Below are 112,024 nucleotides of genomic sequence, written 5' to 3' on the forward strand. Positions count from 1 at the left end.
TGGTTGAATTAAATAATGTAATAAGCTGTAACTGGTCAGTGAAATACCAAACAAATACTAAAAATTGGGATGTTTTGCTCTTTCTGGCCACACCTCTGACTCCGCCCACTGACCCAATCCACGGGTTATTCCCGCCCTCGGATTCTCCACCAGCAGTTACCATACTTTTTTTCCTCCACTTCGACCAGTGATCTCAAGTGACGAGAAGGATGCTCTATTTAGGGGCAGATCCCAATTTGACCTTGAAAATATAGCACAGTACTTTGAGCTTAACACGGTTCGACATAGTCAGCCAGTGTAAGTGACGCAAAATCCCGGAGTCCGAGGGGAACTTGAGTAGGCGATAGAGAAGCCTTGCCGCTGCATTCTGCACTCATTGCAGTCTATGGATGGCGGATGTATCTGCTCTCAGATACAGGACGTTACCGTAATCTAGACTTGAAATCACAGGAGCTTGGATCACTGTTCTCTGAGCTGGGAGGGGACTCAGCCTTAGGATTTTTTTTAACAACTGCAAGACTGCAAAGCAGGTAGATGTCACCTTGGCCACTTGTTGTTTCATAGATAGTGACTCATCCACGATGAACTGTAGGTTCTTAAAACTACTAACAAACATGAGAAGAGCTCCCAGTTTGGGGGGGCAATGCTGAGGCCCCCAGAGATCAGGCCTTTTGCCTAAGATCATGACTTCAGTTTTATCACCATTAAATTTGAGCAGGTGTCTTCTGCATCCAGAGGGAGACTTTGCTCAAGCCCAAACTGAGGTCTGAGGGACCCCTTCTAAATTGCGACTGCATCTTAAAGAGGGTGGTAATTTGCGAGTGTTTTGCTTACGCACTCGGGTGGATCTCTGAAAGTCAGAAGATCAGCAGTGTAGACAAGTGTGGGAAGTGAAATGTGTCTAAGAGATCATCTGAGCCCATCTCAAGGTTCAATTCCTCGTGCTGCGAAACGTGTCCCCGTGCAACCACAATGAGGGAAGAGAAAAATATGCCGGAAAACGTTTCCATGAATATAATGTGGTGCTTAAGATAATCTTAGCCAACCATAAGAATCCCACCCACTGCAGAGCAAACAAAGCAGGCAGTGCTTGGAAACTCCTGAAATACATAAATGGGGAAACTCCCCTGAGCAGAATGCAGAGATAAACATGGAATCTTCAGGAGTTGATGCAGAATTCTGGATGTAAAGTAGTAATGAAAAAGTAAGGCGATTCACTGTTATGGCACAAGTTTTCTTCTTTTCCGTTAGAATACAAGTGCACATTAATAAAAAAATAATAATAAACTGCAGTCACTCTTTCCAGTATGGTATAGAATTTGTAAATGTCACAAGACTCATTCCCTCTAATTGAGTCGCCATATTCCAGTGGCACGCTGACATACGCCTTCTTGGAAGAATATAAGAGCTCAGACTCTTAATGCTGTAGTGTATTGGTAAAGCTCCTTGCTGTAGTGTATTGGTGAAGCTCCTTGCAGGTCCCACAACCTCCGATTACTTGAATTACTGCAAGACTGCAGTTGCGACTAGACCTATGATGCTACAGGCCTAAAAACACAATTCCAGTGAGGCTGTGATTTACCATTCGTCATGCTGATGTTGGCAAAGTCGGTAGGTGCTTACGAGTACTTCTCTGACGAAGTCAAACACGTCAAGAATCATTTCGAGGTTGATAGTCACCTTCCTCCAAGTACATTTCAAACCTCACTCAAGGAGGAGCCAAAAGCCCTTATTGCACCAAAGGTGCTTCATGTCCAGTGCCTTGGGTTCGTCCACTAGCCTACCCCTCCCTAGTACTGACACCTCGGTGGGTGCGGAATTACCAGGGATTACAAGGAGAACTCGGAGGTTTCACGGTGTAATCAGGAATTCGCAAAGGTACCAGGAATCCAGTCTTCGATGCCGCACCCCACCCTGCCTTTAGCAGCCAGAATCTCTAGGTGAAACTTGACAACCTGTAGTTCCGATAGGGCTGTTAACTCAAGTTAATGGCTCCATTGGAAGCTCTTAATGGCCCCAAACCTTCTCATTTCAGCTTTACTGGACATCATCAACTTCACACCCAAGCTCTGTTCCTCGCCACTTTCTCTCAGTAGAGCTCAGGCTGTCTCGCTCGACAGCTTAAGATCAGCTCCAGCGCTTGGAAGGGTACAGTGCACTTTATGTAAATTACTTGCTGATATTGTTAAGAGTATTTTGTAGAGTCAACATGTACTTTTCTGCTTTGAGTGCCTTATTAAAACAACCTGAAACATTCATTAATTTTACACTACTGGTTTTATTTAAAGTCCAAAGTATCCTGCATGACTAAATCACACATACTTGTATTTACATTAAGTACTAATGCATTATAATTTTGAGACATCACATGAATCCATAAGGTAATATCTATGCAAATTCACAAGGATTGCTAATGTCAATCTTTCATCGCCTACACAGCCCGAGGTAAAAGAAAAGTATCACCCAGCATGTCATGGCATGGACCGAACCAGGACCAAAAAGAAATGTGACTTATTGGAATGAAGTAATATCAGGTCACGTCATTCCAGAAATGGTTTCAAGTCTTTGATCATCTGTACTACCTTGAAGGGCTCAATGCAGGACTCTGCTTGCAGCAACCAACTCCCTGAGCAGATCCACAACCCGGAAAGACTTGGACTTCTTAATCCTCAAATCATTCAAGTGGAAGTAACGGTGTTGCCCAGATGCGTTGTAAGCGAGGATCTTGGAGGATGTGACCGAAAAAAGCACTGCCACCTGCAGGACAACAGACACATGGAGCCACGCCTCGCGCTTTCGATATGACAGGTTGTGAATCACAAGGCAACCCCAAGGGGTGCAACTGAGTCTTATAGAAGCCGTTAGCCTGACTCTCGCCCAACGCAGCCGCTCCAGGACGGCATCAGTTTCTAGAGGTTCTTGTAGTAAGGCGTGTGCTTGGAATGTCTCTTGCAATCATGCCAGCAGTTTCATGGGGTTATCAAAGAAAGGCAACTTGGAAGCAATGTTTGAAGAGGGTGGTTCAGGAATAGCAAATCAACGCTAATTATTACATAAAATATATTATTCCTCCCTGAAGATCGCGTGATCCTTTTAGTGTCAAGTTGCTGCAGTTGTTAAACTTCTTTTGGATCCAGTAAAGCCTAGCTCTTCTTTTAACAGGATATGGTCCTTCTGTGATGTCTCAAATGTTCTTGTTTTTATACCTATTAGATTTGCTGCTAGCGTGGAGTTGCCTGAACCAGTTAATTCACATTTACATGGGACAAACGCTGTTTTCGTCCAGAGGCTATGTGTTCTGGGCCTTTGCAACATTCATCGCTCCCTCCAGTGAAAGGAATTCACTAAAAAGATTTTATATCTCCAGATGAATTAAATTTGCAATGACACCAATGGTCCTCATATTTGAATCATGGAATGTTATAGTTTTCTCTGGCCCTAATCTCTCAAACTAAAAGCAGAAGTTTTCTTACAGTGCTTCTTTAACAGGCAGCTGGTGGGGAATGTTTTTGTTCTTTACAGGCGCTCGTGTCTAAAAAGAGCGATTCTCTCTCAAAACTTAATTCCACATTTGTTACTATTTACAATATTTAAAAATATGATGTATCTCTGTGATAGGAAGAAGTCAGCAAACCTAAGTTCGATAAACATTGCAAGGGGCACCATAAGGCTACCCGTAGCAAGTCAGGGGTCAGGACACCAAATAAACAGTGTTCAGATATTTACAGTTAATGCATTAATGTACCGATTCTATCTTAAAGCTGCCCATGTATATCTATATATTTGGTGTGAAGCTATTCCTGTGCACAATGCCACTCCATCGGATACACATGCCGAAGTTGGAGACTGTGAGAGGTTCATTTTCAACAAAAAGCAAGCCTTCCTATTCATAATAAAGTTTGTGTAAACCCTGAGCTTCTCTTAGGCGCCGTTTGGGTTCTCTACGGAATCATGTTGTTGATCAAAAACTTGGGCTCCCTACTAGAGGAGGGAGCCCAAGTTTTTAGAATGCTGCAATCCTTAGCATTTACTCACCGACAGCCCACTCCCCCAACTTGTACTTTCTCCCCTTGACCACCTTGCTCCTCTCTCCCAGGCATACATTAGTTTTAATGAGGTTATACTTATTCTCCACCTTCCGGCCATACCTCACAAGAAACATACACATTTGCATATTTCCTACCAAATGAATTTTTGCACCAGAAATTAAAATAAAGAAAATATATAATTGTTGGCCGTGTTTTCCATTTTGTTATGTTTTGGGTCTAATCAATCGCTCCCCGTCCCCATACAACATGAGTCCTTCACTTTCCTTCCACAAAGATTTTCCTTCTTGACCCCCCGACTGTGAACGATAGACACCTGGGCGCACAGTAACCATGCTCACCAGGTGTGCATTCCAGTTACTATGACACGCACTGCCCTGCCCTTGGGACAGACGCAGGCTGTCCAAATACCATCAATATAATAAATGAAGAGTAGCGAATGAAGAGGAACGTTGTCTGTGGAATGGTTTATTTGTCTCATGTTTAGTAAAACGGCTGTAGTAAGACTCTGCCAGTCTGTCCCCAGCTCTTGTAAAGATCTGTAGAGGAAGTTTGGGGTGTTATTTATTGATCTATCTGTTCCACATTGAGGGAAACCAACTGCAGGGATTCGTGAAAGATCTAAAGCTGGGAGAAAGGAACGACGAATGACCCTCAGCAGAGTCAAAATCATAATAAATCAAGTTTATGAAACCAGTGAAAGAGAACCAGTAGCTATCACACTACAAGACAGCACTGGAAAACAATGTTTCTAGCATCCTTTATAAGAGTGGTGATGGGGGCAGTCACTTGTACTAGGGTCTGAGGTTTTGTAAATGTTGGCACTTAAAATCAGGAGCAGGGCTCAATGCAGCTTATATTTTTGCACATCTTTAAACACTGTACGTGAATAGAATTGGATGATATGCACATTATATATCCACAATGCTTCAATTCATTTGTCCAGCATTCTGTCCTAATTTCCATCCACTTCTCTCTTTCTACAAATGCAACAACTTTTCTCTTTGTTTAATATTCTTTCAAACCCGTTCTCTCTAAATAGGCTATATTTTTTATAAGGATTTATTTAGGACACAAGTATTTCTAGGGCAGCAGAGTTTATGACAACAAAAAACTGTGGGATTGGGAAGGAGTAAAATAATTTAACAATTCAGAGAATGAGCCAGAGGAGCGACCTGGAGGAGAAGCATGAAGCCAGCTGAGAACAGAGAAGCTCATTTCTATTGCGGAGTTTTAGGGAGGTGGGTTTGTATGGTTGTTGGAAGACAAGGTTTGGCGTTAGAGGTTTCCAACCAGGGTAGAGTGTGTGCTATATGTGTGCCAATGAACTACTTGAAACCACATGGGGTTTTCAACACTGAATTTGTAAATTATAAACTTTTGTTTGTGGGTGGATGGAGGTCTGAATGTCGAGAGTCTACTGAGAACGCAGAACGTATGTCTTTAATAAACCACTGTAAAAGAGGAGAACGGTCAACTATCAGGGTCATTGTCTTAAGAATACTATCTTGCGTTCTCTGGAGCCTCGTGGGCCTCCTCATTCGCTGATTTTCATGGGTGTGAGTGCTTCGTATTGATCAAAATGGAACACAGCATCCTCCTGCTCAAGCCCATAATTCATTAAGTCTTGTGTGTGGTTGTTTATATTATGGAATTACTGGGATCACAGTTGTGTTCCTCGGCTAATTACACTCTCAGTTCTCATAATTTTCAAGATGTGATAAGAGTATTCTCATGGTGTGAGGTTGCCGCTCGAGGCTGTAATAAACCAGCCATTTTCATTGGACTATTTGCGGACTACTTGGAGTCATAACGCTCTGTTAACGTGTGCTCCGGTATAATCATCTGATTTGATGTACTTAACATAATTCCTATTGCTATTTGCTCCATTCATATGAATAATTCTTCATTCACAAAATTATAACACCTCGTATAAAGCAGACAGACGATTCAATCAACAGAAATGCTCCATAAATAGACATCATTATTGTTAGTTTTTGTATTATTATATTTCCAGTACCATTTGCTCTAACTCTGTTTTTTCAGTGTTGTTTGAATTATTGTTCCTGCCTGTCCATGTCTTTCTTTGGGAGTGGATCCTCTCCAGTGTGTTTTCTTTTATGTTGGTTAAAACTATCTTTCCAAGTGAAGCTTTTGCCACATTCAGTGCAGCTGTACGGTTTCTCTCCAGTGTGCATTCTGATATGTCTAGTCAAGTTATCTTTACGACTGAATCGTTTATGACAGAAAGGACATGCGCATGGCTTTTCGCCGGTGTGTGTTCTATAATGCTTGATAAGATTCGCCTTGTGAAAGAATACTTTCTCGCAATCAGTACATGCATATGGCCGGACTCCAGAAAGTGCTCCCATGCGTCTCATAAGGTCGCCCCTTCGACTGTAGCTTTTCTCACTTTCTGTGGTTGTGGGCGGCGTCTGAGTTGGCTCTGTGCTTGGAAGACCTTGAAGAATCTGTGAATTCGTGTGACTGTTTACACACTCATATTTCTGTGATGTGCCCAGTTTGGACTTCCCTTGATATAAATTGAAGTGTTCGGGATTGTTGAAGTCATCTTCACGCTTAAGGGTCTTCTCTAAATGTGGTTCCCAATAACCATCTGAGAGCTGCTGGCTCCGGGGGGTTGCTCCCCTTTGGAAGCTTTGCAGTAACTTAATGTTTGTTTTTCCCAAGGAAAGTTTACGGGATGGTTTCAGGATGGTAGGACGCATAAAGTCTGACAATCTTTTTGGCTTTTTCATGCCTCCAGTAATTGCTGGAATGAAATAATAGTTAATAGCATTACTCTTAAAAGTAAATACACATAAAGATAACATTTTCTTTCACAGTCTAGACTATTACATATATGCCAAGCAATTAGCATAGGTTAAAAAAAACACGTCTGTTCAGCTTTCTATTGCAGAACCGCAGAACACTGATGCTTGTGTAACAGTTACCCATTCAAAATGTTCAAACCGTTGTTTGTTGATATCCATTTTACTGAGAACAAGCACATTGAGGAAAAACAATGTAATTATGTGAACACAGAGCACAAGACTGTTGACTGAAGCTGTAGTAATGACTGATGGGGAGTTCAGCCATAGGTCGGCAGAGATAGCAGGGATTTAAGGAGCAGCTCTCAAGTGGACAGCCTCCTTCCTGTCCGGAAGAACACAACGGGTTAGACTCCCACTGTTCAACTTAGAACCTAAGGCCATCATCTGCGGGGTCCCTCAAGACTCCTCACTCAGCTCCATGCTCTTCAACTTATACAGGACTCCACTAGCAAGCATCATTAGGACCCACAGTCTCAACCTCATCTCATACGCCGATGACACCCAACGCATTCTAAACCTCTCAGAGGATATTAACACCTCCAAAAGTAACTTCAAACTACGCATGTCCAACATAGCCACCTGGATTGAGGTTAATTGCCTCAAACTCAACTCAAACAACACAGACATTCTAATCTTCTGCACAAGAGCTCACCACAGGATTCTACCTGGTGGCCCATAGAACCCGGCCCCACTCCCTCACCCTTGGACCACACCAGAAATCTAGGCATCATCTTGGACACCAACCTCACTAGGAGACATCAAATCAACTCTGTCACCTCAGTCTGCTTTCACATTCCCTACATGCTTAAATAATCTTTAAATGTCTCCCCCGAGACCGACACCCAGACCGTCATCACAAGCAGACTAAACAATGGCAACATGCTCTCCTACAGCAGGTCCGCCTACCTGATCCACAAGCTACAAATGATCCAAAACGACGCAGTCAGACTAGTATTCAACCTTCCTCGCTGCACGCAAATCACACCTCACCTCTGAGAACTACACTGGCTCCCTACTCAGAAACGCTGCCAGTTTAAGATGCTCACCCACACCTATCTCAACTACCGCCTTCGCTTCAACCAGCCTACCATGAACCTACGCTCTGCATCACTCACGCTCCCCCTCATCCCGTCTCCACAGAAGCAAGACAGGGAGCCGATCTTTCTCCTACCCGCAAGCCAAGTACTGGAACAACCGCCCCCAGCACATCAGTACAACCACATCGCTCATGAAATTTCACAAAAAACTCAAACCCTGGCTCTTCACCTGATCCTCCTTGCCATTCTTGCCACAACCACACATCTGCATCGAACCTACTCAGCAACTAGATACCCTCACGGGTGACAAGCTGACTCGCCACAAATCCACATTACGTTGCATAATTGGTCTTAATTCTTGTGTAACTGCAGTTGATGGGTTTCATATTTTCGCTTTCTCTTAAGAGGAGACGCTTTATTCGTTCTACATAATTTAAAACTTTAAATTGCAGTGCATTGTTGTTAGAAATTGGATTTTTGGTAGACTAGGGCATGCGCCAAAGCCACACAGAAACCACAACTCTAGTCAGGAAAAGGGAGTTACACTCCTAAAATAACCCCTGCTAATCCCCTTGGCAGCTTGGGACGAGCAGTCAGGCCGATCTTGGAGCAGTGTGTAAAGCATTTGCACGTAACCAACAGTAATACAGTATAAGCACACAAAAGGACCCCACACCAGTTTAGAAAAATATCCAATATTTTTATATACTTAAGACATGACCAAATACGATAAAAACTCACAATACAGTACTTCGGTTATCGAAATATGCTTGAAAAACAGTTCCTTGATGTTGATAGCTCCGTCCGGGGCTATCACGGCATCGTGAGCAAACAAATCAAAACAGTTATGGCAGACCGCGGTGTCACGGGCCAGCTATGGTGTCGGGAAAACCCGCAAACAGTACCTTTTAGAAATGCAGGGCGTCGGCGACCTCTCGTTGAGCTTCTGAAAGCACGGCGTCTGCAGGCGTCGGTTCCGGAGGTCGGTTCCGGAGTCATCGGGCCCTTGAAGTCACACGCGTTGCAGATCGAACTCCTCTTTGTTGAAGTCAGGAGCGCAGGCGTCGGTTGCTGTGGTGCGGTGCCCTCAGGTCACGGTGAGAGCAGCGGCTCGGTGGCGGCATCAGATGGCGTCGTCTGTGAGAACAGGGTTGCAGTGTGTAGTGAATGCGGTGCTCATCGCGCTGCTGTCAGGTCGCGGTGCAAGCAGCAGCGCCGTCGTTGCTGAAGCGCTGTCGTCGTCTGACGAACTGGAGTCGATGGCGCCGGTAGGCCAAGGCTACGGTGCAGGATGAGGGCGTTGCGTCGTGAACATTACTTGCGGTGCCCTCGAACTGCAGTGCGAAGTGAATGTGGTGCTCGTCGCATTGCTGTCAAGTCGCGGTGCAAGCAGCAGCGCCGTCGTTGCTGAAGCGCTGTCGTCGGCTGAAGAACTGGAGTCGATGGCGCTGGTGTTGGTAGGCCAAGGTTGCGGTGCGGGATGAGGGCGGTGCGTCATGAACTTTACGAGCGGTGCCCTCATACCACGGTGGAAAAAGCGGTGTCAATTTTGGCGTGGATCGTCGTCGTCGGGGATACCAAGGCCTCGTCTTGAAGCGAGGCGGTGTGGAGTGCAGTGCCCACAGGTCTATGTGCGAGCAGCGGCTCGGTGGTGGCATCAGCAGGCATCGTTGGTGGGACCAGGGTCACAATGTGGAGTTGCGGTGGTGCCCTCTGCGGATCCTACAGGACAAGGAGTTAGCAGTGGCATCGACAGTGGCGTTGTGTTGCTTTTTCTTCTGTTGCAGCACAAAACACACAGTCCCCAGTGCTGAGGGAAGAAGAGCTTGAAGTCTTTGCTGTTCCTGAGACTTCTTGAAAAGGGAGAAATCTCTACCTCTAGCCATTGGAGAAACTCCCAAAGTAGATTGCAGAAAGTTCAGTCCAGTCCATTCACTGCCCAAGACAGAAGCAGCCACTGCAGGCCAACACAGCAAAGTGGTAGTTCCTCCTCACAGCTTCTCCAACTCTTCTTCTTGGCAGTCTTCTTGGTCCAAAAGAGTTCTAAAGTTCAGGGGTATGGGTCCTAATATTTATATCCCAAAATCCTTTGATCTCTTAGGCATACAGTGTCTGTGCCCAGCCAGAACCAGTTTTGCCTTCTCAGGTGTGACTTCATGGCATGAGGTGGAGACGGCATGGTGAGAGGCAGACCAGGCCCTTTGAGGTGCAAGGAAATCTCCTTCCCCATTCCCCAATTGCGGTCCAGGTCTATTCAGCCCTTTCCTGACCTACCTAGACTATCTGGCGCCACTCCAGCTCCCCAGTCTTCTGTCATCCAAAACCCAGACAGGCAATCCACATTCCAGCAGAGGCACACGGGATGACTGAGCCGGATATTGATACGGTCTCCCACCGGATATTGATTAAAAGGTTAGAAAATATGGGTATAGCGGGCACTGTGCTTGCCTGGTTCAACTCATTCTTGGAAGATAGGCACCAGTTAATTTCCCTCCATCCCCACATTTCATCAGCAAAATCTCTTACATGTGGAGTGCCTCAAGGGTCGGCATTAAGTCCCACCCTCTTTAATGCCTACATTGCCTCACTGGCCTATCTGGTGGAGGAATGGGATGTCAAGGCTATATCCTACGCGGACGACACCCAGCTGGTGTTCTCCTTTAAAGAGAACACAGAGGCAGCTGTTTCCAACTTCAGGCAGTGTCTGCTTAATATCGCCTCTTGGATGACAGACAACTGTCTGAAGTTAAATACGGATAAAACTGAGGTGCTTTTCTTTAATCAGGCACAACCACCAAGAGCAGAGATGTGTTGGCCGAGAGAGCTGAACCCTCCACCTGCGCAGGTTGCAAAAAACCTCGGCATTAAATTTGATTCTGCTCTCTCTGGCAAAGCACATGTTAATTATGTATCCTCGCAATGTTTCTGGAAACTGAAAACGCTCCGTAGATTTCTTCACTTTCTCCCGATGGACAGCAGGAAGACAGTGGTGCATGCCCTGATCACTTCACAATTAGATTACGCCAACAGTCTTTATCTAGGCCTCCCTGCCTATTTAATTAGGAAATTACAGATTATTCAAAACTCAGCTGCAAGGCTGATCAAGGACATCCCACTTCGTCATCACATCTCCCCTCACCTACGGAGCCCTCCACTGGCTCCCAGTAAAGAGAAGAATAGAATTCAAAGCTCTAACCATAGCACACAGAGCTCTGACAGAGAAAGGTCCTAAATATCTCAAAGTGAGAGTACAGAAATATACCCAGACCAGATCCTTGAGATCCAATAATCAAGAACATGTATCTGTTCCCCGATATAAAAAAGCCCGCTTTGGTGGTAGTTCATTCACGGTTAAGACAGCTGCACTGTGGAACACCATGCCTGCATGTGTCAGGAAAGCCAAGACAGAGAGACTGTTTAGGAAAGCTTTGAAAACCTGGTTATTTAACCTCCCATGATACTTTTAGCCTCCCTCCCCTTCCGTTGCAAGCGCCGGGACACCCCTGTCGGGGGCTGCCGTGCGCTCTATAAATGATAATAATAATAAATAAAAATACCTACTTTCAAAAAGTGGTGTTTCCGAACACAGAATGTAAAAATCACCTTCACTAAAAGATGCATCTTGAGATTCTGAGTTCAGGCATACTAAGGTTTATTTTCTTACCTGATTCTCCGGGCCAGTTATGCTTATAAGAGGTTATATACAAAGTACCCATTCTGTCCTATGGGGAACAGGTAGCCTTGCAATAGTGAAAAACGAAATTGGCCTTAATTCACTATCAGGACATGCCACACACACCAGGCCATGTCCTACCTTTCACATACACTGCACCCTGCCCACAGGGGTACCTTGGGCCTACCTTAGGGGTGGATGACATGTAAGAAAAGGGAAGGTTAGGGACTGGCAAGTGTGCGCACTGTCTAAGTCAACATGGCAGTTACAAACTGCGCGCAGACTCTGCAACAGCACGTCTGAGTTACCTTTTCAGGGCTACTCAAGTAGGTGGAACAATCAGTGCTGTAGGCCCATTAGTATTATTTAATTTACAGGCCCTGGAACACTCAGTGCACTTTACTAGGGACTAACAAGTAAATCAAATATCCAATCATGGAAACACCAATCCAAAACACAATTTACAGAGAGCATATGCACTTTAGCGCTGCTTAGCAGTGGTAAAGTGCCCAGAGTCCTAAAACCAACACAAACAGGTCAGAAAAAATTGGGAGGAAGAAGCAAAATGGTTGGGGATAACCCTGCAAAAAGGGCCATTTCCAACCATTTTATTTCAATCCACATTGTTGCAGTCAACTGAAAGTGTCGACCTCGTGTGCAAAGAGTGTTGCATGCACGCAACAGGGTATTGGGCTTACTTGATGGTCCAACTTTATGAATTTTCATCACTGCCAGCCACTGGCTGCAATGTATCTGCAGGCGGTGAAGCTGTTCTTGCAGCACCTGAAATGAGACATGCTTGCTCTCCAGTTGTGTGTGCTACACTTCTTCTTTAAGACATCCTCACACTAATGTTACTGCCGCCTGTGCTACACCTGTCCTAAAGGAGAGGCATGCACTACAGCTGTGTGTGCTGCACTTGTTCTAGGAGTGGGAGATCTTTGCACTTCAGCCGGGTATTCTGCACTTCTTCTGGGAGTGAGAGATATTTGCACTTCAGCTGTGTATTCTGCACTTGTTCTGGGAGTGAGAGATCTTTGCACTATAGTCATGCGTGCTGCACTTGTTCTGGGAGTGAGAGATCCTTGCACTTCAGCCGTGTGTGCTACACTTGTTCTGGTAGCGAGAGAACTTTGCCCTACAGCTGTGTGCTGCTCTTGTTCTGGTAGCAAGAGATCTTTGCACTACAGCGGTGTGCTACACTTGTTCTGGGAGCGAGAAATCTTTGCACTACAGTTGTGTGCTGCACTTGTTCTGGGAGTGAGAGATTTATTTATTTAATGACATTTCTAAAGCGCAATCAATGGCCCACGGGCGTCTCGGCGCTAGGGTATCTGCAGTATTTTACCCGAGAGGAAAAACTGAATTTAATGATTAAAAAGCCAGGTCTTCAGTTGTTTACGAAATGACAGAAGAGAGGAACTTGTTTTTATGTAGTGCGGCAATTTGTTCCAAAGTTTGGGGGCTGACGCCAGGAATCTTCTGTCGCCCCAGGTAACCGATCTGGTGCGAGGGATTAACTTTTGCTGCCACCTGTGCTACACCTGTCCAAAGTTGAGGCATGTACTACAGCCGTGTGTGCTGCACTTGTTCTGGGAGTGGGAGATCTTTGCACTACTTCCGTGTGTGCTGCACTTTTTCTGGTAGCGAGAGATCTTTGCACTACTTCTGTGTGTGCTGCACTTGTTCTGGGAGCGAGAGATCTTTGCACTTCAGCCATGTGTGCTGCACTTGTTCTGGTAGCAAGAGATCTTTGCACTACGGCCGTGTGTGCTGCACTTGTTCTGGGAGTGAGAGATCTTTGCACTACGGCCGTGTGTGCTGCACTTGTTCTGGTAGCAAGAGATCTTTGCACTTCAGCCATGTGTGCTGCACTTGTTCTGGTAGCGAGAGATCTTTGCACTACTTCTGTGTGTGCTGCACTTGTTCTGGGCGCGAGAGATCTTTGCACTTCAGCCATGTGTGCTGCACTTGTTCTGGGAGTGAGAGATCTTTGCACTTCAGCCATGTGTGCTGCACTTGTTCTGGTAGCGAGAGATCTTTGCACTTCAGCCATGTGTGCTGCACTTGTTCTGGGAGTGAGAGATCTTTGCACTACGGCCGTGTGTGCTGCACTTGTTCTGGTAGCAAGAGATCTTTGCACTACTGTTGTGTGCTGCACTTGTTCTGGTAGCAAGAGATCTTTGCACTTCAGTGTGTGCTGCACTTGTTCTGGGAGTGAGAGATCTTTGCACTACGGCCGTGTGTGCTGCACTTGTTCTGGTAGCGAGAGATCTTTGCACTACTGTTGTGTGCTGCACTTGTTCTGGTAGCAAGAGATCTTTGCACTTCAGTTGTGTGCTGCACTTGTTCTGGTAGCGAGAGATCTTTGCACTACTGTTGTGTGCTGCACTTGTTCTGGGAGTGAGAGATCTTTGCACTACGGCCGTGTGTGCTGCACTTGTTCTGGTAGCAAGAGATCTTTGCACTTCAGTTGTGTGCTGCACTTGTTCTGGTAGCGAGAGATCTTTGCACTACTGTTGTGTGCTGCACTTGTTCTAGGAGTGAGAGATCTTTGCACTACAGTTGTGTTCTGCACTTGTTCTGGTAGCGAGAGATCTTTGCACTACTGTTGTGTGCTGCACTTGTTCTGGGAGTGAGAGATCTTTGCACTACGGCCGTGTGTGCTGCACTTGTTCTGGTAGCAAGAGATCTTTGCACTACTGTTGTGTGCTGCACTTGTTCTGGTAGCAAGAGATCTTTGCACTACAGTTGTGTGCTGCACTTGTTCTGGGAGTGAGAGATCTTTGCACTACAGTTGTTTGCTGCACTTGTTCTAGGAGTGAGAGATCTTTGCACTACTGTTGTGTGCTGCACTTGTTCTGGTAGCAAGAGATCTTTGCACTTCAGTGTGTGCTGCACTTGTTCTGGGAGTGAGAGATCTTTGCACTACGGCCGTGTGTGCTGCACTTGTTCTGGTAGCGAGAGATCTTTGCACTACTGTTGTGTGCTGCACTTGTTCTGGTAGCAAGAGATCTTTGCACTTCAGTTGTGTGCTGCACTTGTTCTAGGCGTGAGAGATCTCACTATAATAATAATTGGTATTATGTCTAAAAAGCAAGCATGCTGGGAATCCAATGATTACACCAACTATATTTGCTGAAAACTCCTCTCTATTATTATAAATCACAAATAAATATGGGTATCGGATACGGGAAGGCATTCGAGTAAAAATCGAAAGTAGCATGGTCAGAAAGGGATATGAGACTAAAAGAAAGAAAAAAGAGAATTAGCCCCAGTGAGGGCCAGCAAGTTCCAAAGCTTACTACTACTTTCTGTATGTTGCCAGGGTTTACCAACATTGTGCCAGAGCCAGTATTTTACCAGGAATGACCATTATTTTGCCAGGGTGAGCATGTTGCCGGGGACTACTGGCATCGTGCAAGGACCAGTATACTGCCAGGAATTACCACCATGTGCCAGGCCGACATGTTGCCAAGAATTACCAAAAATGATCAGTTCGAGGCATGCGTACTGCAGATACACATGCTTTGCATAGACTATATAGCAGTATCCTCCCAAAGGGGTGGCTAACAAATAGATGTTGCAGTTGTCTGAAAAAGTGTCTTTAGCACTGCTTGCCCTACATTGGCTGGTTGGCGTGCTAGTACATCCACACGATATTGTTTGGTTGTGTGATGTAGACCATGTAGCTGCTTTACAAATGTCAGCTATAGGAATGGTACCTAAAAAGGCCATAGATGCCTCTATTTTGTGAGTACAATGCACTCTAGGGGGTATAGATAAAGTTCTTTTGACTTTTGAGTAGCAAGTTTGAATGCGCTTAACAATCCATCTTGAAATGCTAGATTTAGAGACAGGATTGCCTTTGTAAGGTGGTGCAAATGAAACGATCAGTTGCTTTGATTTATGAAAATCTTTTGTCCTTTCAATATAGTACAATAAAGCTCTTCTGACATCAAGTGTATGAAGAGCCCCTTCTGCTACTGAATCAGGTTGAGGAAAGAACACAGGTAACTCAACTGATTGGTTGATATGAAAAGCGGAAACTACTTTGGGAAGGAATCTGGGATTGGTGTGAAAAACTACCCTATCTTTATGTAGTTGAAAGAATGGTTCTTTTAAGGTTAATGCCTGTAGCTTACCAATGAATGAAGTGATTGCAATGAGAAAGGAAACCTTCCATCAAAGAAACTGCAAAGGATAATTGTAAATGTAAATGTAAATGTGTTGGACTTGTAAAGCGCACAGCTGCCCGTGAGCGTCCCGGCGCTGAAGACCGCTGGGGAACCCGTCCTGGCTTTCCCTGTGAGATGGTCCCTTCTGGGTATCTCCAAGGTGAAACCAGGCAACCCAGGCGTCTGTGGGGGGCCGTTGTGGAGATGAGGCAAGCTTAATGCCCAGAGTTGCCGAGTGTGATCCCTGGTTAGAGTAGGCACCGAGGTGAGAATTGTCGAGTCCGCTGACCCTGGTCCACAACCCTGCCGCGTCGGGAATTGAACCCTGGTCCCAGCCGTTCTCTGCTGCCGGGTCTGCCGCCTCTAACCAGTGAGCCACACCTCTCCACAATTGTGTAATTATTCAAAGGGTGGACCCATAAGCCTTGTAAGCACAACGTTAAGATTCCATAGTGGTGCAGGAGGGATTCTTCGTGGTATTACTCTTTTTAAGCCCTCCATAAAAGCTTTAATGACAGAACCTTTAAATAAGGATAAATGCTGTCTATTCTGCAAATACGTAGCTACTCCTGAAAGATGCAAATGAACAGATGTGTAAGTTAGCCCACACTGCTGTAAGTGTAGAAGGTAACAGATAATGTTCTGAACAGAAGCATCTAGGGGAATACTTTTGTCGTTGTTACAGTAGATAACAAATCGTTTCCACTTTGCTGCCTAGCAAGCTCTGGTGATAGGTTTGCTTGCTTCTCTCAGAATAGTCATACAGTCTGATGGCAAATGTAAATGCCTAAACTCTATGACTTTAGGAGCCAAATCGCTAAGTTGGGCTCTTTGGGATTTGGATGCTTGATTTTTCCATGGTTCTGACTGAAAAGACTGGGTTGAGATGCAGCTTTTGATGTGGCACTACTGACAGTTCTAGCAGGGTGGTGTACCACGGCTGACGGTCCCATGTGGGAGCTACCAACATCAGTGAGAGTGATGTTTGCCTGAGTTTCCAAACCAGAAACGGAAGGAGTGGGAGAGGCGGAAAAGCGTAGGCCAATATCCCTGACCAGGTCATCCATAGGGCACTGCCTATGGATAGAGGGCGTGGGAACCTGGAGGGGAAGTTTGCGCATTGTCTACTGTGGCAAACAGATCTTTTTGTGGGTATACCCACTGTTGAAAGTATGGGAGGAGAACTTGGGGATAAAGTTACCACTCTTGTATTTGCTGCCTCCGTCTGCTGAGGAGGTCGGCAATTTGATTGATCACTCCTGGAAGGTGTTATGCCAGAAGATGAATTTTGTGATGGATTGCCCATTTCCAAATCGTCTGAGACAGGAGTGAGAGTTGGAGAGAGTGTCCCTCCCTGTTTTTGTACATAGTACATCCCTGACATGTTGTCTGTATGGACTAGGCCAACTTTGCCTGTGAGATGAGACTGAGAAGTTTTCAGGGCTAGAAATACTGCTAGAAGCTCGAGATCGTGGCTGTGGAGACGCCTGTTTTTATAGTCCCAGAGACCCTGAATTGTGTAATGATGGAGATGTGCACCCCAACCTCTCAAGGCACTGAAGGGGGTGGGGGTGGGGGGGGGGCGCAGATCCGAGCGGATCACCGAGTTCAATCGAAGAGACAGGTCTTGAGCTACTTCGGGAACTTGGGGAGCAATGCCGTCTCCCCAAGTCCCCCCCCCCACATCAACTGTTCTTATTGCTTTCATCATGCCTTTAAGCATGGAGAGTGATTGACTGGACCTGTGTAAGGATTCAAGTGTTTCAAATAAAAAGCCTTTTTTAAGGACGCATTATGTAAGGTCACCCCATGAGACTCTGCTGCTCTAGCAATGAGTTGTTGATAATTCATATTATCGTCGGGAAGTGATGGCTTTGCAGGATAAAGGTCTGGGTCATTTTCTCCTGGAGGGTCAATGGTGTAGTCATTCCAAGAGTCTACAGGCAAGCGAGTGTCCTTATCAATATAATCCCCATCTGGATCTATATGTGAAGATCCCTGAGGTGTTATACATAGGGATCCTCAATTATAAGTGGGGAGAAGATGGTGGAGAGGGTTGTGGGGCAGTATAAGCAGGTCTAGTAGCCATGGCCTTCTTCTTCAAAGGAATCATGTAGGCAGGGTCCTCTAAAGGAAGTTTGCGTTTTGATGGAGTTTTAGCCGAAATATGTCCCGTATCAGGTTTAATAGAAATCTTTTTCTGCTTAGGATCTAATTTGGCCTTACGAATGTCTAAAATTGGTTCTGGAGGCTCAGGGAGGTTGTCCTTGGATTTCGGCATCAAAATCGACTTTTCCTTGGGAGTGGAAGGTTTTGGTTCTGAATATATTTTTATTTCGGAGCAGAGGGTTTCGGCTCTTAACTAGATTTGTACTTTGATCCCGATGGTTTCGGATCCAAAGATGATTTTGTCAACTCTGTCCCGAGCCGCAAGGCTTGATTGTCTGTTTCGGTGCCGAGCTGGTGAGTCACAAGCAGTGTCTCGGAGCTAACCTTGGCCAGAAGGCAGAAGTGGTGCCTTAGCCGTAAGCATTTTGGAAGAGGTTTTAGGGGGCAAGCGGTCTTTGGTACTCACAGCACCTTGTCCCGGAGGCACATCTTCAGACTCCAGGTCGATCTCTAGGTCAGGATCAGAGAAAGTCTCTTCCTCAACTGCGGCGGAAGCTTCGATCATTTCTTGCTCAGATTCTTCCAGAAGATATTCGGAGAGTGTTGAATGCTTTGACATTGCATTTCTCATCATTGAGCCAGACGATCGGGAGTCTCCATGGACCGAAACAATTTACAAGCGTCACAGTCATCATCCTTGTGCTCCCCCGGAGAGAGGCAAAAGTTACAAACATGATGTAGGTCGTGCACGGGTACTTGGTGTGGCACATAGGACAGAATTGGAATGCAGTCTGTTCCATTGGCAACGCCCGACGGCCGCCCACGAGGTTTTTGATCGAAGATGGAGAAAGTGTTGACCAATTCGATATGCGGAGAACAAGGAAACGCGTACGAAAACAATATCGTTTAGGGTACAGTGGATTGCGCATCGAGGGGAACCCAAAGAATGGTTTTGAACTGGAGCACAGCAATACACGTCCAAACCCGATGGCGGAAAAAAACAATCTAACAATGGAGTTGATGCCCATGAGCACTTTCACTGAAAGGAGGAGTAACCTTAACTCGAGACTGGAAAGACTTCTTCGAAGAAAAACAACTTGCAAACATCCGAACCCAACACTAGATGGCAGGGGTGTGCAAAGCATGTGTATCTACAGCACACATGCCTCGAACACCTTTTTTCACCTTACCTTTCTTCCCATAACATGCTGCTTCCCCCCCCCCACACCTTTTTGATACTCCTACCTCTCAGTGCTCCCACAAAAGCCTGTGTCTCACGTAGCATGGGAGAGGTGGAAGAAAGGTGTGTGGATGGAACTGGGGAGGTTTTGAGTTCCTGATGGTGGACGGGGAAGGGAAAGCGGGGAGCAATTAGATTGAAGGGGAATGTGGGAGGGGGTGGAATGGAGCAGAAGTGCAGGGTGGAGGAGCAGCTGCAAGTGACTGGAGGCCCAAAGGGATACAGACCAAAGGGACTGTGTGGGGGAGGGCGTTTGAGGAGTGCAACACAGGAGGGGCATCTGATGTTCTGTGGAGGTAGGGGTATGCCAGTTGAGGCCCTTGCAGAAGCATTTGCAGGTGCATCTCCACAGGCGAGGAGAGGCAATGCAGGCATTGCTGCACATGGACTCCTTGCTAGGAGAGCGGAAAGCTATACTTTTCAGGTAACACATCAACAGGTTGTGTGGAATGCCTAACAACATGGTGGCAACCCTTTGATATGATAACCCCAATACGCCTCATCTCAGTGCTGCCTCTATGCAGCAGCCGTGAGGCAAAACCTAGAATAGAAGCAAGTGTGTACATGAACTCTCAGAGCTGACACTGTAAAGACATAACTCTTGATTCAGCACAGATAATTAGCATAACTCACCTGTGGCAGGGCCGCTCTCTACTCGCTTATGCTCCTGATGGTCAATTAAATAGGGCTCTTTTTCTTCTTTTATGCGAAATGGAACAAATTCGTTCCCTATTTATAAATGAAAAAGGTTAATGTTAGTATAAAAATTTATATTTCTTTTACAGAAAGTGTACGTGTGAGCGTATTTTTGTGTGTATGTGTATGCACCTGCTTTTTATCACCCACAAAGCAATACATGGAATGGGACCGCTCTTCATCAGGAATAAAATCACCAAACACATTCAGCAAAGGAACCTCCGCTCTAAAGGAGCATCACGCCTCAAACTCCCACCATACCAGAAAAAACATGTGTGCACATCCTTCTCTGTTCAAGCAGCCAAACTATGGAACTCTTTACCCCCCAACATAAGGTCCACCGACAACCACCTTATCTTCAGAAAACTACTTAAGATTTGGCTCTTCCCCACATAAGCACCATACGCAAATAGAAATTTACAGCATATCCCTCTGTATATAAGCATTTGTTTTCACTATAGATATGTACATATCTTTGTGTGTTACTTTGTATAAAAATGTAAAATAATATGTTGTTGAGAGAAAAAATAAAAATAAATAAATAAATATCATCTTTGGTCTACATGTACATACTTCCATTGTGCATCTATGCACCTTCCATGTACTTGGATCTGTGTGTCTGTTACTTTTCTCCTGAAAAAGCATATCCAATGCACTAACCTATTTCTCATCCTGTGCCTCTATCAATATCTTTAAATCTACATATACTTACCTCCTTTATGTATCTATATACTTTCAATGTATTTATGGATCTATATATTTATCACATTCTTCTAATTTAGCATTTTCAATGCACTAGCCTATTTCTCGGCCTATACTTCGCTCAATATATCTTCTAGCCCAACCCTTTGACTCATCTCAAACTTCTTTCTACTACTCCTTCCAATGCACTACCATATCTCTCATCCTATACATCTATCAATACATCCTCTACACCCACTCTCTCATTTATCCCAAACCCCATACCACTACTATGATGTCCAAAATAATCCTTTCTAGACTTTCTCCTACTCTACCCCTCCTTGTATCATCTGACACCTCTTTTTACTATACCGATCCCCTAAAACAAACCTTTCTAAACTCTTCCCTCTGACTCCTCCAAAACTCATTTTTACTCATCCAAAAGCCTCCTCCTACTGCTAACACCTAAAAAAAATGTTTACAAAAAATCCCTTTTCCCTCCACTATCCTTTTCAATCAAAATTAACTGACTAGCATGTTCACTTCTCAAATTCCATATTCAACTATACTAATATACTACCCAAATAACTGAATAACATATCCACTACTCAAATTACTTCACATTTATACTATACTAATTTTCAACAGTAATCATTTATGGGTTCCGGAGTGGAGAGCTACTCGCCAGAAAAGCGCTTCAACACCCATCAGGGGTAACAAGTGCTTTATGAATGCAAATCTTTCTTCCTCTTTTTTCCCTTTGCTATTCTTCTTACTCGAAGTAACTGACTAATATCCACCACTGAAATTACCTCATATTTCACCATATTAATTAACCACTAATCCTTTATAGGCTTCCTGAATAGGGTGCATCAACAAGCGCTATATAAATACAAACCTTTGTCATCCTCTATCCTTCTGCTATCATTCCAAATCCAAATAACTGACTAACCTATCCACCACTTAAAATGTACTTGCATGTTTCACTATACTAATTCAACACTAATCCTCTATGGGTCCCGGAGTAGCGTTCTACTCGCTGAAAAAGCGCTTTGACGCCTCGTCAGGGGTAGTAAGCGCTATATAAATGCTAAATTCCTCATGTAACTTGTAACTGGTGTAATTCTATAATTTTGTGGAAACTTATGTAAAGACGTTGAGACAACATGGCCGATGCCCGGTGGAGCCGCTTGGTTCGGCTATAGAAGAGTCTGGCGCCCGCAGCCGTCACCTACCCAGCCGGACCTTGGTGCATGGCACTCCTCGTCCTTTCGCTGCTGTCTCTTTATATCTTCCTCCGAGGACCTCCTCTCCCTCTCTCAGAACCCCTTCTCTTGTCCCCATCTTCCTTCTCACCATCTCCTCTGATCCTGACCTGCCATCTTGTTCCGTCCTTTGTCCGTTCCTTTCTCCCTTCTCCCACTCATTCCCACGTTTCCCTTCTCTTCTCCTCCTTTTCCCTGACCCCTATTTTCCCTCGCTCCCATTGCACCTTAATATATTTTGTTTTTGTAATGATCTAATCATTAGATGCATCTGTATAACCTTGTTTTTCCTCTTCCTCGCAACGATCTTTCATGTACATTTTATAACGTTTGTAATATGCTAAATTCCTCATGTAACTTGTAACTGGTGTAATTCTATAATTTTGTGAAAACTTATGTAAAGACGTTGAGACGACTTGGCTGATGCCCGGTGGAGCCGCTTGGTTCGGCTATAGAAGAGTCTGGCGCCCGTGGCCGTCACCTACCCAGCCGGACATTGGTGCATGGCACTACTCGTCCTTTCGCTGCTGTCTCTTGATATCTTCCTCCGATGACCTCCTCTCCCTCTCTCAGAACCCCTTTTCTTGTCCCCATCTTCCGTCTCACCATCTCCTCTGATCCTGACCTGCCATCTTGTTCCGTCCTTTGTCAGTTTCTTTCTCCCTGCTCCCACTCATTCCCACGTTTCCCTGCTCCCTCTTTTCCCTTACCCCTATTTTCCCTCGCTCCCATTGCTCCTTAATATCTTCTGTTTTTGTAATGATCTAATCATTAGATGTATTTGTATAACCTTGTTTTTCCTCTTCCTCGCAACGATCTTTCATGTACATTATGTAACGTTTGTAATATGCTAAATGCTAAATTCCTCATGTAAAGCGCTCTGATACCTCCGGGTCTAACAGCGCTATATAAAAACTCTTAAATAAAATAAATAAATGCAATTACAATACAATACAATACAATACAAAGTGTAGACGTCCATGTCTCAATCCTTTGAATTCCAGATGTGGAGCCTAATATACTACTGTAAAGTTATTACTAGTAACTTTACACAGAGGCATAGATCTCCACCGAGGGGGGTGGAGATCTACCTCTGGTAAAGTATAGAGATAAGTGAAAACGTTTTAGAAACTTAATTTTATATATTTAGATGTAGAAAAAAATAAAAATATGAAAGCATCATTAAATTAATTCTGAGTTACATATTTAATATAATTACATTAAATTAAAATATCTTTAAATATTTATTTAAAAAACATATCATGTAAAATGTTTATATTTATTTATGTGTAAAAATTACTAAAAGGTATATATAGAATTAATTTATATAAATTATTTTTTAGAAAAGTAGGTAATTGTATTTATAAATAAAAAAAGTATAAAACTATTTTATAACAATATTATAATTAATAACAATTTAATAAAATGTATATATTTTTATTAACTTATTTTGAATGAGCCTGTACAAAATTAAAATGATGTAGCAGTAATTCATGAAATTTTGCGAATTTCACGTAATTTCTGAAACACCATAAATATTGCAAGTCATTCACAGTAATTTTAAGCGAATGCATGGGAACAACAGAACGCGAGAGGCTGTTGTTTGCAATCCTTTTTCTATTTTTGCACAATCCTTTTGTGTATAATGCTCGCTTGTGTCAAATATTGATGCATGGACACATTTTAAACTCAAATCAATCAATCAATAAATAAATGGATTTATTCTGAAGCATGATTACAACCATAAAAGCACATACAACACTACGTCAGAATCTATAATGCATAAAAGCAAATCAAACTCTAACTATGAAGTTAAAACATAACAATATCTGTTTAAATAATTTTAGGACAGCATAGACCTACGAGCGCATACAGCACATTTTAAAAAGGCCCCAACATGGAAAACATTTCCATCATTAGGTAGGGTCATTAAAATTCTACGGGCGGGCCTGCATTGTCAGTACTTTAAAAATAATTTTTAGAACTGGAATTAAAAACAATCTTGCATACCTTACATAAAATTTATGAAGATAAAATGGAGTATTGATTAGCCTGAAACATTATCACAGGGACACGGTGCAGCCTCTGAATTGTGGACAAACCCCTGGGTTAAGCGCAACAGGTATTTCATTATGTCTGATATAAAAAGGAATACCAAAGATCGCTCCCATCTATTCCATGCGTGCCAAATGCAATTGGAAGGAGAATCATATTCATATAATCTAATTGATATGCAGACATATTTGGCTTCACCAACATAGCCCTTAGACACTCCGATTGTTCATAATCATAAAGTCTTTGTGCTACTATCTTTTTATCTATTCTAGATCAATGCATGATGATGGTTCAGTGAAAGCAGTTTCCTTTCCAATTTCACGATATTCATCTTTCACATAGGTCAACCAGGGGATAAATGAACCCTTAACCAGAGAGAGACAATCCAAAATGATTTCTTGTGTTAGCTCGGCATCAGCATTTCTCCAGATTGCAAGCCACAGCAATACGGGGCGTACCCTAATACGGTCAACTAGATAAGGAAGACTAAGCTCTTTATGACAAATATAGGGCCCATATTTCCAGTGTTGGTCGGAAAGCGTCCACCCGCTGGTCAAAGGCTTTCCTAACAACATTGAAGGTTTAACGTCAGTAAGCCATATTATGATGGCAGCGTTTGGTGGAGTTTTAATTGGCTGGGGAATTCGACGTAGTTCCGACAGGCTCAAGGAGCCTGTCGGCCACTGGAAAAAGCCTCATAATCCCTTAAGGACAGCAATTCCGCCGTTGAGATTATGATGTTGATTTCAGACAGGCAATCCATGTCGGTCTTTCTGACATGGATTGGCTGTCGGAAACTAACGCAGGGGGTCCCTAGCCAGGCCTCTTTCGTCCCTGACATTCCGCATTGAGGTGCCTGCCACACGGTGCAGGGATATTTTAAAACATATATTTTTCTATGGGAGCTTATGCTGCAGACGTTTTGCGCCTGCTGCACAAGCGCCCATAGGAAAATGGATGTGTCCGACCACACTGTAAATGGTCGCATCCAAATGATGTGGTCGGAACCGCTGACCTGAGTTCGGATGGTTCCCAATCCGCAACGGTGTTGGGCGATGTTAGTTCACCCAACATCATAATCAGCGCCATAGTGTGAAGCAAAAATAGGATCAGACAAAAGTTGTCTACAAAATCTGTTTTCTTCGCTCTGTATAGCCTTGCAATTTGAAAAGCCCCAAACGTCAGCAACATACATGCCGATGGGTACGCATTGCACCTTATAAATCTGCAAGAGAGGCTTAAGAGAGCTACCCCCACAGGTTGGGGAATGCTAGAGAAGGAGCCATTAATCATGGCAAATTTCATGCTACGCTGTGCAAGACCCTCCATCTGAAAACATCACAGCAAGATATGGAAAAGTGTTGGTATGGCTCAAATGCTGAGAAACAATTAACATATTTTGGAAGGGAATAGCCTTTGGTCCACATGACATAATATGAGATTTGGGAAAATATATTTGCAAATCGAGTAGGGCCATAAAATACACAAAAGCCTGCACCGGATGGCGCAGTGCCCTGTGCCTACGTGCCATGAGCACTGCGTCATCGGCATATAACAGTGTCGGTCGCGGCTTCCCCATAATTTTTGGAACATCTTGGGTTGACTGCACCAAAAATGGATGAAACTTGTTAATACAGAAATTAAATAAAAGGGGTGACAATACGCACCTTTGTCTTTCCCCCGATATATCCCTACGTCTCCAGATAGCTCATCTTGCGTACTGATTTGGACCCTTGCCCTCATATCCTTGTGTAAGTATGCCAAGAAGTGGACTAAAACAATATCCAAACCATGAGCTATTAGCAATGACCATAATTTTGTCCAATATATACAGTCAAAGGCTGATGAGAGGTTCATGATCGCTAAATAAAAAGAGGACTTTTTCGTAATCGTATACTTCCCTAGACCTGATTCAGGATAAGGCACTTTTCAATTGTTCCCATTTTGACAGGGATATAAGACAGACTCATTATCGGCCCATTCTCTAACTCTGTCATAAATTTTTCCCCCCAGAATTTTAACAGTGGTGTCAATTAAGGAGATAGGGCGGTAGCAATTTAGGTCTGATCTATCGCCTTTCTAAACAAGCATTTACAAGGCAACGGTTTCGCCTTTGGAAAAGTTAAAGCTATTGGCATTGTAAATGACAATTTTTTTATGTATGTGTTCGTTTTGAAAACCGATAAATAAATGGCATTGTCATTTACAATGCCAATAGCTTAATCTCTCGCAAATGCCACACACACCCACAGAGAGCCCCCCACACAGAGCCCCCCCCCACACACACACACACACACAGAGCCCCCCCCACACACACAGGGCCCCCCACACACACACCCACAGAGCCACCCACACACACCCACACAGAGCCCTCACACACACTGTGAGCCCCCCCACACACCCAGACAGAGCCCTCCACACACCCAGACAGAGCCCCCCACACACCCACACAGAGCCCTCCACACACCCACACAGAGCCCCCCACACAGAGCCCTCCACACACCCACACAGAGCTCATCCATCAACAGGGATGATCTGTGGTGCTGCTGCGAAAGGTCACCGCTCAGGCATGTGTGCCCCCTGGTCGGGTGCCGTGAAGATGCAGCGCCTCGTGCCTCCAGGGTGGTGCTGACGTTCACTACAATGTCACAGCAAATTAGGAAGCATAGGCTGCACACCAAATCGTAAAAATTGAAACACCACTATACTTGTCCTCCAAAAATCTTCAGCTTGGGCCTTGCAGCACTGCACCTTTTTATCACCAAGCTTAATAACACCTCCCTCAACTGCTAAAGCATGCCATCACCACATACATCATAAAGAAATCTTCCTTGAACTCAGACAATCTCTCTCAATAACCAGACGATCTTCAACCCACACTCTTTTGCCAAAGCACTCAAAACTGTTTTTCTCACCAACTCACAGCCTACCAGGAAGCTCAAGGCCTCCTCAGTGATTTCCACTGACCTCAACAATGCAGAATCTGTTCTTCTAACCTCATTAAACTAAGGCAAACCCTGTGCTTTAATCCTGTACTCATCAATGGCTTGAACCTCTCAGCCGCTATCATTGGAAATGCACTATCCTTTTACTCCTCCTGCTTAAAACACACCCAGATACAATTGGGCCCTTCTTCTCCTGATCTGACAGAATCAACTATGAAGTCCCACAGCACTCAGCTCTTTCACCAGTGTTGTTCAACATCTACTTGATCCCTCTCACCCGAATCCTTGATTCTTTTGTTAGTGTATTTAACTGCTAACAATACCCAGTACACATATGTTACACATAAAAGTTGACAGCAGCTCGAATCCCTCTCAGCAATGGCGGCAATGGTAGGCTGAAAGTTGGCATTTTTCGCGAGTGCAGCATCTAAGGAATTCATGCGAAGAATGCACTAAGAAACGCTGGAAAACTCACGGCAACAATAACATCCAGGCGGCTGTGTCTTTCGGGGACTTTCAGTGGCAGCGCGGTGGAGAGACAAGAAGGAGTAGCAGAAGAACAGTGGGGCAGTGGAGTTTGTTGTCTGACAGGAGCAGAGGCAGCAGAGCGACGCGGTAGAGCGGTGAATGCGCGTCCGCTCAACTCAGGCTAATTACTATCGGCCGGTGCTTGTCTACCCCCTCCGGTGGCTGCTTTCAACAAGTCAGCGCTGCGAAAATAAGAACAAGGCATGGCATGCGCGCACACAGGGACAGAGAGGTTTTCAGGGAATGCGGCTCTTTCTTCAAAGGCTTCTAATGGCGAGGCCCGTTATGGCGTCTCAACTCAGGCTAATTACTATCGGCCGGTGCTTGTCTACCCCCTCCGGTGGCTGCTTTCAACAAGTCAGCGCTGCGAAAATAAGAACAAGGCATGGCATGCGCGCACACAGGGACAGAGAGGCTTTCAGGGAATGCGGCTCTTTCTTCAAAGGCTTCTAATGGCGAGGCCCGTTATGGCGTCTCAACTCAGGCTGATTACTATCGGCCGGTGCTTGTCTACCCCCTCCGGTGGCTGCTTTCAACAAGTCAGCGCTGCGAAAATAAGAACAAGGCATGGCATGCGCGCACACAGGGACAGAGAGGCTTTCAGGGAATGCGGCTCTTTCTTCAAAGGCTTCTAATGGCGAGGCCCGTTATGGCGTCATGAACAGAAGCGGCACGGACAGCGGGAGGGGAGGGGGGCGGCGGGAACGGCCAGCACTCACCTGGACCTGTACTTCCGGCGGCTGTCGGCCAAAACAAACATGGACGCCCAAAAAATAAATAAACCCCGCCCACGGCCGCGATGACGCGCACAGAGGGGCGGAGAGAGAAAAAATTGCGGGAACGCCCCCGAATCTGGTCCGGCCTTGACGGACAGATCCGGCTCCCAATGGCTAGCCTCCATTTATGGAGCTAGCCAATGGGAGCCGGGGGACGTTCCTGAAGCCCATATTGTAAACAATAGATTTCGCCTGCGCCGAAAAGCTGCGCAGAGCGCAGCCTTCGGCAGGCGAAACCTAAAAATGGGCTCAGTAATTGATGTACCCAATGATACAGGAAGTGGGGAATATGCAAGATTGATAAACACGTTTGTAAGGAGGGCTGCACAAAAGGTAATATTACTCTTCATCAAGTCGATGGGGACACCGTCAGACGCTAGTGTCTTACCTCCCACAATTCGATTTAGTAGCTTGTTCCACCTCTGGCAAGGCTCCCTGATACTGTTTAACAAGGCAAAGAACCATGTCAAAGATTGTAGTCACTGGTGGTGCAGTACATGTTTTGCAAAAGCGCTCCTCCCATCATTCACTAGAAATATGACACGAGATGGTACTGAGGGGTCTGTTTATATGCTTCAGTTTGGATATAATGAGCCAAATAAGATCTGCTGTTTTTCGACACTGACGCCTGTACTAGTGTCTCCCATTTGCTCATAATTACCTCCTGCCATCTTTTGCAGGTAATTTCTTTATACTGCTTGCACTTTTTCTCCACTTGGTCTGAATCTCTTGGCTTTGAAGCCAAAGCTGCCCTTAATGCCCTATTGGCCATTGAGCTCTTTGTATTAAACCATCCAGGGGGGGGTTCTGCAAAGGTCATGCAGGCTTCAATAGAGCAGTCCTAATTCTATCGCATAATGTGACATAGGCATTCACCACTAATCCCTCACTGGCCTCTATAGTTAAACATGGGTCCACCAACATCTGATTTGCTCTAGTTATAGTCTTAAAAAAATTAACAGGGCCCCCTTATCTCCGTGCCAGGCTCATGATATCTGCTGACGGTTGTAAACCAGGGGCTCCCACTTCGACCTGAGCCTGTCTTATAGACAAATAAATAATGAGATCTCAATAGGATTATGATCACTAAACGTGGAAGGGACCACGGAGCCATGGGCAAGGAAATCCTCTAACTTCCTGGAAACAAAAATGTTATCAATTATTGAGGAACGACCTCTACCATGGATAGTAAGAATTATGCACTCCCTCTGCCCAACAACCTCTAAAACATTAACCAGGTCAAGCGGGGTAAGAAATGACACTCGCTCTATGCCACACACATTACTATTGGCAATCAAGTCACCACAAATCAACCTACCACATGTTATGTCCAGCCGAGGGAGGCATGCATTAAAATGGCCCACCAAACAGAGAAATGAGGTATGCCCTGAGTGTGGAAATAATCTAATAAAATTGAACAACGGAGGAAACTTCATGTTAGGAATCCGAATAAAATAGTTATTATAAAAATTCACAAAAAGCAATCTTACCCCAATCATGAACACTATTGCTTGAAAATTACCATCTGCAGGCTCCAATACTCTAATATTTCCGCCTAGGGCAACTCTTATCCATATTTCCAAACACCTTGAGAAACACCCACAACATGTGTAGGGTGATCGAGGGAAGGTTGGGTGAGTCACTGCTTGTTACCGGATGGGGCATTATGGGTTGGTGTACCTTTGCCCGACCCTTGAAGTTGTTACCCCTGTACTTCCATCTGAAGTAACCTCTAGATGGAGAGGTGTGGGACTGCGTCTTGTTGGAGGATGCAGAGGCCTCTGTAGATGTGGTCTGCGATCCTGCTCTATAAGAGGAGCGAGAAAGGAGCCGAGGAGAGGGTGTTTGAAGTTTGCCCATAGACTTGGCAACCTCAATGTCTTTTTTCATTTTTTCCAAGGCCTCAGCTACTTGTGGGCCGATGAGAGGCTCCTTATCAAATGGGACGTTAAGTTAAGCAAGGTTAGCTGGACTTCTGGTTTAAATACAGAGATGTGCAACAGGCATGTCTCCTTAGGAGGATACTGGTGTTGATGCCTCTGGAGGCGGTAGCCGCTGCATCTAATGTGCATCTAATGGAGGAGTTGGAACTTAATTTTCCTGCCTGAACCAGTTCTTGCCCTTTCTTATGTTCCTCTGGCAGATATTGGTGGAGATCCTCCATTTCATGCCAGCGAGCTCGGTCATACATGGCCAATAGTCCCTGTGTGTTTGCAATTTGCCAATGATTGGTAAATTGCGCGCCAACTCGTTTGCCTCACGCATCAATAAGCTTGAATTCTTTATCAGGAGGTGGTGCGTGGGCTGTAGTCTGCGAGTTAGCACGCTTACATGCATTTGAAACAACTAGGGAGTTTGGTGGAAGCAGGCCTCAAATAAAAGTAGGGTCAGATAGGGCCACCTTAAACTTTTTATCGACCCTCGGGCTGATGATGCAAGCAGTGCAGGATCCTTCATACCTTTGAACACTGGAAGAGATTGAGATGTCCCATGTGTGGTGCAAAATGTCTCAAATAAAAAAATCTTCTTTCATAGATTCTTTATGTGGTGTAGCCCCTTGGTAGGCTGCTGACCTAGTAATGAGCTCTTGATATGATGTAGTCATCAGGAGGTGAGGATTTGGCAGGTAGATATCCCCTGGGGGGTCAAAATCATAATCCTGCCATGGGCCTGGTGTTGGTGGTGCACCATAAGTGTCATCACCCTCTCATCTGCATCTGGGTCTGTATGTAGAGGTCCCGGAGATGTGATGTCTAAGTGATTCTGTAGTGAATGAGGTACAGAAGGCACAGGTGCTATGTGAGATGGAGAAGAAGGAATACGGTGCAGAGGAATAGTAGCCTTGTCCTTTCTCCTCTTCTTCATAGGTATTGGCAAGTCACTAGCTTCTTGCAGTTTTTGTAATGATGCGTCCAGTCTCTGGATGTATACGGATCTGTTTTTGTTTTGAATCGAGTGTCTATTGCATTGTCTCCAAAATGGGCTCCGGGAGTGTAGCAGGAGCCAATTTGGGTTTCAGTGCTGAAAGTTTCGAAGCCGAACCGGTTTAAGTTTTCAGAACCTGAATGGTTGAAGCCAAAGAGGTGGGACCTCGACTCAGTGGGGAACCGGAAGGCTTTACATGTGCTTTCAGTGCCGAGCCGAAGCTGAGTCTCGGTGGCGACAATGGCCAGATGGGAATTGCGGCCCAGAAGCCTATTGTTTTGTTGTGACTGAAGATTTTAGGGTGAGCAGGTGAGGGGTTTGGGTACTTACAGCACCTTGACCAGGCGGAACATCATGCGACTCCAGATTGATCCATAAGTCGGAGTCCGAATCTCCAAGCAAACAGGGTCCCTCTTCTTTGGCCACAGAGGCCTCAAGATCTTCCAGTTCGTTATCTTCCTGCCTGACTATATCAGACGTGTGCTCGAACTCCCGTCTCTGGGATTCTTTGCACCGTGTCTGATGGTCCTGCAGGGTCTTTTTTGATCAAAACGACCAACAGGTCTCACAATCTTCTCTGTGCAGGGGGAACAAGCATGACTTGCAGACCTAGTGAAGGTCGGTCCAGGGGGTACTAGGAATGGAACTGGGGGCAGAATATGAACAGAGTGCGTTCCATCAGCAAAGTATCATCTTTGGAGTTGAATGGATGTGAAGTAGCCCAGATGGGTGAGGCCCGAATGCTGCGAGCAAGATGTGCCGACTAGAACAATGAAAGTCTTCCGATTTCCAATATGCGAGGAAGGGAAAATGCGTTCAGAACAATACTGACGAAGGTAAAGCGGATTACACACCGAAAGGATCCCAAAAACGGTCTCGAACCAGAGCGTCGTAATACACAACTGAACCTGTTGGCGGAAAGAAAACAATCTAACAGTGGAGTCGATGCCCATGTGCACGATTACCATGAGGAGGAGTCACCTTATTTATTTATTTATTCAAAGTTTTATATAGCGCGAACAGGATCCTTACAGATATCAGAGCGCTTCACAAAGACAGGGTAGGGGCAGTAGAGATAATGGGAACAGTATAATAGTCAATAACATGGTAATAACATGGATAATAAAAACATACATAAAACCAATCCAAATACAATCAATTAAGGAAGTAATATAGGACAGCACAAGTCATTGATCCCACTACAGAGGTGTTTAGGAGGATCAGTAAACCAACGTGTATCCGGTCTTGGTCGGTAGTAAGAGAGTAGCGTAGTAATGCCCCCAACAAGTAGCGTATAGTGCCAAGGGATAGGGTGAGCAGTGACATGAACCAATGCAGAGTCTCTGAACCAACCTCTATAACGATCAGGAGATCTTGGCCAGAAGGATTGTTTTCACCTCTTTCTTGAAGAGTGCAGTGGAGGAGATCAGCCTTGTTTCAGGCGGGAGCGCATTCCAGATCCTGGGTGCCATTCCTGAGAAGGAGCGCTTGTAAGTTTTCACTTTCCGGAATCTACGAGGTTTCAGGAGTAGATTTTTTGTACTCCTATTGGATCTCGAACCTCCTGATATAGACAGCTTTTGGGCGAGGTAGTTGGGTGCCTTGTGGTGCACGGCCGCGTGTGTCATCACTGCAATTTTTAGCTGTATTCTGGCTTCAAAAGGCAGCCATTTTAGAGACTTTAAGTCTGGGGATATGTGCGAATGCTTTCTAGATCCAGTAATGAGTCTCGCGGCAGCGTTCAGGGAGGCTCTTAAGGGTGCTGCTGTGGATAGCGGGAGACCGCTGAGGGCCGCAATTCCATAGTCTATTCGAGGGATGACTAAAGCCTGTACAGCCGTTTGGAAGTCTTTGGCCGGGAGGAAAGGTTTAATTTTCCTCAGCGTGTTAATTTGGAAATTAGCTGCTTTTGTGGCATTGCTGACGTGCTGCTGCATGTTGAGCCTGGGGTCGAGTGTGATGCCTAGGGATTTCGCCGAGTCCACGATGGTAGGTTGGACATTGAGTGCTGTTAGGTTGTTGAGCCAGGTCTGGGTGGTGGAGATTTTCGCCGGAGGTGAGATGAGTAGGAACTCAGTTTTCAGGGCATTTAGTTTGAGGTGATTAACGGCCAGCCAGGATTGGGTGTTGATAAGCGTGGAGTTCAGATGTTTGATATCTTCCGGGGATTGTAACTTTAGATAGAGTTGTGTGTCATCAGCGTACATATGAAATTGAACATTGGATGCTTGAAGCAAGGTGGCGAGCGGTTCCATAACGAGGTTGAACAGTGTGGGGGAGAGGGAGGAACCTTGTGGGACACCTAGATCTGCAGGCACAGGTGTAGATAGCACATTGTCGATCTTGAACCTCTGAGACCGGTTGTGAAGGAAGGACGAAAACCACTTGAGAACAGTTCCCGATAGCCCCATTCTAGTATTTAGCAGCTCCAGCAAATTCTCATGCTTGACCGTGTCAAATGCTGAGGAGAGGTCAAGAAGGATGAGGAGGCAGGACTCATTGCGGTCCAGAATTTGGAGGGCATCATCAATTATGTGTGTCATTGCTGTTTCCGTGCTATGTTTCGCTCTGAAGCCTGATTGATGAGGGTTGAGGAGGTCAAATTGATCAATGTGTTTTGTTAGTTGGAGTTGGACACATTTCTCCAGCAGTTTGGCCAGGGTGGGGATATTGGTGATGGGCCGATAGTTGTTTAGGTCAGCCGGATCAGCTGTAGGTTTCTTGAGTATAGGCGTGACTTGCCCCACCTTAAGGGAGTCTGGAATGTGGCCTTGTTGCAGAGAGCTGTTGATGATCTTGGTCCAGAGAGGGAGGAGCAAGGGGATAAAGTCTTTTACAGCATTAGCAGGTAGAGGGTCTGAGAGGTGATTAGAGGGCTTCAAGGTGTAGAGCAGTTTGTGAATTGCTTCTTCCGAGTAGGTATCGAAGTGCTGCCAGGAGGCCTTGTTTTTAGGTTGAGTGTCTGCCATTCTGGTGTGGTTGGGGTATCTGCTTACATCCAAGATGAGGTCATTTCTTATGTTGTCAGTCTTTAGTTTAAAGAAAGCAGAGAAGGCTTCACAGTGTGGGGTGTCATTTGTTGTGCTGTTTGATTGAGTGGGTTGTGCCTTTGTTTGAGTCTTGATAAGCTCGAACAGCTTTCTTGGCCTGTTCTTCGCTTGGTCCAACTGGCGGCTGAAGAAATCCGACTTTGTGCGCTTTATTTTCCTAAAGTAGGCATTTCTCTTGTTCTTAAGCTTTCTGAGATGCAGTGCTGAGGGATCCGATCTCCAGGTGTGCTCTGCCATTCGCATATTACGCCTTTCGTCATTGAGACTATCATCATACCAGGGGTTAGACATTTTGGTGGAGACTCTCTTCAGTTGCAGAGGGGCGACTTCATTGACAATTGTATTCATAGAGTCAAGGTAGTGGTCAGTCAGTGATTGAACATCTGAGGCCCCTGAAGGGGGAAGGAGGAGGTTGCCGATGTGGGGAGGTAGGGTAGAGGGGTTGAGATTCTTCAAATCCCTTTTCCATGTTTTGGTTTTGATTGGTTGAGTAGGGTTAGGTTTAACTTTTTCGTTGATAAAGAAGGTGATAATGTGGTGATCTGACCAATCGCAGGGTAGAATCGCCTCTAGTTGAATAGCGTTCTCTTTGGCAATGATGAGATCGAGTATCGAGCCTTTGTCGTGTGTTGGTTTATCGCATAGTTGGGTGAGGTCAAGCGCATTGAGGAAAGTTTTTAGACTATTCACCACGGTGTCTTTCTGATCGTTCCAGTGGAGATTGAAGTCACCCAGGTAGACTTGGGTGGTCTGCCGACCGGCATTGGAAGTGATCATGTCCATGAGTTGTTGGGTGAATATGAGATTGTCACCAGGCGGGTGATAGATGAGATGTAAAGCACAAACTTGTTTGCCCTCACTGGTGATGTCGAGGCAGAGTAGTTCACAGGAGGAAAGGGGGGGGGAGGTGACTTGAGTAACGGAGAGATTGCTCCTAAAAATGCATGCAATTCCCCCGCCCATCTTGCCAGGAGACCTGTCCAGCCTAATGATGTGATAGTTGGGGGGGACTAGTATGTCCATAATCGGGGTAGAGGCTTCAGTGAGCCACGTTTCTGTTAGAATGGCTAAGTCCAGATCCCTTTCTGAGACGAGATCCGCGATGTCGGAGGAATGTCTCTGGGCCGATCTGCAGTTTAATAGGATGCATTTGAGTTTGGGAGAGAGAAGGGTGGACGAGCTTTCTAGTGTGAGGGGAACTTTTCTGAGGTTGTTAGGGACGGAGCCTCTGTTGTTGAGTGTTGGGAGCCTTAGAGGGTTTGTAAGAATTGTGGGTATGGGGATGTATGAGTTGGAAAAGTCTTTTACCGGACCTGGGCCATAAGAGCGCAGGAGAGAGCATAGGTCGCGGTCCGACAAGGGGTTGAGAACACGACGGGGGCGGCGGGAATTATTGCGAACGGGGATAGTAGTCCATTGATGGTGTCGTCGGGGGCGAGGGTATGTAGGGAGGGTGCGTCGTTTGTAGGGTAATGGGATGGTGGGAGGTAGACTGGGCTGTGAGGAGAGAAGGTCTTTGATTGTGTGGATGTCTTTTTTGATTTGTAAGATTTCCTCTTTGACTTGTTGGAGGGTGGATAAAGTCAGGTCAGGAGGGACATTGGGGAGGGCGTTGGTGGAGAGAGGCGTTGGTGAGTGGTTGAGTAGTGTGCTGGGGAGCAGGCAGGGTATCAGGGGGGGTATACTAGCGTTGTTGCGGGGTTCCGCGGTGCTACTGAGTGGGATGGTATTCACGGTGTGACCGTGTTTGTGGGCGAGGGGTGTGGGTGATGTAGGTGAGACAGGCGGTGGGTGGGAATCATAGGTAGTGACTTCAGTGGGAGACGGTGCCGGTGAGTAGAAGAGTGAGTGAAGGCTGAGGACAGTGGGGGAGACCGGAGGGTAGTGTGGGCTGAGAATAGGAGGTGGGAGAGCGGGGGATGCTAAGGTAAGGGAGGAGGTATGTTCAGTATCTTTTGTTGGGAGGGGGATAGAGTTGTGAGTGGGAGTGGGGAGGGAGCAGGGAAGGGAAAGGTGTCTGCCGCGGGGGGGATGGGTGGATAAACTCCGAGTGATGGTGTGTGCAGATGTAGGCGTGTTGTGAGTGGGAGTTGTTGTGTCAGGTGTGAGAGACTCGTGGGTGGGAGTAGGGAGGGAGATGTGGAGGGGGAGGTGTCTGTCATGGGGGGGATGGGAGGGGGGGGGTGGATAAACTTTGGGCGGTGGCTTGTTCAGATGGTGGTGTGTTGTGGGCGGGGGATGTTCTGTCCGGGGGGGAGGGATGGAGGGGGAATGGGTGGGGATAAGAAGGGTCATGTTAGAGGGGCTGCTAGTATGTGCGGTGACGTTATTTGTGACTGTCCAAGGGGAGTGGTGGGCGTTAGCAGCAGGTGGGCCATTTACTGGGGTGTTAGGGGTAGAGGTGTAGTAGGTGGTGGCTGCGACGTCAGGGGTGGCTGCGACGTCAGGGGTGGAAGTGCTGGCGGAGTTCTGAGTGGGGGTCCGCCGCTTGGAGAGGTGCTCTTTGAACTTGGGGAACAGGTTGTCTAGTAGTTCCAGATTCTTGTCCGTGGATTGGATTAGGACAATCCCGGTATTGTATATAGTAATGGTAGACCTGCCAGGGAAGAGGTGGGAAGGTGTGATGGTGAGAGTTAGGCCATGAGCTGTTTTCCTGGTGGTGGAGACTGTGAGTAGGGATAGGAAAGTTTTTCTCCATTGGGCTCTGCGTGAGGTGTGGAAGATAATGTCAGTGTTCAGGGCTCCATTGCCCGGTGAGAAGTAAGTGTCGGCAAAGGGTGTTTCAGGGTGCGCCCTCAAGAAGTTGTGTTTAAAACGTTTAGTGGCATTTTTGGAGAGCGGAGTGGAGGGGTAGTTAATTCTAAACGTGTGCTTGCCGTTAAGCTCCATATTAGAGAGGTTGTGGTGTTAGGAGTAGGAGATAGGACGATAGTACAAGCTGTCAGCCGCTAGTTACAGGGCCAAGGAAGACACTAGTGAGTGTCGCTAGTGATAGCCTATAATATAAATAATATATTGGAATAAAAATAAAATACCTATGCAGGTAGTAAAATACCTGAATCGAAAGTGACAGTAGTGAGTAGTCAAAAATATGTGAGGTACATGTGTCAGTAACAAAATACAATTGCAAACAAAAGTCAAATGCAGAAAAGGTATTCACATTCTGTGCATTACAAGTGATCAAGATAAGATAAAGCTAGGAGTGTAATACTGCAATAATAGGCAGACAATCTTTCATATATGAGGTAGCAATCTGCGCGATACATATGTTCAAAATATAGGTAGACGTATAATACTACAATAATAGGCAGACATTCTTTCACACTAGTCTAAAATACTAAAGTCCAACAGACTAGTCTAAAATGGCCGCCACATAGTTCAGATCGAGACAGTAGTCCTCTGTTTGTTGCAGTGCCGGCAGGGGAGATAGAGATGCAGTCCTCTGTCTACTGCTGTTACTTTAGCACAGGGAAGAGATAGCATTTTCTGTTTAAGCAAGCAAAGCTCAAGGCTAGCTGAGAGGAATTCTTATCTCTGTGTGGGGGAGTTAAGCAGAGGGGCCACGTGGACAACAGAGGTACGGGGTACGGGGGATTTATTGCTACAGTTTTATGGTCCCAGCCATTTTGAACAAAGGAGTTAGATTTTTCTTAAAAAGAGAACAGGCGGGTGGGGGAAGTAAATACCTTAAGTTTCTGTGCGCCTGTAAATATTTCCAGTAGAGTTTTACAGAAACACTGCTTTAGTCCATGAGAAGTATGTGCTGTATGTCCTTGTTCTCACATCGGGGCTCCCAGCCTGTATTATCCTGAAAAGCGGCTCAGCAGTTTGCCAGGTATCCACCGGTGTCGATGGGGGCAGGCTTCGGTCTTCTGTCCCCCCTGCAGCTCCTGCAAGACTCCCGGATCTCTTCACTCGCTTGCACTGCTAAAAGCTTCCGGGTATTGTTTTGCCACTTTCCCATTAAGAGTTCTGATTCTTCGAAACACCATATCGAGCTCCTTTATCATATCCACCAGGGTCCGAGTATGATTCAAGAATCTCTCATTCATTTACTGCATTCTTCCATTGGAAAGGTTATTAAGATTCAGTAGCATCTCATTAGTCTTTTCAAACCTATCCAGCATGTGTCCCTGGGCCAATATTATGGCATTGACATCTTCAGAGTTCACCATGCTTAGCATTCTCCCGCAAAATACATCGTGTGACCAGGCATTTCCCCTCCACTAAACTTTAGCCATTTTGATCTCGCATCATTCTCCGGTGGGGGGGGGGGCGGCGAGCCCTCCGTAAACACACACAGCGACCGCCGTGACAGCCACACAGTCCTCCTGGTGCAGCGGTGTCGGGACTTCGGGACTTCCCGCCGCCTTCTGGGATCCCTGGGCAGGCAGCGGGACTCAGATGCCTGGGATGTAACGGCGACCGCAGGCATGCACCGGGCAGTCCACTGCAGACGGTGTTCGCAGGCTCAGCGGGACTCAGATGTCCTGTCAATCCATTAGTGTGGCGATGTCATGTCTTCCTCCCGCCGTCCCGTCTGGGGTCCCCGGACAGTCAGTGCAGGCGGTGAACGCAGGCAGACAGCGGGGATCAGACGTCCGGGATGTGCCGCCGCCACCGCAGGCAGGCACCGGGCAGTCCACTGCAGACGGAGCCCGCAGGCAGACAGCGGGTATCAGGAATCAGATGACCGGGCAGCCCACTGCAGGCGGCAATCGCAGGCACCTCCTGTGGCACCACCGCTTAGCTCCAGCCGTCCCTGTCTCCACCGTTGCTCCGCCGAGGCTGCAGGGGTCTCAGTCGTCCAGGTTGCAGGTATGCGATTTGCATCAAAATTACCAGTTACTTTTGACTCCAGTTACTCGTTAATCCAGTTACTTCTTTACGGCCATTTGCATGCTTTCCTCGCTGATGGTGGTGCGTGCTATCGGGGATAATTCCGGAAAGGGATCCCCAGCACTAGGAGCTCCGGACCAGAGCTCCTACCACCAGGCGGCCATCTTAAAACCTTACCTCGGAAATCGAAAAACTTCTTTAAAGAAAAACAACTCGCAAACATATGGACCCGACACTTGATGGCAGGAGTATGCAAAGCATGTGATCTACAGCCGCAGATGCCTCGAACACAATGTTTTACAAAACTAAAAAAAATACTGAAACACCAACAACAAATTCCACACAAAATAAAAACTTGAAAGTAAAATTCTAGGTTAGTAGGACTAATGGGAGAGTATTGCATGCAGTCATACAAGAAAGAGGTTGGATGTTTCATGTTGTGTCAGAGATGCCGGCAAAATCTTGTCCCCTTGAAAATTCCATTAAAAATATACACAGCAGCTACTCAAATTCCATTGTCAGTTGAAGAAAATCACGGCAAAAGGAAAATAAAGCAAGAAGGAAACTTTCTTTCCGTAATTTACCATCACATGCTTATTAACAACACTTGCACACTTGTGACTTGTTTACGAGAGATTACAGACTCGCCTCAGCCAGAAAGGTCACAGCAAGACAGCTGTACATAGCTGAAAAGATGTCTTTCCTCTCCTAGTCAGAGCACTAACCTGATTTGTGGTCCATACTGCTCTCTGCGACTTCTTCACCAGGATGACCAATGAAATTCGGAGCTGCCTCTTCTTTCCGCAGACGAAAGCCAGTATTAAAATAATAAAATAATGGAGAGCATGTTAACAGCAGATTAATATATTGGATATTAAACACAGTGTCAGTTTTCAACAATACAAACATGTTATCTTACACAACTCATATTTTCCCAAGAAATGAGTTAAAAATCAAAATATTTTGAATTCCATCCCTAGCATCCATAGGCCCAGTGGAACCCATCCCCAGGGCGCTGCACAGCCCCTCTTCTCGACCTGATCCCCCGGGGCCAGGGACAATTAAAAAGGGGAGGCGTGTGCAGCCTCCACTCCCCAAGCCTTTATTAGCCCTGGTACCCCATCCCGGGGACCAATTTAATAAAGAAAGGTTGGGGCTGTGCGGCCCCCGACCCTTATTAGGCCTGGGGACCCCACCCCCCCATGGCCGAGCAATTAATAAAGGGAGGGACCCGAGGCACACCTCCCTGAGCCTAATTAGGCCCGAGGACCCCATCCGCCGGGGCCGAAATGTAAATGCAAGGGGAGAGGACTGCACAGGCCCCTCCCTCAGGCTTTGTAGGACCCGGGGATCCACTCCCACAGAGCCGTATCTTTTTGGAAAGGGGAGTGCACCCCCCTCCCTGGGCCAATTTTGCCTCCTGGGACCCATTCCCCGGGGCTGGCTGTTTTTTAAAGGGCAAGCGATGGGCTGTGCGGCCCCCACCCGCACCTATGTTGGCCACAGGGGTCCCCATCCCCCAGGGTCAGCATCAGTTGTAGCTGGGTACCTCCCGTTAATAAATATATTGGGCCCCTGGGATGGGACCCTGGGGCCAAATACGGCTTAAAGAGGGGTACCACGCGCCCCCTGCCCTTAAATATACCTGACCCAAGGGATCGGGTCCCCAGGGCCCTAAATGGGCTGGGGAGGTGGGCCAGGGTTCCCCTATCCTGTCCTTCTATCAATTTATTTTTGGAAAGTTCAGGACAGGGGATTAAGTCCCCGAGTCCATGAGGACATTTTACTCATGTTGCTGGCAGCCAATCAAAAGCGCTTGCTCTGCGAGAGTCTGGCCTTAATTTCCCAAAAAACTACTGAACGGATTTACACCAAATCACAAAAAGCCCTGCGGACCACAATCGAGCTTCTTGCCAAATTTGGTGTCATTCCTTACAGCAGTTTTTGGCGTAGCTCTGCCTAAAGAAGTCGCCGAAAAACGAATGGGAAAATTTGCCTTTAGGATCCACCTTTTTTTCTCAGCCCCCGCTGATTCACTTGAAGCTTTCCAGGAAGTAGCCGAAGTGAATTTGGATTTTTTGGAACATTTCGGGAAGATTCAGCAAACGGTGCCAAAGAAATAGGAAACCAAAAAAACTCCATATCTTTGGAAAGCAATCCTCACAATAACTACCCAGTGGCAACCGCCACTGGGTAATATGTAAAATATATTCACTGAAAAAAGACAAAGGTTACAGGGGTGTTATAGTTAGGCTCAGATTTCATACAAAACCAGTGAAATTCAGCAGTTAGCTGAGCTAACTATAACTTACGCCCCAGGCTCTAATAACTGTGTAACCTTTGTAACGATGTAACCTGCAATTATGGTCTGATACTCATGTAAAGCGCTCTGATACCTCCGGGTCTAGCCAGCGCTATATAAAACCTTTAAAATAAAAATAAATAAAATAAATGCACTGCGTATGACCTCACATATTACATCACTCATGACATGGTCTGTGACATCACTGATAATATCAGCCACAGAACCACTCACACACCTACTCACCCCAGGTGGTCCCTGGGGCTATGGGGGGCCACGCAGCCCCCCAGTGTAACTATTTCCTGCAGGGAGGTGGCAGTCTCCGGGGCGGCAGGGGGGAGAGTGGAGCCCCCAGGGGACCGACTCCCGGGCCATGTGCGGTGTAGGGTTGGCTATAGGCCAGGCCTGGTTGCCAACCCCCCACTGTGCACTGTGTTGACCTCAGGGCCTGGCTGCAGGCCAAACCTTGTTTGCACCCCCCCACTGTGCACGGTTAAAGGATGTGTGCAGTATAGGGTTGGCTGCATGCCGGGATTGGCTGTAGGCCCCGCGTCCAACCCCGCTATGCACGACCGAACACCCTGCGGAGCGTGGGGTTGGATGCATGCAAAGGGTTGGATTAACCTATGGTAATTAAATAATACTTTACGTTAAAAAAAAGGTTAAAGTAACATTATAGTTAGGTGAAATGTTTCGTTTAAACTCTAAAAACCACCAGGTATAGTTAGAGCTATAGCAAGGAACTATAACTCGTGCCCTAAGGTGATTATAAGTCGCGCCCTCACCATGCATGGAAATTACCCTACATCACACTTCACTCAAGCCCTCTCCTTTGACTTCATTGATGATGTCACTGTGCATAGCGGGGGCGCGAGTTATAGTCACCTTCGGGCGCTGGTGAATTTCAGTGCTTTTTAGAGTACCAGTTGAACACCCAACTATAACAATAAGCATCAGAAAGGTGACCAGCCAGCCTTTGCAAAGGGCCTTCCACTGCCCGGCGACGCATGTTGTTGCATTTTTATTAATTTTTGAACCAATTGGGCTAGAAACAAAACTTGTTTTTTTGTTAAAATCTGCAGATTCTGCAGCAGATGATGGATTATGAGACAAATGCAGCAGGTTTATAACTATGCAAAAAACTCAGCAGCCACGTAATCGCATAATTACAGTGTCCCTGACCATAACTCTGACCTCCATCAGGAACTGCTCATGACATCATATGGCATCACTCATGACATGTTAAATGACATCATTTATGACAGCTCAAATGAGATTATTGATGGCATCAGTAATGACAGCATCCAGAGTCCTTTTGCCATGTAGAGCGGGATTAGTCGTAGAAACCACGACCTGTCGCAGGCTCTTCAGCTGTGCACAATAGGAGATAGCCGCAGGCACTGGTTTCGGCCAGGCCCAATGGCCAATTATCCACTCGATATCACATTACACTCTGGACTATGGGGGATGTACCTACAGCAAGGCCCTGAGACCAACCTCCACAAGTCGCACACCCTACTGCACATGGGCTTTGGTCAAGTGCAGCAATGGTTTGGTCACAACCTAGCCTCTGGCCAAAGTCCGGCAGGTGACCAATCCCACTACTCGCAGCCTTCATCCTTGTGCAGCAGTGGTTAGCCTTAGGGTCTGACCTATGGCAAGGCCAGGCATCCAGACTTTATGGGCCGCCAATGTCCACTACAACGTTTTGGCAAGTTCAAGAGGAGCAGCCTGGGGTTTTTCTTCGTCGACTTTTTGAGTAATCTTAAGCAGGCCTTGACTTTGAGGCAATAAGTAGTGGTGTGGCTTGGGTAGAAACCTTTACTGTGTCCAGAGAGCTTTAAATAATCTGCGGAGAAATGCATTACTGAACTGCACACTCTATGATATAATATATGGCATTAAAATGTATGTCTTGGACTTCCAAACGAGCTACAATTCAAGTAAGGTTTTACCACATCAAATGTGCCTGTTTCTTGGTAGTACTGCCTTATCTACTATTCTCAGAGAATAGCAGTTGCTAGTGAGAGATAAACCTCTTTTTCAATTCACATTCATGTCCAACTAAGCCGGGAAAGAGGTTCCATTACCATCATCTCAATCGCAACAAGAGGAATAATTGATCTTCTCAAGGGAGGCTCTAGAGACAGGAAAGAACTCTAAAGAATCCATAGTTTGGGCGTTTTTACGCATGCCACTTGAGAGAAGAAACATGAATGCCAGAAGGGTTATGTGCAAACTGTGAAACAAAATTCCATAGACAAAGAGGTGTATATACTTTTGGGAGATCAATGATACGAAGGCACCTCAAGGTGAAGCATAAGCAGCAGGTTGAGAAATCCCTTCATGACCAATTCCAAAAGAAGAAACAGTATACAGGAAAACCAGAAAATGTCCTTGCAGTGCTGCTGTTGCAAATTGGAAACCAACCTCCCCCCCACTCCCTCCGCCAGCATCTTTACCTGCTTCCAGAGCACAACTAGTGTGTTCTTCGGCTAACAAATTCCTAGGATTGGGAATCAGAAGATGAAAAAGCACTTCAAAACATATCATCAATTTACAAAGTGGTGGTTTGCCATCAAAGTTTCAACAAAGTTCCAGTAAGACACACAGAACTCAAAACGAGCTTCTCTAGTTAGGCCGAGGCTCTGTGGGGCTGTCCATGGTGGGTTGTGGGCGTAGGGCTGGGCAGTAGGTCAAATACTGCAGCCAACTCGAGATGTGCACAGCTGAAGCCCATGTACAGCGTGGTTGGGAGCCCACACTGGGGCGGTCACAAGGACTGGCGAAAGGCCAGGCCAAGTCACACTGCTCACGGCCGAAAGAGGTGTGCAGTGGGGGTGGGGGTGACCACCCATGGTAGACCGGTCCTCATCCAGGCCCGGTGGACATTCGCTGCTGCTAATGGACTTTGACCCTACGCAGTTAGTGCTGGCTATGTATGACAGGTTGGGTCGGGCCTGGCCAACCCATTCTGCACATGGCTGGTTTGCCGTCGTTGCAGGTTCAACGCAGGGCTAGGCCCTGGTACCAGGCTAAGCAGACAACCAAAGCTGCCCACGACATTGGGCCTTTGGTAGGAGATCTTGGCCCAAAATGGCTGGTTGGTGCATTTGGATGCTCAAGCAGGTTGGATCTTGGATGCAATAGGTCATAAAGAAAATCCCTAAAACTCATTGAAAAATCACAATTGAAGGGAAGATATTGTTAGCTTTGGTTAAAATAGGTTAACATAGATTCATAAATCCTTTGATATCTACTTAAAAAGGACAGTTAAAGAACAGTTATGTTTATGAATTATAACCATAAAATGACAGTTTTGCCATAACTCACACTAGAGCCTGCTAATACCATTCGCACTGACCTGGGGGGGCGTTAACGCTAGGTCTTCTCTCGGGCGCCATGTTGTTTGTAGTAAATAATTCTTCCTTTTCTTTTGCTCTTAATGAAATTACAGTGGTAGCAATCAGAGGACCTGGTAATGAAAGAACATTCATAATATTGAATCCATACCTGGTAAATAACAGTGATCAATAAGCTGATATTTTACCATGTGACGCTTGTTGTGTGACAGAACTGACCTTCACCCAAGCACAGTTCATTAAGTACCAGAAACACGTGGGTTTCCAATCAAGGGAATACGTCAAGATAAAAATGCAGAGATAGACACCAACATATACCTGTGGAATGAAAGTGCTAAACCAATTCCTGCAAAATGTGCAAAAACCATGCAGGAAAAACACCTACGGGCACAGAGATAAACCTTAACAACGACAGATCAAAATAAATGAGTGCACAGATGGACCCGGAAAGGCCAGTTCAAAGAGAAATTCAATTGAGGCCAAGGAGCACTGCATGATTCCATTTTAGACTCCCAATTTATATCAGAGAAAGTACAGGTCATCGGATCCTGGAACGGCATGTTTGAGCCTCTTCTCAGATATCAGAGGCAGTTTCGCATGCGATTTCATATAAAACTCTCTGTTGCTTAACATAGTAGATCTGGCTGGTAGCAGAAACCCCTTATCCTGGTCACACTTCATCAACACCACGCGTTGCTCCTGCTCCTACACAAGGCTGCTGATGAACAGCGCATAACTACAATCACTCATGCTGGGAGTCAGGACTGGAAGGATAAAGCGCCTTTTACGGTTCATCCTTAACTCATAGTCCGTAGGCTCGTCCTCATCGTCAATGCATGGGTACAGAGGAGGAAGGAGTAGGGTGAACACCCCATAGTCTCCAGACTCTTTGTCATCATGAGTATGAGGGTACCTAAGATGTAGGAGTGGAAAAGTAACCTTAATGGTGACTCCACGACTCCTAATCAATAGGCTCTCCCCAATTGTTAACACCATCTTCTGACCCCTCAAACACCAGCCAAAGATACACACCAACTGTCTCCTTTTTGCAGTTTCGCTTCGGACAGCGTTAGTTGCGTGTGGCCCTCAGTACAGTAACCAGTACTTTAACATATACTTTCTGTACGCTTTGGGTCTGCTCCTTGCTCATAATTTGATGGCTTCCTCTCTATCTCACTTCCCTGCTTCTAGTTCGAAGGTTTTGTGACTTGAAGCTATTAAATACATGACAATAACACCTCCTGGAATTAATGGAGCCTTATATCGACAAAACTAACCTTACCATTCTAGGTGATTTTAATTTTCACCTAGAAAACTCTAATACGGCTGACTCCATTCTTCTGCTCAACTCTCTGGCATCTTATGGCTTCTCGCAACAAGTAATGGGCTCCACTCACTCCGCAGGGCATACCCTGGATGGAGTCTTCACTAACAACTCCAGGCTACTCACAGGCTCTCCCCTTCCCCTATCTTGGACTGACCACATGGCAGTCCCTTTTGAGCTCACCCTCTGTCCTTCGGCCTTCCCCGATAGGTCCACTAGTCATCAGGTTACCAAAAGGAACAACAGGGGCCTTAATAACGAAGCCCTAGGCCCTCTTATCGCCAATCTTAATATTTTATCTACGTCAGATATAGATATAGCTTCCCTCGAGCTCTCCAACTCCATTGCAAAGGCCATTGATACTCTGGCTCCGGCTAAATTTTACTATTCTGCCAGAAAGCGCCCCTCGGCCCCCTGGTACACCGACGCCCTCAGACTGCTCAGACAGGACTGTAGGAAGCATGAACGACTCTGGAGGTCCCATCTCGATCCATGCGAAAGAACAAAACATAAGGACATGCTCAAAAGATATAAGGCCGCAGTTCTAGCAGAAAAAATGTCATACTTCACTAACCTCACGACCACCCTCAGATCACCCAGAGATCTATTTAAAATTGTGCATAACCTATCCATGGCTCTCCTCCCTGACCCTATTGTGCCATCCCAAGAGTTGTGTAACCAGATTTCCACTTTTTTCCACACTAAAATCAAGGATATATACACAGCTCTAGAAGATTGCAACCTTAACACCAGTATTGCCCACCTTCCCACAACTCCATCCCCTCAAGACTAGACGCCTCTACCTCGTGGCAGTATGATAAATTTTCCCCCTCTGACTTTGGAGCTCCTCTACCAACTCCTTGATAAACTTAAGTCTGGTTCCCCCCTTGACCCCTGTCCCTTAAAAATCCTGAAGGAGTGTAAAGAGGTTCTGTTGCCCCCACTTCTTGACATCATGAACCAAGCTATCTCCAAGGGCGCTTTCCCAGCATCTTGGAAAATGGCCATAGTCAAGCCACTCCTCAAAAAAGCCTCCCTAGACCCCACCATCTTAAAAAACCTCCGCCCGATATCCCTGCTACCTGCTCCTGCCAAGCTACTAGAGGCCCACCTTAACTCCCATCTCAGCGCCTTTCTGGATAAATTATGCCTGCTAGATTCCTCTCAGCATGGCTTCCGGAAGGCGCACAGCACGGAGTCAGCTCTCACAGTGGTGGTAAACAACATCCGCGCTAAGGTCGACAGCGGTCAGACTACTCTTCTGATCCTGCTCGACCTTACAGCTGCATTCGACACCCTGTCCCCCTCTATTCCGATTACTCGCCTCAGCGAGATGGGAGTGGATGGGCCTGCCCTGAGTCTCCTGGCCTCGTTCCTCAACCAACGCATGCAGAGGGTTAAACTGGGTGACTTCCTCTCTCCTGCCAAGCCTGTGCAATGTGGGGTTCCGCAGGGCTCATCCTTAAACCCCACCGTCATCAACATTTATGTGGCCCCCCTTGCCAGGCTTGTAAGATCTTTTGGTTTGGAAGTACTATCGTATGCCGATGACACCCAGATTATGGTCTCCCTCAATCAATCTGTGGAGACCGAGGCATCCAACTTCAGGAACTGTATGGAAGCTGTAGCAGGATGGATGACCAAAAATGTCCTAAAATTAAATGGGGAAAAGACGGAGGTTCTTGTCTTCGGAGGCAAACACGAGATCTGGTCGGCTGACTGGTGGCCATCGGCCCTTGGAGTATGCCCCACGCCCACACTCGCAGCTCGAAATCTAGGAGTTATACTTGACACCTCACTTTCCCTCGACAGACAAGTAAATAGAACCATTTCCACCTGTTGCAGGGTTCTAAGGATCCTGTCAAACTATCTTTCCTTGGACTCCAGAAAACAACTTGCGGTGGCCCTTATCTCTTCACGTCTAGATTATTGTAATGCACTTTATCTGGGCCTAAACAAGAGTCTGGTTCAACGCCTACAAGTTGTGCAGAACGCTGCAGCCAGGTTCGTTGTCAATGCCCCTAGACGGTCCTCTGGCTCGGCCATAAGAAAACATCGCCAATGGCTCCCGATGCTGTCCAGGATAGATTTTAAGGTTCTATGTCTAACCTACTGTGCCCTTCATGAATCCGGCGCAGAGGACATCAGGTCTCTTGTATCCCTTTATACCCCTGGCAGGGTCTTGCGCTCTGCCAACAAGAACCTTCTGTCCACTCCCCGGACGAAGAAGGCCAGATGGGGAGGGAAGGCCTTCTCTGCTCTTGCCCCGAAGCTTTGGAACCTCCTCCCTGATAAGCTGAAGGGCCTTGCATCTCCTGATCAATTCCGCAAAGCCTTAAAGACCTGGCTCTTCACCAAAGCTTACCTGTAGATTCCCCTTTTGATTTTGCACTGCTCCCAGCTTTTCCATCTTATGCGCCTTGATGCCTCTGGGCAAAGTTCTGCGCAATACAAAACTAATTTCATTCATTCATTCAATAACTCATGCCCAACAAGGAAGACTAATATTGACCAACCTGAACGAGGGAAAGTAAGTAGCATTGTCTGGTGATATTGTCACAAACTCTAAAAGGGCTACAATATTTACTAAATTGTCTAAATAAATTTTACTTGGAGAATGGATTAATTGTCAACCTGTCAATAACCAAAATCATGACATTTGGAAAGAAAACAAGGTCCATATTGCGGGTCTTAAGAGATGCTGAGATCGAGATTGTAAATCAAAACGAGTACCTTGGAGTTACATTCAACAGTAAGCTATCGTGGACTAACCACCTATTCACAAGAAAGGTTAAGCCAACTGCGATCACAAAATCTATTATAAGATTTTCCAACCTCTTCGGAGGCAGAGCAATCAAATTTTCATTGAAAGCACGAAACATGAATACTTACTTGGTGCATCACCTGCGTTAAATAACATGCTCATAGCCAGTCTCGCTAAAACTTATATGCAGTGTGTACATAATCTTTTGCATCTTGTTACAGCTACTCCACACTGCGTTATCAGGCTAGAACTGAATCTAAAAACTCTAACGTCACTTCACTACAGAAGCAGTTTGGATTATTCTTGTGACTGTGCAAGGGCCGATCCGTCAACCTTAAAATCCCATCAGGAATTAAAGAAAACATCACACAAGGATATGAAACTGAACGCTGTACCTTCAAAAAGGCTCCAGAAACATATAATATACCTGATCTAGATTTGCTGGCAAAGTTAAACGCACAGACCAGAGAATGTCTGCTTCAAGTGATTTTAACCAGTAGACAGAGGGAGAATGACTTGCCCAAGTTACAACAAAACAAACACATGGATTTAGCTTCTGAAACCCTTTCCTCACAGAAACAAGAATATCTCCGGTAAAATCTGCCCGGCTGCGTTAAAATGAAATTTCTAAGACTGTTCTGTTTTTCCATTGATGAATTTGAGGGGAAATGGAATCCAGCGCATTTTAAAGGAAAATCTGCCTGTCAACTTTGAGGACTCACGACTGAAACCCTTTTGCACATTTTATGTACTAGCCCCCAACCTTTGTATTTAAGAAACATTTACCTACCTACGAACGAACATAGATAGATAATAGTGCAATTATAAGACTAATTACATTTTTAGATAAATTTTACAACGAGTTAGTCTCCTGAGTTTAGAAGATATTTTGTGTCATAGATCTTAACCTATATATATCCAGTGTTTTTTAACTTATTTTATTTGACATTTATGCAGATTGTGATATACTGTTTTTATTGCAATCTTTGGATTAATACAATAACTTTCTTACTTACTTAGAACACTGGTAGAACGGAGAGTATGAAGTATATGGTGTAATACAAACACATTCCAAGCTCACTCATTGCCAAAAACCTTCTCCAGCTGTTGATCACAAGATTCCAACTATCATTCCGCAGGAGTGCTGTCAGACCCCCTTTCAGAGGGCCACGGGGCAAGCAGGGGTTACTGGGCCCAAGCGCGGCGGTTAAGACCTTTCACTCCTGATGTCCCAGGACTGACCTACTATAGTTACAGTTCAACAGGCCAAGAACACCTCTGCACTTGACTCTCAGTGGCAGCTGTGGTCGAGTAGTCAAGGTTCCCTCAGGGGGGAAGGACGGGGATTTAGATACAGGTCAGTGAACAGGACTTATAACTCAAAGTGCAAACAGTAAGAACAATAAATCAATGTCCAGTCAAATACTTGCTTTTATAAGAAAAAGTAGTATTTCACTTCTAACTCATGCAAAGAAACGCAACATTTATATGCAACAACACAATCCCCCTTGAGGTCAGGGGTCTAATAGTTGTCAGGCAAATTCCTGTCCTACCCGCCTTCGTGCAATGTGTTCTTGGTTATTCCCCATTCACTGGTGGCTGCATCCAGGTAATGCACACTATTAGGCCGTACTTCGGTGTTCCTTTGGACTCTTCAGGATTTGAGTCAAAAGTGTCTATGGAGCTTCAGCACCTTCAGTAATGATTTCCTTGAGGCTAACAGGCCCTAGCACAAGTCTTACCTGCTCCTGTAGCACAGAAGCGTTTAGTGTTACAACAGGTGCCCTCAGCGCGGGCACTCGCATGATTAGATCCTGCATGGGGAACATTGGCTACTCGTGGTTCACGCAGCGGCGTCAGAAGGGTGCAGGTTCCCTCTCCAGAGTGGTTTGGTCTCTCACACCAGGGATCGGAGCAGCTTCCAGCTCAGTTGCGCGGTAAGTCAAGTTCTCCCCAGTGGAGGAAATTCAGTGCTTCAGCTTCCAACTGGAGTCCTGCTAGGGCGCGCCATCTGTCACTACGTTCTCTTGGTCCTTGGGGGTCAGTCAGTGAAGATCTTGCAGTGTGGTAAGATCAGCTGTTCACAGCCTCACTCTGGTTCAAGGCGACGGCCCGATTACATTCTACCATAAGACTATACCATACCCTGGCCCTACTCCCCGAGTACAACTCCGTTAAGAATTGAATTATATGTGGGTCCACGCCAAGCTCTGCCATAATAGACCACAACTTATCATGCATAACACAATCAAATGCACTAGATAAATCAACAGAAGCTAACGAAATATGGCCCTTCTTAATGAAAATATACTTTCCAACTAAAAGGTTAAGGTTTAATCCCTTTTCAATTGTCCCTAAGCCACTACGGAAATCTTATTGAAGATCTGAGAGAATGCCTTTATTTTCAGCCCACTCTTCTAATCTGGCCAATATGATTCGGCCAATCATTTCACAAGAGAATCGAGTAATGAAATGAGTCGAAAAGCTGGATTAGGCAAATCACCCATCGTATATTTGGGAACGACTAGTGACTCTGACCAAGTACTCTGACCAAGTATTAAAAAAAAAAAACAGAACTGCAACACGTCCCCGACACCATAGTCAACAAAGGACCCCAAAGGAATAAGTTTGCCTTAAAAAGGTCCACTGGAATACTATCAGGGCCGGTTGTTTTTTCGCCCGTACTAGACATAAGGGCTCTGTTAACCTGATCTAATGAGAATGAAAGGCTGTTGCAGGTAAATCAATATGCCGTGTATCCCATAGATGATCGGCAATTGCCAGGAACATAAATCATCGGTCAACAGAGTGGTTTACCCAGCTATTGAGGTATATAGAGCATTGGATTTGGGTGGATCTTTCCATGGGGCAGAGGTCTTGATTCAGGGGAATCGACAAGATTGAAAATCACAGAAAATAAATGTATATGAGCTTGATTAAGTACGCCTTTAATTCCTCTACAATGGGATCTGAACCTCAAGGGAATCAACTGTATTGTACACCATAAAACTCTGATCTATTGGGACATAACATGGACAACCCAGGAGCTGGGTCCCTATAAACAGGCTCTGCAGGAATGAATTCTTCTTGATAAATCCTGCATTACACCATGGTTGGGAACTGTGAAGTCTTTATGCACCCAGCTAAGTATGGGGGGATTGTGGGAGAAACCAAACACAATGGATAAAAATTGAGCAAGGAAAATGAAGGCACTATACTGGGAACATAGTATTAGTATTATTAGACCTGAGTGCGGCTTTCGATACCGTTTCGCACTCCCTGCTATCAGCCTGTCTCAGTGAAGTCGGAGTGGTCGGACAGGCTTACAATTGGCTATGCTCATTCCTTGCGGATAGGAGTTTCCAAGTTCATTGCCCTCCGTTCAAATCAACACCTCGGTGTTTAAAGCAGGGGGTACCACAAGGCTCTATTTTGAGCCCTACATTGTTCAACCTTTATATGGAGCCCCTCGCGAGGATTGTGGAATCACATGGTGTGGAAATTGTATCCTATGCCGACAATACACAGTTGGGGATCACTTTATCTCAAAGCTCCGTTGAGGCGGCAGCTAATTTCTCCGCCTGTCTAACTGCTTTAGCTGGCTAGATGAATAATAATTGCCTCCGCCTGAACAGGAATAAAACCGAGCTGTTAGTGATCGGTAAGAGGCCATCTATCTGGTCGTCGGCCTGGTGGCCTCCGGAACTGTAGCGTAGTTCCTATTATCCCAATAGGCTCTGCGCATTGGAATAATATCTTCAATAGTATAGACGTAGGACAGAGGTTAACTAGGTCTTCTACTGACGATATTAGACTTAAAGTTTAGTGTTTGCCAGCTAGCTCAGAGTTCACTAGAAACTTTCTCGAATAGACAAGGAGGGGTTTAACCTCCCTGGATAGACAAGAAGGGATTTAGTTTCTGACAACCATAGAACATGACAACTTTGGTCTCCCCTAATCAAGAGTGTATCTCTAGAGTCGTGTGAAAACAAAAGACAACTTATTTTACTCAGTCTGTTCAGTGCATTCTTAGTTTCACCAGATTGTAGAGAAAGGAAGAGACGGGCGTGTTCAATAAAAAGATGTTATTTATTGATCAGTCTCTTTTCTCGTACAAGAGAAATGAATCGCTATTATTGCAATACTTATAGTTAAGTAAAGTGCATACAGTAAAAACAGAATTATAAAATAATACTGTAAAGGCATTAATATGGTTTCTTAGCCATATGATACTTAAAAATGGATAAAATAGATACATACATATATACATTGACTAATCGTACTCAACTGGTGCTTCTAACCACGCCTACCCCAGTGTACCTGACCTAAGCCTAATACGTGGGCGGGAGTAGATAAGTAGCAGTTTAAGTTAAGTTTGCTTTGCCAAGGGTCTGACTCAAGAATTCTCTGCAAGGGTTATTCAGTTCAGTACCTGGGAATTAGAAGGCTGGAGGGCTGGTATCTCTATCTCAGGGCTTGTTTTAATCCAGCTGCCTGCGAGGGCAGCTGGAAGCGCCGGGCTGGATTTCTCGGCAGGAGAAAAGGCAGCGTCTCTCTCTCTCAGCGCGTCAGAAAGGAGGGGCAGCGTCTGTGGGCTTCGCTGTCAGCTGGGCTCCTCGGCAAGTCTCGCTGCTCCAATCTTGTCACCACCGCGTGTGTTTGCTTAAGGCAATGTCGGTATTATTTATACCTGAAAGGTGCCGAGATTGACGTAAGGATGGACATAAATACGTCAATAAGGATGTCATACGAACTGGTCGTTCGCACATTCTTTACTGAAGTTCTCGGTGAAATCAAAACAATGGCTGCGGGGATTTCCCAGGTCGCTGTAGGTTTGATTTGTTTTGAGAACTCCGTATGCCTATTAGGGGGCTGGAGAAATAGTGCTTGCCTAATGAGATGGCATGCGTTATGACCTAATCAGATAACGGGCTTCTGTGCCGTTGTATGGCCAATCAGATAACGTGCTTTAGAGCCGTTGAATGGCTGCTAGTTAAGTATTAACCAGACAAGGGTCAGAACTAAGGGGATCGATACAGTACCCATAGGAAATACATCACACCCACTCCACGGAATCTATGTCCATATTTACTAATCTAGGCATAGTAAACAAAGCTAGAAGTGCATGTGTATACCGAACCACCCCAAAATACAATAATATGCATTTTGAAAATTGGAAATGTGAAATACGTGACAGACGAGTATAGTCACTATATGCACTCAAGCAGTATAATAATGCAAAATTCATCACGTATATTATTAAATCAGCATGAACGAAATGCGAAAATTACACATGAAATGGCTCTTAATACAGAAGAAAAATGCGAGACCATTCCATCACAAAATTTTAAAAATACTTGTGAACATGCTAGAGGGTAGCTAATGTCTCTAGAGTAGCTAAAATAGAAATTCTGTTCTCTAAGAATAGTTCTACTTTAAGCAGAAGATAAGTGTCCCAAAAAATTGTAAATATTTTTGGATTTGGGGAAAAAAAAAATGTCCCGCTGTCTGTAAAACTGGTGAGAAATTTTTTCATATTGTTTTATTTTCAAAGTTGAAGGCCAAATTCAGGGTGTAGGGAACATCGTGTGCTAGCTTGCTCAGTCATTCTTTCTGCTCTGGTGAAAACATCATATCATTTAGACTGTCGAAAAAACTGTCAACAGCTTCTTGCGAAAGTTCCACTAATTCGGAAAAAGTTGTTACCATGCATTCATGAGCATGATTGCCTACATTGATGGTTTGATCAGCATAGCTGACAGAAGGTCGTACCTGATCGATGCTGCTTTCATCTTGTACTTCACTACCCTTCAATCGTAGTGGTGAAGTCTCCACGAATGCCGTCATCAGGATTGGTAGCCGCTGGGGACAGCACAATGCATGAGCCGTTACCGGACCCAACAAAGTCTCTGCGTCCATTGGCACATCCGATTGTAGTGTCAGACAGGTGTCCAACACGCATTCTTCGCCGCATAGCAAGCACCTTAATACAGGCATAACACAACGTTGCCACAAGGGTCTAAATGAAAGAAACCAAGTCATGTTTAGGTCTCTTAGCCGGGCTATTCCAAGGACTTTAGTTATGCGGTCCCTGTAGCGTATGGCTAGGATCGTTTCTTCCATTGTCGCTGGTGTCTTGTCTGTGACACGGTTTGCCATAGCGAAGCAACAGGATCAAAAATAGGATGCCTGCCACTAGTCCCAAAAGGAGAGGAAGTCCGCCAAAGATGGAATGGACAAAATCAGGAAAAATACCCAGGATGGCTTTGAATGGGGTCAGAGCTCCTGAAAACACTGTCTTAAATACACTTGAGATACCGCTTGTATCAGAAATATTTAAGATTTCGCTCAGTATTTCTGCGAAATGTATGGGGGAATTGGTCGATAACAGTGAATGAATCTCTGCAGTTGTCCTTGCAACTTGGAGATCATACGTTTCTTTTGAGGACGTTAACCGGGTTGGCGTCTGTAGGAGCACAGTCTTCATTCTGCTTAAAGTATCAATTCGAATAGAAGAAATTTTCAAGCTCGGCCATAACCTTGCCTCCCTGTCTGGAGCATCGTTTGGGAACAATACTCGTTCACAACACATGACCTTCGTAGTCACGCTGACGAGATAAGGTTTTCCGGGCAGCAAACTGCAACATCTGCGATCTACAATTAGAATGTAACTCCCGTTCGAGAGTCTCCTAAAGAATGGTTCTATTTGTGTTGCAGGTGTCCCTAGCTGATGACATGAAAGGTTATTTGAAGTCCCTTCACAGGCTCCATGTAAACTAATACCCTGACACAGAAGTGTACCGCTTAGTGACCTCGCACAATTATTGCCACTAAGAAACACACTCTGGCCTTTATTACTGACACATGCGTGGGTATAGGGCAGGTTCCATGTTGACTTAATGTACCCTTTACCCAACCTTTCATACTGGCCTGCCTGTATATATTTTTGGCAGTATTGAAACTGGAAAGTTGTTATCGGAATATTAATTATCCTATGTATTATCCATTCAATGACAGGTCGTTCTGACATTGTCAATGGTAATTTCTCAAGTTTTTCAATGCTCAGAATTGTATAATCAGCACCCTTTTGTGCCAAACTGATTTGTTTATCAGTAAGGTTAAAGATATTAAATAATGACGTTGTGTTGATTAAACGCCAAGGCACATAGCCTGAACGCAGATTTTGTAACGTCCAGCCAAGCTGTACAATAGAACGTAATTGAGATTGACCGTGTTGTAACATCAGTAAATCTTGCTCTATTATATCGATTGCTGAAGACACAATACTGTCCAGTGAATATATTCTGGAAGACAGAGTCATTAACCCATTGTCCACAACAGAAAGTGATTTTTCCAAATTAATACGGTCAATTTCCTGTATTTTCTCTGCTGTCTCAATTTGAGTTTCTTTCCAGGCTTCGTTATAAGCTGCATATATAGAGGCCGCTATGAAACGTTTTTGACGCTGTTTGCGTGGTCCCATGATGAAATCACGCAAGTCAGCACCCTCTTGAAGTAAAGTTAGGTGTTGCTTAATTTCTGCCAGTGTGGATGTTTGTAGCCATTGAAGGCAGAGCTTGCCCACACTGTAAGTGGTTACTATCCCTGGATGTTGTCTTTGGGAATATCTAGGGTCTGGCCTGGTCAATGTGAACCCCTGTATTTTGTTCAGGAATCTGTCTTGACAGTTATTTGTATCTGTGGGCCAGATCAACCATTGTTTCCATTCAGGATTTGTTCTGTTTTGGTTTAAAATATGGTTTACGTCTATCTCAACATCTATAGAGCTATTACTGTTCGTTGTTGGCTTTGGAATAGACGGTTTGTTTAAATCTTTGATTTTGGCTAGGCCAAGACAGGTAGTTTGTTGAATAGTGTCATTCAAAAATATAATTTGTTCTGGGATCATGCATGCTCTAAACAACGATCTATACCTTGTACTTGCCAATCTTTAGTACCCCAGATTGTCTTCGTTTCAATGTTATTGTTCCAGAAATCAAAACCAAATGTATTCATTTGTTCATAAAAAGGAATCTGAATATATCAATTTTGTATTTGTCAGCATGGTCTTCACTCCTGTCTTATTTGACAACTTGAAATAGAATGTTTCTGCATTACTTGTGTTAAACCCTGAAAAGTATGAATATTTATCATAAAATGTTTTCGAACTAACTTTTGGTGGAGTTGCACAATGTTCCCATTGGTTATAATTTAAAACATTTCTAGGTTGTGCAGATTTATGTAGATAATGGTTACCATAGTGGTTGTAGAAGAACATCTGATCATAATTAGACGAACCCTGCAAATAATCATGTTCTGTAAATTTAGCAGACATTACTAGGTCAGACATCATATCATTAATACTTTCAAAGTCCCAATCATCAGCAAATGTGCTAGGTTTTACAAAGTCACTTAATGAGATCTTGAATTGGTGTGGATACTTCAGGATTTCAACCGGGCCATAGATTTCCTAATCAGTATTGTCCCATGCTACACCGCCTGGTATAGGATTGGCTGTGAAGTTGACTGAAGAAAGTTCTCTTTTATCGACGTGTGAAGATATGTGTGGTTTAAGGACCAAGTTGATTTTCTGGCTTGCTGTGTCCATTGTAGCATATTTTCCCTCAATGAAATGTCCCAAGCATAGTACCATGATGAGCCAAAGTATGAGTACAAATGCACCTAATGCCACCCAAATTTCAATCCATGGAGAAATCAGATAAGTTGCTTTCAGTTGTTGAGAAAGTTCCTTTGCTTTATCTTTAAAAGTTTTTGTTGATGGCTGTTAGACCTGTCTGCTTCTGGAGAGACTCTAACCATTATTATTTATTTTTTGTCCCCCTTAGCCTCCCAGAGTTTCTATTTTTATTTTTACATATGTCCATCAGGAATTTTTTAATGCTGTCAGGGGGCTAGGTGTTCCTTGGCGATGACGCCATTTTTCCCTCATAACCTGTGAGGCCTAGTCAGCCCCCTTGAAAATCTAGGGATCTCCAGAGACCTAAGATGGTGTCCACCAACTGCCATAACGGACACCACTGGAGGACAGGTCCATAGGTTAACATTAGGGAACTTTCTAGAATACCCTAGAGAATTCTGCAGGTCTCAGGCCACCCTATATAAGGCCAGTGACCAGCAGCCATTTTGTGCTGACCCCAGAGTAGAGGAGTGAGGCAGTGGTGAGAGGAGGTGGACACACTGAGAGCAGCTAGTTTGTCATTGAGGCTGACAGTTACTTCAGAAGATTGTTCCCCCTTCAGCCTTTGACCGATCCCTCTCCCAAAGACAACAACTACTGACACAGAAATCGAGCTACTTGAGGAAGCAGTCCCTCCTATCTGGGAGCTACATGAAAAATCCTCTCAGGATATCCTTATCTGAAGATATTCCTGGCTGCCCTATCCGGCGCTGTGCTTACCGGTGTTGTGGAGCAGCTGAAGTGTAGGCGAGTGTCTGTGACACCCTGGCGACCTGAGGAGCAAGGGCGCCGTGTGTGGACATCCTTCCTGTGAGGCCACAGTGAGAAGTGTCTGGAGGGAAGCAGCGGCGCTGCTCCGATCGGCATCGGGACCCCGGGGGCACCGGCCGCGTCAAGTGAGGAGGTAGGCGCTTCCGCGCATGTCCGGCGTGTAAACGCTTTTTGTGGAGGCAGGAGGGGCCTAGGTTCGAGCAGGCCCGGAGGAGACAGAGCAGCGTCTGCTTGGCGAACGACGTCCTCCCTGGGAGCCAGCGCGCAGAAGCGGAAGGAGAGTGAGCGTGATCGCGCATGCCCAGCTGAGCAGTGCCGACTGAGGAGAGCCGATCGCGTCGGAGCACCGGTAGCCGTTTCCCCGTCCGGAGGAGGCAGAAGCGCCACAGCGGACGTCACAGCAAGGAGCCTGGGGGCCAGGGAAGCCTTCCTCAACCTTCCTCGACCGCCGATTGCTGCCAGGTTTCAGCGCGAGCGGGGAGAGCCCTCGCATCACACCCAGAAGCCTACAAGTAAGCTGGTAGTGTGGGAAAGGGAGGCAGCAGCACCAGGGAAAGGAGACAAGACAGTGGGGCTACAACTGAGACTTAGACTGAACTGCACCAGGAAGCCCAAGTGAAGAAAACAGGCTTGTGTTCAGCCTAATAATAACTACAGTGTCCCAAAAGTAATTGGAGCAAAGAGGAGGAAGCGGTGTAGGGAATTACAGGGTTCCTGGGGGAGAAACCCTTGTAGTTTCTTGGTAAATTGGAGGAATAGATCTCCTTTTAGCAAATTGAGCCTTTAAATTAGAGTGAGTGGAACTTGGCTAATATTATTGTGTCTCCCCTTTTTAGTCACATTGCGGGTTGGTTATGCAGTGAAGAACTACATCCAGGTCATTCTGTGAGTTGAGCAGTGCTTTAGAGCTGTGGGGTAATGTACCTGCTAATGAGTCTTTAAATACATATTGCACTGTCAGGCTGCATTTTCCTTTCTGTAAAGTTCTAGTGAAGTGTATTGTGTCCTGAATAATTCTAAACCTTAAATGTACCTTTGATTCTTAAATTCTGAACAGGAAAAATATTGAAGTGTGATTTGCATTCCATGTAAAAGGTGTAATTTGATTGACTTTCATCCCTGACTAAATAGCATAACAGAAAAACATATTATTTTTATAAAAGGTAACGGTATTTTTCCAAACAGAGGTGTTGTGTCTTTATTTTAGTGGTTCATTACTGAGTTACTGTGAGTGAGACTTGTAAGTACTTAGCCAACGCCTTGAGTTAGCTGTAGACCACTACTGTGCCAAGCTACCATATGTAGGCTTGGGTAATCTAGGTCTAACATAATTGGTGGCAGCGGTGGGATCACGGATTTGTACTTACACTCACTTATTAGTAACGCAGTGCTAACCACAAGACCTCACCTGGAGTTTTCTCCCTGCGGCCCTCCTAATTTATATTTTTGATTTTTCTAAATTTACTTCTGGTGGTGGGTGGAGGTTAACCTCAAGTCACTTCGTGGGTTTCTCCTGTGAGTAATTTTATACCATGGCAAAGCTGGAGGTGAATCTTAAAGAGTTGGAAGCCAATACTGTGGCCCAACTCAGGGATTGGTGTCAGCAGAACGGGGTATTTTTCAATAAAGGTGCCAAGAAAGGAGAGTTGCTGACAAGCATAAGGGCATGGTTAGAAGCTCGCCTAAGGGAGGAACCAGAAATGGAAGTGGGTGATGGGGACACTGTTACTGAGGCTGCATTGCTGAATCAAATGGGGAGAGGGAATCTTCTGACAGGTCCCAGGCTACCTTCAAGGGCAAGCAGCAGTGTTTCAGACAGGGGCTTAACCGAAGCCGAGCTGGAGGATAGGAGGGAGGAGAGGAGGTTGAAAATAGAACTAGCCAGGATGGACATGGAAAGGGAGGATAGGAGGTTGGCACATGAGCGAACCATCAAAGAGATGGATTTACAAGCCCTAAACCGAGGATCCCCCAAATCAGAGAATGGTGGCAGCGATACCCAGACCAACATCAAAGAACCTAGACCGTACCTACCAAAAGATATTATGGCTTGTTATGTACCCAGTGACGACATTGCTAAGTGGCTAGCCGCCTACGAGGTCTCGCTAAGGGCCCATGGGATTCTGGAAGTCCACTGGGGAGGTGGGTTGTACAAATACATGCCCCCCACTGGCAGGGATACTTTGTTGGCTCTTGACCAGAGTGAACAGACCTACTATCCGGCTATGAAATCAGCGCTGCTCAAGAAGTTTGGGTTGACCCCTGAGAAATATAGGCAAAAGTTCCGGGGTAGCTACAAGCTGGGCACGCAAAACTGGGTGGATTTCTTGGACTACGCCAGGAAGGCCCTGGAGGGTTGGGTAAGAGGCAGCGAAGTAGGAGACTATGAGGGACTATATGACCTCATACTCAAGGAACACCTACTCGAGAAGTGTCTTCCCGAACTAAGACAGCATCTGGTGGACAGCAAGCTGACCAGCCCCAGGAAGCTTGCTGAGGAGGCGGACATCTGGGTTAGTACCCGGGTGTCGACTAAGGGGACTGGAGGGAATTCCCAGAAGCAAGGACAGGGCGCCCCCCAGAGGAAAGAGGGAGGGGAAACTAAGAGGGAGTTCTCAAAAGGGCCACAAAATACTTCGCAAGGAAGGGGCAGAGGATTCATCCCCAAGAGTAACCCCCCTCGCAACCCTACCCCTGGCCAAAGCCAGCAGCCAAGGGTTGTTCATTGTTTTGAGTGTGGTGGTGTGGGACACTATAAAGGAGATGTGAGGTGCCCAAAAAGACCACCCCCTCCCACTGGAGGAAAAGCCCCGGGAATCACTAGTGTAGTGCTCGGGGAGGAGATGCCTTTGGTTAATGGGGGGGAGCGGGCGGGTGTCACCTTAGTGTCCCTAGGAGATAAGGAGATGGTTCCCAAGACCCAGCTGCCCTCTAATACTACTAAGTATGAGCAGTGGGTCACCATCAATGGCCGTAGAGGGGAGGCTCTGAGAGACACAGGAGCCAGCATGACTATGGTAAGGAGTCAGCTGGTGTCTCCAGAGCAGGTCATCCCAGATGTACTCCATCCCGCCGTAATGGCTGACGGCAGAGTGGGCCACTATCCTGTGGCTGAGGTTCCCTTTGAGTGGGGAGGGGTTGCAGGTCCACTTCGAGTTGCCGTAAGCCCTGCCGTGCCTGTTGACTGCCTGTTAGGGAATGATATGGAGCACAATGCTTGGAGGAGGGTGGAGTACCAGACTCACTCTGAGATGCTGGGACCCCCTGACTGGACTTGTGTCAGCACAAGGTCCGCGACTGCCCGAAGGGGGAGTTCATTGACGCTGGAGCCTGGAACAATGGCCCAGCCGACTGCCAGAGAGGAGAAGGACAGGAGGCCGGAGGACCCGGCCTCGACATCTCCACCTCGTGAGACAACTGGACCACCTGCGGAGGTGGATCTGGAGTCCACCGGGGAGAATGTTGCTTCCCTGGAAAACCTACCCATCCCAACTGAATGGCATGTGGAGGGAGGTCCTTCCCGGGAAGAGTTCTGCAAAGCTCAGAAAGAGTGTCCTACTCTCGAGGGGCTGCGGCAACAGGCCAACGCCCAGGCAGCGGGAAACATTGAAGGGAGCTACCAGATTTACTGGGAGGATGGACTCCTCTACAGTGAGCCCAAGACACCTGGTCACGGTTCAGCCAGAGCCTTGGTGGTCCCTCAATGCTTTAGAGCCTTTCTACTGGAACTGGCTCATGAGATACCATTGGCAGGACACCTGGGACAGGACAAGACCTTTGCCCGGCTTGTCCCCCATTTCTACTGGCCTCGAATGAAAGTGGCGTCGGATACATATTGTCGGACGTGTGTGTCTTGCCAAGCCAGTGGGAAAACTGGGGTGAAGCTAAAAGCTCCCCTGGAACCACTACCCGTCGTTAGCACCCCCTTTGAGAGGGTGGGCATCGACATTGTAGGGCCATTGGATCCACCAACTTCAGCTGGACATCGGTTCATACTGGTTTTGGTGGATCATGCCACCCGGTACCCAGAGGCAATACCTCTGAGGACCATCACTGCACCTGCAGTGGCAAGGGCCCTGATGGGGATTTTCACCAGAGTGGGTTTCCCCAAGGAGGTCATTTCCGACAGGGGGACTAACTTCCTTTCAGCATACATGCGGGCCATGTGGAAGGAGTGCGGCGTTACCTATCGGTTTACTACTCCCTATCACCCACAAACCAATGGTCTTGTGGAAAGGTTTAACAAAACCTTGAAAGGTATGATACGGAGCCTTCCTGAGAGCTTGCGAAAGAAATGGGACATTCTCCTACCCTGTCTCTTGTTTTCCTACAGGGAAGTGCCACAGAAGGGAGTGGGCTTCAGCCCCTTCGAACTTTTGTATGGGCACCCTGTAAGGGGACCTCTCAGCCTGGTGAAAGACGGATGGGAACAGACTCCCAGGAAGCTTCCCCAGGACGTGGTGAGCTACATGCTGGCCTTCCGGAGCCAAATGGCTAAGTTGTGGAAGCAGGCTTCAGACAACTTGGAGGCCAGCCAAGCAGTTATGAAAGAGTGGTATGACCACAACGCTCACCCAGTGGAACTGGAGCCTGGACAGAAAGTGTGGGTAATGGAACCTGGAGAGCTAAATGCCCTCCAGGACCGTTGGACAGGCCCCTTTGAGGTTTTAGAGAAAAAGGGGAAGTCTACCTATTTGGTGGATCTTAAGACCCCGAGGCAGCCCCTCAGGGTGCTGCATGCCAATCGCCTCAAGCCACATCATGAGAGGCCCGAGGTTGTCTTAATGCTGGTGACCGATGGAGCAGAGGAAGAAGAAAGTGAACCTCTCCCTGATCTTCTCTCGTACAAAGAAAAAGATGGATCAGTGGAGGGAGTGATTCTCTCGCCATCCCTGACTTCTGAACAGCAAAGCGATTGCCGCCAGATCCTGGAGCAATTTTCTCCCCTGTTCTCCCTTGTCCCAGGTAGGACCCACCTGTGTACCCATGACGTGGACACAGGAGACAGCCCACCTGTGAAATCTAAAATCTACCGGCTGTCGGACAAGGTGAAGGCCAACATCAAAAGTGAAGTCGCCAAGATGCTGGAGCTAGGGGTGATTGAACCTTCTGGTAGCCCTTGGTCTAGCCCGGTGGTTTTGGTACCAAAAGCTGCCCCACCAGGCACCACACCTGAATTGAGATTCTGTGTGGACTACCGAGGCTTGAACTCCGTGACTAAAACTGATGCACATCCTATCCCACGGGCGGATGAGCTTATTGACCGGCTGGGAGCTGCCCAATACTTAAGTACCTTTGACCTAACTTCAGGGTACTGGCAGATTTCCCTTACTGAGGAGGCGAAGGAAAGGTCAGCCTTCTCTACACCTGAGGGACACTACCAATTTCGTGTGATGCCCTTTGGGCTCAAGAATGCCCCTGCCACTTTTCAGAGGCTGGTGAACAGGGTCCTTTCGGGAATGGAAGCTTTTTCTGCTGCATACCTGGACGATATTGCTGTCTTCAGCAGCAGCTGGGAGGACCATTTGCAGCACCTGCAAGCTGTTCTTCATGCCCTGCAACAGGCTGGCTTGACCATCAAGGCCAGCAAGTGTCAGATCGGACAAGGGTCGGTGGTGTACCTAGGACACTTGGTGGGCAGAGGGACGGTGCAGCCCCTCCAGGCAAAGATTGAGACCATTATCGCCTGGGAGCCCCCCAAGACTCAAACCGAAGTCCGAGCCTTCCTGGGCCTCACTGGATACTACCGTCGCTTCGTGAAGGGGTATGGCACTATCGTGGCCCCCCTCACTGAACTTACTTCCAAGAAGCAACCCCGACGGGTAGTCTGGACAGAGGCTTGCCAGCGAGCCTTCATGACCTTGAAACAAGCATTGTGTTCCGCTCCCATTCTCAAGGCCCCTAATTTTGCTAGAGAATTCATTGTCCAAACAGATGCGTCAGAACATGGCATTGGGGCAGTGTTATCGCAGCTAAATGATGAGGGCTTGGATCAACCCGTGGTCTTCCTGTCCAGAAGGCTACTCCCCAGGGAAAGGAGGTGGAGTACAATTGAGAGAGAAGCCTTTGCGGTGGTTTGGGCTCTGAAGAAGCTGCGACCATACCTGTTTGGTTCGCACTTCCTAGTTCAGACTGACCATCGCCCCCTTCGTTGGCTGATGCAAATGAAGGGGGAGAATCCCAAGTTGTTAAGGTGGTCCATCTCCCTACAGGGAATGGACTTTAGGGTGGAACACCGACCTGGGGCGGACCATGCCAACGCAGACGGTCTATCCAGGTATTTCCGCCTTAGTGATGAGGACTCCCAAGGGGTTGGGTAGTTCTCCCCACTTTCAGCTGGGGGGGACGCGTGTTAGACCTGTCTGCTTCTGGAGAGACTCTAACCATTATTATTTATTTTTTGTCCCCCTTAGCCTCCCAGAGTTTCTATTTTTATTTTTACATATGTCCATCAGGAATTTTTTAATGCTGTCAGGGGGCTAGGTGTTCCTTGGCGATGACGCCATTTTTCCCTCATAACCTGTGAGGCCTAGTCAGCCCCCTTGAAAATCTAGGGATCTCCAGAGACCTAAGATGGTGTCCACCAACTGCCATAACGGACACCACTGGAGGACAGGTCCATAGGTTAACATTAGGGAACTTTCTAGAATACCCTAGAGAATTCTGCAGGTCTCAGGCCACCCTATATAAGGCCAGTGACCAGCAGCCATTTTGTGCTGACCCCAGAGTAGAGGAGTGAGGCAGTGGTGAGAGGAGGTGGACACACTGAGAGCAGCTAGTTTGTCATTGAGGCTGACAGTTACTTCAGAAGATTGTTCCCCCTTCAGCCTTTGACCGATCCCTCTCCCAAAGACAACAACTACTGACACAGAAATCGAGCTACTTGAGGAAGCAGTCCCTCCTATCTGGGAGCTACATGAAAAATCCTCTCAGGATATCCTTATCTGAAGATATTCCTGGCTGCCCTATCCGGCGCTGTGCTTACCGGTGTTGTGGAGCAGCTGAAGTGTAGGCGAGTGTCTGTGACACCCTGGCGACCTGAGGAGCAAGGGCGCCGTGTGTGGACATCCTTCCTGTGAGGCCACAGTGAGAAGTGTCTGGAGGGAAGCAGCGGCGCTGCTCCGATCGGCATCGGGACCCCGGGGGCACCGGCCGCGTCAAGTGAGGAGGTAGGCGCTTCCGCGCATGTCCGGCGTGTAAACGCTTTTTGTGGAGGCAGGAGGGGCCTAGGTTCGAGCAGGCCCGGAGGAGACAGAGCAGCGTCTGCTTGGCGAACGACGTCCTCCCTGGGAGCCAGCGCGCAGAAGCGGAAGGAGAGTGAGCGTGATCGCGCATGCCCAGCTGAGCAGTGCCGACTGAGGAGAGCCGATCGCGTCGGAGCACCGGTAGCCGTTTCCCCGTCCGGAGGAGGCAGAAGCGCCACAGCGGACGTCACAGCAAGGAGCCTGGGGGCCAGGGAAGCCTTCCTCAACCTTCCTCGACCGCCGATTGCTGCCAGGTTTCAGCGCGAGCGGGGAGAGCCCTCGCATCACACCCAGAAGCCTACAAGTAAGCTGGTAGTGTGGGAAAGGGAGGCAGCAGCACCAGGGAAAGGAGACAAGACAGTGGGGCTACAACTGAGACTTAGACTGAACTGCACCAGGAAGCCCAAGTGAAGAAAACGGGCTTGTGTTCAGCCTAATAATAACTACAGTGTCCCAAAAGTAATTGGAGCAAAGAGGAGGAAGCGGTGTAGGGAATTACAGGGTTCCTGGGGGAGAAACCCTTGTAGTTTCTTGGTAAATTGGAGGAATAGATCTCCTTTTAGCAAATTGAGCCTTTAAATTAGAGTGAGTGGAACTTGGCTAATATTATTGTGTCTCCCCTTTTTAGTCACATTGCGGGTTGGTTATGCAGTGAAGAACTACATCCAGGTCATTCTGTGAGTTGAGCAGTGCTTTAGAGCTGTGGGGTAATGTACCTGCTAATGAGTCTTTAAATACATATTGCACTGTCAGGCTGCATTTTCCTTTCTGTAAAGTTCTAGTGAAGTGTATTGTGTCCTGAATAATTCTAAACCTTAAATGTACCTTTGATTCTTAAATTCTGAACAGGAAAAATATTGAAGTGTGATTTGCATTCCATGTAAAAGGTGTAATTTGATTGACTTTCATCCCTGACTAAATAGCATAACAGAAAAACATATTATTTTTATAAAAGGTAACGGTATTTTTCCAAACAGAGGTGTTGTGTCTTTATTTTAGTGGTTCATTACTGAGTTACTGTGAGTGAGACTTGTAAGTACTTAGCCAACGCCTTGAGTTAGCTGTAGACCACTACTGTGCCAAGCTACCATATGTAGGCTTGGGTAATCTAGGTCTAACAATGGCTGTTTCTCAGATTCACTCAGATCTTCAGAGAAATCATCGAAGTTGATGAAGTAGCCGGATGCTATTCTGTCAATTGTTCCAATTGCTTCTGGATTACTTTTTGCTTTTGGAGTTTGCTTTGTTTCATCAGCATAGTCATTTGTTACTTCATTGTAGGTCGGTGTGTCTTGACTAAATGTTTTTATTTGGGTTTTAAGAGGTTTAAGTTCTATTGCTTTGTTGCATAGTCCTTGTTGATTTTCTGTAGAGTTTTCGAATGTGATTAGTCTCTCAGTTTGAACCTCTGTATTTGTAGCAAACTTTGGTGTTCTACTACTTCTCGGGAGTCCACTTGGCCTACTACTTGTTATCGGCCACATGATTGTGGTTTAACCAGGTCGATGGATACAACTCGGTTCTCCTTTTTACCAGCAAGGGGCGGTAGTACTACTGATCTTGTCCCGTTGACAGACAAGACAGGAACTGCTTTTCTGTAAGAAGGCCCAAATTCCTTCTTTACCGCGATCTTCTCTCTGACCAGATCCCGATTTTTGGAATCCAGACAGGCCTTGCTGGGGCAGGTGGTTTCTCTTCAGTGGTTGTTGGCTGTTGTTTCAACTTTATGTTGCTCAGGTCTCTTCTTGTTTCATTTAAGTCCTGTAAAATAGTCAAGCGATCTTTGATATCAAAGCATTTATCTTTAACCACTGAAGTCTGACTATCAAGGTCCTGGATCAACATTCTAGTCCCGAACAATAGTTCGTACAGACTGAGTCCTTTCAGAGAATTTCTTGGCAGGTTATTTAGACTACGTTGGACACTTATTAAATGTTTGACCCACCCAGTTCCCGAACCTAATATCTTTTCTGTTACAGATTGCTCTATGCCTTGGTTTTTTCTTTACACCATCCCGTATCCCTTAGGAAGGAAGTGAGAAGAGTCCCGCTATGCAATGCTCATTTGGCCATGCTTCCCCATAAGCTTGAGGGCTAAAGGGAAAATATTGGTCAAAACGTAGCATGCTCCTAGCGTATATGCCATTCTAGACTTGCAAATCTTTTTATAACAGTCCAGACGTCAGCCGAGCGCTGGGGTCTACATTATAAGTGAAAAATAGTCATTATATGTTAATATGACGCATTATTCATAATGGGTATTTACTTATTCTTGTTTATTATCCATAATGAAATGACATGGCAATAGTCCGCCTCGCTCGCCACTGCGATCTCTGTTGCAGTCCGGGCAGTTTTTTACAAAAATGTGATGGTGCAGACTCATGCCTGGCCACCAGTATACTGATTGTAATTCTTCTAGAGAATCTTTAAGCTTAAGGTGTCTAAGACCCTCACCCATATGTGCGTCTGCAATTAACAAGCCTCTCCTGTCCATGTTTGGAATTACTCTATCCCCACTCCAGGGATTCGAGCAAAAGGGACAGAGTTTGCATCGATTATGTATGTATAATTGAGTGGGTAATTGATCGGAAGCGCTGAACAGTCGCCTTTTGATGACGTTTTCACCGCCAGCAATGTTGCACCGTCAATGTATTTTACTGTACGCTTTTTTGTAGCTACGGAAGCCGATTTAGTTGCTACCGCTGTGGCTGTCTCAGCCAATGAATTCCCTGCAACGTGAACGCCATCACGCTGATGACTCAGTGAGTGTATCACGTGAGTTTTTGGTAGTTCTTTCTTTAAAAGAACTATTTGTTCCCAAAGCACTTTTTGCTTTATTGTGGCACCTGTGTCATCTTTGTAACCGTTTTGAATCCATTTCTGTAAATCGTTATTGTATGTTTTGACGCAATAATACGAATCGCACACTATAAGTGTCGGGAATTCGCGATCGGCATTATCTAGCGCCATTTTTAACGCTATTATTTCAGTTTGTTGTTCTGAATTATTCTCCACTGAGTGTGTTTTTGTCAATAGAGGTCTCAGTTTACCTCCGCGCCACACGTCTTTTACTATCTCGCATGTGGCGTTGTATGCCTGATCTCCCCAAACTGAGGGTTGAGCATGTCCGTCTGTATATATTACACAGGCGTACTGTCGTAAGGGCAGAATGTCGATTGGCAGAGGGTATTCTCTCTCATATTCTAGATATTTTAATTCTTTCAATTCTGGATCAAAATAGTATTTTACTTTGTCCGTAGCAATAGAATTTACCCATTGTATCCATTCTGGATTCAATGCTGTAGTCGGTAAATTACATGGGGTTGTTAATGCCTCAAAGGCTGATTCTGCTGTTCTGACTGTGATACGTCTACCGTCAGCTTTGTCTTTTTCTCTTGCTACAGCCGTTTGAACCGCATGAACAATGTTTTCCTTAATGCTGAACGTTTTTTCAGCTTCTGTGTACAAGTGTGATTTATATGCAATTGGTACCTTTTCTCCCTCATTAGAGGTCAGGTACGTGAATCCGCATCTTCCTGGGATGACTCGAATCACAAGGTTGCGTGTGTTATCACGTGTTTGTAATTTTGTTTTAACTAACATGTCTGTTTGTAAAGATCTCAAAATTTCTGTGTGTTTTTGAGTCCAATTGATTCTTTTAAAATCTGGTTTTATAAGTTCATAAAGGGGTTTGACCTTTCTGCGTAATTTATAATGTAAGTTCTTCCGAAATTTAGGAAGCCTAGAACTGATTGTAAGTTTTTTAGTGTTTTAGGTGCTTGGATTACAGCACATTTCTCTAGGAAATTGTCAGCCAGGCTTTTGCCTTCACTTGATAGTTCATAACCTAAAAACAGGACAGTTAGATGGGCAATTCTTGACTTTTTGAAGTTGAATTTGTAACCCTCTGCAGCGAACCCAAGTATTATGGTGTTCACTCTTTTCAAGTGAGTATCCAAGTCATCATCTGTTAGATAGATGTCATCGACATAAGATAATGCCTCGTCATCATATGTTTGTAGTAACTCTGTTACTCTTGCTGAGAATAACCCTGGGCTGTTCTTGAACCCCTGGGGCAAACGACAGAATTTTTTTTGCGCGCCATTTATGGAGAACGCGGTCAAATATCTGCTCTCTGGTGCTATATTTTGACAAAAGAATTCACTAGAGTTGTCTAATGTTGTTTTGTATTTTTTGCGCACTATGTTATTCATTAGTGCTGCACTGTGTGAGTTTTGCACTGCAAAAGTTTTGCAACATGAGTTCAAGTGCCTGTAGTCCAAAACAAGACGATATGACTCATCTGGCTTGGAGACAGGAAACAAAGGATTGTTCATTTGTGAGGTGCAAGTTTCAATCACCCCCTGGTATTCAAGTTGATCTAGGATCTCTTTTACCTGTTTTTTAGCTTCTTGCTTAATTGGGTACTGCCTCTGTGCAGTAGGTTGTGATTTTAACTGGATTTTGTGAGGAGGAGAGTCCTCATCCCATCCCACATGATTTTTATATAATGCAGGAGCTTGGGCAACTGCCCACTTTCTTGCAAGTGCATATTTTTTATGAATTGGAATATGATTAGAGAAGGCAGGCATAATTATTTCTTCGCCATGAGGGCACTCCCTGACAAACTCTGGTGGCCAGTCTCTTTCAGCTAGAAGGATGTCATAGCCCTTGGAGAGATTATCCCAAAATAGACCCCTTATTTTCCTAGTCTTATCCCCCTCTATACGCAATGTTATTTCATATATTTTATGAGGTTTGCTAACTCTGGTATCTGCAGTTTCCACCTGAATGTATTCATTCGTGTCCACTGTCTCCAGATGATTCATAAGGATCTTGCGAGCTATGCTCACTTCTGCTGCGCTGTCTAGCATTGTCTGAGCCCATTCTCCGTTTTTCAGCTGTGTCCTCAGTATTCTCGGCATGGTTGATTACTTTAATACTGGCTACCTTCTTCTTTGGAAATTGTAATTTTTTATTTTGAGGAGCAGGTTCCTTGTCTTTGGACTTGACGTGCTCTTCCCTGTGTTCTGATCGTCCTCTTCTTTCCGATTTCTGCGAGGAAGTCTGAAAAGATTGAGAGGGACGTGTATCAATATCTAGATATCTATCAGGTTTTTTTATATTATCCCTATTTCTAAGGTTGTATTTTTTTACAGAGGCCTCCCTTTGGGGAGACTTGTGTCCTTGGTCCGGAGATCTTTCTCTCCCCCGAGGAGACCTTCCTCTGGACTGGAATCTTTTTTCTTTGGGAGTGGATTGTTTATTTCCATCCCAGCTCTTTTTTTGATTGTTTAGATTATTTTCAATAAATACCTTTTCAGGACTTTCAATTAGTTGGGGTTTTACAGGTATTCCACCCAAACTATCTCTTCCTAGTTCTTCATAGGATTTTTCTATAATTCTGGCAATTTCAAATGGTTGGTCTGCTATATCTGTCTCTTTCAACCTCTGGCGGATCGCCACATTTGCTGCTTCTCCCTTTATATTGGCTAGTAATATTGCAGAGACCTGCTTGAAGTCTTTTAGTAATTTCATACCAAGAGTTAAAGCAGGTTCTGGACCGTATTCATCTTGAATTTGTTTTAGCACATCTGGTATTACCGACATGGATGGAACACCATGTGTTTTTGTGTAGATGGAAGCAAAGACTGTACCCCAAGTGTCACAGTCCTCCACATGTGGTGCGATTCCCATTGGAAGGCAGATAGTCAGAATCCTGTGTTTCTCAACCGGGGTGGTATCTGGAAATACCGCCTCTATTTGAGTGATTTTTTGTGCTAACCAGAATGAAATTTGTTCCCGTTTTGCGGGTACTTTACCTAGACAGGACTGTATGTTCTGTGGTGTAATTTTATTTGTGTTCCCCTGATGAGGGGTCAGCTGTGGAATTCTAATTGCTGGTTGGACTGTTGAAGTCCGCATTACATATTGGACTAATTGTCTATGTATTTTAATTAATTGTTTTAGCTGTGCTAAAAGATCTGGTGCAGGCATTTCTTCAATGTCTGGATGTGGTGTGTATCCGGCTAGGACTGGCCACGTTGCTCCTGGTCTACCTAGTGGACCGAGCCTGGTGATGTGATTATTATGTTTTAGGGCGCCATTAAACAAGAGCAGGTGCTCTTGATATTTGAGTGGTATTTCCACCTCCTCGAAAGGAGTGTACTCATCCGGAGGTTCCTCTATTTTGTAATAGTGGAAGTCCTTTGTTACAGCGTTTGCTGCTGGAAAGTTTATCCATGAATAGAATACCTCTGTCTGCCGATATTCGTGTGCCTCAATTACGAATATGACTGTACCACCTCTTGGTGTCAGTCCATTTTCTATAAGTTTTAAGGATATAGGTTTTCTTTTGTTGACCGGGATTAATATTGCCTCAGCGTCTTGTTGTAGCAGAGCTGTATCATCTGCTATGAGTTGAGCTGCTGCTCTAGCAGTCTCCCTTTCTACTTCACTGTCTGACATTTTACTGTTAGGAAGGTTATTTTGTTTGTTTGCAGATCAGGTTTCCTCGGAAACAAAGATTAGATGCACAATATTTTGGAACAGTGTATCCTTCAACGTTGAATAAACCAAGAACCATACATAGGAGTCTCCTCCTACGAAGTTTGGCGGATATAACCTTTCACCCACTCCAGACGTCTTTGGAGTATTATGGGGAAAAAAGGGCCTGTGTGAAAAAGCACGACTGAGTTACTCTAATGTCTTGCGTTAGTTTTATCGCCTATCCAAACGGTTGGGCGCCATGTAGTGTAGTTCCTATTATCCCAATAGGCTCTGCGCATTGGAATAATATCTTCAATAGTATAGACGTAGGACAGAGGTTAACTAGGTCTTCTACTGACGATATTAGACTTAAAGTTTAGTGTTTGCCAGCTAGCTCAGAGTTCACTAGAAACTTTCTCGAATAGACAAGGAGGGGTTTAACCTCCCTGGATAGACAAGAAGGGATTTAGTTTCTGACAACCATAAAACATGACAACTTTGCTCTCCCCTAATCAAGAGTGTATCTCTAGAGTCGTGTGAAAACAAAAGACAACTTATTTTACTCAGTCAGTTCAGTGCATTCTTAGTTTCACCAGATTGTAGAGAAAGGAAGAGACGGGCGTGTTCAATAAAAAGATGTTATTTATTGATCAGTCTCTTTTCTCGTACAAGAGAAATGAATCGCTATTATTGCAATACTTATAGTTAAGTAAAGTGCATACAGTAAAAACCGAATTATAAAATAATACTGTAAAAGCATTAATATGGTTTCTTAGCCATATGATACTTAAAAATGGATAAAATAGATACATACATATATACATTGACTAATCGTACTCAACTGGTGCTTCTAACCACGCCTACCCCAGTGTACCTGACCTAAGCCTAATACGTGGGCGGGAGTAGATAAGTAGCAGTTTAAGTTAAGCTTGCTTTGCCAAGGGTCTGACTCAAGAATTCTCTGCAAGGGTTATTCAGTTCAGTACCTGGGAATTAGAAGGCTGGAGGGCTGGTATCTCTATCTCAGGGCTTGATATCCCAGCTGCCTGCGAGGGCAGCTGGAAGCGCCGGGCTGGATTTCTCGGCAGGAGAAAAGGCAGCGTCTCTCTCTCAGCGCGTCAGAAAGGAGGGGCAGCGTCTGTGGGCTTCGCTGTCAGCTGGGCTCCTCGGCAAGTCTCGCTGCTCCAATCTTGTCACCACCGCGTGTGTTTGCTTAAGGCAATGTCGGTATTATTTATACCTGAAAGGTGCCGAGATTGACGTAAGGATGGACATAAATACGTCAATAAGGATGTCATACGAACTGGTCGTTCGCACATTCTTTACTGAAGTTCTCGGTGAAATCAAAACAATGGCTGCGGGGATTTCCCAGGTCGCTGTAGGTTTGATTTGTTTTGAGAACTCCGTATGCCTATTAGGGGGCTGTAGAAATAGTGCTTGCCTAATGAGATGGCATGCGTTATGACCTAATCAGATAACGGGCTTCTGTGCCGTTGTATGGCCAATCAGATAACGTGCTTTAGAGCCGTTGAATGGCTGCTAGTTAAGTATTAACCAGACAAGGGTCAGAACTAAGGGGATCGATACAGTACCCATAGGAAATACATCACAGAACTAGGTCACACACCCACCCCTTCTGACCTTGTGAAGAATTTAGGTGTTCACCAGGATACTCATCTCTCATTTGAACAACACATTGAAAGTATGTCATGCAAATGCTATGGCATTCTGAAAGCCCTTCGAAAAGTTTTAGATCTTATCCCCATTAAAGCAAGGAAAACATTGATACACGCCTTAGTCACTCCTCACATGGACTATGGGAATTCTTTGCTTATTGGTCTTAACAAGAAAGGGATGCACCAACTTCAATGTGTTCAAAATGCGGCTGCCAGACTCGTTCTTAATTTGCCCAGAAAGACATCAGGGAAACGAGCCTCAGCTACTCTTCACTGGCTCCCCATACGGGAACGTATCCTGTTTAAAACTATGTGCATGGCTCACCGCATTGCACAGGGCAAAGGCCCTGCTTATCTACAAAATTTGTTGACCATCTACCGTCTTAAACGCATCCTGAGATCTCTTGAAAGTATGCAATTCCTTGTCCCTCGCATCCATAAAGCGCGGATGGGAGGTCGCTCTTTTAGATATTTGGCTTGTAAACATTGGAATGAACTGCCTATTGAACTCCAAATGGAAGAGCACCTTCTTACGGCAATTCCCAATCTCTAGCGCAATTAAAATCCCCCATGGCTTCCAACTCACCACCTCCCCTACCTCTTTCCTCCCTGGTGAAATATCCATTTCCATCTACAAAACTGGAAACATCCTGATCCAATCCTCCGAGCAGCACCTCACATGCTTTGAACTTCTCTTCAGCGCTCTTTCTGTCCAGCTTTAACTACCCACACCTCCCACATCACCCTCTCAATCCCTCCCAGCTCCCCACCGCCTCCCTAATGCCGAACCCCCTCCCTAACAACATCCCCCTCTTGAACTCTCCCATGTCGCAATCCGCTCCCCCCTCCCCGCACCTGCACCCTCTCATGCCACCTACCAGCCCTCCACCGCCTCTCTTAGACAGACTCCTCACCCCCAGGGCATAGCCGCGCCAACTCCTAACCCCCTCCCTAATGACTTTCCCCTCGTGAACCCTCCCCTGCTGCAATCCGCTCCCCCAGCCTCACACCGGCTCCCACTCATGCCCCCTCCCTGCTCTCCCCCGACTCTTTGGGACAAACCCTACTCCCCCTGGATTCTCCCATCCGTAATGGCACTTCCATCTCCTTTTCCCCTATCCCACCTCCCTCCCTGAACCTGGCCCCCCTCCTATCCCCTACGACACTCCACCAAATTTCTTTGATCCCTAATACAGCCCACCTCCAATTCCCTATCTCCTCCCTAGCACCCCTCCCCCCTCCAAACTGTCCCATAACGATCATAGCCCCTATTACCCATGCCCCTTCCTCCACAAACTTTACCCCCAATCAGTACGTCACTACCACATCCCCCCTCACCCCCACACTCCCCCCGCTCATCTCCCCCTTTCCTCCCCTCTCCCCACCAGTCCACCTGACATCTTGCCCATCATCTCCTCCCAACTCTGGTCCATACCCCAACCCCCTCCCCTGGCCTTCCCCAATCCTCCTACTAACACTGAACTCCCGTCGTCAAACCCTCCTGGAGTACCACTATCCCCTAGCTGTAATCCATCCCACCCTAACCAATCCGTCCCTAACTCCCCCTCCATTCCAACCACTCCCACCTCCCTCCTCTCCATCCTCAACCAAGCACAGCGTAACATTGACTTCAATCTCTCTACCCTGGTTGATGAACTTACCCTACTCAGAAAAGACTTTAATCTGCTCAAATCTGACAAATCCACAGCCAGCCCTACCTGGCCCCCTGCTCCTTGCGCAAACCCTCGAAAACGTCCATACCTTAAACATTGGTCAACAACGCCTCTCCTACCCTGCTCCCACAGAACCCCTCGAACCTTGAATACCTACTCCGCCCTCGAACTCTTTGTCCTCTGCAAAACATACACTAACAAAACCTCGCCTAAAGATCTGCCTTCCCCTCACTCCAAGATCCCTGTTATCCTGGGGATGAACAGAACCCCTGACTATCCTAACTCCCCCAGACCTTCCCCCCCGCAACTCACCTCCATTCAACTACTCCCCGTCACTAGCGACAACCCTAAACCCCTCAACTGCATGCTTGTGAACTGCTGCTCGGCCGTCCGGCCTGCAACCGAAATCTCTGAAACCATTCTTAATGAAGATACCGACATCGCATTCCTCAGCGAAACCTGGCTCAAAGACCACTCCACGCCCATCCTTGACTTTCTTGCCGCCCCTGGCTACTCTATTCTCAGAAAAGACAGACTTCAATTCACGTGCACGTCACCACTTTGTGCTGTTTTTGGTCCTGAAGAAGCACCAATGACCCCTATGGCAACAAGGGCGCGAAACATGATGACCGCCTTATTACACCCAGGCACATTAAGCCTGTTGGGGTAACACACTCTACCACGGGGTTCTATTTTACTATGGGTGTTACCCCCCTTTATAGCTCCCGGGATAGTTTTTATTTCGCGTAGCAAGCACCTTTCTCCCTCTTCTTAGGACCCACACACCCGCAGGCACCAACCGACATTCCTCCTAAAAGATCTCCGATAAAGTGACCCTTCGGGGGACCCGTGGGGCATTGCAGCCCCGGTCCGACGAGGAGCAAATGCCCGATGATAAAGCATGACATCCTTCGGGGTGTGTGAGGGCAACAGGAGGCAAGACCTGTTCTTTCCCCCTCAACTCGTGAGTCTCCATTACACCTAGGCTTCTTTTCCTTCCTTATCTTTCTCTTGTGGAAACACCTGCAGGCTATAGGCTTTACATAGGGATGCCTGAATGGGAAGCAGACCAGGCAGAGAACCACACGCTAAGGTCAATGCTGCACTGCTGAGACGGACAGTGGAAGCAGGAACAAGCAGGAGTTAGTGACCAATCATAAGGAAGGAAAGGTAAGTGACGTGTTAGGCATCCAATGGTAAGTAATGGTCAGGCTCTAAGCTGGTTTTTCTTTTTGTAAACTATAAATTTTGCCGACAGTGCATGCGAGCTGGAGGTGAAACCCAGAAAGAATATGTAGCTTATGATGCAGTATTTGTAAGTGGTACCGATATGCAAAGCTCTGAATGAATGACTGCCAAAACAGTTTCTAACCCAAAACTATGAGGAAGAGTTCACACACTGCAGGAGCAAGAGCTAGGAATAAGAGCAATACCGTTTTAATTGTCCAGGAGCAGTGAAACACATAACATTCAAATCCATTTTATGAATTCATAATCAAAAACAGACTTGCCATATATAACAATCATAGTAACTACAAAAAGAATGTGTTTTACCCAGTGAGATCAAAGCTTGGTGAATTTCCTTCATGACGTTTCGGTAAAGTTCTTTCTGCCAATCCTGTAAAAGCTTCCATTCCTCTTCAGGAAAATAGGCAGAGGCATCGGGGAACATAACCTGGGCCTGGAACAGAAAATACCACATTGATAATCAGTTTCTGGAAGAATACGTTTTAAGCCTTTTCCTGGAGCAAAGAAGAGTGGGACTAATTGTGCTTCCAAAAAGTGCTGTGAGTGAGGTGGCGTAGGCTAAGCGAACAGTATACAGAACGCTTACTCATGGTATTGGACCTTGCTTGCCACTGTTATGAGTAGTTATAAGATCTATTGAGTGTGTCCTCCTATTTGGTGACGGATATTTTATATGTAATTTCAGCCTTTGGATATAGTATATAAAGATTATATGAGTCCAGGTCAGTTTATGCCTTTTTCTTTTTTATTCTTCTATTGTATTTGTTCACAACTACATTTTTCATGAAACTCCATGGTTTTACAAAGTTTGGTTGTTAATTTTCGACAGCCGACGTGTTTCGCCCTCAATAGGTCATTTGGCCTAGGGCTTTCTCAAGGATCTTATACAGTCGCTGCCGGCATAGCTCAGGGGTGGCGGGGCAGGCGCGGGCCGCTGGGACCGGGTGCTATTTTTCTGATGATGGGCGGCAGCGAGATGAAGGTGTCTGATACAGGCCAGTTTGAGTTGCATTCTGGCTTCGTAAGGAAGTCAGCTCAGGGCCTTCAGGTGTGGTGAGATGTGGTCAAATTTTCTCAAACCTGTTAAGAGTCTTGCGGCTTCGTTGAGGCATGGTTTTAGGGGAGAAGTTGAGATCTTGGGCAGACCAGAGAGGGTTGCGCAACCGTATTCGATCCTAGAGATAACTAATGCCTGTACTGCCATTTTGAGGTCAAACGTGTCAATGAAAGGTTTTAGTTTTCTACGGTAGCTCAGGCAAAACCTGGCGGTTTTGGCCAGTGTGTTGATGCAGCCTCACATGTTCAGGTTCTTGTCCAGTGTGATTCCAAGTGATTTGGCTGAGTCCACTATGATCGGGGGCAATTCAGCGCAGAGATCGATTTGGTCAGTGGAGCTTGTGGGAGGGGAAATGTGTAAGAATTCAATATGTTGCGCATTAGGTTTGAGCTACTTGCTAGCTAGCCATTGTACAGTCAACTTTAAAGCCTCGTTCATTGTTTTGATCTCTTCTGGGGATGAAACTTTGATGAGGATCTGTGTGCCATCTGTATACATATAGAAAGAGATGTTGGCGTTACGCAGAATTTCAGTTAAAGGTTCCAGATAGAGGTTAAAGAGAGTTGGGATGAGAGTTGAGCAGTACGGGACTCCGATCATAATCGGGGAAGGAGAGGGTAGATTTTGATTAACTAAGGATATTTGAGAACGGTTCCATAAGAGGGATTTAAACCATTTCAGAACAGTTCCCCCTAAACCCATCCTCTTTTTGAGCCGGCCAAGTAACTGTGTCGAATGCAGATGAAAGGTCCAGAAGAACTAAGAGACACGTTTTGTCATGGTCTAGGGCTTGAAGGGCGTCATCCACTATATGGAGAATAGTAGTTTCAGTACTGTGATCTGGCCTGAAACCAGATTGGCAATCGTCTAGCAGATTGAATTCGCCTGTGTGTTGGCTAAGTTGTTGTTGCACACATTTCCCGAGCACTTTCGCTGGTAGAGGAATATTAGGTATGGGTCTGAAATTGTCGGGTTCAGCCGGGTTCAATGTGTTTTTTTTTAATGGGGATGACTTGACCAGCTTTTGGAGAATCGGGCATAGAACCTTGCGTTAGGGAAGTGTTGATTATTATAGTCCTGATGGGTAGGATAAATTGGTTGGTTCTTGGTAGAGATTTGGAGAAGAGCGGGACATTAAAGTGATTGTTTGGTAGTATGGACAATGGAATTTTCGAGATGTTGTGGTCGTCCTATAGATTGAAGGTAGTCCAGTGGGCTTCATTTTTGGGTGCTATCTGATGGGCGTGTGTAGATACGTTGATTTGTGCTTCCGATGGATGCGAATGGACGATAGCGGCGGAATTCAGCTCATTACCCAATGAGTCGATTTTGGTTGAGAAGAAGGAGGAGAGCTCATCAAAGGTTACTAGGGATTTTGTTGCTTCTTTAGAGGATTTGGCCAGTTTGTTTGATTGTTGTTTTACCTTTTCAAAGAGCTCACAAGGTCTGTTCTTAGCGTTCTCCAGTTCCAAACTAAATAATTATTTTTTTGATTTGCGGATGCTTTTGTTGTACGCATTTCTCGTCTTTATAAGAAGTTTTCGCTGGGAGGAGGACGGGTGTTGTCTTCAGTTCTGTTCCGTTAATCGCAGATTTCTCCTTTCATTGTTTAGGGACCCACTAAATCAGGGATTTCTGTCTTTAACCTAGACTTTTTTCAGTTTTAAAGGGGCTAGAGAGTCGATTATATCAGAAATTGGTGCATTGTAATGCTTAGTAAGTTCGCTGACATTTGATAGCTAGGGTAGAGGGGGGACATCCTTTGAGCAACGTGCTGCCAGTTTCTTGAGGTCGAGTTTGTGACCCTAAGCTATAGTTTCAGTTTCAATGTTTGCGCTGGTCTTTTCTTAAGTGTACCCAGTATTCGGAATGTAATAGCGAGAGGGCCTGACAAGTCGCAAGGAAAATTCGAGATTAGCCTGAATGCCTTTTCCTTTGAGATAATCCCATCGAGTGTAGAGCCTTTTGTGTGAGTTGGCAGGGTGCAGACTTGGGTGAGTGTTTGGCCAGCTAGAAAATCTTTGAAGATGTTGACCTGAATGTCATTAAGGTTGTTCCAATGAAGATTAAAGTTTCCTGTGAATATATCATTGGAGGGGGGGAGTCATTTGCTGTGATTATTTCCATGAGGTGGTCTATGAACGGGTCAATCTTGCCCGGAAGGTAGTAGAGGGTATGCAGTTTACACAATTGGTTAGAGTCTTTGCTTATGGAAAGTGTGAGGTATTCGCAGGAGTCAAGAGGATCAGAGTGAAGTTGGGTAATGGTGAGGTCCGAGTGGTAGATGCGAGTGATACCACCCCCTTTTTTAATTTGTGCTAGTGATCGGGGGTGGATTTCGAATTCTCTGTAGTTGCTTTACTGTACGTAGAGGTGAGCACGGGAACTGTTTTACTCGGAGAGGTGGCTGAAAGGCCTTTTGGGGGGGTAAGCGACGGGCTTTGGCTGACCTGTCAGGATGAGGGATGGGGACGATGAGTGGGTGATGAGTTTGCAGGCGTTGCATTATTGAGAAGTTGAGAGAGCGGGGTGGGCAGAACTCGAATAGACTTAGGGGAGATGCTGCTCTGTGCACTGTACTGCAATCACAACACGTTAGGGAGATAAGTGCAAGTCTAACTCTAAGTTATTGTCATTTTATGTTTCTCACTTCTCAAAAGCAGTTGGGCGACGCTCGTACCACCATCGCGGACGAGCCGCCCCAGCTATTATAGTCTTTTAAGCTCCATTGTTGTAACATGCTGTATGTCTCGAGGGTGCTTTCAACAGGAAAGTCAGAAAAGAAATGTATTTTGTTGAAGTCATTTAACAACAAGTCCATGGTTAAATCCCTTGTCTCTGAACTAGGCTGACACTGTGAGCAATGATGGTCACTCACACCCGCTGTGATTGGCTTATGGCAGAGTTTTAATTGGACAATGTCACCAGTTATGTAATCAGTTATGTTATTTTAGATGCCTGCAGAGATGTATTTAATGATGTTTACCTTGTGAGCTATGGTGTGCTTTTTACCAAACCAATAACTGGCAAATTTCAGTGGTTTGTAGGTTTTGTAATAATGTAACCATATTTTAACAGTGTTTTTTTCAATTAACTTTCTTGAAACACATGTTATGTTCTTAAAAGCAAAGTTAACCATAATTTCACTTCAACATTTCAGGTTTTTGTCTGTGAATTTATATTTACTGAAAAAAACTACAGTTACAGCAAAGTTTTGGTTAAGATTGATAACACCATCACGTTTGATCGAAAAAATGTAACACACATGATCTCACCCCTGATGAAACAGATGCAATGACAAACTGCATAAACGGTCTTTCATGGCAAACTGCTTATCCCAGTGTCTGCAGTTTCATCTGATAAACCTTGTGTGACGCCCATTAAGTGCTTACTGGAGAGAGTCCTCATACAGTGCCACGAGCACCATCTTCACCCCTGACAGACAGGGCCATGACATCTCCCCCACCCCGACAGACATGTCCATGACATCTCCCCCCGACAGACAGAGCCCTGCTATCTTTACCCCTGATAGACAAGTTTCTCACACCCCCCCTCTCCCCCCGCCCATCTGATAGACAGGGCCATGACCTCTTCACCCCTTGACAGACAGGGAGGGCCATGAAATCTTCCCCCGCTGACAGACATGGCCATGACATCCCCCCACCCCACCTTACCCTGACAGACAGGGCCATGACATCCCCCCACCCCACCCCACCCTGACAGACAGGGCCATGACATCTTTCCCCCAAGACAGACAGGGCCATGACTTCTTTACCCCTGACAGACAGGGCCATGACTTCTGTAAAGATGGTTGGAAACCGTAATCTTGGTTTGAAGTATTTAATAACGAGAACACTGGTACAGCAGAGAAACGCCTCCGCTCTCTTCTCTCCATTCACAACTCCACAATCTAGAACTAAACTGATGTGGAAGCGTGGAGCGAGAGTAGAAGGCAGTAGAGCGAGACACAGAATGCATTGACAGATAAATAATAAACATAACACATCTCCCCCATATAAAATAAAACAAAAGAATTAAGATACATCATCACAAACATAATCCGACATCCATTTAGGCTTATAACAAATACATTTGTCACAACGTGGTAAGTCTACAATAATGTTGCTTTGTTCCCCCCTAGATGGTAATCCCTGTTCCCCGCCAGATGGCAAATTAACATCACCGCCTCCGCCGGAAACAACACCATTGTTAACATTGGAAGAATCCGCTTCATCAATAACACAATCAGGAATGCTGTTACAATTTTCATCAGGATTGGTAGGGACCCTAATCTCTGTGATGATGTCCCACTCAGCATGAGGATCAGAAGAACGAGTAGTCCTAAGAGGGAAAAATTTACTAGACCAACTTGAAGAGGGGCGAAAAATGGCTACTCTCTTAAGATTCCAAACTTTACCATCAGACAATTGTACAGCATTTTTAAAAACGTTGTTAACTCTTAAGGGTTTGAAGTATTGACTTTCACCTTTACTTGCTCTCCAGGGTTTCTTGGCCCTGACCCATGAACTAATCTTGATATAAACATCTTTGGTATTATGCTTTTGGTTGAACGCTTTTTGGTACTTGCTACATTTGTTAACAATCCTTGGCCTAATGAATTCAACAGGGACAGTGCTGGAAGCAGCTTCCAATAACCACGCAGGATTACACTTAGTTCTTGCACCACAACCTCTCATGACTTTAGAAGGAGAAACCTCCAATGAATCATGAGGTGTGGTTCTATACATCCACACGGTTTTAAAAATGTGTACTTCCCAATCATATTAATTCTGGGCAGCCAATTGAATAGAATTATTTAAAACTCTAGTAAATCTTTCGATCATGCCATTGCCAGAAGGATTGTAAAGGGAAGTGGTCCTGTGTTTAATACCAGCTCTTTTAAAATATTCTTGGGTCATATTAGACATGAATTGGACTCCATTGTCTGAAATAACTTGGACAGGTAAACCTTCTTCAATGAAGGTCCTGTCAAGGAACTTCAAAATGTCTTCTGAAGTAATTTTGTCCAAAACTTTAATGACAGGCCACCTTGAGAAAGTGTCAATGAGTGCTATGACATACTTCTTGTCCAAGCCGATGGGACCCATAATATCAATGGCAATAGTGTGCCACGGTTTGGTGGGAACAAAAGACTCGCCTAACTTAGGCCTCAAAGCAACTAAAGATTTATCAGAATTGCAGCAAGGCAAACAATCACGTACCACTCTCAACTAGGACATCAATGCCGGGCCACCAGAACCATTGCTGGACTCTTTGCTCGGTTTTAACAATGCCACTGTGTTCCTCGTGACAAAGTTTAACATATTTCATTCTCAAGGAAAGAGGAGGAATAACTTTATCACCTGTGAAAATATATCCATTAGTGACAGAAAGTTCATGTCTGACTTCCCAAAAGGCTCTAAAAACCTCAGGAAGTTTGCTTTTGCAAGGCCAACCCTTATTAATAAAAACAATCAATTGTTGTAAAATGGAATCAAGTCTATAACCATTTGACCATTCTTTCTCATCAAAATTAGACAAACCTTGATTGTGAACCAAAGCGACTTGTTCAACGTCCAAATCGGAAAGGTCACATTCATACATATCAATGGGCAATCTAGACAAAAACTCGGCAATTACGTTCTTTTTGCCAGGAACATACACAATCTGATAATTATAGTCTTGTAACCGCAAGGACAATCTTGCGATCCTAGCCGAAGCGTTCAAAATTCCTTCTGTTGTGAGTAATTTGACTAAGGGTTTGTGATCAGTACGTATAACACAGGACTTTCCCCACACAAAAGATCGAAAATGGTCCATAGCCCATGCACACGCCAGAGTCTCCTTTTCAATAACAGAAATATTTTCTTCAGAAGGAGATATGGCACGGGAAGCATAGCAAACAATATTCTCTTTCCCATCAGCCCTTATTTGGGATAAAACACCCCCTAAACCCTTGATGCTAGCATCCACAGTGACAATATTATCTAAATCTGGGTCAAATCTCTTAAAAGCAGGAGCTTCAACAATTGCACACTTTATAATGACAAATTCCAACTGACATTCTGCGTCCCACAAGAATTTGACTCTATTCTTGAGAAACTGTCTAATGTGGAACATTTTTTAAGAAAATGTTTTCACTAATCTAGAATAGAATTCTGCAAGTCCTAGAAAGGACCGGACTTCCTCCTTGCTCTTGGGGTTGGGTGCATCACAAATGGCTTCAATCAGAGGGTTTGGGAGAAATTCCATTCATGGGAAAGCTCCCTGAAAGACATGTAAACAAGCACCTTTCGAGCTATATCGAACAGACTGGCAGTCTAGACCATTCGCAATTTGGCTTTAGGCCGAAGCATAGTACCGAGTCGGCACTACTGTCAGTAACGGATGATCTACACATGTACCAGGACAGGGGTCATTCGGTAGTCCTGGTACTGTTAGATCTGTCTGCAGCGTTCGACACTATATCTCATAATATTCTGCTCGAACGGCTTGCTAAGATCGGTCTTGTGAGTACAGCACTGGCCTGGCTAAGAAGTTTCCTATCTAACCGGTCTCAATCAGTTAGCATGGGCACATTTCGCTCGGTGGAAACTGAGATTACCAAGGGGGTGCCACAGGGCTCTTGTTTGAGCCCAACTCTTTTTAACATCTATGTGGCCCCCCTGGCTAAAATCTTGAGAGAGTTCGGTTTCATCCCGGTATCATACGCGGATGATACCCAGCTCCTGTTTCCTTTTAAAACTCTTACCGACGAAGTGAAAACTTCTTTTTCTAATGGCACGAAGGCGGTAGCAAATTGGATGACTTCTAACTGCCTACAATGCAACGTAGGCAAAACGGAGGTTGTGCTCTTTGGGGAAGCAAAGATCCTGTGGACCCCGGACTGGTGGCCGCAAGACCTTGGCCCGGTCCCAGACCCTAAATTGGTTGTGAAAAATCTAGGAGTGCGCTTGGATCATGAACTCTCCTTTAAGCAACATTGTAACATCATTGTGGGTTCCTGCTTCCATGTCATCGGCTTGTTGCGAAAGGTCTTCCCCCTGCTACCGGATTTTACCAGGAAAACCTTGGTGCAAGCTCTGATACTTAGTCGTTTCGACTATTGTAATGGCCTCCTGTTATCGGACAATGATGGAGTACTAGCCAAACTCCAGATGATTCAAAACACTGCGGCCAGGCTGGTATTAAATGCCCCCCTGGAACACCGTCTAAATCTCTCTTGGAGAAATTGCATTGGCTCTCAGTCCGTAACAGGGTAAAATTTAAGACCTGCTGTTTAATACATAAGAGCTTGAATGGACTAGGGCCATTGCACTGGAGAGATAAATTCATTCCATACAATCCGGTTCGGTCCCTTAGGTCCAGTAACCAGCTTCTCCTGAGAGTGCCAGCTGTGAGAAAGGCCAGACAGGGTGGTAAGGCCCTATCTGTAGTTGGTCCGATTCTATGGAACAAGCTTCCCCTTGAGCTGAGGCAATGTTCTGAACATTTGAGTTTCAGAAAGAAGCTCAAAACATTCTTGTTTCAGAACTAAACTGCTATCCACTGACTGTTTGACTATGCTTCTGGTGTTTTGGGTGCAGAGATACTCCGGAAGGAGTCGATTCAAGCGCGTTATAAACCCGCAAATAAATAAATATATGCCCTCTCTACTGAGAGTATGACCTAATTACGTGATGGATTTGACAGCAAACTTACACTTGGAATGTTCAACTGTTAACCCTTTGGACTCTAGGATGGTAAGTACTTCATTCAAAATGTTGTCATGCTCATTTTTATCTGCACCAAAAACAAAAATATTGTCTTGAAAACACCTGACGTTTTTAATTTGGCCAAATAAATGGTACATTAACCTCTGAAAAATAGGCACCGCAGAGGCTACACCATATGGAAGTCTCTTCTATTGGAAACAGCCAAAAGGGGTGACAAAAGCTGCCAACTGTTTACTTTCATCAGCAAGGGAAATCTGATGGTAAGCAGCAGAAAGGTCAATTGACGAAAACCACTCGCCATTTTTCACCAGGGACAGCATCTCAGAGATCTTTGGAAGGGGAAATTTGTCTACTACAATATTATTGTTTAAATGCCTAAGAACAATACATAATCTCAATTTGCCGTTACTACGTCTAGCGACCACAACTGGAGAAATCCACTCTGCAGATTCGATGGGTTCTATGTTGTTAGCTTTAACCAATTTATCCAGCTCTTTTTCGACATCATCCCTAAGAAGAACAGGAATGTGTCTGACCTTGTGTATTTTAGGGCAAGCATTAGACTTCAAAACAATACGATGTTCAAAATCATTACGATTCCCTATGTCCCCATTAAACAGACCCTCCAGCATTTCGCGATTTGCAAAATAATTGCGAAATCAGCAGAGGAGCGCGATTCCCACGATATTTACCCTTTTGGCCGCGAAAAAGGTCTCCGGCAGACAGCAAAAGAAATGATAACATCCTATTGGCTGTACGCCCATATCGCATACGTCACTACGTGGCTCCTACACTGTAAAACTTGCCTGCTTCTTACTGCGGCCGGCCGGCATTAGGCAATCATTTCCTTGTTCCTTCTTTTCACCGAACTTTGCTAAAGCTTTTCACAAAAACACCATCGTGTATCCCGCACATAATCAGTGTGTGCACCAGTGAACGGAATAGAACCTAAAATTCAACAATGCGAGGTGCACAGCTCGGCAAATCGAGAGAAGGAAAGCAGGACACGTTTGGAAGCGACAGGCAGCAGAGCACGTGCCCTCCCTTTACTTACGAAGGGCAGGATTAGGATGCGGCAGAGTCCACGGTGAGCTAAGACAGCCAGTTCTTCATCCCTTTTTTATGGATCCATCACTCTGCCTATCATGGTTCCCGGTAGTATGCGTGCCTGCACTTGCGCGCACACTATCTTTCCCTTGCACTCACACTTTATTGCATAGCGCGCACGTCTCTGCTTCCTGCAAAATTAAGACTTTTTGCTGCCCGCAGCCTCCTAAAGTACGAGTGCTGTGAAAAGAATGAAAGGTATTTTTCTTGGTGCTGAAATGAAATGAAATGAAATGTAATTTATTAACGCGCTGCTATGCCCAGTGGGCGTCAAGGCGCCTAACTCAAAAAATTAGCTGCGGGCAGACAGAGACACGAGCTCACTGATAGGCTTTGGAAAAACACCAAGTTTTCAGAGCTTTCTTGAAAAGATCAAGTGAGGGCTGTAATTTGATCTCCAAGGGAAGAGTGTTCCAAAGTTGAGGTGCAAGGATGGAGAAGGCCTTGCTCCCCCATCTTGCCATCTTAGCGCGTGGGACTACCAGTTGATTAAGCTCTAACGCGCGAAGACATCTGGTTGGAACATACCTAGAGAGCAAAGAACCCAAGGCATCAATCGGGCCTGCCCTCAGGGCGCTGTAGGTAAGACAGAGAAGTTTAAAAGAGACTCTGAAAGGGATGGGCAACCAATGGAGACTCTTCCTTGCCGAGGTTGCCAAATGCAGGGAGAAAGTCTTGTGAGTTTACAAGGCGTGGGGAAAGCGTTCGAAAACGGTCGACATTCCCTGCCATGGGCCTGTGGAATGTCATAACAGAACCCTGAGCAGCCGGAAGTTAAACATCCCATTCGTGTAGGGAAAGATTAATCAGGAGTTGAGAAGCATTCAGGTGCACGTCCAGAAATGTTTGTTTTATATGGCAATATGTCTGCACGATTTGTGTTTGTTTGTTGTTATTGAAGAGAGTCCGGTTCGGCTTAGCAAGCAATTTCTGCAAATCTGTCCAAAGTTTTCAGCTGTTTAAAAGTGCCCCAAAATAAAATGTAGTGGGATACCGGCGCAAATACTTTATTTCACAGAGTTTCCCGTTTGTTTTTCCTCCAATATGAGAGCATGTATCACCCATTAGTTCACCACAACAGCACAGAGAGAAATAAAGGGGAAAGGCGTAGAAGAGGATCAGAATATTGTAAGTAGTGATAAGGTAACAAGGGTTAAGGAAGATGGGGGTACAAAGACAAGGGAAAAGAAAATAATCAAAGAAAAAGCAACAGAGAAATGAGAAAGAGAAGCAAAGACTGGAGAGAAGCATGGAGAAAGTGAAAGCAGAAAGTTGTAGGAGAGATGAGGGAAAAAGAAGGGGTGGAGGAACACAATGGAGAGAAATATGTGATTGATTTATTCTCGGTACTAAATGACACAACATATATGAGTGACCTTTAAACTGTGGAAAGGGCGTAACCACACTAACAACAAACATATCAATGTAGTGTTTACAACTAGCTGTGAGTCATGCATTTCACTCTACTGTGTAAACGGGGTTCTTTTCAGAGAGCTGGATTTCACCCTGTAGGTCAGCATTTGAGGCGCCTCAGGTGACACAGCCCTCTAGAGGCAGTGGCGCTTCCCCGCCGTCCAATTTCTGCTTCCTTCTGGCCAAGCGACGTTTGTATTACAAATTCCCATTTCGATTAATGAGAGAGCAAGTCAGTTTCCAGCCATAGGAGCCTTCTGCGGCAGAATAACTATCAGAAGGGAGCGCTGGAGTGCAGACATATGCAGGTCATCAATTGCATGGCCACGTTGAGTTATATATGGATGAATGGACAGAAGCAGCAAAATACCATTTGGGGCAGCACACTATACTAAGTTCAGATTTTTAGCATAAGTGTTTTAAGCCAGGCCCTTAATTACATCGGCCACGCCCCTGTGAGCGACCCTCAGTTTTTCATCCTACTCAAAACCCTGCACACACCCCTCTGCTGTTACTTAATTGTGGACTTCATTCCAAACCTAAGTCATGTGCAGATAGAAAAAAACTCACTCTGTCCCTGAGGCAAACACTCATCTTGGCCCACAGGTGTAGCACATTTTGGAAGGGTCCAGGAGGCAGCGGTGCCTCGGCAGGGGTGAATACAAGGGTGCTAGAACACCCCAGGGAGAAATAGGGCCCCCTCCCACGAGGTGCAGATTGGGGCTGTGCTTCTGTAGAGAAACTAAGATTTTAAACATGCCTATTTCACAGTGGAAAACTCTGCTAAATCAGTTGGCATTGATTTAAGGCTGAACAGGAATGATTTCAAGTAAAATGAAGGGCCGCAAAAATGCCGCTAAATTTCCATTTTTGTGCCGCTAAATTTCCCTTTTTGTGCCGCTAAATTTGCAAATCTATGCCGCAATATCCTGGGGGGTCTGATTAAAGACTTTGGGGAACTTCTTCAACAATTTCTCACAAAACAAATCATCCTCATTAAGCACCAACAGGTTCTGGGCTGTTAGGGTTGAGAGTTATATCTAATTTACCCTGGTCCATCCAGCCCAAAACTGCAGGTCCCTTCTTAGCAACATACAATTTGCTGGTGGTCTGTCTATTCTTAAACTTAAAAACTAAGGATCTGTATCCAACCATGTCTATTTTCTCTCCAGAGAATCCTTCTGGTTGAATATAGGATTCTAGGAGTTTATCACCCAAACGTGCAGCAAATAGGGATTTCCAGTTTACCTCATCAACAATGGTATATGGTGAACCAGAGTCCACATACATTTGCACGGAAATGCTCCCAATAGACATAGTACATAACGGCTTTTTCAAAGACTTATTGTTACAATCATTTACATTCCAAATGAAAAATTCTTTGGGATTCAAGTTTTGAGAACTACTATTAGAATCATTGATGGTAAGTTTCTTGATACTACCCTAACCATCACTCGAGTCATAGTCAGCTTCATCCAAACACTTGCTTTTTCTACTACCACCCTTCCTCTTACAAGCTTTGGCAAAGTGACCCACAATACCACAGTTGGAACACTGTTGCCTTAAGGCAGGACATGTTTTACTGGATGCTAGATGTGTAGGACTATCACAACGATAACATCTAAAATTGGTATTGCGAATAAACCTTTCTTTTTAGTACTCTCAGTTTTATGTTTAACTCGAATATTTGTTTTGGGAGTAGACAACTTCTGCCCGGGGGAGGGTGGGCCGCACTCACCACCCCCAGGGGGGGCTACACTCACTGCGGGGGGGGGGGGGTTTGCACTCACCGCCCCCGGGGGGGGGGGGGGGGGCTGCACTCACCGCCCCCGGGGGGGGGGGGGGGGCTGCACTCACCGCCCCCAGGGGGGGGGCTGCACTCACCGCCTGCAGGTGCTGCCGGAACATGTCCTTCCGGTGATTCTGCATCGATTCCTTCCCGGGGGTGTCCTGAAGGTGAGAGTCAAAGCTGGGGTGCGGCGCGGGGGTGAGAGTGGGGGCCGGCGCGAGAGCAGCTCCCTGCAGGTAAACAAAGAACCGTGTGCGCCGCGTCAGACTGCGCATGCGCGGACGAGGAAAGAGCCGAGCAGGAAACACGGCTCCAACAGACATGCGCAGAGTCAGGAACACTGCCCCAATGGACATGCGCACACGGAGCGTCGTGGCTCTAGTTGACATGCGCACAGGGTGTGTCGCCGCTCCAGCAGACATGCGCAGCGAGAAACCCTGCTCTAGGAAACATGTAAAGTGACTAGTGTCTAGCACACCAATGCGCCGAATGAGAAAAGAGCTCCAGGAGCAGACATGCGCAAATCAAGCCTTCAGCAGACACGCGCACAATGGGAAACACTACTCCAGCGGACATGCGCAGAACCGAAAATACCGCTCCATAGCGTCACTTCCGCAGCACGCGCGCGCAGATCCGGAAATACAACCAGAAAGGGAGTGCTCAGAACTGGGGTCACAGTCGCCACCACAGGGTCCAGGACGGGGCGACTGAAGACACACGGCGCCCCCCCCCCCCCGGAGCGAGCAGAGGCCCCCGCGGCTGGGGGGGGACCACGGGAGCAGCGCGGGCCTGGCGGGAGGCAACGCTTCAAAGGAAGAAGAGAGTCACGCACCTGGCGAGTGAAAGCAGCCTGCGGGGGGAATGAGAAGCTGGAGGAGGGGCCCCCACTCCAGGGGCAGAAACACCGGAGCCGGGAGCAGCGCTGCGGCCTCGCAAAGGGGGTTATTCGAAGGAAAACAAGTGTCCAGTGCACGGGCCGCGGCCACGGCCAGCTGCTCAGAGGAAGGACCCGAGGCTCTGATCTGTCTCCAGGCGACGAGGGATGGAACCAGGAACAAAGAAAGAATCCAGAACAAAGAATCCATAATAAAGAGAGAAGAAAGAAGCAACGAGAGATGGAACAAAGAAAGAATCCATAATGGAGAAGAAAGAAACAAACCAGAGATGGAACCAGGAACAAAGAAAAAATCCAGAACAAATAAAGAATCCATAGAACAAAGAATCCATAATAAAGAATAAAGAAAGAAGCAACGAGAGATGGACCAGGAACAAAGAAAGCATCCATAGAACAAAGAAAGAATCAAAAATGTGCTAGCATTCAGCCAAGAATTTTCAATTCTATTAAGGACACGGAGGCGGGGATTATGCTTCTCAATCTTTACTGCAAAATCACAGCAGCCAATGAAAATGCATATTTTCATAAATAACAATAAATCAAACTACATTTCCCATGATGACATGTATATAGGCACGCCCCCACAGTCCATAAGAACCCTTAGCGTGCCGCCATCTTCCTCTTTCTTTGTAGCGAACAAGTCCCAAAAGTAACTTGAATAACATCATAACTCCTCCAACATGGAAGAAAGAAACGTGCTTCTCAGGTTGAATATCCTGGCAGTCTTCTGCGTTTATTCAGATTTCTTGTCTGATCCTGAAATACAGGAAATTAAACCGTAACCACCGAAAACATCTGGGTGGGCAAGCTGTTACACTTAACCAAGCCGGTGGGATAATCCTCGCCTCGGTGACCTTAATAGAATTGAAAATTCTTGGCGCGAATGCTAGCAAATTTTTGATTCTATTACAGGACTGGAGGCTTCAGATTATGCTAGTTTAACGCTCATTAAAAACAACAGAGGTAATATCCCTCACCGGCTTATAATAATATGTCTTAAAAGTGGACTCAGAGGACCAATCTGCGCAACGCATAATGTCCTGGATGCTAGAACCCAACATGAACGATTTTGACGCCATAGCGCCTCTTACAGAATGGGCACCGAAAATGGTGGTGTCAATGCCAGCCTCTTGCATAATATAACGAAGCCATCTGGCAATGGTGGCGGCCGCCACAGGTTTAAAAGGTTTTTGCAATGCAATGAGCAATTGTGAACAGCTCTGAGGCCTAATGGCCTTTGTGCATTCCTCATACATCTTCAAACATTGTCCCACACATAATTTCTCATTATCATGAAAAGCATTATAATCAATATGACGTGACAATGTTTTGGTGCGACCTGAAATGTTAAAGGAAACTCCTTCCGGAGTAAATACTCTACCTGTAACGTCGAGACCCCGCACGTCTGATGATCGTCTGCACGCTGAAAGGCAAAGTAGCATGGCCAGCTTGGTTATCTTGGTAAAACACCAAGGAGCTGAGGAGAGCCCGAAAGGAAGAGCCAAATATTCGTACCATTGGCCGTTCCACCTGAACTGGAGGTACCCGCGATGCAGCGGGAAGATTGGAATGGATAGGAACGCGTCTTTGAGATCCAACCTGACCATCCAGTCCCCTTCCTGTAGCAAATCCGTTAGAAGATGGATGCCTTCCATCTTGAAGTGATTGTACGTTAGAAACTGGTTGAATTCTTTGAGATTTAGAACTAGTCTGTTTCCACCTCCCTTCTTTTGTACAATAAATATGTTGCTGCAAAAGCCGTAAGGCCCCTGGCTGGTTGGTGCTATTGTGCGCTTTTGCAGCAACCCAACGATCTCCTCCTCTATAAAACTGCGATCTTGTAGGCAAAAATGGATATCTGCAGGGTACCTGACTGAAAAGGACGAGAGTAAAATTCTAAGTGAAAGCCCTGTATTATCTGCAACACCCAGGCGTCCTGTGTTAGCTCCTGCCACTGCCGTAGGCAGTGTTGGGTACGACCCCCCCCAAAGGAAGAAGAGAAAGGTCTACAACGCTCACCTGTGTTTTGTTGAGCTTTGAAGTTCGCCCTGTTGTTGTTGGACTGGAAGCGTCCCCTGTTGAACGTCCTGCGGGATGGATAGAAGGTCCCGCCTCTAGTGGAGTCATAGTCGTTTCTTCCACGACCAAAGTCGCCTCTCTGGGAGCCTTGGGGACCTCCACGGCCTGACGAGCGGCCCCCGCCTCGTCCGGCCCGGTTAAAAACACCCTGGGTAAATATTCTTTTAATCCCCGATTGCGCCTTATCCGATGTTGTGAAGGTCCCGACGTACTTTGCAACGTCTTTGACGAATCTCTCGCCGAGGAGCTGACCCGCCGCCAGGGGTTCGGGTGCTGTATCTGCCAGCTCCGTCAGGTTGCTATCCATCCTTATCAGGAGAGATTTACGCCTCTCGGAGGATATAGCACAGTTGGCGTTGCCAATGAGGCCTATGGCCCGCTGGGTCCAACCTGCCAATATATCTGGGTCTACCGGCGTAGATGCTTCCTTGGCTGCTAAGGCCATTTCTAGAATTTTGGCCAAAAGGCCCACTACATCCAGCATTTTGTCCTGACATCCCCTCCAGGCTCTATCGATGCCACATTTGGGATCTTTTGAAAATTTCCGTAGAAAGGTCAGGAGGCTAGCATCGATTTCCGGCGTCTCCGCCACCTTGTCCGGGAGTTCCGGTCGTGGACACTCCGACTTTAGACGATTGCGCACCTCTCTTGGGAAACTCTTCCTAAGGTTCTCGTGCAGATAGGCAGAGACTGCGGGGGGCATCCAGTCCGAGGACCTAGGGTGCATAATATCTGAAGGGTCGAAGGTGAAAGGGGTATTTGTAGGAATATCCCCAGTCGGCTGAGATGTTCTTGCCTTCTTCGGTGGAGGAGGCTCCTCCGAGATATCAGTGTCGGTGTCTGTATTCGTGGTGTTAGTGTCGGTATCCGTGTCGGTATGGGCCCTGAGCTTAGCCATAGCCTTGCCTTCCGAGTAGGAGTGGTCAGCTGCCCCACTGGCGGCCAATGCGGACAGTGCATGTGCATGTGGCCACTGTGCCGGGTCAGAAGAGCCCTGACTAGATGTAGACGCCTCTGCCTGCTTCTTCTGCGGCTTTTTGTTGTAGCCATTGTGAGAAGTTGGCCTGATATATGATGCTCACTAGTTCTAGTGATCACCTTGTATCAGTCCAAACAACCCTTATGGTGATTGGTTGTAGGTCAACCTTATAGACCAGCTATCCTAATGGTAGCATGGACAAAGCAGTCTTAGGCTAAACTCTTTTGGCATGTGAAGCCAGCTGTTTTACCACAATATAACCCCTTGAATACCAGATGAAAGGACACCACACAGGTTGTTATGAAAATAAACAGTATATTTATTAATAACAAACACCTCTGAACTCTTTATGAGGTCAGAGGGCTAAGCACATGACAATCTCTTAAGAAAAATACGATAAGTTGCACTAAATTACAATGGTGCCCTAGGGGCACGACAAACCATATACTAAGTAAGTGGAATGTGAAAGTAGATAGAAGGAATGGAGCTGTCCAGAGGCTGGAGGTTCGCTAGGACTACGCTATCTTCACCTTAGGTAAGTAATAGGAGGCCCACGGGACGCGTGTGCAGAGTGTGAACTCACACGCGAGATGCGTAACAACGTCTATGGACAGTACACTTCAAGTTAAAGGTGAGTACGGACAATCCTGACTAGTTAGGACTAAAACGACTGTGGAACTGGACACTAGGACAGTTAAACTACCCTTGAGCACCGAAATGCTCTCGTTACCTCACCCACGGGCTGCGGGTGCATAGGTGTCAAAGTGTGTTGGGTTCTCGCGTTGAAGTCTATGGAGCCTGGATGAAAAGATGCTGCAGGCGACCAGGAGGAAGATGTCCTGTGCGATCCAAGGGTGGATCGGTGAAGAAGAGGACCTGAAAGCAGAGGGGACAGTGTTCCAGGAAGGAACCAGGTGCTGTCGGCGCGATCAGGTGAAGAGTGGACGCTTGTCTCTGCAGCCACGTGGACCAGGAGGTGTCTTCGACGACCAGGATGGAGGCACGAGCTGTCCCACGCAGGCTCTCGCTGTCGGCGGTGTTGGATCCGGATTCGGCGTCAACAGGCCTTGGCAAAGGCAACCCACGCGGTGAGTGGAAACGGCGTCTGGAGTGGACCAGGAGGGTCCAGGGTGCTCCTCTTTTGGAAGGGAGCAAGGGCCAGTCTGGAGCAACCAGACCAGCAGTGAAGAGTTCAAAGTTCGTCGTCTAGGAGGCCACTAGCCAGCCGGCAAGTGACCAGACAACGCGTCGAGCAGCAAACAAGCAGAAGGGCCCCACGCAGATCTCGTGGAAGCTGGAGGGCTGATCTTTGGTGCAGGAGCTGCTCGGGGCTGGGGCTTCTCAGTCCCCAAGGCACTTGGTCGAGTTTACCTCGGGAGTCGTGCTGGAAGCGAAGTGCAGTTTCTTTCAAGATGGCCGGTCCCACGTGTCTCGTCGCACCCACGGATCCCAGCTTTGCTGAAGATGTGAGTTGTGGTCGGAGAGGTCTGGGAATCCGGATCTCGTCGGGCTCTGAAGTCTGGATCCTCGAGGGAAGACGACAAAGTGAAGCCGCTGGACGCTTGATGGTGCCTGCTTGTGCAGGGTGGACACTCCTTGCCCACAAGGGAGATTCTTCAGTCTTCTGGGGAGCAGAACGTCAAAGTCCAGAGTTTCTTCTTGTGAAAGTTGTTCAGGATAATCTAATTTGGAATGGGACCAGCTCCTACCTTTATTCTCCTAAAGGGGCTGCACTACTGACTAGGTCCCTCCCCTGGGTGGGACCAGGAAGCGGGGTGGCTACACCCCCTATCCTTTGTCCGGTTTCGCGCCAGAGCTGGGGCAGGGATGCCCCAGCAACTGGTTTGAACCGGTGTATGCACAGGACACCTTGTGTGCCCCAGGCATGTCTCATTCCTTTCAGGCCTGTCCTACCCAATAAACAAAATCCTGTCTGGGGTGGTGCTAGCACCTCCCAAGGCAGGAAACCCTTTGTCCAAGCCACCCTCGCTGGAAGGACTCCCAGCAGCAGGAGGTCAGACTTGTGTCTGTGGTGGCAGCATCCATTTTGTGATGCCAAGGCTCGAGTTAACTTTAACCGGGGTTCACAGTTACATACATGTCGTGTCCCTCTAGAAGGGTGGAATGCTACCCCCGTCGCCAGAATTGGCGAGGGGGTAGTATTCCAATTCGTATGACACCTTACTCGACATGTTTTGATAATGTTATACCAGAGTTAGCATTTAACCGCGAGGATTATAATGCACTTAAGAGTATATGGTATAGCGTTATCATGGAACAGCTATTAGGACTTGGTTCCGCAAGCTGCAGACGGGCTCAGCTCATGCTAGCGCACCATCTCAGATAATTCCAAGCACTCTGTCTTCAGGATTGATAAGGCCTGCCATAGGAGTGACTGATAGGAATATATGTGTCCATTTTAGGGTTAGATATAGGTATACTATATCTATAGCAAAGGGTGATTACAACACCTTGCCCCAGCTGTCTTGCAGCCATTTGTGTCAGTTTTGGATGGCCAGCCAGGGGTGGCATAATACATGCTGCAGCCCCTGGTAGGCCTTGGGTACACCTATGCCCTGGATACCTAAGGTACACTGTACAGGGACTGATGAGGTGGCCCAGTACCAATTGGTAAATGCACCTAAAGTACATGGTTGTCAATTTAGAGAGAGAACAGCTAGGCTGTGGGTCTGATTAGCAGGCCCACAGCCAGGGAAAGTCGTAAACCAGTGAAGCAAAAAGCAAAAATCTGGGGTGACCATAGGATTGCAGACCCCACCCTCCTACAGCCATGCCTCTTTGCGAAGCCCTCTAGTTGCTTCCTGATAGGGCGTAGAGCCGCCGCTAGGGCCTGCTGAACAGTTTGTGGGACCGTGGTCTCCATAGCCCTGTTCACGGAGGACTGAGCGGAGGCGTCCAAAGCATTCACCAAATTGTCCTCTAAGACAGCCTCCTGCTGTCCTTCATATGTCTTCTCCTCAGCATACTCTTAGGGGTATTGCTCCCACTCGGCCATAGTCAGGGGTGGCTTAAAGAATTACTGAAGTAAGCAAATCTCAAGTTAATAGTCTGAGCCAGACTCTATCACAGCCACAAGGAGGGTAATGGGGGGGGGGGGGTAGCCCAAAGCACACAGAAATCGTCCTAAAACCCCCCTCAGCAAAGCTGTAGTCGATGGGGTCAGAAACCCAGGCCAATACAAGATTACACAGAGCGTGCGCCCACTCTCTTCAGGCTTGAATATTACAACCTGAACCAGGCGATATTAAGAGCAGAGCGATCACCATTAGGAATGCGTTTGAATGACAGGGGAATTCGCGCTGCCCAAACGCGACTGAAATCCACCCAAATGCAGCCCAATTTCAGCTCGCTAGGGAGCGCGTTGCCGCCGAGAGCCACCCGGCCTTTATCGCGTCATCGGGCGATAAGGGAAGCCCTTGTGTGTGCGTGATAATCGCGCCTACTGTGGGAAGGCAACAAGCCCCGGGACCAAGGCTCCGTGAATACCCGGTGACGGTCTGCCCCCGGTCAGTGACCGTAACGTCAAACGCGCCAGAATCGGCCGAACCTCACACAAGCCACAGAGGAATGAAAACAGAAGCGGGCTGATTCGACGCGTTTTCTAACCGCGCGCTCGTCCGCTAAAGCACCAAATCCCTCAAAAACAGTTCCTGGTAACAAATGAAGGTACCATAACATCAATATCAAAGCATTAGCCAGTATAACAAAGTATTAGCCAGTTCCAATTAGATTGAGACACAAGCAAGGCAGCAACGAGAGGGAACAAGGTGCACTTATCTCTTGCTGTGAGCAGCAAAGAAAGAGGAAGATGGCGGCGCGCTAGGGGTTCTAAGGACTGTGGGGGCGTGCCTATATACATGTCATCATGGGAAATGTCGTTTGTTTTATTGTTATTTATGAAAATATGCATTTTCATTGGCTGCTGTGATTTTGCAGTAAAGATTGAGAAGCATAATCTGAAGCCTCCGGTCCTGTAATAGAATCCATAGAACAAAGAAAAAAACCATAGCAAAGAAAGCATCACAAAATGGATGCTGCTGCCACATACACAAGTCTGACCTCCTGTTGCTGGATGAAACTCCGGCAGGGGAAGCTTGGACAATAGGTTTCCCGTCCAGGGAGGTGCCAGCACCTCCCCAGGCAGGCTTTTGTATATTGGGGCAGGGAGTGCTGCTTTAAGTGAATGCCTCCCAGACACTGCCTACGGGACACTGGGTGCTCCATGCATTTCCCAGTTCAAACCGGTTGCTGGGGCACTCTGCCCCAGCTCTGGCGCGAAACTGGACAAAGGGAAAAGGGTGTAACTACCCCTTCTCAGTTTCACCCATAGGAATTACCTTAAAGGTAGTCCAGATTCTAAACTTATTATAAGGATAGGAACCCAGTCCCTAGGACTTTAGATCACCCTGAATGAAACTCTGAAACATATATCCTGGACCTTCGACATTCCATTTCGACTGGAAGACTGAAGACATCTCTCTTGTGGTCAAGGAGTGACCACCCTGTTCAAACAGGCACCAACAGCAACTTTGCCAGTCTGCATTTTCAAGGCTCCCTCCGGATCCTGAAGAATCTGCGACACAAGACACAGACTTCCCGACATCTCTGACCCTGACCTTCGATCACAGCAAAGCTGAGACCCGTGGTGGACACGAGAGATGTGGGACCGGAATTCCTGGACATCCTGCATTTTGCAAGCTGCACTCACTTCACGAGGTAACTCGAAGTCGTGCATTGGGGTGCTTGAAGCCCCAGACCCGAGCACCATTTGCACCGAAGTTCAGAGGCCCCCACTCCACGAGTGACCCGTGGGCCCCGCTTTTGCATTTCAGCTCGACGCGTCTTCCCGGTTCCTAGTCCGTTGGCTAGTGTGTCCCCGGAAGACTCCATTTTGAATCTAACTTGCTTTCCTGGTTGTTCCAGGCTTGCTCCAGCTTCCCTACAAAGGAGAAGCGCTACAGACCTTGCTGTTCTGCACCAAAGCCAATCTCAACATCCAGCGTGGGTTGCGTTTGCCAAGGCTTGTTGGGTCCAATCCGGATACCAACACCGCAGTCAACTAGATCCTTCATGGGACAGCTCGAATCCAGCTCCTGGTCGTCGTCGACGCCTCCTGGTCCTCGTGGCTGAAGAGACAAACTTCACCTTTTCACCTGAAATCACCCGACATTGGCTGGCAGCTTTCCATAGCCATCCTGGTCACTGGGAAGTGGCCCAGACTCTGTCCCTTCTGCTTTCAGGTTCTTCATATCTTCGATCCACCCTTGGACCCACCCGGACACTTTTCCTCTGGTCGCCTGCAGCACTTATTGCAGCTCTCCATTGAAATCGACGACTAACTCAGACACCAAAAGACACCTATGCACCCGGTTTCCGTGGGTGAGGTTCAGGCCCGGACTGGCCGTTGTGGGCACCGGGCAATCCCCCGGTCGGCCGCAAGGGTGGGGGCCGGTTTTGGGCCCTGGGGGCCGTTTTTGTTGCAGAGCCGGTTTTGCAGCATAGCTGCAAAATCGGCCCTGTAACAAAATCGGCTGAAAAGCGGCCCTGGCAAAGCGCTCGCCCCCCTCCCGCCCGGGGGGCGGGGGGGCCGGCCAAGCACTTTGCCAGGGCCGGTTTTGGTTCCCAGTCCAGCCCTGGTGAGGTTACACAAGTACTCTGGTAGTCTCGAGGGTATTGGCCCTCCTAGTGTCTAAGTCTAAAAGGGTTTCATCGTAGTCCATCCGGAAGTATCCTTAAACTGTAAATTTGTAACTTGTTCGTTTCCCATAGAAAGGCAATGGTAACCCGCGGCTGTGTTTAGAAACTGCACGCGTCTCCAGTGGGCCTCCTAACCTTTGGTTGTTCCTAGAAGCCCCAGCGATTCCACAGGCCCCAGGCCTGCTTTCTAATTCTCATGTGGTTCTTATATCACTATTTTAGTATATGGTTTGTGAGGCCCCTAGGGCAAAACGTATAATGTACAACTTATCGTATGCTAATTAAGTAACTTTTATTGTACTTTTACCTCTGACCTCATAAAGAGTGCAGAGGGGTTGTGTTTAGAGTAAATACATATATATTTGATATATACCTTGTGTGGTATCCTTTCATTTGATACTCAAGGGATTATAATTGGTAAAAACAACTTGCTTAATACGCTCTCTGAAGTCTTAGCCTGATGACTGCTGGTCCATGCTACCACTAGGATAGCTTTCTATAAGGTTGACTTTACAACCACCATCAATAAGGGTCGATTAGACTGGTGCAAGTTGCCCACTAAAACTAGTGGACATCATATGCCAGGCTAACTTCTCACAATGCCTATGTACTTGAGGCCACAGGTGCAAGAGATTACGTTTATCACGTTACTGCTGTTGCAATATGTATCCACTCTCTGTTCCCAGGGGGTTGTTAGCCCTAGGTCAATCGTTTTTGAGTGGGAAGTGAACGGACAAACTGAACAGTTACCACATGGGGGGTAGATCTATTAGATTTACCTTGCAGTCTGTACTCCCCTGTAGACTGTTACTGTGCACCAGTCTATCTCTAATGTTTCTATTTCTCTTGGTGCCTTGTCAAACGCCAGTTGGATTGACGTCAAAATACGCCAGTATTTGTTTATAGTGCGTTTGATCATAAGTGATGAGGAGTTGTATGTACTCACAAAGATCAGTGATTTAGGCTCCATTTTGGCAGTAGTTTCAGGTAGAGCCTTGCAAAATAACTTTCTCTTGATTCATTTTGTTCTGTTTCTTGCATTGCAGTTTGCTCACTTGATTTCACAGTTTCATTTTCATGTGCATATTTGTTTTCCAGCGTAACCAAGTTATTACCAGCCTTGTGGCCAGCACACTTGACTACCACAGTCTCTTTTGGCTTTTGTATTTCTTCCAGGAAATCAAGAATATAGGACCATTTGCTGATAGAAGTACCAGAGCATATCATAAAACCAGTTTTTGATCATAACCGCCCAAAGTCACATCCCCCTCCAAATCCATACTAGTTTTCTGTATAAATAGTCTCATTCAGTTTATATGCAAGGCAACAGGCAGAGGAATAAACTTTGCCACTCAAGCAGAAGGTACATTGGGCAGTGCAGGAAGCCAGCACACTATACAGTGCACCAAAGTGAGGTACACAGCAGAGACTGCAGGCGACCCTTACCGGTTTACTTGGGCTAAAACAATAATAATCCCTAATGCTCTCTTTTGTGGTAGTGTGGTTGAGCATTTAGGCTTATCAGGGGATAGTGTTAAGCATTTGTTGCACATACAGAGTCAGTAACAGCCCTACCAAGTACCACCCATCAGGCGTTAGACTAACATATTTCAGTGGGGTGGTTCGCATCACTGCACTAAAATGCATAAGTCACACATTAACCCCTTCGATGCTCATGACGGAATGGTTTCGTCATGAGCATCGGTGCCCCTGTGCTCATGACGGAACCATTCCGTCATGAGGCCAGGGGCATGAAATCCCTCTGCTGCGGACAGCAGAGGGATTTCTATTATTCCCATGTGAACTTGGGAGCTGGGGAAGAGCTTCCCCAGCTACCAAGGCCCCCTCCCTGGTTTCTGTGCCATGACGATCAGCGCACATGTCGCACTGTCGTCATTGCACAGAAACCGAAACTGAAATGAGCCCATTAGCCCAGTAGACGCCAGGACATTTTTTGTCAAATTTTAATTAGGGTGGGGGCGTTGGCATGCCCGTTTTGGGCAGCCCCCCCATGTCTGGGACTGCTTTTAAATAAACCAGTTTTTTTTATGCAGCCCGTTTTCCTTAAAGGAAAACGGGCTGCATTTAAAAAAAAAAAAAATTACGCGTTTTGTTGAATTTTTTAAGGGCAGCTATTGGTCCCTGGGACCACTGCCTGCCCTTAAAAAATATTTTCCCCTGTATTCACAAAGGGGAAGGAGTCTCCTGGGGCCCCTTCCCATTTACGAGCGCTTTACCACCCTCTTGAAGAGGGCGGTACATTGTGAGTGTTTTGCGACCGCAACTGCGGTCGCAAAACATTCTTACATAGGCCTCTGACTTGCTATTAGTAAGGGACGCCATTGGAATGCTCCTTCCTAATAGCAACTCGCAATTTCTATTTAGCGAGTCGCAAAAATATTGCGACTCGCTAAATAGGGATTGTGCATGGCCCTATTAGATTTTGCATTCACAAACGGCTCACAAACCCGTTTGTGCATGTAAAATAGGGTTGTACATCTGGCCCTTGGTCCTGAAGAGAACCCTATTTTAACAGGAGGTCAAAACATCGAAGAAGTCCCCCCTTGGTTCCCAGATATAATGATACCATTAGGATTTACCCGCAGCGTCCTAATATGTTCACTTAAAATTCTGTACAGAACCGGGGGAATTGTACAGTGTCTTTTGATATATATATATGGTGTAAATGTTTGTTCAGTTCCTTGAGCACGGTGTCGTCTTCACTTTGTTCACTGATCCACAGAACACTGCATATGAATTATGAATAAATACTATTGACAGCAACCTTTATCAGTCCCTTGTTTTCTTCTTTTTCTCAAGTAATAAGATATTGTTGTAATAGAATGATGAGACACTGGATGGCGGATTCCTCATAATGTTCTAGAGGTTTCACACGCTCAGATTGAGTCCCAGGGGACGTTGTGCATATATGAGATATTGACCCTGGTGCCCGTAAACAGGTAGGGTTATCCTTGTTTTTCACTCATACTATGACTGGTGTGGCACACCTGAGGTCGTTCCTAGGGTGCGCAAGCTACTCCTCCAGGAATATCAACGACTTTCCCACCACTGTATTCACTCTACTCACAGAGCTCAGCAAGTAAGGAAAGCAGTTCACATGGTTTAAAGAGTGCAAAAAAACCTTTCAAAGACATAAAAGATGCTGTGGCGTCGGTCAATCGTCTTGCCTAATTTGACCCTGAATTATACACTGAATTGTTTGTTGCTGACAGTCCAGCGGATCTGGATGCCGTACAGACACAAGTCAGGCAGAGACTGTCTGAGGAGGGTTATCACAACTGATAGCAGACGTCTCAAAGTATCACTCAAACAGAAAGGACCTATGCCAACTGGAGAAGGAGAGTCTAACAGTAGAGAGGTATGGTGAACACCATCACATTTTTACATGGGAAGCTGTTCTTTATTGTGTCCGATCACCAAGCACTTCTGACCTGGGAAACAGCGTTTCTAACGCTGTTGTTACAACGTAGTGCTTTTACAATGTGGTTGTTACAATGACCGCGTTGTTAGTACGCAATACCTTTACATCGCAAGTCATTAGAACGGCTTTCTGCAGAGGGCGCTAAGGTATTGGATATTAAATTCAACACCTGCCCTGCTGTTGCCAAACTGGAGTAGGAATAGTGAATAATACTATTCCTCAGTCCAGCACGCCCCCTACAGGAAGTCATTGTAATGACTTGCGATGTAAAGGTATTCCGTTCTAACAACGCGATCGTTGTAACGACCGCGTTGTAATAGTACGAGATGTGAAACACGAAGATCAAAGTACCATGAAGAAGAGAGACTTGGCTGATACCGTTGATAGAATATGATTTCAAGATAGTCCATAAGAGGAGAAAGGCTGCAACCCAGCATACTATCTGTCAAGACACTCTCTCCCTGTTATGGGTGAGAAAGGTTTGCTAGGAGACGAGAATATCAACCTTGTCCTACATTGATCGATGCCTGAACGAGTCTCCATGGAAGAACTGGTGAGGGGATCCAAGAGAGATGCTAAGTTGGGTCAATATATTTGTATAGAGCAGAGATGGCGACACATAAACACCAATAATCGACACCCAGCCATAGTCCAAAGAGAACTGCTGGCAGGCAAGAGCGTACGGGAGGAGTTATGCGAAACTAAGCGAGGGTTCCCTTATGGGGAACCAGCATAGTTATTCCCAGGTCACAGAGATGCAAAGTGGTAGACTCACCACATAAAAGACACTGCAGGATTGTGGCCACCATGAAATGACTTTATAAGATCTGTTTCCAGAGGACAGATACTCTGGACAAAAACGTCACAACATACCACCTCTGTTAAATTATTGGGAAATGTTTCATGCTGGTGCGGCTCCAAATGTCTGATCCTGGATGTGATCTGGTCCACACAAGCAGCAGACGTCTGTCGGCTTCTGGTCAGTACACCCTTGTGTTGACGGATAAAGATTTGCAGTGGCCAACAGCACACCAAGCCTCATCATATCTGCTTCTGTCGTACTGCCAGTACTGATGATGTTTGCAGCCAGGGGCATTCCCGAAACAGTCCATTATTCTCAGGAGAGAAATGCACCGATCTGTGGAATACCCTGGAATAAAACCTACAAAGATGACACCCCTCTGGTCTCAGTCCAATGGCCTGACTGATTGGTTGATGTCCATTTTCAAGAAGGCTGTGCAGAGAGCCAAGTCAGCCCAGTTATCATTCAGACAAGTCCTTTGTCAGGCGCTCAGAGTCAGACCACGTGGCTCCACTGGGAAATGCACAGTAGAACTAGTGTTGCCACAAGTGGAGAATGACGCCCCGGAAGAACATGACATCACCACATCATCTGAGCAAGCAGCAGAAGCCAAGATTAAGACATTTGCTAGCAAGAAATATCAGGCAAATAATTCACTTGTGGTTCCTGGAGAGCAGTGCTGGCAGAATGACAGAGCTGAAGATCAGACCCCAATGCATGAAACCCAATTGAGTGGGACATAACTCAAGGAAACCATGGTCTCTGCTGCATTCGGCCACAAGTCCATTACCCAGAATGCTACACGTTTCATGAAATGCCACCTTGCTGCCACTGAAGAACCACAAGGAGTTGGCAACCTGTGGGCTTCCAGGTGAAGAAAGGACAAGCATCCGGTACTGTGCAATCATTGAAAACGGCATCTTGCACAGTGCGAGCTGTAGTTTTCTGCTGCTCGAGTAGATTTTTACTCGAGCTGCAGCTTTCTCAACCCGGACTGGTAGTTTCTCATCGCGAGCGGTCGCGAGAATCTCGCCGGGAGGGTTTATTTTCCACGCTCGCGATCAGCAACTTGATGTTGCTGATCGCGAATGAGGAAAAAGTCTCGCCGGGATGTCATGTTGCTTGCTCGCGGTCACCAACTTGACGTTGAGGACCGCGAGCAAGCACAAAATGACCGCTGCACTACGCTAAGCGTGTTTGCACTGTGCTACGTGCAGTTCGCGTAGTGCGACGTAGTGCAAACTTCACAAACTATGCTAGCATAGCGTAGTGCTTTGCCCAGGGTTAACAATTACTACACACTGGGTCATGCAGTCTGATTCAGGAATACATGCTTGCTTTTGGAAACATTTATGGACACGAAGCAGCCAGGGCTAATGCACTTTTTTAAAGTGCATTACTGCTGTATGTATCAGAATCCTTATTCTGATTATTATTATCTTTAGTCATGCAAGCCAAAAAACAACCCTGTAAGCCACTTTATCACAAGTCACAACTGTGCCTAGACGAATCGCAGCCTCTCCATCAAGTGCATTAACCACCAGAGTTATGATGTCGTTGCAATCATTGACTAAAAAAAGTTGTGCATACAAAGATTTCTGCAACCAAGCTCTTCTGTTGTCACCTCACCTCAGGCTGTCCTGCAAAGACAGCCCATACCAGCTTGGCCCCAGTGCAACAGCACAGGTCGCATCGGCCTAACCTAAAGCCGCACTGAGTACTAAAGAGTTCTGTTACCATTGTGCTGAAACATCGTACATTAGTTTTCAAATCCAGTACCCACGAATTTTAGGTAACTAATTTCGCTTTCGGTTTCCAACTTCTTTGTTGCTTTCTGCCAAAAAAAAGCAAAGTGCGTTGAGATAACTGTCATACTTTGGCAATGCTGCCACCTACAGATTACTGATGCTAGTCGGTCATGCCAGACTGCACTGACCCAGTAGGGAGAATCAGAACGAAAGTGAAAGTTTGGCAGTTATTTTCTGTTCGTATAACAACTGGCCAACCCTCTCATTGAGTATACCCTCTCATTTACAAATACACATGTTATGTTATGTTAAAGGACAGAGACTGATGACTGCAGCACAACTGGAAATAGTAGGACATCCTATAGAATGCAATAGATATCTGGAAAAGGAGCGAAGGAAAGTGACCAGGAGAAAGGCAAAGTGGGGCAGGGCAGTAAAGTGTTCCTTTTAAAAAGAGAAGCCTGCCATAGTTTCGGGGTGATCGCAAACTTAAGTAAAGCTGCGACAGTGGCTGTCAGGTAGAGATGCGACCGCTACTGTTCCGACCAAAAAACAAATGTAAACAAAACACAAGCGAGCAGCATCTGAAAGCACAAGCAGTTGTGTTCCAGCCAAAAACACATTTAAAAAAAGAGTGCGCCTCAAGTCTGAAGTGGCCTAAAGCGAAATCACCCATGTAAGAGGGTCGTTCACCATGAGCGTGACAAACACACCCGAAGGAGGGACAAATGGCACCCTTCATCAAACAAACGAATGGTAGTTCGAAAGGCACAGGAAACAACCAACTAAAAGGTGGTGGGCGTGGCCAAACTCCTGATATGGAAAACAGCATGCCTCGCAGAGCAGTGCATGCACGCTGACTCTAGGCTCGACCTAAAAATGGAAGAGCAAACGGAGCACATAGGGTGGGTAGAAAAGCAAATGTGCGAGAGAGTGGCAGAGCATTTGAAGCTGGGAGGGGTTAGACGCACACAGGCAAGAAAGGCACATGGGCGGGTGGAGCACAAGACGACAAGCGAATCATGGAGGGGGACAGGGAAGAAGCACACGGGTGACAGAGCAGCATGGAGAGAGTAAGAGAAGCACACTAAGGAGACAGCTGCAAAACACATGCAATCCAGTCAAGCGCATAAACAAAAAGTAAATACAGTCCCCGAAAAGCGAGCTGCTCAAGGCCACAGTCATTTGTCCAGGCTCCAAGGGAGGGTGTGAGAAAATGTGGTTTATTATATGGTGTGGTTGTGAGACCTCACTATGCAATAAAATCACAGCCCTGTTTTGTGTCCACTCATGCTTGTTTGCCAAACCTTAGCTCAACCCTTGGTTATTGTAGCTTCAAGCAGTCAGGCTTCAACAAAGGAACTAGTGTAAAGCATTTACACACCACCAAAACAACCAAATAAGAAACAAATATGAGTCTCAAGAAATCTCACACCAATTTATAAAAATAGACTGTTTTTTTTAATTTATAGACATGAAAATAAACAAGATAAACTGGAGGGTTCTGGAGATTTGAATACTTAAAGAAACAATAAATAACAGCTTTTTACTCAACTGCAACAAAGCATTGGTAAGTATTGTGAATTTGGCACTTAAAAACTTTTTGAGAAAAACTTTTATCAGAGTTGAGTGTGGTTACTTCCGGTTACTTTGGGTGACCGACTCCGGCAGGGAGCAGGTCGGGGGTGGTGGAGGTTGGGGGGGGTAACAAAGTCCCTAGGAACAGTTACCTTGAAGAAATAGCAGTCTCCATCCCAGTTGCAGTGTTAAGGAACATTTGCCTTTCACCTCTATGGAGTGGTCCTGATGCAAGGGATTCAGGAGGCTGAAAATGCTGAAGGATGCTGAGGATGCTGAGGCTGCTGTGCCATCGATGGGGGCTGTCGGGGGCTAGTCTCTGGGGCTGGTCTCTGGGGCTGGTCTCTGGGGCTAGTCCTCAATCCACGGTCTTGGTGGAGAGACTTTGGCCAGAGGGGTCAGTGTCCCTCGAAGTCCTGATGGGTCCAGTTAAAGACAAGTTGCCACTGGACTACTGGTCTCTGATCACAACAAACCTAGTGTTTCCCTTCTACTGGTAATAGACTTTCCTTCTGGGTGACCAAACTGCTTTCCGACGGCTCTCCAGGGTTCAGCAGTCTCGGGTTCAACTGTTGGGAAGCAGAACTCCGTCTCCCAGGCTGCACTTCGGCAGTGACTTATGATGCAGCGATCTGGCTACCAAGACAGGCTTCTCCTTCTTTTGTTGCCCTGGTGCTGGAACAGGAAGTCAGCCAACTGACTCTTGGAGTCTCTGCTTTTATCTGAGGCTTGGTGGATGACTTCTCCATGAGCAGGAGACCACAGGCACAGTGCTCTCTTTGCCAGCTTTAGCAGCAGCAGGTGCAGTACAGCTTCGTTGCAGCTTCTCTTTGCCAAGTTCAAGTTCAGCAGGACAGCCCTTCTTTGGTCCTCGTCTCCAGTACAGTTGCGATCTGAGACCTGGGGGCCCCAGGTGCCTCCTTTATTCCCAGAAAGTGTCCTCAGGGGATGTCGCATTCACTAACCAATGGCTAGCTGGATCCATCCCACCTAATGACAACTTCCTGTGACTTGAGCCATTTAGCTATATGAGAACACTGTGGGGCATATTACCAAGCAATAGCGATAATTATCGCTATTGCTTGGTTAGAGAAAAAAAATTACCGCTGAGCTGCGGCGATTTTTATCGCAGATAAACCTTGGTATTACCAAGGTTTATCGCAAATGCGATAAAAAACGGCCGCAATGCATGAATATCGCTGAAAAGTCAGCGATATTCATGCATTACCGAGCTAATGCTCTTAGCCATGTTATCCACCTCCCATTGGATAACATGGCTAAGAACTGCTCAGGGCAGGTGTTAGCTTTTGGAGATATTCGCGCTTAGCGCGAATATCTCCAAAAGTTGGTAATAGGAGATAGCGATGTTAGCGACTGTTTCCAGTCGCTAACATCTTGGCATGCCCACTTTGCATGTCATTAGTGATAAATATCACTGACATGCAAAGTGGGGCCCAAGATGGTCGCTATCTCCTACTAGCTGTCGCTAACTGGTCTTAGCGACAGCTAAGTAACAGGGAGATCATTTTAGCGCCGCTTTCTTGGCTTTTAAAGCCAAAAAAGCGGAGATAAACCCCCTTGATAATATGCCCCTGTGTTCTGCCCACTCTCAAGATGGCAGAACCCCCCTCTTGTGGGCTACAAGCTCTAATACTTAAAAGTTACTTTAATTTCCACTTAGGTATCAAATCAAATTTAATGTAACGATTCTTTTGATACCTTGAAGTACGAAATTTGTTAGTCCCATCGAGGAGTTAGCACAGCTGAGCTGTCATTGTATAACCCTGCACTGGCCAATAGGGCTACTAGCCTTTCCACAGTAAAAATGACAAATATACCCCACACTTTAATTACAGCCCTCTGCAATAGGGCTCGACAGGCCTACCTTAGGGGTGACATATATATTAAAGAGGAAGGTTTGGTCTTTGCTAAAAGTTTATATGGCAAAGTTGTCTCCAACGTACCAGAACGTCCCAAAAGATACGGCTACGTTCGCCACCTGATCTCCTCAAATCCGTTTTAGAGGTTGCGTAGAGGGATGACAGCCAGTTTGCGTGAGTTGGTGCTGAATTTTGGTACGTTGGAGACAATAACCGGTGTTTTTTTTTTTATTTTTTTTTTCCCCCCGGTCCTATGATTATGCCTTGAAACTCCAAGAACTAGGCCCCCCCAGTCGGCTCCGAATGGCTAGTTCAATTGAATAAAACATTGAGTTTGGAGTCTTTTCCCACGATACTCTTCGGGCCATCTCATGCCGAGTCCCACGGAATGGTGTATAAGGTGCAGAGGAAACCCTGCACCTTGTTCAAGTGGTTGGCAGTTGGAGGCTAAATAAGAGTGGGTCAGGCAAATGAGGATATAAAAAAAAAAAAAAAAAGTCTATATGGCAAAGTTGAGTTAGCAGTTTAAAACTGCTCTACCAGTCTGCAGTGGCAGGCTGCGAGACATGCTTTACTTTCTCACACTCATGGGGGCACAATAAGTGCTGAAGCCCATGAGGGACAATAACTTACAGGTCCTGGGTACCCAGTACCGTATACCAGGGTCTTATAAGTAAATTAACTGATGCCAATTGAGTATAAGCCAATTAAACACGCACTTTTAAATAGAGTCAGAGTACCCGCACTGAGGCCTGTTGAGCAGGGCTCAGGGCATTTCAGTCTTCTTACAGCAATGCTGAGTAGTCAAAATGGGGGCAAAAAGTGGGGTTGAACCTGCAAAAAGCCTGTTTCCTGACAGAGGGACAATCAGAAGAAGAGCATGTAAAGTTCACCTGTTATAGAAATAAGAAGCAGGAAACAAGAGTGACAATGAAGCCAGCCAGTGGCAAGCAATGGGCGGGCTCTAAGCCTGAGAGTGACGATGAAGCCAGCCAGTGGCAAGCAGTTGGCGGGCTCTAGGCCTGAGAGTGACAATGAAGCCAGCCAGTGGCAAGCAATGGGGAGGCTCTAGGCGTGGGAGTGACAATGAAGCCAGCCAGTGGCAAGCAATGGGCGGGCTCTAAGCCTGAGAGTTACAATGAAGCCAGCCAGTGGCAAGCAATGGGCGGGCTCTAGGCCTGAGAGTAACAATGAAGCCAGCCAGTGGCAAGCAATGGGCGGGCTCTAGGCCTGGGGGTGACAATGAAGCCAGCCAGTGGCAAGCAATGGGCGGGCTCTAGGCCTGGGTGTGACAATGAAGTCAGCCAGTGGCAAGCAATGGGCGGGCTCTAGGCCTGGGGGTGACAATGAAGCCAGCCAGTGGCAAGCAATGGGCGGGCTCTAAGCCTGAGAGTGAGGATGAAGCCAGCCAGTGGCAAGCAATGGGGAGGCTCTAGGCCTGAGAGTGACAATGAAGCCTGCCAGTGGCAAGCAATGGGCGGGCTCTAAGCCTGAGAGTGATGATGAAGCCAGCCAGTGGCAAGCAATGGGCGGGTTCTAGGCCTGGGGGTGACAATGAAGCCAGCCAGTGGCAAGCAATGGGCGGGCTCTAAGCCTGAGAGTGACGATGAAGCCAGCCAGTGGCAAGCAATGGGCGGGCTCTAAGCCTGAGAGTGACAATGAAGCCTGCCAGTGGCAAGCAATGGGCGGGCTCTAAGCCTGAGAGTGACAATGAAGCCTGCCAGTGGCAAGCAATGGGCGGCTCTAAGCCTGAGAGTGACGATGAAGCCAGCCAGTGGCAAGCAATGGGGAGGCTCTAGGCCTGAGAGTGACAATGAAGCCAGCCAGTGGCAAGCAATGGGCGGGCTCTAGGCCTGGGGGTGACAATGAAGCCAGCCAGTGGCAAGCAATGGGCGGGCTCTAAGCCTGAGAGTGACAATGAAGCCTGCCAGTGGCAAGCAATGGGCGGGCTCTAAGCCTGAGAGTGACAATGAAGCCTGCCAGTGGCAAGCAATGGGCGGCTCTAAGCCTGAGAGTGACGATGAAGCCAGCCAGTGGCAAGCAAAGGGGAGGCTCTAGGCCTGAGAGTGACAATGAAGCCAGCCAGTGGCAAGCAATGGGCGGGCTCTAGGCCTGGGGGTGACAATGAAGCCAGCCAGTGGCAAGCAATGGGCGGGCTCTAGGCCTGGGGGTGACAATGAAGCCAGCCAGTGGCAAGCAATGGGCGGGCTCTAAGCCTGAGAGTGACGATGAAGCCAGCCAGTGGCAAGCAATGGGCGGGCTCTAAGCCTGAGAGTGACAATCAAGCCTGCCAGTGGCAAGCAATGGGCGGGCTCTAATCCTGAGAGTGACGATGAAGCCAGCCAGTGGCAAGCAATGGGCGGGCTCTAGGCCTGGGGGTGACAATGAAGCCAGCCAGTGGCAAGCAATGGGCGGGCTCTAAGCCTGAGAGTGACGATGAAGCCAGCCAGTGGCAAGCAATGGGCGGGCTCTAAGCCTGAGAGTGACAATGAAGCCTGCCAGTGGCAAGCAATGGGGGGGCTCTAAGCCTGAGAGTGACGATTAAGCCAGCCAGTGGCAAGCAATGGGCGGGCTCTAGGCCTGGGGGTGACAATGAAGCCAGCCAGTGGTAAGCAATGGGCGTGCTCTAGGCCTGGGAGTGACAATGAAGCCAGCGAACAGCTAGCAATGGGCGTGCTCTAGGCCTGGGAGTGACAATGAAGCCAGCGAACAGCTAGCAATGGGCGGGCTCTAAGCCTGAGAGTGACAATGAAGCCAGCCAGTGGTACGCAATGGGCGGGCTCTAGGCCTGAGAGTGACAATGAAGCCAGCCAGTGGTACACAATGGGCGGGCTCTAAGCATGAGAGTGACAATGAAGCCAGCCAGTGGTAAGCAATGGGCGGACTCTAGGCCTGAGAGTGACAATGAAGCCAGCCAGTATCAAGCAATGGGCGGGCTCTAAGCCTGGGGGTGACAATGAAGCCAGCCAGTGGCAAGCAATGGGCGGGCTCTAAGCCTGAGAGTGACGATGAAGCCAGCCAGTGGCAAGCAATGGGCGGGCTCTAGGCCTGGGGGTGACAATGAAGCCAGCCAGTGGCAAGCAATGGGCGGGCTCTAAGCCTGAGAGTGACGATGAAGCCAGCCAGTGGCAAGCAATGGGCGGGCTCTAAGCCTGAGAGTGACAATGAAGCCTGCCAGTGGCAAGCAATGGGCGGACTCTAGGCCTGAGAGTGACAATGAAGCCAGCCAGTATCAAGCAATGGGCGGGCTCTAAGCCTGGGGTGACAATGAAGCCAGCCAGTGGCAAGCAATGGGCGGGCTCTAAGCCTGGGGGTGACAATGAAGCCAGCCAGTGGCAAGCAATGGGCGGGCTCTAAGCCCCACGGTAAGGTAACAATACATCTCGCCATACACA

At 46.4% G+C, this 112,024-nt stretch overlaps 1 protein-coding gene across 2 annotated transcripts; it reads right to left on the minus strand.

The window, feature by feature from the left end:
* Window positions 1-2,260: 2,260 nt before the first annotated feature.
* On the minus strand, window positions 2,261-89,773 carry LOC144782525 (uncharacterized). Of its 2 annotated transcripts, none has more exons than XM_078661933.1 (6): window positions 89,604-89,773; window positions 76,734-76,860; window positions 44,544-44,654; window positions 39,603-39,674; window positions 19,751-19,846; window positions 2,261-6,819 (listed from the first exon to the last, which is right to left on the minus strand). In XM_078661933.1, exons 1-6 carry the CDS (start codon window positions 89,646-89,648, stop codon window positions 6,104-6,106), a joined length of 1,167 nt encoding a protein of 388 aa, XP_078518059.1. In that variant the 5' UTR covers window positions 89,649-89,773; the 3' UTR covers window positions 2,261-6,103. The 2 variants fall into 2 exon arrangements, with proteins under 2 accessions (XP_078518059.1, XP_078518060.1); XM_078661934.1 differs by having other exon boundaries at window positions 39,603-39,671; window positions 89,604-89,759.
* Window positions 89,774-112,024: the final 22,251 nt, after the last annotated feature.

This window comes from Lissotriton helveticus, chromosome 9 (assembly GCF_964261635.1).
Source record: "Lissotriton helveticus chromosome 9, aLisHel1.1, whole genome shotgun sequence".
In the NCBI taxonomy this organism is placed as follows: domain Eukaryota; kingdom Metazoa; phylum Chordata; class Amphibia; order Caudata; family Salamandridae; genus Lissotriton; species Lissotriton helveticus.

Coding starts and splice junctions, on each gene's coding strand:
- LOC144782525 (XM_078661933.1), bottom strand. CDS start 89,648: ATGCAGAATCACCGGAAGGACATGTTCCGGCAGCACCTGCAGGCG. Junction 39,675..44,543: donor TAGCGTTAACGCCCCCCCAG/GTCAGTGCGAAT, acceptor GTCTGCGGAAAG/AAGAGGCAGCTCCGAATTTC. Junction 19,847..39,602: donor CAGTATGGACCACAAATCAG/GTTAGTGCTCTG, acceptor ATTTATAAATAG/GGAACGAATTTGTTCCATTT.